Source organism: Lactuca saligna, chromosome 8 (assembly GCF_052625555.1).
Source record: "Lactuca saligna cultivar CGN05327 chromosome 8, ASM5262555v1, whole genome shotgun sequence".
In the NCBI taxonomy this organism is placed as follows: Eukaryota; Viridiplantae; Streptophyta; class Magnoliopsida; order Asterales; family Asteraceae; genus Lactuca; species Lactuca saligna.
In genome coordinates, this window is record NC_136424.1 from 156,840,632 (window position 1) to 156,984,810 (window position 144,179).

The window sequence follows — 144,179 nt, forward strand, 5'->3', positions numbered from 1 at the left end:
TAGTGAAATGAACTTAAGAAAATTAAATAAAAAATGTTTCAATTCTGCTCTGACTCTCCTAATTATGCAATTAATCCATATATTCTTATTTAAGAAGAATTCTATCTAAGTTGTTACTGAAAACTACTAATAAACTCTAGTAAGTTCTCATTTACCACATTAATTAACCAAAACAAGCTTATTAAGTTAATCCTGACTTTTTACTAACTTAATAAAAAAATCTCTTTAATTAAATTAGAAAAGCAGCATTATGATTTGCGTAAAATTCCCAACAATATTCATTACTCTTCACAAGCTTAGAAGCATAAACATATATGATTTTTAGTTTATATCATAATTAAATCTCAACGCAGAACCAACATGATATTTGTAACTTATTACGAGTCGATTAAAACAATTACGAGTTTTAACAACTGATTAACTAGATTGATTTAATCATAAATCAAGTGATCAATCTAAATATAATTAAAAATCAAACATTTATGAAACACAAAACTAAAACCAATAGATAGAAATACAAATTAAAAACCAAATCTAATGATTAATTACATAAAAAGTCGAAGTCTTTGCAGAACTGAAACTAGGGTTTTTATCCAAAAATGGATAAAAACATATCAAAATAGTACAACTAATGTCTATAAAGTAAATCTACAAAAACTAAACTAACTAGTTAAGTCACAATCTTCATAAATAGTTGGAAAACATCAGAAACAGCCGAAAATCATCTATATTTTGTTTGGAAAGGCTTTAAACCAATCTAATTTGATCTGGAAGTAATACCATTAATATGGGAGTGTCACATAATGATTCTAGGGCTAATAGGGTCGTGTTTTTGAAGAGCGCGTTAACACAATATACGAAAAACCTGAAAGGGTTTTATAAGATCCAAAAGGTCCGTTGAGCGCCTCATGGCTATGTCATAATAAATCCGAACACTTGCCCTGGATCGACTTCCAGATCATAATTGCTCTAGTGAATAACTAAAGAAAATAGATAGATGGGAGATAGAAAACTAGAAGAGAAAGAAACTAATTATATAATAGAAATATCTCTCCGAGATTCACTAAAATTAGCAAATTTATATCGTTTTTTGTCACTCATTTTTCACAATATTCTTAAAAACACGTTCAAACAACTTTTAATGAAGTAGATTGCTATTTTGGGGATTTTGGGCCAAAACATGATCGTGTAATGGGAGCAACATGATCATGTAATGGCATGTTAGGATCATGTAACACTTTCAAGGTACCAAAAATCGATTTTAAAGGATTGAAAAAACTTTTGGAGTAAAACACGATTGTGAAACCCTTGCCATGATCATGTAACTCTCATGTGGCCTTAAAATGCTAACCAGAGTGTTCGAAAAATGTTGCGGGATGAAAACATGACCGTGTAATGTGAAACACGGCCACATAACTGTAAAACGCACAATTTCTGACTCTCAGTTAGTAACTTAAATCCAACTTCCAAATTTCTCAGTGTTTTAGCTTAATTAAGCTCAAAGTATCTATCCAAAGTGCTTCCAGAGTACTGGTCCTATACGAAGTACTTGAAAACAACATAAAAATATGACCAATATATAATTCTAATTAAAATCATGAGTTGACTATTATTTACAATAATGTGAATATAAAGGCATAAAATATGGTATAAAACACTACTAAAAGCTAATAAAAAAAGATGCATAAAATGACATCTAACAACATATGAATGGACACGATCTAGCTTCTCATCCTTCAATGTCTACCCAATCTCGTTGAAGGTAACCTTGTTCAACTTACACAGTATACATAGTTCACATAAATCCATGGATGCATTTCTAAACTCTGATATCTTGCCTTTAGAAAGCAACATATTCTTCTTATCTCACTCATATTATTGAACCTTCAATGACACAAAATAGATGTCTTTGTATCTTTATTTGTTGAGTTTACTCCATTTCTCGAATCTCCGACCATATACAATGTTTCTTGCTTCTAGCTTATAGCAACTACAAGGTTCTCTTTTGTTAGTTCCCATTAGTGATTGCCAAAATTAACATGGTATCATTTGTCATCCAACTTCCCTACGATTATAAAGACCGTATTCATGTGTAGGATGTTGTTGTTCATAAGTCTCACTTTGCTGCTGTGATGCTTAAATTTATGTATTAATTCTTTATACTGACTTTCATGAAATGAAACACCCGGATCTATAAACAAGTATTCTATCGAACTCTCTACGCAACAAATAAGTGCATCATCAAAATATTCTACCACATTCACTTCCTTCTTTACCTTCTCGACCAAAGGTTTTAGGAATTGATTTTTAACGTGACTGTTTTCTTTGTAGTTCCAACATGTAAAATCCTTGTAATATGGACTTCCCTCTCCTTCATGACCTTGATATTCATCTACTACTACTCCTATGTCGGAGTTTTCTCTCCTTCCTTAGGTACTTAACATGAAGTTAAAGCACCGTCCTACATTCTTTCTACGAACGTCTCATCGAGGGTTTAGTCATAAATGCCTTCAAGATTGAGCTTCATCATCCCAGATGAACTACTCACTACTATGACTATTACATACCAACTCTTAGGAAGCAAAGATAATAACAATATCGCATGGAGTTTGTGTTTGAATATGAGATTAACATATATTAGCCTTGATATTATTGAGCTAAACTTGTTCAATGATCTATCAATGAACCACCTTCCTTCATCTTTATATTCATCAAATATCTAATCACCAAAACCTTTTTTCACAAAAGGTTTCTCATACATATTAGACAACCCCTTAACCAATCCATATATTATTTTTATCGATGAAACTATTGTAAGGAATGTTCTTTTCCAATGACAACCTGACCGCACCAAGTGCATATCGATCTAATATATCTAATTACTCCTATTTCATACGTCATAGTTTTCTTTCATTCAAGGGTAAATGTAACTTTATCTAGTAGAGATAATCTTTTACCCGGACCCTTCTAAATCCAAAATATGACCTTAACATATATCGATTTTAATCTTCTCGTGTTCATCCATAGCTTATGATATCAGTTGTTGGAGATTAAGACACAAGGAAAATAATATATAGATTATTATGCTAAAAAAATTAAACAAGAACACATGAATATTTAATGTAGTTCCTTTGATCTTTCTAATCAAGACACGTCCATATCAAAACTAGAGAGTTTCTTTTATCAATATAAAATTCTATACAAAGAACTATGTATTTACTACACTCCCAATATCGGCTCACATTCTCATCATACCTAAAGGAGTTTACCTAGAGTTCTGGGATGGGCCAATGAGCCTTTAACAAGATGTTATAAATTCAAAACTTGTTCTCCAAGATTATACAGACAAAACCAAAGCTAAGGGATGGAGACTGATTTGTTTCCACTTAGGACCAAAGCTTATAAGAACACCGCAAAAAGATTATGCTTCAGGATTTGAACAAACTAAATTTCTTCCGGATATCTCCTACCTTTGTTGTGATCAAAATTTTCTCTTCTCTCTAAGTTAAAGTCAAGTTTTGCCTTTAGTCGCAATTTCAATAACAAATTTGATTTCAACCTTTAAATTATACTCCATATCTCATCACAAATGTCCTATAGATGTCAAATTTTTTTGTAATTGTTATTACTAATATACCTTCGAATATGGTATCGTTTGTTGTTAATCATGTTTCCAAAATGTGTTAACCAAGTAGTTACATATCAATCTCCAAATCCTATGCAAATCAATTACCTGGAAAACCTTTCTAGAGAAGTAACCAAATAAGTAATTTTGTAAAATGTATATGACATTGATGGGCCACGTTAAGGTATGAAAATTGCTTATGAGAGGAATGTACATGATGCTGATGAATCCATAAAGGATAATCAAATTTTTTTTGATGTTGATGGATGATTCAAACCAATGTATACGTGAGATAATAGTAAAAAACAACACATGAATTCCATGACCACATGAAAAATGGTATTGACAACCTATAAGAAAACACATGTATATATAAGAAATGAGAGTGCTCTGGTATACCATGTGGTCGTGCTATATCAACTTTCAAATCACTAAGATTACACTTTCATAAAATGTTGAGTTTTTATGATAAAGATGTATCAAGCTATATACATAGAGGTCATGCCTCATGTTTTAGCTCCACCTAATTACGAATACTCGGATGAAGTGATCGAAGTTAAACAATTGCTAATAAACAAACACCAAGTTGGATGCACATGGAATTATAATCATGTTCCATCCCTAGGAGAGGGTATGAGAATAAAAATACATTCGCTTCCAACAGATGGGGAATATACACCTTACTTTTCTATAGTCGTAGTTGGTCAATATGATGAACTCGAGATTACCAAGTAGGATTAAGTCTAAGTCCAAGGTGAGTTTATTCAATCACAAAGTCAATAATATCCCACAGTTTATTTAAATAACATGTAGACTATTATATTTATCAAATGCAATGTCATTTGGCATTCACAAACCTAGCAATGTTTTGAGAGTCACACTCATTACTTAAATAAGAATTAAAGGAACAAATGAATACAAAAAGTTGAATACTTATATATATATATATATATATATATATATATATATATATATATATATATATATATATATATATATATATATATATATATATATATATATATATATATATATATATATATATATATATATAATGGAATGAAAAATTTTCAAATAAAAAAAAATACAATGCAGCCTGAACCCAAAAACCTAAATCCTAATGGACTCCGAAAACTCAGTGGAGTTGATGCCTTTATCCTCAAAGAATTGGTTATGAAACCATTAGACGAAATTTAACCGTGAACCCTAGTCAAGTTCTTGCATGTGAATTGTGGTCTAGGACTATGAGTAGTGTAAAAATTACCATTGATACAACGCGTATTTTAGATCACTTTTAATGGTAAATGACTGAGTCTTTTTAGATCCTTTATGCATCGAATTTAACTACCATTGAAAAACAAAAAGTAAAATCACTGAGATTCTAAAACAAGTGTATTTCTGTAATGCGTTTTTTTGAATGAATGCATTATATTAAACTAGCAAGAAGCTAGGAAAAAAGAAAAATTACAATGAAATAGAAAAAAAACGATTATTTGGTCAGTTAGACAAAAAAATCCTTGACTTTTTTTGTTCCTATAAACAAACCAAAAAAAAAAAAACAATAACTTAACTATGTCATAAAAAATAAACTTTTCTCGAATTGCTTTATCAGTGAAGTATATTGTTCCGGAATCGCCATAACACCCGGATCGTGACACAAACAATGACATCAACCATCTTCTTCTTAACCATTGGGAAAGGAAGGTTATCAATCCAAGTAAAAACCTCACATAATTTAAGAAGATCCGGAGGTAACAAGTCAACCCAACTAAACTTTTTCTCCCAAACTAAACTTGATACTTCACAAGACCAAAGAAGATGGTATAATTTTTTTTTGGGATTTTCGAGCAAAAAGGACACATCAAAGAATTTAACTCCACTCCTTTACGACTCAAATTCCACCTAGTTGGAATTATATCACACGAAACCCACCAACATAGAATATTAACCTGTCTAGGAACATAATTGTTCCATCTAGTAATAGATCCACCATAAGAAGGGAAAAATCATCAATTAAATGATGCACATATTTAACCATGAAAGAAGATGATCCTTCTAAATTCCAAATCCACTCATCTCCATCAGAAGAAAGATAAGCATCAACCAAGTTTGACATAAGAGCATCCACAATGGTGAGTTCAATGGGAGAATTGAATGAGGTGACAAGTCCATATGTCATTCAATGGATGAAACTCAACCATTGTGAGATGCCACCTTGGCATTCAATGGATTTGGAGTTCAATGGTCATTGAACTCTTCAATGGGAAAAAGGAAAGTTTTAATCCTTAAATATTTACTATAAATTATATTTTGTAACATTCTATTGAACTTTGTAGAGTTCAATGCATTGTAGAGAAAACAATAATAGAGTTGTATGAATTTAAGAATGATGATTTGACAATCCATTAAACTTTATGGAGTTCAATGCATTGTGGATGCCCTAAGGTCTTCAAACTGACTTTGTTCTACACCCCCACAAATATCTCTATGCCAAACTCAAGATCCATCAACACTTCATCTTGCACTAACCAAGCAATCTTTCTATATCTCTATGCCAAACCCAAGATCCATCAACACTCCATCTTGCACTAACCAAGCAATCTTTCTATAATTCAAGCTGGAACAGTACACGGAGTCAAGAAGAGAATGAAATGTCCCTTACCCAAACATCCCTCTAAAACTTCATAGCATTTCCATATTTTAACTTTTTTTTTAATATAAGAAAGAAGAATAATGCCCTTTTCATGCATTGTATTAATAGACCCAACGATCCTCGAATATTAGGAAGAAAACGTACCTCCAACATTTCTCTTTGTTATAGACAAATATTTATCTCCACTTTTAAAGGAGAACAAAGTTAAAAGCATCTAGAGTGCCAATACCAATTCCACCTTTCTCTTTAGAAGCCAAGACTTGATTCCAAGAAATCCAAGGAAGTTTAGAATTCCCATTATCTCTTCCCCTAAAAAATTAGAATGTAGTGACTCTAATTTGTTTTTTACTTGGACCGACATTTTGAACATCGAAAGATAATATATACATAACGAACCAAGAACAAAAGAGATCAAAGTCGATCTACCACCAATAGACAACATACTAACTTTCCATTCAGAGAGCCTCTTTTTATATTTATTAGAATTCAGATTCCAACTATTATTTTTAGCCATACTAGCCCTCACTAGAAGACCCAAATACAAGAAAAACATTTTTTTTTTTTTCTGATTTACATCCCGTCACTTTAGCCAAACTATTAACTTTCGAAAAAACAACTCCAACTCCAAGCAAGCTTGATTTTTGAATATTTATTTTAGGTCCCAAAAAATGGGACACCTGCATGGAACCAATTCTAGCACCTGAAAAAAAAAAGAAGCAGCGACAATAACATCTTCTATAGCAACATGAAGCAACATGAAGCGCATCCATAACAATAATAAATAGGAACATGGAAAAAGGATCACGTTGACGAAGACTTCTTTCAATAATGAATTCATCCGTCGGACTTCCACTAATCAGAATAGAAGTCTTTTCCATGTAAAGACACTCCCAAATCCAGTCTACCTACTTACTTCCAAAACCCATAAAATACATAATCAGTTCAAGAACTTCCAAAGAGATAAAGTAATATGCTTTTTCAAAAACAATTTTAAACACCATCAATAGTTTCTTCTGTGATTTGTACCAATCAAAAATCTCATTGACCATGATAGGACCATCCAAATCTTTTGAACTGAGATGAAAGCAGATTGCTTGAATCTAATGATAGAATCGATCACAAAAGACATCCGAGAAGCAAGGATTTTAGCAATAATTTTATATTGACCCCTATGAGGCTGATTGGACAATAATCAAAAACCACTACTGGACTCTCAACCTTAGGAATAAGAGTAATAAAAGAACAATTGATGCCAGACGTGATTTGTTTTAGTAATCTAATCTCCTTCATATTTAACCCCTTAAGTCGTCAATTGCCTTCGTTTTTTATTGGCCAAAGTATGAAAAAACTTACTGTTTTCATCAGCTTCCTCACCTCATTGCACTTTAGCTTTTTCAATCAGATCCACCCTTTAAAGTTTTTCTGAATCACTAAGCACCTTAATATAATTCTTCCTGCTTAGCATGACTTCGTTAGTCCCATTCATACTCTCCAAAAGCTTCTCGGTTTCATTAATAGCCAAAAGAAGGTGTCTTTTTTCTTCACCTTCTCGACAATAACATCACATAAACCTTCTTTTATTTTAATTTTAACCATCTTCGATTTATTCTTAAAAACAATGAAACTATTTGAATCAAAATAAACATAGGCATTAAGCCACACATTCTTAAAAACCTCCTCCTATCCAACAATATCTAACCATGAGTTAAAAAACTTGAACGGAACTAGGCCATAATCTTCAAACGATTGAATAAGGATAATAGGTCGATGATCTGAAACCAACCTATCTAGAGCTTTAGCTTTCAACCTTGAGCAAAGCTAGACACAAAGTCAAACTGATAATCTCCCCCACAATCTTTTCACTTTCATTAAATCCAGACGAGTAATTAAGATGCATTTGTTGGAGACCCGAAAAGCTAATCTTATGCTTTATACATAACCGAGAAACGAATCTACATTTATCTACTCCAATCCCACACGAATTGTAAGACATAATATTCATTATTTACTTTCGTTCACTCCAATACTATTGATATATTTATTGAGTCTGCTTTAGATACTGACATATCATATCCAAAGGCATTCCCCATCTCAATATGAGAGATAATATTGTCGATAAACGACCCTCTAGAAGAAGAAGATCTATTCTATTTAAAGAAGAACCTTTCTTAGCAGAATATGAATTAACAGAAGCAGATGTATCGCCTTTTTCCTACCCTGCTTATCTAACGAACCATTATTAGAGAAGCACATTCCATTGAAACCAATACGTTTAGAAGGGGTATTACTCGAATCAAGAGAATAATTTTTATATTTAGTTCCAGTTTCGTCAGCCGATAAAATAAATTCCGCTTTCTTGTAACAACGGTTCATCATGTCCTATATCATCCGCCATCTATTCTTTTCTTTACTGATATTAATCTCTTATTCTTCTGAGGTAGCATCCTCAACTTTTCCATCCTTCCACTGTGTCGAAAAAGTTTTGCCATTTTCAAATTCACCAATTTTATTAAAATCTTCATCGTCCTTTTTAATCTCTCCTTCTACTTTAGCTTGATCATGTTCTTCATTACCCAATCCCTCTTATCTACCAAGTCATTATTCGATCCATCATAATTATTAGCATTAGACGAGATGACATAACACCAAAATTTGGGACCCAACCAGAAAACTCATGAACTCACATATTATACTCCAAGCCATTAATCTTAACTTGAAAAACTCTTGATATCAAAGCTTTAATTTTAGTTTTAATGCACACCCTGCCACATGCTCTATTTTCATCTTGATTGTCATCCATAAACAAGAAATCATTCCATGCAGTAGCAATTTTTTGGAAATCTTTCGGAGACCAATCAGTTAGAGGTGAGCCCTCTATTTTAATCCATACCATTCTTTCATCAATTGTTAAATTATTTGTCACTAAACATACTTCTGTAAAGTACCACTTCCTGTCTTGATGTTGCTTAAATTTGATATAGGCATTCTGAGACCTGAATTCCAACCACACCTTACATTCAAAATCATTGAAACCTGATAAGGAATTGAATCAAATGGCCTCCTAAACAACACGAGGAAACAATATATAGATACAAAAATTACAACAAAGTAATGCATGAATAAGAAAATTACAATAAATCCCCTACACAAATCAAATGTTGCAAAGTGGAGAGATGTTATCCCCCCGCAAGTTGAACGGTGGAGGGCCGAGCTGAAGCTTGTTTCGAAAGAACTCAAACTAACGCCGAGGAAGACTTTTAGTGAAAATATCGGCAACTTGAAGTTTGGATGGTATGAACTTAGTGTAGAGTTTTCCCGAAGCAACAAGTTCACAGACAAAGTGGTAATCTAATTCAATGTGCTTCATTCTCTTGTGAGCGATGGGATTCCGAGTTAAGAAGAGAGCACTCTGATTATCACATAAGAGAGTAGGTCGGACGATGGGAAGAGTGTGGAGTTCTTGAAGCAAATGGGTGATCCAAATTATCTCAGCAGCATCATTTGCCATGGCCAGATATTCGAATTCGTAGCTGGATCGAGAAACGGTGGGTTGTTTCTTGGCGTAGTAAGACACCAGGTTGCCTCCCAAAAAAATCGAGTAGCCATAAGTTGACCGTCTTGTCTCAATGCACCTAGCCCAATCCGCATCTGAGTAGCCAAGAAGGGACATGTTGGTGGGCTTAGAGAAGGTCAAACCAAACGTTAAAGTGCCTTTAATATACCGGAGGATTCGTTTGACCTCTTGGAAGTGCTGAGTAGTAGGAGCATGGAGGAACTGGCTAACTTGATTAACCGCATATGAGATACCCGGTCTCACGATGGTAAGATATTGCAATGCCCTTACAATCGAGCGATACTGTGTCGGATCCGAATATGGGTTACCGGATGACGAGATAGAAGTCGTTGGCGACAAGGGAGTGGATGCCGGTTTTGCATCAAGCATCCAAGCTCTTTCAAGAACATCTTTTGCATATCTAGTTTGGCTAAGGAACAACCATCGTTTATATACGAGACTTCAAGACAAAGGAAGTAATTGAGATTCCCCAAGTCTTTAATAGCAAATTGAGTGTGAAGTTGAGTGATGAACGATTGGAGCACCCCATCGTGATTTCCGGTCAAAATTAAGTCATCGACATATACCAAAAGATACATGATACACCCGCCATGTTTGAAGATAAATAGAGAAGTATCGGCCTTGCTACAAAAGAATCCAGTGGAAATTAAAAACGTGCTTAGTTGTTGAAACCAAGCCCGAGGGGCTTGCTTGAGGCCGTAAAGAGCTTTGTTTAATCGACACACATGATTAGGATGGTGAGGATTACCAAACCCAGGAGCTTGCTCCATGAATAAACACTCCTGAAGCTGCCCATGCAAAAATGCATTATTAACATCAAGCTGATGTAAGGTCCATTTGTTAAGAACAGCAAGAGATAGAATGACCCGAATGGTGGAAGCCTTAACCACTGTGCAGAGAGTGTAGGAGTAGTCGACACCAGGAGTTTGACTAAACCCTTGAGCGACAAGGTGAGCTTTGTGTCGCTCAATGATTTCGTCAGAATGGAACTTTGTGCGAAACAACCATTTGGATCCCACCACTGGCCGATTTAAAGGACGAGAAACGAGGCACCAAGTGTTATTTTTGTGAAGAACATCAAGTTCACGTTTCATCTCCTCAACCCATTGAGGTTGTTTAAGGGCAGTTTTCACATTCTTTGGGTCACTCGGGGCAAGTAAAGCATTGTGTAACGGTTTCTGTGTAAGAGTGGAGAGGTCAGCAAAGTGACGAGGCTTGAAAATGCCGGCCTTGGCACGAGTGGTCATAGGATGGGTAGATAGAGAAGGTGGGGGAGGTGGTGGTGGCGGTACGGGAATAGGAGTGGGAGGAGTCACAGACTGTTGAGAGAGAGTGGATGATGGTATTGAGGAGGATTTGGTGGTTGGGCTAGAGGTGGGGATCGAGATCGGGCTTTGGGGTGGTCTTAGATTGGGGTTTGGAGTGATGTTGTCGGGGCACAATGTGCATGGTGATGAGTTTTCAGTATTCTCCGATTGCGTGGGGGTGATGGGAGTGATTGGGCGTGGCAAGAATGGATGAGGGTGGTCTAGGAATGAGCAAACGTTTAGATTTGAGATAAAGCTGGGTGTAGTACTGTCCCTAAATGGGAAGACATGTTCATCAAAGAGATCATGTATGGAAACATATATCCGAGATGTGGTAGGATCAAGGCACCGATAGCCTTTGTACATTGGACTATATCCAATAAAAACACACGATATACTACATGGTGCAAGTTTGTTTTCCAAGTAATCACGTAGGTAAGGAAAGACCCGACACCCAAAGGCCCGAAATGTTGAGTAATTTGGTGGTGTGGAATGTACTATCTCAAATGGAGATTTACCATCAAAAACTTTAGGGGGGCAGTCTGTTAATGATGAAGATAGCCGATGAAAAGGCATCAAACCAATAAGTTGAGGGTAGGTGGGCATTAAACATCATTGCTAAACCCATTTCAACGATGTGACGGTGTTTTCGTTCGGCCCGCCCATTTTGTTGCGGAGTATACAGGCACAAGGACCGATGTAGGGTGCCATTTTCTTCAAAGGTTGACTTGACTTGATTATTAAGAAATTCGGTGCCCCCATCACTTTGAAAGATTTTGATCTTTCTGGAGAATTGAGTTTGAACCATTTGTATGAAACTCAATAAAACACAAGAAAATTCAAATTTTGCCTTTAGGGGGTACAACCAAGAAAAGCAAGAATGGTCATCAACGAATATGGCATAATATCTATAATGGGGAGGGTCCCCATAGATCACAATGAACAAGATCTAATAAATTTAAGGTACGAGTTTTATTATTGTCAAACGGTAACCGTTGACTTTTAGCAAGTTAACACGGGGAACATAAACCTAGTTTAGGTAAAAGTGCATTCACAACAAGATAACCATGTTTTTGTAAAGAGGTAATAATATAAAAATTAGCACGGCCCAAGCGGGAATGCCATATTTCAAATGATGCTTTGGGCTTGAGTGAGACACAAACGCTTGATGACTTGGGTGGAGAACATAGAGACCATTCTCACAACTTCCGCTGGCCAGAACCTGTTTGGTGTGACGATCCTGAATGGAAAAGGAAGGGTAAGAAAGTAAAGACATCAACCAAGTTATCTTTAGTTAGTTTGCTGATAGATAATAGGTTGTGAGTGCGATTTGGGACAACCAAGATGTCATTCAAACATATATTTCTATTGAGGATTGAGTGCCCTTTGTGAGTAACAGGGAGGGACTTGCCATTCCCAAACGTAACAGATCCGTTACCTATAGTGGATGAAGCATCGGAGACCGAGTGAGTAGTGGAGGTCATGTGGTCAGTTGCACCAGAGTCAATGACCCAATCAGGGGTTGAAGATGAAACATGACACTGAGATAAGAAGGCAGAGGATAAATCATTATCCTTCACTTCAATCCCAGCAGGGAATTTCTTAAGATTGGGACACGCAGTGGCATAGTTCCCATTGATGCGACATAACTGACAGTGGGGACGGCGTCTACCACCCCGATTTCCATGACCACCATGAGACCCCCCATTGTTACCACCACGATAAGAGCCTCGGCCCCCACGAGTACCAGAAGTAGAAGCGGACACATGTGAATCAAAATTAGCACCGAAGGCAACTGAGGGTGTGGCGGAGTGATGAAGAGCCATGATGAATAACTCGTGGCTTTTAGCTCGAGCAAGTAAATCAGCAAAGGACGAGGCGGGTCTGCTTGATCGAACAGTAGTCAAGAAGGTCTCAAAGACAGGCCCGAGGCCACATAAAAACCAATGCAATTGATCCTCTGCATCAACAGGGAACCCGATCGCAGCCAACTGGTCACATAGGACTTTGAAAGCTCTCCGAAATTCAGCAACAGTCTTGGTTCCCTTTTGGATCAAACGAAGTTGATCACGGAGGTTGTGCATCCGTTCAATTGAAGGGTTTCCATATGCGTGTTCGAGGGCGACCCAGATCTGTCGAGCAGTTGATAGCCCCACAATAACAACGATAGCCTCCTCCGATAATGAGGCTTGGAATAATGATGCACCGCTGATCAGCACTGACCCAGGACGAGAATTTCGGGTTCACGGTTGATTTGTCTCTAATAATGATGGTGTTGGGTAGGTACGGGAGGGAGCCATTGACATGAGAGAACAGATCTTGATAAGTTAAAATAGGGTTCATCTGATTCTTCCACAAAAAATAATTAGTGGAGTTAAGTTTGACTCTTATCATATGCATCAGGGTGTTCAGTGGGATTGAAGCATCAGAAGTGCTTGCCACAGAAGAAGAAGAGAAGAATAGAAGGAGAAAACGGACAGAAGGGAGAGGGGCTGGGAGAGAAAGCGGAAGATGAACATGGAGGGTGTTAACTCTCTGATACCATGATAAGGAATTGAATTGAATGGCCTCCTAAACAACAAGAGGAAACAATATATAGATACATAAATTACAACAAAGTAATGCATGAATAAGAAAATTACAATAAAGCCCCTACACAAATCAAATGTTGCAAAGTGGAGAGATGTTAAAACCTTTTGTAGCTAAGACCTTCTTTACATTAATAATAAGATTAACATCTCGAACCTTTGATAAAACTACACATGTTGCAACTAGAATAACTAGAATGTCTAAATCTTCCAACACCATCTTCTTAAGCACCTTATCCACCTGTGTAGGTTTATTACTCCCATTACCATTAACTGTTGATGCATATGATTTTTTCACATTAACATTACTCGGTTCCTTCATCTCCTCTGTTGTTATCCGACACATTCACTTTACCTTCAAACCTTGCCAAGGAAGTGAACATATGATAATTACCAATTCAAGTTCTATTTAAATATTCTAGCAACATCTTTGGATCATTGATTTTCAAGAATTCGATAAAAGCAAAGCGACGTTGAATCTTGGATAATTTTTAGGAAATATAAACATCAGCTTCAATTCCACCTGTTCTGGAAAATTTGTCACATACATAGTAATAGACATGTCCTCTACTTTTTTGAGGTCTAAGATTATATCCCCTGGAACCATTCTCACATTTCTTACCTAATTCCATTGCCAACCTTCTTGATTAACATCAAATCCCACTTTAAATCATAACAGAACAAGACAACAAAAGTATCGACAGAAAAGGCAACAATGATTATTAGTGTTTGAACCTGCCGGGAATCACCTCTGAAATCGCATGGCAGAGTAGGGCTGGAAATTACTTTTACTTGTTTTTCAACAAAATTTATGTGATCCATTTTAGTTAGTCTAGAAACCCGAAGAATAAGTTTGAAATAATATTTCTGTAATGTTTGTCTGCTAAAAAACAAACAAACAAACATTCCAGAATACTATAGGCAGTGGCGGATTTAGTTCAGAAGGAGTGGGGTGCATGGCCCCCACTTAAAAATGAGACCCACCAGGAATATATAAAAAAAAATAAAAACAAAGTTTAATTTAACCATTGCTCCCCATTGAGAAAAAATTGGTACCCAATTCCAACATTTCACTTCTCTCTTCTGATTCTTCTCTCCCGTTTTTTTTCTTTTGAATTTTGACCTAGCATACCAATTAACAAGAACTAATTTTGACCTAGCATACCAATTAACAAGAACTAGAAATAGATATTAAATTAGCAGTCCAAATCCACAGCCCACAGTCGTCGGAAACTTAGCACAACTGAACAATGCCATTGCAGCACCGTGGAGGCTTGACGGACTGAGTCCTGACGTTGGTCACGCTCACCACCGGTTGACTGACACCATCCGCCGCCGAACACGACCCACCATAGTCTCCGGAAAGTTGTAAATTTATTCCCCTGATTTTGTTTGATTTTGTGTTCAATTTTTAGAAATAGGTTTGATATTTTGAAATTTGATGTTGAGTTCCATTTTTAAACTGAAAAATGTTTATTTTGCTTTTGATATTCTGATTTATGAACTAGTTTTTGCTTTGTGAACTGATTTTTCTTTGATTTGATACTCTCCACCGATTGATTTGTGTTAAATGGGTTTGAAATGATAAATGTAGGATATGGATTGGTAGGAACCTTAATAGTTAGTCTTAAGTAAAGCAAGTTAAGTAAACAATTTGATTGTCTCTCCTCATCTTCTAGAAAATATGTTTTGCTCTTAAGAGCAAATAAATTTTATCCATTTTGGTAAAGGTTAGTTGTATATTTGCAAATTTATTTGAGATTTATTGTTTATTAAAAGTATTTGCTTTTTAGGGTATGTTTGGGTTAGCTTTTTTATGTCAAAAGTGATTTTTAAGAAAAATGCTTATTAGTTTATGACTTTTAGGAAAAGTTGGTTTTAAAAAGTGTTTGAATGCGAAAAGTTGTTTTTTTAGGAGTAAAATGATTACAAAGCTAAAAAACTAGGATTTTCCAGTTTTTTGAAAGCTTTACTTTTTCCTATCCAAAAAACTGTTTTAAAAAACGCTTTTTAAATAGACAAATATTTTTTTAGCTTATTAGCTTTTTAAAAAGCTAAAAAGCTAATAAGTTTTTTTTTTTGAAAAGCTATCCCAAACACCCACTTAATTCTCATAATCATATCCTAGGATCCAATCTTTTTAGGTGTTTTGTCGAATCAAGATTATAATAACATTACTTCGTAGCTACTGTATATGCTAAAACGGTTAAAGTAAAGACTTGCTTCACTTCAACATGAAATATATTCGTTTATGCATTCCTGGGTAATTATAACGGATGTTTTCGAAATCGATTTTGGGGTAATCATTATCAGACTATTTCGGGATGGTCAACGGTCAACGGACCGGTTAATGGTCGACTGTGCACCCCACTTGACTTTCGGGTTGGATCTGCCACTAACTATAGGTGAGAGGGAAGAGAATATAGCGTTTTATTGTATGCAAACATCTTAGAGTACAAAATGATGCATATTGAAGTCCGAAACCAATACAATTTGTCCTAAATTTAACAAGGAGGTAAATAAACTCACAAAAATCAAAATAGATTTTGGTACAACATAAGAAAATTATACCATTTAATACAACCAAAATACTATAGGTGAGAGGGAAGAGAATATATATTTTTTTCAAAATATTTTGTTGCAAATGAAATAAATATATTTTATATACATGATTACTCGAAAATGGACACATTTAGAACTAAGAGGTCATTTTGATAAAACTCAAAAACTATAATCCTTTTCCATTATTTACCAAAAAAAATGTCACTCTTTAAAACACAAAGTAATGTTGGTAAACAAACCAAAAAAACTTCCGACGTGGACGCAATTTGAACATTTTAAATCAATTTTCATTTTTTAATTAGATCAAATCCTAATTAGATCAAATCCTTTATGCACACGTATTGTGGATTTCTATAAGTTAATGTTGGTACATTGTATGTTATATGTTTCCTTTTTTACATATTTTAATCAACTACTATAAATTAATAATTAATAATAATAGTAAATATATATATGTAATTTAACAGAACTATACAACAACAAAAGAAACAAGAGAAACTAAAACATAATCATTTCATAATCAGTTTCTATACAGTTCCAAAATGGGAAATCTACATGTCTCTACGAATCAAATGTGACATGAGATCTCATATCAGTCTCAGCTAGCTCTCAATGGCCATACATGCCTGAAATTGGTTCGGTTCTTGTATAAGGGTTATACTTTTACATCAACACCCATGTGAAATATCCAACATATAATGTGTCAAATACTTATCATCTAAAGAAACAGAAGAATTCTTTATAAACTCCAAGCAATCAGCAATGGCTTCTGCATAGAAAGAATGCGATCTTCCCAATGATCTTAACCTACAAACGTAGCTCTGATCAACATTCCCTGTCGTTACTGAGCTTCTGGGGCTACTACAATCTCTTACCTTGCTACATCTCTTCGATCTGCTTTTGGTATATGACAAAGAAGAAGAGTACGACTTCCATGATCTTACAAGAATCTTGAAGAAATTAAACAACTTTGTACGTAACCCTTGAACTGAAAATCTTTTCAGGTTGACCCGAAAACCTCTTGATTTGTGATGTCTTCTGAAAACTGTGGTGTAACTGGTTGGACCCATTTGAATCTATTGTGTGTTTATTTGATTTGGAGTAGGACTGTAGAAGGTGAAAGAACAACTAGTTGTGTCTTGATTGTGGTTGTTTATATAGAGATAGAATGGAGGGGCGAAAGTTGACCTTTTGTGAAAGATGAAGGTGCAAGTGGTGTGTTATGAAGATGAATTTAAGGGATGCTCTCTATTATTTGGTTCGGTTTTTTGATTTTCGGTTAGAACGGTTTCATGATGTATTGTGTTGTTTAAAGAGCCGATTTTGACAAGATTGGTTAATATAATTTTAGTTGTATATGAAGATGTTGGAAATGATCGAAGGTTAATTAACATTTTGTTAATTTGTTTTTGCTTTTTAATACAAAATATAAAACAATTATAAATTTATAGTGGTTAATAACTAAATAATAAGGGAGTGTTTAGATAGGAAAAAAAGAGGTGCTTATTGCTTATTCTCACAATAAGTTAACTTTGAGTGTTTGGATAAAATCCAGTTTATTAAGCTAAATAAGCTAATTTTAATAAGCATTTCTCCCCATGCTTATTGCTTACTCCCACCACAAATAAGCTATAAGCAATAAACTAATAAGTTAATCCAAACACCCCTTAAAATGTCAATTGAATAATTTTTTTTTGTTTTTTTGTTTTTTTGTTTTTTTGTTTTTGTGTTTTTTTTATAGTTAAGGGGTAGTTTTTGCAAAAAATAATTCATACTAACTTGGAAACCTGTTAATACTGGTAAAAAGGGCAAAACCGACAAAAAAATGGCAAGTTTGCGGCAGAACGAACGAAAAATCTGTCAAAGGGTAAAACCGATATTTTCTGCCAAACTTAAGTTTTTTTATGATATTATATATATATATATATATATATATAATTTTGATTTTCCGGTTTAACCAAAACAATTAAAACTTAACCAAAAACAAACCAAATAAGGTATCTTTATTTGGTTAATCAAACCGAATTAACCGAAAACCAAATAACCCAAACCAAATAAACCAAACATAATTTGGTTCGGTTTTGGTTTTTTATCACGCCCATAATGATGAGGTTTGTTTGGGTTATGAAATTTGTATTTCAAAATGTTATAAAAGGCTATTAGTTATATATTTATAAGGTTAATGTCAATTTAGGCCTACATTTTTTTTTCCATTTGTTTTAAAATGTCCATAATGTATTTTTTTGGAGGTGTTGTTTAAGGGCATAAGGTGAACTTTGTCAGGTTTAAATGGTCCTTATCAGTATTTTGAAGGAGTAATTCGTTACCCCTTTCCTTTGACATCAAATATAGTGCCACCTATTAGCCAAAAAGTCTTCCCATGATCTTAATCTCTACAGGCTTCCCATAATCAATCATAAAAGTCGTTGAATTTTTCTTTCCTTCCCTTTGCTCCGACACCTCTTGCTCGACTCATCTTTGCTTCTTTTTCTATATCTCGTCTAGATATCGCATCATTAAAAGACCTTGACAAGCACATGAATGGATTTTTCTTGATCACCAAGGAGGACATGAGATGGAGCCATGTCATTAGCCACCAACATATCTGGTCTCACTAAATGCGGGGTTTGTAATTTCGTGATTACCGATACCAAACCCATTGAGTTTTGCATGCCGAAGAGAGAGAAAGAGAATGTGAAAGAGAGAGAGAGAGAGAGAGAGAGAGACGTACAAAAAAGAAAGAATGATCATTACAGAGAGACACATACAGTTCTAATGAGTTAAGGATGTTGGTGATTTTAGTGTCACCATGTCATTTTATGTAATCGGAACTGACATGTGATCTAAGGGGATTCATAATTTGTACTCTAATATATGTATGAATTTGTGCGGAGTGCACGCATGTATAACATCGAATTAGAAGCTGATTCGACGACAAGTCAGGGGTCCGGGGGTAGCGCCCCTTTAGTGGGGTCTAGGGGCAGCGCTCCTAGCGGGGTACAAGGGGCAGAGCCCCTTACTTGTAAAACTAATGAAATTCTTGATAGTTTTGGAAATTCGTTAGTTTTGTAAACCCTATCGAATTCTTGAGAAGGGCTTCATAATTTATACTCTAACATATCGGAACATAGTGGCAAAATCGAATTCTTGAGGGTGATTATGGTAAAACTAATGAAATTCATTTTTTTTTGGAAACCCTAAATCGTCATTAAATTTCGGATTTCCATGACTTGCTTCCAAAGCAACCCATGACGGCCAAACCTAGGAGGCAAACCCTAATCTCGTTTGATATATAAACGACTCTTCTCTTTGAGAAGGGACACACGGTCATTAGCTCTCTTTTCTTCAGACGAACATAGAATCTTTCTAGCAATTTGGCTTACGATTTTTGTGCCTAGATTCGTATGTGTCCTCTTGGATTATCCTAGGCTGAATTTCTTGCAACCCGGGCATAGGATAGAAATATCAGTTCAGAAAGTGTTCACATGATCGAAGGGGTATCCAGATCTCCAATATAAACCCTAATTCCTCCAACAATCGAACTGATATTTACTATTTCTGGAGATAAGAGAATCAATCAGTGAGATAACCATGAAGTTTGCAAAGCTGGAGAAGTTCGAAGGTGTTGAATTCTGACGTTGGAAGAAGAATATGCACTTCATACTGACTACTCTGAAAGCAGCATAAGTGTTGACTACTCCAAGACCACCGGAGGTTGAGGAAGGTGCTAATGAGACAATAAAATAGATAAGGAGGAGATAGACGTGGGACAACGATGACTAAATCTACAAAGGTCACATTTTAAACGGTATGCATGATGCTTTATTTGATATCCATAGTGTAGCCTTGTGTACTAAGGAGTTGTGGGACACCCTTAAATTGAAATACATCACTAAGGACGCTTCTAGCAAGAAGTTTCTGGTCTGTGATTTTAATAATTTTAATATAGATGATTCATGGTCTATCACTGAACAATACAATGAACTCCTTGGCATATATGGTCAATTTAAACTACACCATTTGAATATGGATGAATATGTTGTTGTGTCAAGCATCATTGACAAACTTCCTCCATCCTGGAAAGACTTCAAACATAACTTAAAACATCAAAAGAAGGAGATGTCTTTCGTTCAACTTGCTAGTCATATTCGTATTGAAGAATCTTTTTGTGCGAAGGAAAGTGACAAATCTGATAAACCCAAAGGGAAAGTTGAATCTGGACAACCCTCGGGTCATATAGCTGAAAACAAACCAAGAAATCAGATGCACAAAGGACATGGAAAACGTAAGCAGGAACATGTCCCAAGCAACTCCAACAAAAAGAAAAAGGATCTAGTTTGTTGGAGGTGCAATTAGGTTGGGCATTCCAAGTGTGATTGTCGTGTGAACTTAGGCAACAATGGTGCTGGAAACAATGGAGCCAATGGAAAGGTGAATGGTTCTTTGAACCAAGTTAAAAGAGGTCAGTTCATGAATAAATTTGATAATTCTAATCAGGATTATGTTTATTATGTTTCATTCAATCCTGAATCATTCTATGTCCGAGATGATAATGTTGCTTGGTAGATCGATTCCAGGGCAACGAACCATGTATGCAAGGATAAACGGATGTTTGAAACATTAACTCTGCTTGAAGATGGGTCGGTGCTAAAAACATGAGACAATTTTTTTTATTCCAATTTGTGGTGTTGGTGTTGTGTTTCTTGAATTTACTTTTGGAAAGAAAATTAGGCTTTTTGATGTTTTGTTTGTTCCTAAGATTTTCAAGAATCTTGTTAGTTCTAGTTGTTTGAATTCTGATGGTTTTAAATAATTATTGAGTCGGATAAGTTCATCTTATCTAAGGGTGAAATGTTTGTTAGCTTTTGATATTTAAATAATAGAATGTTTCGTTTGAATATTGTTGACAAATTGTTACTTGTTCAAAATTTTACATTTGTATCTTCTGCTTCTAATGTTGATAAATCTATGCTTTGGCATGTAAGATTAGGTCATGTCAACTTTAGACGGATGCATGAGATGTCAAAATATGGATTAATTCCATCCTTTGAGATGGATGCATGAGATGTAAAAAGATGCATTTATATCAGAGATTTGATTGGTTTCTATTGTATTTGATGCATTGTGTGTTTATTAATTGCTTGAAATCGAAAAATCTGCCTTCTGCCTGACAAACTCGTCGAGTCACCTGATGAACTCGACGAGTCCAAATGGTGACTCGGCGAGTCAGAATGTCAGACGGATGTATTTTCGGCATTTTGGCTTATTTTGACTTGGGATAATTACCAAAAATGTTTTTAATTGATAAAATCAGAATTTTATTAATATGATGTGATTATCCTTATCAAAATAAAAGATATTTATCAAACAATTAGATAATTATTGCCTTATATGATAAACCTTAATTATTTGAATTGTTTTATTAAATTATCTTATATGGAATTGGATTAGGTCAAAATTAGATAATCACCAATTAATTGTTTAATTATATTATTTGAATTTTGATCTAGAAATTTTTGAAAAGTTTCAAAATTTGCCCTCAAGTTTTGGTTTTTAAAAATTTTGATTAAAAGTTTCATTTTGATGTATTTAAATTCTAAATCCTAGAATTTTACAAGTTTAAAATTCAACCCTTATACTATTATAATATTACGAGAATAATGATTATATATATATATATATATATATATATATATATATATATATATATATATATATATATATATATATATAAGGTTAATGCTAGTCTTACCATTAGTAGGCCTCATTCACGAAGTCTATAAGGGTGAGTATAAGGTTGCCGCATATAAAATGGCTATTTAATGGTTTTCCACTCTCACCCACCGCTTCCTTGATTGGCGGACGGTCGTTAGTCGAACGGGTAGGATAGGGCAACTAATTCCTCATTAAAAGTATAATGATAAATAAAGTAACTAAATGTTCTATAAAAATTCTCAATCTTAGTTATTTTAGGAAAAATGTGAAAATGATGCTATTCCATGAAATTACACTTTGTACCCTTGCCAAGACGTTAGTGAAGTGTGTGTGGTTAACTGACACACTAATTTGGGTCTAGCAAAGGTAGCAAAGGGTGACTCGATGTTTGTCATAGATCAATGGAGCGAGTGTAACTAACCGACACATTGATTAGGTGACTGCAACATTGAGGGCACCAAGAACATTTGCATGGTTATTCACACCTTGTTTGTAATCCTCGGTATCCCAGTCACAACCTTAAAGGGCATATTGAGATTTAAAAATGCCATTGAAAAGTTCAATGAATCCCAAAAGATCTAGGAGTTTTCAATACATTTAAAACTTAATTTCTTTTTCGTTTTTGATGGTGGAAATTAGTGAATTGTCATTCACTTACCTTCAAATTATTTGTTGTTTAGATTATGACATCCTTCTTCTAAATTGCAAATATTGTTGTTGGATCCTAGCCCTAATTTCTCATTTGAGTGTTTAATTGGGGATTCGTATCTAATCAAGCTTTGTTTCTTTTCTTTTCAGATGTCTAACCCGAACAACAACAATGCTTCTGGCTTAACCTCTTCCAGCTCGTTCTCACTCATAAACTTATGTGGGAGGGTGATTTTCGATGGTACCAATTCCAATGATTGGATCCGCAATATTCGAATGGTTACCTGCTACAAGGACAAGGAGTATGTCCTCGACAAGGAGCTGAAGGAGGTGAATGTCAACACTGCTACTCCCGAGGAGTTCGCTGCCTTTAAGGCCCACGAGCGAGATGCTACGAAAGTACATTGCATCATGCTCACGACTATGACTGAAGAACTCCAAAAGTCCTATGAGGATTACTGTCCCTATGAGATGTACTAGGATTTACTAGACATGTACCACCAAAGTGCCAGATAGGAGAGGTACGAGATCATCACTTCGATAATCACAACCAAGACGAGGAACGAAGAGTCTGTCACTACTCATCTGCAGAAAATGCAGAGATATGCCAACCGGCTGCTGAAGTTAAATGTTAACTTTGATGAGGAGATGGCGATTGATATCATTCTTCACTCCTTTCCACTTTGTTTCAACTAGTTCTGCATGATCTACCACATGAACAAGGAGGAGGTCAACTTGAGCAAGCTTCAAGGCTTGTTGAGGACTGCTGAGAGCAACCTCATGGACAAATCTGTTGCATCAACTCCCGCTACTGCTGCCCCCATCTTGGCTATTGGGTAGGGAAAGGGTAAGAAGAGGAATACTCCTTCAAAGATCCACCTTAAGGGAAAGTCCCATGATGGTACCTCTTCTAGTGGAACCAAGACTGGTCCCGCTGCACCCTCCTCCAGCCCGAAGGATGTAGAGTGCTACTACTACCATGAGAAGGGGCATTGGAAACGAAGTTGCTCGAAATATCTGCAAGTATCAAGGATGGAAAGATCAAGCCGTCCTTTGCTGGTATTTATACTATTCAATCTAATAACTCATCGCATGCTATTTCTTGGGTTCTTGATACAGGTTGTGGTTTTCACATTTGTTCTGATTTGCAGGGCCTAAGAGGAAATAGGGTTGTGGATCATGGGAAGATAAACTTGATCATGGGGAACAGAAGATCGTCGCCTGTCACAAAGATTGGAGTTTACTCTTTAGTGCTTAGTAGTGGGTTAGGACTAGAGTTGAATAATTGTTGCTATTCACCAGAAATGTAAAGAAACATCATTTCTTTTCATGGTTTATATAAGCAAGGATTTAGATTTTCGTTTGATAATGAAAAAGGTTCTATTAATGCTTTTCTTAATGGTGTTTTCTATTTTGAAGCATTTCTTTATAACAAAATATATGAAACTATGATGGTTGTAGACAACTTAGGAAATGATGTGTTGCATATCGACTCTTCCAATAGTTTAGACAAAGCATGCTTGTGGCATTTTCGTCTTAGACATGTCAACAAGAAACACATAGCCCAACTCCAAAAGGATGGAGTGTTTGACTCATTCGACCTTAGGGACAATGACATGTGCAAGTCTTGTTTACTTGGAAAGATAACCAAGTCACCCTTCGTTGGTACTTATGAAAAGGGTGAGGTTTTATTGGATCTCATACACATCGATGTGTGTGGCTCCTTTAGATCACCCACAAGGGATGCAATCCGATTCCATGTGACTTTCACCGATGATTATAGCAGATATGGGTATATCTACTTAATCAAGAACAAGTCAGAGACCTTTGAAAAATTCAAAGAGTTTAAACAAGAAGTGGAGAATCAGCGGTCAGGAAAATCAAGATGCTTCTATCCGATCGAGCTAGAGAGTACCTTAGTCTTGAATTCCACGACTACCTCAAGGAATGCGGAATCGTTTCGCAATTGACGCCACCTAGGACACTGCAGTTGAACGGTATGGCTGAGCGGCATAATCGAACCTTGTTAGACATGGTTCATTCCATGATGAGTCGTGCTTCAGTACCTATCTCATTTTGGGGGTATGCCTTAGAGACTGCCACCTATATCCTTAACTTAGTTCCTATAAAGAAGGTTTCCAGAACACCTCACGAGATGAGGATAGGGAAAGCTCCCTCGTTGGCACATATAAAGGTTTGGGGTTGCGAGGCTTTCGTAAGAAGAGAGATTCACGACAAGCTTGGAGCTCGTAGTGAGCGATGTATTTTCATTGGCTACCTGCAGAATTCCTTTGGATATCTCTTCTATAGACCGAGTGACAATGTTGTATTCATTGCGAGAAGAGGAGTTTTCAAAGAGCGAGAACTCATAAGCCAAGGGGACAGTGGGAGGCAAGTTGATCTTGAAGAGCTTCAAGAATCAAGTGATGAAGGAACCTTTAACACTGGTGGTCAACCTGAGGAGGAAACTTATGCTGAACCGTTTGACGAGTCCCTACCTCTTAGACGTTCCAGTAGAGTTAGTGTTCCACCGGAGTTTTATGGTTTTGATATTAGTACCGAAGGTGATATGTTTATTAGTGATAGTACACTAGTAAATTTGGATGAACCTAACAACTACAAGGAAGCCATGGCAGGCCCGGAGTCTGCGAAATGGAAAGAGGCTATGGATAGCGAGATTCAGTCCATGTATGACAACCAAGTTTGGAATTTGGTTGACAATTTGTCGGGTCGTAAGACGGCCGGGTGCAAGTGGATCTTTAAGAAGAAAACTGACATATATGGGAAAGTGCACACTTATAAGGCATGATTGGTTACGAATGGCTTTACTCAAACTCCTGGAGTTGACTATGATGAGACCTTCTCACCAGTTGCGAAGATAAAGTCTATAAGGGTTATTTTAGCCATAACTGTGTTTCATGATTATGAAATATGGCAGATGGATGTTAAAACTACTTTCCTTAATGGGAAGTTGGTTGAGGATGTTTACATGAGTTAGCCAGAGGGTTTTGTCGATACAAAGCATCCTAATAGAGTGTGTAAGCTTGAGAAATCCATTTATGGATAAAAACAAGCATCTCGGAGATGAAATATTTGTTTTGATGTGAAAGTCAAAGAGTTTGGCTTTCTATGAAGCAAGGATGAGTCATGTGTATATGCCAAAGCCTGTGGGAGTATAGTTAGCTTCCTCGTATTGTATGTCGATGACATACTACTCGTAGGAAACGACATCCCAACCCTACAGGAAGTTAAGTCCTGGCTTGAGAAGTTTTTCGCTATGAAGGACCTTAGAGAGGCTACCTATATTATGGGAATAAAGATAGTGAGAAACAGGAGTAAAAGGCTAATAGGATTTATTCAGAATACTTACTTGGAAAAGGTACTAAAATATTTTAGTATGGAGACTTCCAATAAAAGGGAGTTACCGATCCAAAGTAATGCCAAATTGAGTAAGACTCAAAGCTCGAGTACTGAAGCCGAGATAGCAGATATGAGCTAAGTACCTTACGCTTCCACAGTTGGCTTGATCATGTGTGCTATGAATTGTACTCGCCCTAGTGTAGCCTTCACTATGAGCATGGTCAGCAGATATCAAGGGAACCCTGGCAGAGTATTGGATTAGATGTCTATGCCCATAACTATTATTGGTATGTACTCGACCCGAGAGTAGCATGGTCCATTTGGGTTGCATAACACCAGGACAATTTGTTAGGATGGACTCTTGAGAGAAGGTTATATATGATTTATTAATATATTATAAGTTCTAATATAATAATATGAAATCATATGTTTTAATTAGTATTGAGCAAGAATTAATTTGGAATTAATTTAGTGATCAAAAGGAGACTAATTAAATCTATGGGGATTAATTATGGTAATTAGTTATATTTATATGTGTTGGGCTTATGATCCATGTTGGACCAAGTATATGTATGGATACATAAAGAGTTGGGCCACATGAACCATGGATCATAAAACCCATGGATATGGTTTGGTTTATACCCATGACCCTTGAAATCCCATATATAAATATGTAGTGCATTGCCCATAATTGCAACTTGTAGTTCTACAGAAGTTCTTAGATAATAGTGGTGTTTTTGGTGCATGGATTTTCTCTCTCAAGAGCCACCTTTGTCCTAGGTGAGTTGTGATTCCATTTGAGGTGCAACACTTGGGGCACTAAGTTCTTAAAGGCCAAAGTGTTTCAAGTAACACCAAATACATCAAGACTCCAAGCCATATAAAAGGTATGTTAATTTAACTAGTATCTTGCATTGTTTATGACAAATTGCATGCTAGTTATAGGTTTAATACCTTGGAAACTCCTTTGCATGTATAATTAGTAGAAACATAGATCCAAGGTATTTAGGGTTGTATGTGCACCATAGGATGTTGTAGTATACTAAAACCATTTAGTGGTATCAGAGCCAAGGCTTTTTTTCAATTATACTTGATGCAAAAGGCTGAAAAATGAAGTTTTGTGCTGTCTGGAAAGGGGACTCGACGAGTCCATGTCAAACTCATCCAACTCGTCTAGTTTGTTCCTGCACTCGGCGAGTTGGACCCCCTGACAACATATTTTTGAGTTTTTTTGGATAGAATTGGACTATGAACATTACCCTAAGCTGTTTTTGAACTTATAAACTTGTTTTTGTTGTGGTAATGTTCATGCTAATCCAATTTCGAAGATAATTGTCATAATTTCAAGATTTGTATCAGTTTGTATGTTCATGCTAATTTCTTGAAGATTGATGATTTGAATTATCTTGTTCTTATGAGTTGATTTAGATTAATAGAAAAATTACGTGCTAATGTGTTTTCAATCCAAATTGATCTAAAAGTTTTTCATAATATGTGTTTTTGTAACTTGTCCTCAAGTTATATGAAAAGTCACATTTATAATTTTTAAAACTCATAAGAATTCCATAAGTTATGAAAATGAAGAGTCTAATTTTTTTTAAATGTTTTAAAGTCTTCCATAACTTGTCATCAAGTTATGGAACTTGAAGAGTTTTTCCATTAAAACTACTTTAACTCATAAGTTATGGCATTGAAAAGTTTTTTCAATTATTCAAAACTTGCCCTCAAGTTTTGGAATTTGTAAAGTTCCCCCCCATGAATACTTTAATTCCAAGTTAAACCCTTAGAATTTTAAAAGTTAAAATTCAACCCTTATACTATTATAATATTAATAGTTAATAGTTATAAATATGTATAAGAGCAAAGTCAGTCTTACCGTTAGTAGGCCTCATTCACGAAGTCGGTCTATAAGGGGGGGTATAAGGTTAATGCCTATAAAATAGTAGTTTAATGGGTGTCCACTCTCACTCACTGCTTCCTTGACTAGTGGAGGATTGTTAGCCGAACGGGTAGGACAAGGACTATAATTCTCCCGTCATTATAAGTATGATGATAAATATAAAGTAACTAAACACTTATAAATTTCCAATCGTAGTTACTTAGGAAAATGTGAATTTGGTGCTAACCAATGAAATTACACTTTACACCTTGCTTAAGTCGTTAGTGGAGCGTGTGTGGTTAACCGACACACTAACTTGGATTTAACAAGGTTGGCAAAGGGTGGCTTAAGGTTTATCATAGATCGGTGGAACGCGTGTGGTTAACCGGCACATCGATTAGGTGATGAAAATTAAGAGTGCCAAGTATATTTACATGGTTATTCACACCTTCTTTTGTGATCCTCGGCATCCCAATCACAAAACTTGAAGGGTACAATCGAGATTGAAACAGGCCATTGAAAAGTTCAATGAAAATCAAAAGATCTAGGAGTTTCTAATCCAATTAAAACCTAATATTTATTTCATTTTTCATGGTGGAAATTGGTGAATCGTCAGTCGCCTACCTTTAAATATTTTATAGCTTGGATTACGACATCCATCTTCCAAGTAATAAAATATTGTGTTGGGTCCTAACCTTAATATTTCATATTGGGTGGTATATTAACGACTTAAATCAACTAACTTGAATATCTCCCTTTGTAGATGTCTGGTTCAGACAACTATGATCTTCCCGAATATATTAAAACAAGCTTTCCTAATGAAGATGATGTCTCGTGGTTGGATCATGGAAATCATACTTCTCTTCCTCCACCTCCTCCAATTATTCTCCCTTATCCACAAGTTCTTAAATAGATCAAGGTCACTCAAACCCTATTAGCAAATAATGTCTATGTGTGCTCACATCTTGGAGATGACATCGCATATTGATAAGTCGGGAGAGTTGGGTGTCAAAGTCTTCAGGAAGTTGGTTGTTGACTAGTTCCTTCAGTCACTTCCTAATTCACACAGTGAGTTCTTTAAGGACTACTATATGACAGACCATGACATGACCCTTAAAGATCTTACCTATTCGCTTAATGCTCCTGAATCAGCAATGATTTGGAGCATTGGTAAATCAAACTTAATTGGAAGACCGACTTCCCAAACTTCTATGGAAATTGACAATGGTGACATTGGAAATCCACAAAAGCTTTCTCTTCCTAATGGAAAGGGATCGACCATAGTCAACTCGGTTGACCAAATGGTAAAGAGAAATGGTAAGTCTGAGATAGTCCCATGTACCATTACTAAAGAGTCCATAAGTTTCTATTGCCAAAAGAATGGGCATTGGTTACGAAGCTACCCTATTAATTTCACTAGGATGGTAAAAGTCAAAGTTTGACTCTACTTCGGGTAAAGTCCACTATCTAACTCTATTAATTTCCTATTTGGAGATTCTTAATACATGATGTGACTAGTTCACATGTTGATGTTTTGTAGAATCAAAGAAAGGAAGCTTAAAAGAAGAGCAAGATGATTCTGATCGTGAAATTCAAAATTTTGAGATGCTGCTTAACAGTTATGATAGATTGCTTAGGAATAGATAACAACATTGTTTTCATATGCATTTGCATTGTAAGGATAAGTTTTTCAGCAAGTTTTAAAATAAAAGAAAAGTTTTGAGTTTATTTATTTTAAGTATCCTTACAATAGCATTTATGAAAAATTGTTGCATATATGATTCCATTAATAGCAATGTTGGAAAATGGATTTGATTCTTTCGTTTGTGGTAGTGTCATAATTTACCAAATAAGGAAAGATTCTTATCACCCAAGATTCAGTTGGATAGAAACTTGGAATCATGCAACTTCTATTGTATGATGAATGAGGATTTTCAGCTTTAGGAAATTAAGACTAGTTCGTTGATCACATGTATATGTGAATCAAGTGAATGACTAAGGGATCGAGTACACATTCTTGTGCACTGGTCAAGGTCCGCCACAAAGATTTATAAGACTATTCGTCATGATTTACTAAAGTTTAGTGAATATGGTTATACTTACAAGTTTAATTGTAATTCTGAAACATTGGAAAAGTTTCAATGTAAGGCAGAACGAACAAGAAGAATCAAATTAGGCAGAAAGATATAAAAGTTTCTCCAATCTAAAAATATGGGAGAGTACTTGGTTATCTTGTTTTATGATTATCTTAGTGGTTATGAAAACATATCACAATTGGTTCTCTAAGGACATCTTAGTGCATTTGTTTGACTAAGAAGTGGAATCGTGAGTTGTTGAATTGGTTAAATCAAAAGATAAGTCATACTTCGTTCTAAAATTGAGTCTTAGAGTCATACTCCTAGATTGTAACTTGAGTGACATAATCCTTAGAAGGTTTATAACACTTTTCAAATGTAGAGTAAAATGTTTTCTTACTTTTGTACATTTGAAATTGGTAACTTTTGATGTTTACGATAAAACAAAGACCAACTAAGTACAATTGAATGAAGTCTTTGTCTTGATAAGAATCTGCACTAACTCTTGAATATTTGTTTTGTCAAGGAATGGTTCTTGAAAAGAGAATCTTATATTTCAAGAGGACAATAGGAGTCTTAAAGATCTTGAAAAAGTTTCAAGAACTAATCAAGAATAAAACCTGTTGTTTATCACTAGCACAGGACTTGAGGTTTGTAACATATCGTGTTGACATATTCTTGTTTTTGTGACCATTCCAGTTAAAAGTTGACTATGTATGTGAGTTCTATGAGTTCTCAGTTGTTTGCATAACTAATTAGAAGCAATGGTAGGCCCTTGTGCTGCTAGATGGAAATAAGTTAAGATTAAACAAGTTCAGTCCATATAGAACGAGTTTGTCACTAACCTTGTCTTGTGGTTATGGTTATGAAACATTTACTTGGATAGGAACATATACACCATAGAAATCTAAGTTTCATAAGGTTTCTCTTTGATTCATGAAAATGATGGTGAGGAAACACTTTCATTAAGTAGATTTGAAGTAGATAGGAATTGTGATGTTTACATTCTCAAAGTCGTTAGTGGAGCGTGTGTGGCTAACCGACACACTAACATGGACTTGTGCGAAATGGCAAAGGTCTAAACAATTAAGACTATGATTACGACATCCCTTTTCATAGTTCTACAAATTTTTTAGACACACATGTGAGCTATCTAAGAAAAGCTGTATGATTTTGATAAATTTTTATCAAAGCATCTCGTATCAGAAATATGAACTTTGGTAAGAAAGTCAATAAAGTATTGATTTCTAGACGTCCAGCTAATTTCTGAGTACATGTCAAAGCTAGAGGGAGCATAAGTGTTATGCTAATAGTTATCGTGTTAGTGGGAGCATGATTATTATGTTAAGTTTTGCAAGTTAGCAATGTTAATTATAGAAAACAAAATTTTCAATTTGCAAAGCTGCAGGGGTTGAAAAGTTGTTTTGCTATAATTAAGGGAAAGAAAATTATACTTCATTTCAATTATAAAAAGCTTAGATTGAGATTTTAATCATCTTTAGTCTAGTTGTTGGTTGTTCACGTCAGAAAGATGGAGATACAGACAGAGCAAGTAGAGAGGGAGCGACGTCAATGGAGTATAGATGTCATTACAATTTGTTATAACGAGGGTTTGTTGGGTTTCAGATGTAATATTCATGTGGCCTTTTCTGTTTATGTTTTCCGACGAGGTGTTTCCTTTAGATTGGAAATCCACAGAGCACGATCTCTTTGTTGAGTATTTCATTTTCGTTAGGCTAATTCAGGTCATCAGAGATATGTAAGGCAATTGAAGGGCTTTAACAAAGGTTGAGATGGGGAGAAATTAATAATGGTGAGTTATATGGAGATGATGAAATCAAAAAAATGATCGTTACGATCTCTTTTATGGGTTTCTGGTATGAATTTGGTATTTAAAAAAAAAGATGGCATTTTTATTCTTGAATCACAAGAGTGTGAATGACATTGGAGGTGTCGTTTAAGATCTTTGTTGGGATTGATTTTAATTTTGATTTTAATCTAAGAAAAAAAAAATTATTTTACATAAAATCCAAAGCATCAAACGTGGAGAGGATGGGGTGAGGTGAAGGTTATACCGACGTTAAAAAATCTATTATAATGGGTTAAATGGCATTGGTAAGAGGTAAAAACGAACTTTAAGTCCCTAGACTACTAAAAAAATATTAGTAATCTTTTAAAACAAATGGGAAATTTGGTTGGGTTTAAAATTACATTTTCCCTATATTTATATAAAATAATTTATGAAATAGCAACACATTTTCTTACTGATATAAATGATATTTTGGTTTTCTACGGATAAGATTAATATTAGGGCTAATTTCATAAAAATACTAAGTGACAAAATCAAATTTTTTATAAATTTAATGTCTTTTGTATAATTTTCATTTAATATTAATCTATAAGATTTTTTTCTTCGTAAATTTAATGTTTTTACGCAATTTTCCTTTAATATTATTATATAAGATGAAAACCTATTAATGTTTATTTGAAGCCGGTTGTTTCTCATTAATTCTGTGATAGTTGTCATATAAACATAACATAACATCTATATTAGGTTGTGAGGGAGTGGTCACCGCCAACCCACGTGAAAAGTGGTGGCATCTGCACGACATCACTTTCACCACCTACCTACTAAACCTAAGAAATGATCACCACTCCACAATTATCTTTTTTTTATTTTTTATTTTTTATTTTTATTTCTAATGACTAAATTAGATAAAAATATAATTTAAAACATAATAAAATATTTTATATTAATTAAAACCACATTACATAATTTAAAACATAGAAAATTAAACATAAATTACTAAAAAAACATAAAAACACATAGAAAATAAATACTAAAATACTAAAAAAAACATAAAAATAACTTAGAAAATTAAACCTAAATTGCTAAAAAACATCGAATCTAGTTGTGATATTGGTCAAGAACTCCTTGTTGATTGAAAGATCCTAACTTTCGTATTTCTGAAAGACCCAAACTTTCATACTTGATAATATAGTTACTCCAAAACATGCTACTTGCATATTCATAAAAACAATATTTTACATTGATAAAGAGGTTACAAACTAATGGATACAAACCGACCATTTTAAAGTGTTATATATTACATAACTTCCTAGGATTCTATAGTTTTATACATATGGGAGTGCAAAATACAATAGTTTCAAACTATTCATAAGCTTCTATCGATACAATAGTTTCAAACTATTCAAAAATCTTCTACCAGTATATAACTATACTGGATGCTTATCTCCTGCAATTTGTTAAACATTGAGAGGGTAAGCGGTGACGCTTAGTGAATTCAATAATATATACAATATAACGTTATGCCATATATATACTTTAATATGGCAGAAGCAAAGAGGAACAAGGAACAACAAGGGTATATGTGAATCATGTGACAAACATTCCATATCAATCATTGATTTGATTTAAAGATATACAATCAATGAGACATAACAATTTCCATGCTTGATATACATCAATAAAGCTTTGGCCCAAATGGCATAGAAGACATACAACTTCGGATTAACATTTTGGTAGATTTCAGGCTTATAGCCCTGTCTAACCTTCACCAATACCATAGAATAGAAATCATTCTCTTACAGAGACATGTTCTACATGGCCAGAGGCTACATACCAGTACCAACGAGAATTTAAGTCCTTTCATTGATCTCATGGTCAAAGGTATTTCTTTGCTATTAAAAATAGCTAATAAAAATAACCCGAAATAATAACACTGAAAAGCACATAGCACATATAACACATAATATCCAATTGCTCCTATATGTTAAACTCACTGTGAAATAACCGGGGCTAAAATATCAATTTGGGCAGCATTTCGGCCCTAAATAATACTTTCTTCATTGAAAACAGGACTTTTCTAGATAACCGGGCTCTGCGAAGGTAGAGCTTCAAAACCGAAAAGATAAATTTTTCGGGCTTCTCTGGAGTCTCGGGGCGTGTTTCGGACTTTGGAATCAGTACCGGGGCTTCGGGCGAAGTCGGAATAGTAAAAATATCAAAAAAGGGGGTGAAAGTGCCAAATTTCTCAAACTACCCGAGAGGTCTCGCAAGCCCTCTATTTATAGGGGTGGAGATCCAGAGTCGGCCGATCGGGAGGGCGAGTTAGCAGGCAGGTGGCATCAGTAGCGAAGGGCATGCGGCAGCAGCAGAGCGAAGCAGGTGGCGCGCATGTGAGGGGCCGGGTGCGAGGCTCCGAAGTGTGACACGGGGCGAGGCGTGTCGGACTCGCATTGGAACGAAGCTCTGGGTGAACTGGATTATGACGCGTGTCGAACACGAGGCGTGATCTCGCAAGGGTGACGTGGTCGACTCCAATCCATGCGAATTTCTCGGAAATTGTCCAAATCTTGTAAAATTCATAACTTTCACATACAGGCTCCGTGTTTGACGTTCTTTATATGCACGCATAGCTAAAATTATGCTCTACAACTTTCGTTTAGACTTCGTCTGCTAATTTTTAATTTAATTGTAATATTATTATATTTAACAGACCGGGACAGGAAAATCCGTTAAAAATTCATAACTTCTTCATCCGACGTCCGTTTTCGTCAGAATTTTTACCGTTGTACTACTAATGACGAGACCTTCAATTCTTGTTTAGGTTGTGTTGGCTAAAAATCACTCGATATAAAATTCGAGTTTTTAGCTGTCTACTGCTAAGCTGAAACTTCGAAAAATCATAACTTCCTCATACGAAGTCAAATTTTGGCGTTCTTTTTATCGAACTTCTCGGTTTAATGAATACCATGACTTTCATTTAGATTACTAAGGCTAAAAAGTAGTTTATCAAAAACTCACTTTTTACGTCATTCGGCGTCGTGCCCGTTTTGTTGCGGATCTTCGATTGGTCATAACTTTTTCGTGATAACTCGGATTTCGATGAGGTTTTCGCCTAAATGTTTCTAACGAGATTATCTACAACTTTCAATAATAAAAATTTATTTATTTCAAACTTTATATTTTCGCTATATTTCACTATTTGACATTTGGTTGGAATCTCATAAGACTTCCAATACTTTGTGAATGATTCTAAGCGTAGTTTTACTTTAATTCTAGTGAAAACTATCCGTTAGCACTCAACATTCAAATTCACATAATATTTCATATTATTATTTACTTAAAACATGATTTCAAAATGTGTATGTGATATGGGCATATTTAGTTATAAAATTCATGCATGATCTTAATACTTTATGTTGATTTTGTCTCATTTAATGAATAAAAGGTGCTTAATTAGATTAAATATTTCATTTTCAGCAACAAAGACATGATCTAAAGGAAAATGAAGTGGAACTAGCTATTGGAAGCTTGGATCTTGGATTTTGAAGAAAGAAGGATGTTGCTGGACAGCTTGACCCCTCGTCAGTGTTTTGGCCATATCTCATGAACCGTAACTCCGATTGACGAGATTCAAAATGTTCTGAAAAGTAGACACAATTTCGGACGACTTTCGTGTTTTGAGAAAATGCTGATTCGAAACGTACTTGGCGAGTAGGGTCGATTACTCGCCGAGTTGGTTAGAAGTTTTGCGATTCTGGACGCGCTGGCTTGCCGCACACGGGTTTTAAGTGATGGACTCGCCGAGTAGGTCATTGTACTCGCTGAGTAGCCCCTGTTTTGTGAAAATCTATATAAAGGGACTTTCAGATCGATACCCTAGGATAGAGATGAACCCTTGGAGGCCAATTGTCGACTAAAGGTGCTGCTAGAGCGTGGGAAGCAAGGGAATCAACCCTACATTCAATTTTAAGGAGAATCAAGTCAAAATCAAGTTTAGTCTTACCTAATCTCTTGTTTGAACTATGTTTTTACCAATTGATTTCGTTTTTGTGCTTGTTTCCATTGTAATGATGAGCTAAAAACTCATAACTTCTGTTTAGGTAGATGAATTTGTGAACATGGATGGATTATTTGATTAGGATTAATTTTAATTGGTGATTATGTTTTATTAAGCTTGTTAAAGAACCTTATGTGTTAACAATAACTATTCTTCTATTAATAAATCAGTAATTAAGTTGTATGAACATCTCTTAGTTGCTAATTTCATATGATTTACGTGACCACATAGTTGTATGTCTAGGAATAACGAATGTGAAACTAGAATTAACTTGAAGATAGGTAAGTTAATGTGTGAGCTTGTGTGATACACCATCAACAAGAGGTTAATTGAATCACCAATTTGATTAGCTAATTACAAGTCTTTCTAAACCCGAATCAACAAACTAGGAAATTCATTAATTTAGACAACTGGCCATTGCTTGAATTAATCTGTTTTCTAAGGATTAGCTACAGCGAATGTGAATCTAATCACTTTAGTCGGTAACCAATGAAGAATTAATCCGATATATTTACCATAAAATCATCCATGGGAACAAATGAGTCGAACCTAAACAGAAGTCCTCTTTATTATTGAATTTAGTTGATTTTTATTTGCTTAGCTCTTAGTTTCTTAGTTTAAGTTTTAGTTAATTGTTTAAATTTCTAGTCTTGCAAAACTAGAGAAAACTCTTTCTATTACTTGTTTTATTTAGATAATATTAGCATCTATTTTAATTGTTTACTGTTCCCTGTGTTCGATACCCTACTTACCTGAACTAAACTGCTAATCGATAGGTACACTGCCTTTCGTGTGTTTGTCTTTGTGTTTAAGTTAATAGGATTAAAACTAGTTGGTTTCACACACATCAGTATGTTACATTGAATTTTGAAAAACACCCTTAAATTTTCTGGGTCGAGATTTGGTTGCGGCACCTTGTTTATGATTTGAAGATTGGTGAGTGCCAATTATCGCCGGAGTTGTTCCTCCGTTGAATAAAAAAAATTTTCTAAAAAATTTAGAGTTTTGTCGATTTTCTCTGCTAGTACCTCCTTGTTGGTTGATTTTCTGCTATACGGAGCCCCTTTTCTCGCTTTGTCCCTTCCCGGTGGTCGACGAAGATAGACGTCCGTTGGACCCTCCCCCTAGGTGGTGTCGAACTCATCATTGAGGTCGAGGTTAACAACAATGTCCGACTCGGACGTCCTTGGCCTTTTGTTGGAACCGATGGTAGATCTCGAATGCGCCGTTTTGGGATAAAGAACCCATTTTGGGCCATTGCGACCAACTTTCCACGCTTTTTGGTTGCCAAAAGGTTTATCATTGTTGGTAATTTTGTCTTGGTGCAACGCTGTTGACTAAATGTTGAAATCGTCGCTACAACTTCGATGCATATTTTTTAGATTGTCAAACACGCCGTTAAATTTGGTGCAAGCCGCTCTAAGGTCACGCCATTTAGCATTGATCGAGTCGTATGTCCGACTCGTTTGCCTTCCTAATAGCGCGTGGAAATGGTCTAAAACACGAGTCCAAAAGCTTTGACTCGGTTGCGCGTTGCCGACATCCCCGTCTTGTGATATGAAAATCCAAGCTTTAGCTAAAGTTGCTTTCTCCTTCTCGGTCCATTGGGTGTTTTTCTTTTTCCTTAGATCTTTTGCTTTTTTTTTGTCTTCTACGACTTGGTTGGGTTTCTTCAACCTGTTCGTTGTCATCGTCATCGTCGAGGTTTACGGGTGTAGATTGAGTTAACGGAACTTGAGATGGTTGTGAAGTTTGTGGACGTTGGAAAGTTTAGGGTTGAAAGGTTTGAAATTGTGGTTGAACGAATTGTGATGGTTTTTGTTGTTGGTAGTAGTGTGGGTGGTATGAAAGATTGGTGAATATAGGTTGTTGTTGAATGAAGGATGATAACAATTGCATATAACCAATATTCGCTAACGGGTCGTTTGGAGTGTTTAGAGTGTTCGGGGTGGATGAGTTATTTTGGTTTGGATCCATGGAGGAAAGTATATTTTTTGGTGAGTGTACATGTTTGTGTAAAGTGTGTGGTGTGTTTGAAATGAGGAAAAATGTTAGATATATATAAAGAAAAGATTGTAATTAATTAATTTTTTTACAAACGGTCAAAGGCATTCAACGGTCAAAAAATCTTATCATCCGATCAATTCTCGCATCTTCTTCCGTCAGCAGCTCCACGCCACAAGCAACCCACCGGAAGGTGGGGCCGTGTTCACGTGTGAAGGAGGCTGACACGTCAGCTCCCACGCGTCGTTTTATCCTCCACTCCGAGCAGCCTTAGTGTGGTTATCTCAACGCGTCGTTTTATCCTCCACTCCGAGCAGCCTTAGTGTGGTTATCTCAATGTCACGTCGTAACAACTTTTTCATCATTTTGTATACCTTATTTTTATAACCTTGTTTTTTTTGACCGTTAAAGTTTTTCTTTGGTAATTTTAAAATTAAATTACCGGCTCAACTGATAAGGGTTGGTAAGCACCTTTCCATTGACGACCCTAGTTCGAATTGTGATGCAGTGCCCAATGAGGTTTTATAGCACCTCGCCTACAACGAACCTCCTCCCGTATCCTCACCAATCGATGAGGCGCGAATCGAAGAAGCCCAAGTAAACGACAAACAATATAATTCTTTTTGTGAATATCTCAATATTTAACACTGTTTAAAACAAAAAGTATTGCTGGTAAACTAACCAAAAATACTGCCGCACGTGGACGCCATTTAAGCATTTTAAATCTATTTTCATTTTTAATTAGATCAAATCTTTATGCACACGTATTGTGGATTCTTATAAATTAATGTTGGTACATTGTATGGTACGTGTTTCCTTTTTACATATTTTAATCAACTAATATAAATAATTATAACAACAACAAAAAATATACAAATTTTACCAGGACTATACAATAACAAGAAAAACTAAAACATTTTTTTAGCAGCAAGAAAGTATTCTTTCCAGGGAGAAAGCTAGAAGAAGCTAGGATTACAAAAGAAACAAAAACACAATCATTTTATAAATCCGTTTCTATACAGTTCCAAAATGGGAAAGATACATGTCTCTACGAATCAAATCATGTGACATGAGATCTCATATCAGTCTAAGCTACCTCAAATGTTCAATGGCCATAAATGCCTGAAATTGTTTCTGTTCTTGTATAAAAACAGCTAGCTTTACCCTAACTATCAGATTTGTCATCCAAAGAAACAGATGAATTCTTTATAAACTCTAAGCAATCAGCAATGGCTTCTGCATAGAAAGAATTCGATCTTCCCAATGATCTTAACCTGCAAACGTAGCTCTGATCAACATTCCCTGTCGTTACTGAGCTTCTGGGGCTACTACAATCTCTTACCTTGCTACATCTCTTCGATCTGCTTTTGGTGTATGACAAAGAAGAAGAATACGACTTCCATGATCTTACAAGAATCTTAAAGAAATTAAACAACTTTGTACGTAACCCTTGAACTGAAAATCTCTTCGGGTTGACCCGAAAACCTCTTGTTTGGTGACGTCTTCTAAAAACTGTGGTGTAACTCGTTGGACCCATTTGAATCTTTTGTATGTTTTTGGTATTAGAAATAGATATGTAGAAGGTGAAGGAACAAGTACTTGTATCCTGATTGTGGCTGTTTATATAGAGATAGATTAGAGGGGTGAAAGTTGGGTTTTTGTAAAAGATGAAGGTGCAAGTGGTGGTATATTATGAATGTGAAAAGGCATCTTATGTGGGCAAGGAATTCTTGAGAGGTGGGACGGAACATAGAAAATGGTTGAATTTTTAATAATGAATTTGAGGGACGGTGAGGTTTGTTGGGTTATGCAAATTCAATTGTATTTCAAAATGTAATATCGAGTAAATTATAGTTTTTGTCCCTAAAGTTTGTAAACGTAATCAATTTTGGTTCGTAGTATTGAGATTTTGTCATTGAACTGCTTTAGCATTAATACTATATGAATATTTTTCCCATAATTTAATTTGCACTGACGACATCCACAATGCATTAAACTTGTTAGAATTTAATGGATTGATATATCATCATTTTACTTGTTATACAACTCTATGTTAATTTTCCTACAATGTATTCAACTCAATAGAATTCAATAATATATATATATATTTAATAGTTAAAAGGTTTTTTTTCTTCCTATTGAAGAGTTCAATGACCATTGAATTCTATATCCATTGAATGCCAACATGGCATCCCACAATTGTAGAGTTTAATCCAATGAATGTCAATTAGGCATGTCACATCATTCAACTCTCATGTTGAACTATAGATTATGGATGCTGTAATTGTAGAATATAAATACATAGTACAATACAATTGGCCTATTGGGCTATACTATACATACAATACATTATAAATATATACACCAATACGCCCTTTCATTTTGAGCGGTAGATCTAGAACGGACTCTAAAACTGGTTCTGAATTCTCTGAAAATCGACGTCAGAAGTCGCTTTGTGAAGATGTCTGCACACGTGCATACTGAAGGCTCGAAGGGATGTGTAAAACACAGGCTTGCCTAGTAGCGACTTTATCTCATACGAAATCTATGTCGATCTCGATATGTTTCGTGTGTTGATGTTGCATAAGATTAGTTGATAAGTACACTACGTTGACATTGTCACGATAGATAATGGTAGCCTTGGCCAGCGTCTAGTGAACTTCCCGAAGAAGACTGCATAACTAACATGTTTCGACTATGACATCGGCGACACCTATATATTAATGTAACACCCCGATGATGATGCATTTTCATTTTAACCCTATGTATGAAGGATTATTGCCTTTAGATCCTTGTGCTTGAGAAAGATTGCTTAAATGGCCCATAGTGGCATTTCAGTTATTTTGGCCAAAGACTTAGTACATTGGGCGTACGTTGTGTACATTGGGCGTACTTGGGCGGACATTATATTAGTACGCTTGGTGTACACCGCGTACGCATGACATATGTGATGGATCCTCAAACCCTAATTTTTAGGGTTTGGTCCATATATAATCATTATTTACTCCTCATTTCTTATTCCCTCATCAGCCTCTACCTGAGAAAACATCCCTCTAACTAACCTTAAGTGAGAAGAGTGCATCTTGAGCTTATCTTTGTGTTTTTATGGTATTCTTGAAGAAGAAGAAGAAGGTGGTAGGATGACTGTGGAGCTTGGAAGCAACTTGGATCTGGGATTTTCTCAGTGCTAACAACCTCCAAGAGGTAAAAAGCTCATAACTTGATCATCTTATCTTATAAATATAGCATTTTCTTCATTTAGGGCATTTTTTATCCCAACTATGATGATTCTTGAGCATGACATGCTCTTAGTAGAATAAGTCGTCCTTTTAGACCTAATGAGGGGTGTTAAGCCATAAAAATGTGGTCTTGATGCTTACTTTTTCCCCATGCATGCTCTAGAAAGTCTTAAGGTGTTACAAAGTTGGGATTTTGTGTATTAAGCACTTAATGAGCATGCAAATTTGTAAAGATGGAAACTTTATGATTCTTAGTGGTATTTTGGCCTTGGATCTAACATTGGGACGTGAGAGCTTAACATATTAAGCTTTTATTGAGAAAAAAGGGATTATATGGGTACGTTGTGCGTAACCCGGCGTACACCGTGCATACGGGGTTAACCGAACGACTCCGGTCAAAGCTTGAGTACGACCAGTGTAGGAGCTGAGTAAGCCCTGCGTACTCAGTTCGGTGGACCCGGTTGGCCCGTTGACCTTGACCTTTAACCAGAGCTTTGACCAAATTGATCTGTGGGTATTTTAGGTATTTTGAGTTGATTAATTGATATTAGGTCCTTGGTGTTGGTTAAGTGATCGTTAAGCCGATTTTTGGGATCGAGATTTATTTAACTTGCATTCAAACTGAGAGGTGAGTTTTCCTCACTGTACCATGGGTCGAAGGCACCAATATTGCCCCACTAGTTTATGTATCCCGACTATAGGATAATGATATACTAGTTTTTGGATGAGTAGTAGACCTGCATGATTATTTGTATTTACTAGTTCTGTTTTTAATTTTATCTATTTCACATGTCGACATATTGTGCTGGGTTAAGGTTGTACTGCTTTGTGCTTAAGCCATCCAACCCGGGAGCATTACAAATATGAGCTGTAAGGGACCGATTGGCATGCCAGACTCATCCTGAGGGCTCGGAAGCATTATAGATTTGAGTTGAGGGCCCGATAGGCATGCCAGACTCATACTATGGGCTCAGGGGCAATCCATACTTATGATGAGGACCTTGTAGGGGTATTCCAGACATAGGCTGAGGACCAAGTATATGTTATTATGTGTTGTGTGTTTGGTACTTTGGGGGAACTCACTAAGCTTTGGCTTAAAGTTTTATTTATGGTTTCAGGTGCTTCCGAGGATCGTTGGAAGGTGAATGTATGATCGTACATAGCTTCTCGTTTTATGTCAATGGGTCTTGGGAAAAACTCTTATTTGAAATAATGCTTTTGAAAGAATGACTATTTTTCTAAACAATGTTGTTAAAAGGTTGATTTTGAAATTTTTTAAATTTATTGTGATTTTTTAGTATTATAATTATGTTGCTGTTTGATCAAGAAACATTGGCTTAACGCTTACAAGACCAAGAAATCAGTTTATTGCCTAGATAAACATAGTGACCGCTTGTAGAGTCACGAGAAGAAAGGGCCCCCTAATCTACATCATAGTAAGATGTGAGGCTCTTAGTGGAAGAGGGATGAATTTTCATGTCAAATTTAAGAGTGTCCAAAATATAGTGAAGTATGCGCTTGAGCGCATGAAAGTGAGGCTCGTAGGGATCATGCATGTAGAGGTAGGTCTGCTGAACAACATATGCAATATTTGGGTGTATAAATATTAGGTACTAGAGACCAACTGCAAGGTTGTAGTAGAAAGTCAGGTCCTAAACTGGTTGACCAGAATGGTCCAGTTTCATATGAGTTTTTGCAAAGGTACGATATGGGTTACACGAACACATGTTTGCACAACAAAAAGGTCCAATTGATATTTACGTTACATGAATAAGATCGATTGATCCCATGTAGCCGAAATGTCTAGAAACTATGACAGTAGTCCTAGAACCATGATGGAAAGCTCGGTTGATAGAATAGATATGATGTGTCATATTAGGTCAACCGAGACGTTGTTAAAATGATAGAATTGACACAAAGGGGTGTCGGTTGATGTGAGGCCAACAATGGGGTGGGATGGTTGGAATCCGAAAAAGAGGGTGTGGTATCGATATTCGTAGGATTTTTAGAACAGGATGAAAGGGAGCTATGGGGCTCACAGTCAGTTAGGGTAGAAATCGGAGTACAGACCAACACATTTAAGAGCCGAGGGATGTGAGACGGAGAAGGATCATTGAGAAATATTTAAGAAGGGCGATGATTTGGATTCATAAAGAGAAAAGGATATGAGGTCTTGTCAAAGGTGACGTAACGATAGATTATGATCTTACAAGTGGTGAGATCAAGGCAACGATAACCCTAGTGGTTTCGTTGGATACTTGACAAAGATACATGGAGTGGAGCGAGGAACGAATTTGTAAGGCGGTGTAATGTACGGATAGCAAAGAAACCTGCATACGTGAAGATAAGAATATGAGGTAGCTTTATGAAAAAGTTTCATAAATGGAGTTTCATTGTTGATAGATATGGAGGGTGTGAGATTCAGAATATGTGAGTCCATATGTATGTCCCCAACCTAATATTCAGGTGGAAGATAAGCTTGGAACATGAGAGTTCAAATGATGTTATATTTAGTGTGAATTATATGTTCAAACATATCGTCTTGTTAGGATGTTTTGGGTCAAGAAAAATGGAAAATTTGCCATTTTAGTCAAATAAGGAGTAAAACTCACAATTATAAAATTTTCCCCAATGGTCACATTAAATTTTTTTTTATTTTGGTATTAAATTGGGTTTTGACATATACATGAAAATGTAGAAATTTATTTATGACATTGGATGTGTTGCATAATGGATAAGCCCATAGAAAATGAGAATATTTATCTAAGAATAAGACATAGCATTTTATTACAGTAATGTTCGGGATAGGAGTAATGGGGATTGTAGGTTAGAAAACATTTTTACATGCGGAATTTCACTTAACACTTAAGGGTACATGTAATGCCCTATTATGAATTGACTCCTAGTCTGAGGCTGTGACCCAAAGGCTGGTCATCATAAGGATTATGGCTTTTGATAGGGTAAAATTTAGGCCATTTTGGGTGTGAGTGATGCATTAGAAGCGATCCGGATGTTCGATTTGTGTTTTAGAGCCTAGGGGTATTTCTGTAAAGTGTCAGTTTGGGATTTTGTGGAAAATGGAATTCTTTTCAGAAGGTCTTAAGGAATATATGAGTTGAGAGAAGCGTAGGGCTTCTTGTTACCTTTTCGTGGATATAAGGATCATCGAAAATGGATTTATAATAAAGAAGTTATGGCCTTCGGAAGTTTAGTAGTTTTAGGCTTATCCGAGTATGCTGGGCATACACAAGGAGTAGGTTGGGCGTACTAGTGAAGAAGGTAGTATGTTGGGCGTACTTTTGGAGTACGTTGGGTGTACTGACCAGGAGGATCGCGAATGTTCCCCGGAGTATGTTGGGCATACCATACGTACATTGGGCGTACTCCAGTTAGATGAGAACCCTATTTTAGGGTATTGGACCCAATTTAAGCTCCTTATCTCATAACCTAACCCTAATACCTTCAAGATCCATCCCTCTAAACGCTAGAAATTGTCATATATCATCATGGTGGCATTTTAAGCTTATGGAGTCCATTTTTGGGGTGTTTGACCCATTTTAAGCTTATGGAGTCCATTTTTGGAGTCCATGGAGTCCATTTATGGAGTCCATTCTTGATGGTCTTAATGGATTCATGCTTGAGTTAGGGTCACTTTTATGGAAGTAGAATGCCATTTTTGGAGTTTGGATTTGTTTGAGACAGTTAGTGACTTTATGAGTTTAGACGTTAAGTATAGCTAAGATTTGTGATTTGGACTTATTGGATCAAGTATTAAGCACTTAATGGATGTTGTGCATGATCCGTTTGTACGTTGGGAGTACAATGTTGTACGTTGCGCGTACAACCCTTTTTCCCAGTACGCTAAGCATACATAAGAGGTACGTTGGGCGTACGCTCTTAGGAGGTCTTGGGCTTTAGTGAACTTCGAACCTTTTGGTCCCTAATGGTTTTGCGCCTAGACTTGTGGGTTGTCAGATCTGAATGTATCTTGGGCTAATATTGCTATAGTTGGGCCTATTGGGCCTTATGGCCCAATATAGAAATGGACTTCACATTTTTGGATTGGGCCAATTCTTGGACTAGGTTGTTGTGGGCCTTCATGGGCTATTTGGTTCAGGATTATTGACTAAGAAGAATATTAGGTTTTAGTATAAGGTCCAATAGAAAGGTCTGCGCCCAATTTGGAAAATTGGGCCATTGATTGGATTGTGGACATTATAGTGTTGGGCTTTTGTTTGGGTTATGGCCTTAGTTCCGGATCATGCTTGGCCATGGGTTGAATGGTCATTTTACCCCATGTATGGATTAAGGATTTTGGTATGGGAACCAATTGGTAATTGGGTATATTGATTAGTATTGATAGATCGGGAAGTGGACATGGCAGAAGCAAGGATTTCTTTAGGAAGCTTCTGCATTCGAGGTGAGTTACCTTCTAGTAGCGGTGGGTCTACGGCCACAATGCCGGTCCACCAGTAGGAGTTGTATGATAGATAATTGTCTTTGTGATATTCATCTAGGTTTGCTACTACCTGATATGTTTATGTGCTAGCATGATATGTTATATGTGATAGTGGTAGTAGGAAGGGAATAGCCCCCAAGTTCGGTTGTTAGGACCGAAGGGTAGGTCGGGCACCCCATAATTGCGTGGCAGTATGTTTACACTATGATATTATGTGGTAGTAATAGGAGGTGAAATTGTCCTCTTATGTCGGACGTAAGGACTAACGGGTTAGTCAAGCACCCCAGAACGGCTTGACCTGGGTAGGTCAGTCACCCCATAATTGTCTAGCAGTATAGTGGTAGTAGGAAGGGAATAGCCTCCAAGTTGGTGTGTGGTATGATGGGGGAACTCACTAAGCATCGTGCTTATAGTTTTTAGTTTAGGTTTTAGGTACTTCATTTTCAAAGGAAAGGAGCCGACTCGATCGCAACGCATCATACCATGGTTTTCCGCACTTGAGATCTTTGGGATTACACTTTGATATAGTTTTATGATAACATGTTTTGATTATTGATACTTTGGTTTTGACATGAGATATTAATATGAATGTTTTTATACTGATGGTTTTATATAATAACTTAATTAAAACGAAATTTTTGGTCTTGAATTTTGGGATGTTGCAAGTTGGTATCAGAGCCTTGGTTTGAGGGATTCGGGCACACTCCCGGGTGTGCCTGAACTCGAACTAAGGACTTGGTATGAAAATTTTCAAAAGTAAAACCCTTTTATAAAAAGAAGTTTGAAAAGAGAAAATAACTTTGAAAAGAACAAGGTGTGTGATGCGTGCAATCAGCCGAGCTCAAGTAAGTTTATGTTATGAGATGTTATGTTATGTTATGATATGGTTATGAGAACTCCATGCTAGATTAGGAATAAGCTTGTAGACTTGCATGCTAGTACTGATTAGTCAGTGATAGGATAGCCTGTTTAGGTTATGTCTGATTGTATGAGCCTTGGAATTGCATGTGCAGATTCGTGACTAGAGGATTGAATGGTTTGATTGGAATATGATGGTTAGATTTTCCATTGTCTGAATGCTGCTTGCTTTGTGCTTTGTGGGACTTTTAGTAATGTGAGCTAACTATTAAGTGAATATGCTAAGTCACATGTGGCATATGCAGGATAATCTCAGAGTGGTAGATTTGACCCTATTACGCAGCTCTTGTTTGAGTCCAACCGTTCTAGGGATGGGTCTTTTACCAGAAGGATTATCTGATCTATGTTGCATGTGGCTATATTCATGAGGTAGCTACTTGAAGTTGCTAGGAATCTTTCAGCGGCTAAGGACTGGGTGGGTTCAGGAACCTAGGAAATCCTAGGATATGTTTCGGTAGGTTAGTAGGGAGGATGATTGAGACTTGGGTGTACCAATTTGAGTAAGTGTCTTAGAGGTTTTGGGAGGATTGTTGAGGAAAGTATGGACAGGTGTGGAAGGTAGTATTAGGCCCGTACTAATGAAAGCACAGGATCCATACTCGAATCGGTGAGAGTTTTGGAGAATCTAAGAAACTTCGTCGAGAAGTTTATGACCCGGTTTGGTGACAGAGGATGTTCCAGTTGTTGCAACTTAGCCATTGGCAAGTGAGTTAGTGAGCGTGATAGGGAGTCATACCTTGAAGGTTATCAATTCCAAGAAGTTGCAGATGGAAGGTCGATTTGGAGCACTTTGAGAAGAGAGGTTTGTGTCAGGTGCGTATAGTAGAGGGTCCAGGGAAGAGACCCATGACTTCTGATCATCGGGTGGCAGGACAGCAAGGCCGGAGTCAATGCAGCATGTATTGGAAAGTGCACAAGGGAGTTTGTCACTCCAAGGGTTTAGGCTGCTATAGGTGTGGCGGGGTTGGTCATGTCAGTTGAGGGTGATCAATATTCATCCAAATGTTGCGGGTATGTCGTCTTCTTCTGCTGATAGATGAATGTTTGGGATACGTATCGCTTTGGGATTGTGAGTGAGTTTGGATAAGTCAGATCTCGGATCGGTTTTCTGCTAGTGTTTGGGTTATCAAGGATCATATATGCCATCCCTCATGCCCAAGAGTCCCGGATGAACCCACAGAAGGATGCATTTTGCGGAGTGGGTTTCGCGTGTACCGTTATCATTCCATATCTTCATCAGGATCTGTGCGGGTATTATTTAGAGGATATTCGGTCAGGGTTAGAGTGCTAGTTCTCAAGTGAAGTTAGCGCTCATTGGTTCTATCATGGTTCAGATATGGTCGACAATTGTCTATGGATGAACTTTGGAGTTCAAGGCACTACCGTTGCTAGGAAAGGACCGGTAGCATGAAGATGGTAATGTCAGTTGCGGGTGTTAGATGCACAGGTGGTTGGTCATTGGATGTTCAAGAAAATTGTATTTTTGCATACGCAGTGTTTGGTTAGAGTTCAGTGGTGCTGCAAGATTGGAAGTGGGAACGAGGATTCGTCAGTTAGTGTGAAGATTAAGTCCTTCAGTTGACAGGATGGGGGATGGATTGAGGTGTCAGATTGAACCAGATTTCCAGAGTACTCATCAAGATTTCTGAGGATGGGCGAACTTAAGGTTTGACTGGTATATGATCGTTAGCATTGGTAAGCTCATATTGTCGGCAGTAGACTATTAGGAAGTAAGAAGGATTGGGAATCCTTCAATTCTCATGTATCGTGAAGACTTAGTCGAATTTAAGTGGGGGAGATACTTTTGTAAGTTCTCCAAATGTGAGTTCTGGTTGCGCGAGGTGTAATCTCTTAGGCACCTTGTCAACCAAAAGTTTTCTTGTGGATCCGACCAAGATAGGGGTCGCGAGGCAGTGGGAGATTCCGAGGTCTCCAGCTGAGATTCAGAGTTTCCTAGCGGGTTATTGTCGGATATTTATACGGGACATCTCCAAGATTTCGGTTCCTTTGACCCGATTGACCAAGAAATCGGTGGCCTTTCGCTGGGGGTGGGAGGTGGGGGGAGGCGGGATCTGAGCAGCAGGTAGCCTTCGAGACTCTCAGACAGCGGTTGCGCGAGGCACCGATTCTCACCTTGCTAGAGGGTGTAGATGATTTCGTGGGTTACTGTGATGCTTTAATCACGAGCATGGGTGCGGTACTGATACAGTGGGGTCACGTAATAACAGGTTTCGGGAACCTGGTTAGAGTTCTGGTTAGGACTGAAGTTCAGTGGTGTGTTAGGTCGAGTGCATGTTCGACCCGATTTGGAAAGTGTTGTAAGACTACAGGGGTAGCAGTAGCATTCACTAGTGGTCAGTTAGCATGGGAAGTGTTGTAAGATTGCGGGTAGCCGTAGCATTCACTAGGTTGGTGGATGGCATGAGCATGTTGTTGGAATGCGGAAGGAACCGTAGTACCCACCAGTTCGGGTGTAGTAATGAAGATATGGAAATCCACGGATAGAATTTTGGAATTACCCAAGTGATTAGATCTGGTTAAGCCAGTGATAAGGCTGTAGGAACGCCACTACATTTATGAGATCGGGGAAGCAATGAACTGATTTAGGATGTGTGAGATAAGGCTACCATTGGTCAGGTAGCAATCACTTTTAGCCTTGGATTCAGGCTTCGACGCATGGACCCGATCGGTTAGATGAAAAGGTTGATAGAGCCATAATGGCATGATAACAAGTGGCATCTAGTCCAGAGAAAGATTTCATTCAAAAGTCGTGTGAGGTGACTAAGTGGGAGTCCTTTGGCTTCACAACTGGGCTGGAACCATGTATTTCAGATGATTGGCAAGCGAATTGAGACCCAGGAAGTCTCGATAGCTTTTGGAAAGCAGACATGTGGCAACATACTGCTTCAGGCAGTTCAATGTTTCTGGCCGTTTTAGTGTTTGGATAGTAGTAGTATTTGTGTTTTAGGGTCAAAGTATGGATGGAATAGTTGGTTGAGTGGGAAGTGAGAAGTCACTCACAACGGGATTATTTGGGCCCTCTGTCGAGTATAAGTGCGATGTCGTGGTATGTGGTTAGCAACTTTGCTCCGTTCAAGATAGCAATGTGATTAGGGATTGGAAAGCAAGTGGGGTTGGTTTTATTTGAGAGAGTTAGAATTCGGTCTTCACCTAGTTTGAAGAGTTATTCTAAGGATCCATTGAGTACTCAGAGTTGGAAGGGTTATAGCTGGGGTGCCATCAGTGAGGTCCTGATAAGGAGTTGTTCAGCACAGGCGAGTTGTCGGGAAGTCAAACCATTATAGATTTCAGGACTTGGGAAGTAAAATGAGTAGCAGGATTGAAGGTTCGGGTGTTAATTTCGGGATAAGAGGTTTGGTTTGGGTTCCAGTTGCCTTGGGAAGGCCATGGAATTTGCTTATTCCCTTTTGGAGAGGATGAATATGATGCTTTTTTGATGATACATGATTCACCAGGAGTGGATCTTCTTCTACTTTATGTTTGATGTAGTGGTATTTCCTTTCGATGTGCTTGGATCTAGCATGATCCTTACATTATTTAGTTAAAGCCACCACACCATTTTTCTCCCATAAAATCTCTATTGGTTCTTGGATATATGGAACAACTCCAAGATCTCCAATAAAATTCTTCAACCGAACCTTGTTGCCACGCTTGTTGCGGTATACTCTGATTCATAAGTAGAATTTTCCACCATTTGTTGATTGGAACTATTCCAAGTTAACGCTCCCCCATTCAATAGAAGAACACAACTAGATTGAGAATAACTATTATTTCGATCTATTTGAAAAACTGGAATTGCTAAATCCACTCACTTTAAGTTCATCTTTGTCACCAAAAAATAAGATTATATCTTTTGTTTTCTTAAATACTTGAGAACGTTCTTCACTGTAGTCTAATGAGCTAAACCAGGATTCCCTTCATATCCTCTAACCGTACTCAAAGAATAAGCAACATTAGTTCAAGTATAACTCATATCACACTTCATATATCCTCTAACCGAAACATATGGGACTCGACTCATAGTATCTATTTCTTATCACTACTAGAAAATTGAGCCATGCTCAACTTAACAGTATAATGTATGGGTAATTCCATTTGATTGGAGTTCTCCGTATTGAAACTATTCAATATGTTATTCAAGTATGTACTCTGGCTACATCCTAATAAGCATTTATACCTGTTCTTGAAGATTCTTCTTCCAAGAATATATGTAGCCTCTCCGAGATCCTTGATAATGAAACATTTCCCAAGCCAAGACTTAACTTCTTACAAGGTTGGAACATTCTTTCCTATTAGGAGTATGTCATCCACATACAAAACTAGACAGGTTTCTATATTCCCACCAGCTTTTACATATATGCAAGACTCATCCTTACTTCTCTAATATCCAAACTCTTTGACCTTTTCATGGAAGAAAAGATTCCAGCTACAAGATTCTTGTTTTAGTCCATAGATGGAATTCTCAAGCTTTCATACCTTATTAGGGAATTTGGCATGCAAAAAACTTTTAGTTGAGCCATGTAAACATCCTCAACCATTTTCCAATTAAGGAAAGAGGTTTTAACATCTATATATTTTCCACACTTCATAATCATAATGAGAAGATATGGCAAGAATTACCCTAATAGACTTAATATTAGCAACTTGTGAAAAAATGTCATCATAGTCAATCCAATGAGTTTGAGTAAAGCGCTTTGCAACCAAAATTGCCTTGAAGTCCTGTACATTATAATCAATGTATGTCTACTTCTTAAGGATCTATTTGCAACACACAATCTTTCAACCATGTGCCTGATCAACCAAGGTCCACACTTGGTTATCATACATGGATTGGATCTCACTATCCATCGTCTCTTTCCATGTAGTAGTCTGAGGGCCTGCCATCACTTCCTTGCAGTTAGTCGGCACATTCAAATTTATCAGTGTGTTATCACTAATAAACGTATCCCCATATGCTGTTATATGGAACCCATTAAACTCAGCAGGTGCACTAACTCTACTAGATCGACGAAGAGGTAATGAATTTTCAATATGCTCAATAGGTTCAACCTCTGGTTGAGAGCTAGTATCATCAAAGGTTCCTTTATTGGATGACTCTTGAATTTCTTAAAGAAAAATCATACTCCCACACCTCTCTTTGGAAACAAGCTCTCTCTCATAAAAGATTCCCCTTACAGCTACAAAGACCATGTTTTCACTCAGTTGTAGAACATGTATCCAAAGGACTTTTGTGGGTAACCAATGCAATTACACTTATCGGCTCTAGATTCTAGTTTATCTTGGGTCTCATGCGTAATGAGAACATCACAACCCCAAACCTTGATATGTGTGAGCTAGGAAGGTTTCCATGTCCACATTTCATGAAATATTTTTAAGATATCGCAAAAATCATAATAAATTAAATTTTTTAAAAAACAAGATATAGTCATAAAATGTTTACAAATTCATTGTTTCCAAAAATTTTGTTCCATATCAGAGTATCCCAAAAACTTCACGCCTTCACCTTCCTGCAATAATCTAGATCACCTGAAACAACAACTAAAAACCACAAGCCAAAGCTTAGTGAGTTCCCCTAAAGTGCTACCACATACAACATATCAAACACAACATGCATAACCGAGCATTCAGCTTGATTGGACTGCCTCGTAGGGCCTTCAGCCAATCTGGACTGCTCTCAAACCTTTAGGATGATTGGGCCGCGTTGCATGGCGTACAACCTATCTGGACTGCTCGTCGGGCCTTCGGTCTAACAGGATCGCCTCGTAGAGCCTACAGTCTATTCGGACCGCCCTGGGTATCTTGGCCTTTAGTATAAAACAGGATTACCTCAACCCAACCAACCACAACATGTCGATATACACATAACAAATAAAGATATAATCAAACATCAAACAAACAGGCAGATCTACAGATCACTACCAAATGCTATCATCCCATATACCAGGATACCAATCTAAGAGATCACTACATCATAACAACATCCTATATACTAGGATACCGATGTAACTGATCACTATAACATAGAAACATATGATAAACCAAGATATCATTCCAAAGGGCCGATATTGGTGCCTTCGACCCGAAAGTACAATGACGAAAACTCACCTTACGGTCTGTACAATAGTTGATGAGGTCTCGACTCCGAATCTTTAATCAAAATGACCAATTCTTAAACACCATTAAAAATATCCATAATACCCCTTGGTCAAAGTTAAATTCAAAATGATCAAAGCCAACTGAGTCAACCTAATCGAGTCAACTCAGCCGAGTCAACACAAAGTCCATATGTGGGGCGTACTCGAGCATTAACCACCATCGGGGCCGTTGGCCTCATACGCAATGCGTACTCTAAGTACGCGGGGTGTACTCCTATATTTCCTAAACTCTAATTAAGCGCTTAATGGGTTAAGATATCATGTTCATCTTTCAAATCCAATGCTAAAAGACCCTCAAGAGTCATAAAGTTTTCAACTTTAGGGCTTTGCATGTCTATTAAGTGCTTAACTCAACTTCTTAATCCGTAAAGACCTTTTAAAGAATTCATGGAGCAAAACTAACCATTTAGAGCCTATTTTTATGACTTAAGACCCTTCCTAAGGTCTGAAAGGACAGATGAATGGGTCAAGAACATGTTATGTCCATGGATCTCCACATTTGGGACAAAAAGGACCAAAAATCAACTAAACACAAGAGCTAAATGAAACTTCACAAAGTTTAGGACTATACCTCCAAATGATGCCAAAAGGTGGTGTGATTCTGGATCTAAAGAGCTTTACTTCTCCAAGTTGGTATCTATTTCCTTCCTTCTTCTTCAAAAGTACAAAACACACACACTCAAGCTTTAAAATGTTTCACAAGGTGGATTAGGGTTGCAAAAACGTTTTAAGAGGATGGAGGCTAATGAAGTGGGGGGGGGGGGGGGGGAAGAGACTATAATGGGTTTTAAATATGATCCAAACCCCAAAAATTAGGGATTGCATGTCTAGCACTTACGCCTTGCATATAGATGTATGTATAGCGTACTAGGGTTAATAACGAAAGTACCTCATATAAAGATGTTACAATTCTCCCCCACTTGACTTAGACTTCATCCTCAAAGTTTGCTGCAATGAATAGCTCGGGGTAATTCTCCCTTATTTTAGCCTCCGGCTCCCAGGTTCACTCAGAGCCTCTCCGATGGTGCCACTGGACCTTTACCAAAGGTATCTCCTTGTTGTACATAACCTTCATCTTTCTTTCCAAAATAGCTACCGGCCTCTCGATATAATTTAGGCGCTCATCAACTTAAATATCATCTAAAGGTAACACTGTCTCACTGTCTAACACACACTTCTGCAACTGAGAGACACATAAAGTGTTGTGGATCTAACTAAGCTCACTCGAAAATTCCAATCGATAGGCCACCCTACGTACCCTGGTGATCACATTGAAAGGTCTAATATACCGGGGATCCAATTTCCCCCTCTTGCTGAAGTGTATTACACCCTTCTAGGGAGAGACATTCAGGAGCACCATATCGGCGACCTAAAACTCCAACTCTAATCAGTGCCAGTTGGCATAATTCTTTTGCTGATTTTCAGCGGTCTATAGTCTCTACCTGATCTATTTAATAAGCTCCATGGTTTGAAGGAACACTTCCATCCTTTCGATGACTTTATGACCAACCTCTCTCCAACAAATCGGGGTATGACATCTTCGACCACACAAGAGCTCAAATGGTAGCTCACCAATTTTAGAGTGATAGTTGTTGTTGTAGGAGAACTCAGCAAGAGGAAGGTAGAAATCCTAACTTCCACCAAAATCAATAACACATTCCTACGACATATAATCAAGGGTCTGAATAGTCCGCTCACTCTAGTCATCATCCGGCGAAAGATAAGCAGTGATGAAATGCAACCTTGTGCCCAGTTCCTCATGGAACTTTTGCTAGAAATGTGAAGTGAAACGAACATCACAGCCTGAAACAATAAATACCGGAACCCCATGGCGAGCAACAATCTCGTGAACATATATGTTAGCCAACTTCTTGGTCGAAGAACTCTTTCGTATCGCCAAAAAGTTGACACTCTTGGTCAATCGATCCACGATCACCCATATAGTGTCAAATCTCTTTGGCAACTTGGTGATAAAATCCATAGAAATCCACTCCTATTTCTATATGGGAACCTCTAGAGGTTGTAGCTTGCATGCGGCCTCTGATGCTCGGCCTTGACCATCCCGCAGGTCAAGCACTTCTCGAAATACCAGTCTATCTCCTTCTTTATACATGGCCACAAGTAACTCAATCGCAAATCTCGATACATCTTGGTGGCCCCGGGGTGTATAGAAAAAGAAGACTTATGAGCCTTCACCAACACTGTCTGCCTGATCCCACCAGAAAATGGAACCCAAACCCAACCACACCGAGTCAATAACCCTTGACTATTAGTGACAAACCTGTCAATATCACCCCTGATCCTCTCATGTTTCCAGTTCTCTTTCCAAACTCCCTTTGCCTGAGCCTCCTTGATTAAACCTAACAGCAGAGAATCAACGGATATCCTCATACATATATCCCTAACTGAAGACCCAACCAAATTGTGGCTCAATGCATCCGTTACTACATTCTCTTTATCCGGATGGTAAATCATTGACTACGTCCAACCACCTGTGTTGCCTTATGTTCAGGTTCAACTGATCCATAAGATATCTCAAACTCTTATGATCTATGTAGATAGTACGACCTCATAAACACAATGCCTACAAATCTTGAGGGCAAACACCACTCCCCCAACTCCAGATCATGTGTGTGATATCCTATCTCATGCGGCTACACTTTCTGCGAAGCATAAGCGATCACTCGTCCTTTCTGCATAAGGATTATCCTCCGATATGGTTATGGAAGCATCACATAACACCAAAAAGTCATTGGTTCCCTCTGGAAGGGTGAATAACAGGGCCTCACATAACCTCTGTCGAAGAGACTTAAATGCTGACGGCTGCTCAGGGCCCCATCAGAAATCCACTTCCTTCATTGTGAAACGAGTGAGGGGTACCGCAATCTTGGAGAAATCCTGCATAAATCTCCTATAGAATCCTGCCAAAACCAAGGAATTCCTGATCTTTGAAGGAGATTTTAGAACCTTCCACTGCATCACAGCCTTGATCTTGGCCGGATCAACCTAAATCCCATCCTGCTTAACGAGGTTCCCCATGAACTAGACCTCCCGTAACCAAAACTCTCACTTAGAGAACTTGGCATTAAGTCATTCCCGCCTCAAAACTCCTAGAATCTCTCGAAGGTGCTCCTCATGATGCTTTCTGGTCTTCTCATATACAAAGATATCATAAACAAACACAATGATAGATCAGTCGAGCATTGGCCTGCACACCTGATTCAGCAAATCCATAAACATAGCAGTCGCATTGGTGAGCCCAAATGACATCGGCACAAAATTGTAATGCCTATAACAAGTCTGGATTATGGTCTTCTCCACGTTCTCTTGTCTCAGTCTCACCTAATGATACCCGGACCTCAAATTGATCTTAGAGAACCAAGACGTACCCTGCAATTGATCAAAGAGGTCATCAATCTGCAGAAATGAAATCAATGCATCGATTATTGAGAGTTGAAAAAGTTGTGGTGAAGAACCAGTGTGCACTCCCGAGGATAGATGATATTTTCGATCAGTTGCAGGGAGTATCTTGGTTCTCCAAGATAGACCTGAGGTCCAGGTATCATTAGGTTAGGGTTAAGGAGGAGGACATGGAGAAGACTGTGTTCCGGACTCGTTATGGACATAATGAGTTCATGGTGATGCGGTTGGGGCTAACCAACGCACCATCAGTATTTATGGACCTGATGAATCGGGTTTATAGACCGATGCTCGATCGCTCAGTCATTGTATTTATCGAGGATATCTTGGTATACTCCAAGACCCGAGAGCAGCATGAGGAGCACCTGTGGGAGTTATTGGGAGTTTTGAGGTAGGAACGACTTTATGCCAAGTTCTCAAAGTGCGAGTTTTAGTTACGAGAGGTCTAGTTCCACGGACACCTCGTTAACTAGGAGGGGATTTTGGTCGATCCGGCCAAAATTGAGTTGGTTATGCAGTGGAAGGTTCCGAAATCTCCTTCGGATATCAGGAGCTTTCTGGGATAGGCAGGGTATTACCGGAGATTCATATAAGATTTCTCCAAGATTGTAGTACCCCTCACTCGTCTGACGAGGAAGGGGTGGATTGACGGTGGGGCCCCGAGTAGCAGAGGGTGTTTGAGACCCTATGACAGCGATTATGCGAGGCTCCAGTCTTGACTCTCCCAAAGGGAGTTGAGGATTTTGTAGTGTTTTGTGATGCATCCATCATGGGACTTGTAGTGGTCATCATGCAAAGAGGATGGGTGATAGCCTACGTATCACGGCAGATGAAGCCGCATGAGACTAGATACCCGACTCATGATATGGAGTTAGGAGCGGTGGTATTCGCTCTCAAGATTTGGAGACATTACCTCTACATGGTCCGTTGTACCATATACACAAATCACAAGAGCCTAAGACATATCATGGATCAGCGGAACCAGAACATGAGAAATAATAGGTGGCTAGATGTAGTCAAGGACTATGAATGTGAGAACCTTTACCACCCAGATAAAGCATACGTGGTGGCGGACACTCTAAGCCGCGAGTCAGCTGGAGCTTCCACTCTAACAATATGTATGAGGATATCAGTGATTTCTCCACTGGTGGGTTTGATCAGAGAAGATCAAGCTGAGAGTATGCATTAGGAGAATTGGAGGTTTGAGAAGATTCATGGTGAGAACACACAATTTGTTCAGGATAGTCGAGGATTATTGACCTACTACGGTCAGGTCTGGGTTTTGATATCTGGTGGAGTCAGATAGAATGTATTGGAGGAGGCTCATAAGTCTCGCTTCTCTATTCACCCCGGGGCCACCAAAATGTACCGGGATTTCCATTTGAGTTATTGGTGGCCAGGCATGAGGAGGGAGATTGGATGGTACATTGAGAGGTGCTTGACCTGCCGGATGGTCAAGGCCGAGCATTAGAGGCCGCACGGTCAGCTACAGCCTTTGGAGATTCCCATGTGGAAGTGGGAACAGATCATGATGGATTTCATCACCAAGCTTCTGAGGACGGTGAGGGGCTTCGACACTATTTGGGTCACCATGGATCGATTGACCAAAAGCGCCCACTTTTTAGTGATACGGGAGAGTTCATCAGTCGAGAAGTTGGCCTACTTGTATATCCGCGATATTGTTGCTCGCCATGGGGTGCCAGTCTCTATCATGTCAGACCGTGATGTTCGCTTCACCTCTCATTTTTGGCAAAAGGTCCATGAGGAACTGGGCACACATCTACATTTCAGCACCGCCTATCATCTGCAGACAGACGGTCAGAGTGAGCAGACCATATAGAATCTTGAGGTGTGCTGAGAGCTTGCATTATTGACTTTGGTGGGAGCTAGGACTCCTACCTACCCCTCACAGAGTTCTCCTACAACAACAATATAACTCCAGTATTGGTGCCCCACCATATTAACTGTTGTATGGACAACAATGTCGCACCCTAGTTTGTTGGGGTGAGATCGGTCACAGGGTGATGGGACGGACCGAGGTGGTTCTACAGACTATCAAGAGGATTCAATAGACTAGGCAGCAGCTACAGACCGCACAAAGTCAGTAGAAGAGCTACACCGACCGACGCCAATCTGAGTTAGAGTTTCAGGTCGGTGACATGGTACTCCGGAAGGTCTCGCCCTAGAAGGGTGTGATTCGCTTTAGGAAGAGGGGTAAATTGGGTTTCTGATACATTGGGCCGTTCAGGATTATTGCCAGGGTTGGCAAGGTGACATATAGACTAGATCTGTTGGAGGAGCTTAGTCAGATCCACGACACTTTCAACATGTCACAGTTGTGAAAGTGTGTATTAGTTGAGAAGGTGGTGGTGTCATTGGATGACATACAGGTCGACGATCGCTTGAATTACATGGAGAGGATGATATCCATTCTTGAGAGGAAGGTAAAGGTTCTGCAGAACAAGGATTACCATTGGTAAAGATACAATGGGATCACCGGATAGGATCTGAGTGGACTTGGGAGCCAGAGGATGAGATGCAGGAGCATTACCTGGAGTTGTTCACCACAACGGACTATGAGGTTAAAGTCTACTTCAAGTGTGGGAGAATTGTAACACCCCAACTCTTAGGTATGAACTTTACAGATTTATTTTCATCTTTGAAAGATCTACACATCGAGTTGGATGCCTTGACTCGTCGAGTAGGAATGATTTTTAGCCGTGTGTTTAGGTGACCAAATCGACGAGTCGGAGGACACGACTCGACAAGTTGGAGCTGGGGGATAAAACCCTAATTTATGGGTTTTTGCATCCTATTTAATGGATCATTTGCCCCCTTAGCCTCCCCTTACAACTCATTTTGAGCTAGAAACCCTACATCATCGTTTTCTCTCTTTTTGTTTAATATCAAGCCTTAAGGTGGATTATGGAAGGAAGATCTTAAAGTACTCAAACCTGGAACAAGAAAAAGACTGTAGATCCAAGTCCTACTTCATCCTAGCAGCATTTTGGAGGTAACAAGTGGTTACCTTGATCTCTTTCCAGCTAGATCTTTCTATATTTGAGATTAGGGCCATTTTAGCTTGATTGGTGTTATATTTCAAGTGTTGGGAAATGATCTGAAGTTCCAACTTTAGATCTAGTCTCATCTTTATCCTTATAATCAGAAAGCTTCAGCCTTTAGCATGATAGTGCCTTTCCCTTACCTAGAACCTCTTCCTTCGTTTGATTTGGGACATTATCACCATGCATGTACGTAAAGTTTGCAACTTTACGTAGGAAGTATGCCTTAGGAGCTTAGATATGCAATGTGGAGCTTTGGGTTGGCTTAAAATCATCTGAATAAAGAAATGACAGAAAGGAATTGACAAGTTGCATGGTCAACTAGGCGAGTCCGATGAAGATTAACCTTGAGGGTTACTGCATGAACTCGGTGAGTCAGCAAGATGACTCGACGAGTTAGTTAGGGTTTTCTCAACTTTTGAACACGTATGGAATCAACAATTTGTCTAGAAACTCGATGAGTCAACTGGGGGTTTTCACAACTTCTCAAGTTCTTGAAGGACACGACGAGTCAGTAATCTGCACTCGACGAGTTAGGTCAACATGGACTGTTGACCTTGACTTTGACCAAGGGTTGACTAGTAAACTTCTGGGGGTATTTTGGTAAATTGGAAATTTATGGAAATGGTCTTATGGTAATTATAGGTGGTGGTGTCTGTGGTTGTGATTTGAGAGTTCAATATTATCACTTTGGTACGACATTTGTGAGCTGAGTTGCCCTCACTATACTAATAGGGTCGAAGGTACCAATATCGCCCTTTTTCGGATTTGTATTCGGGTTTATTGCAAGTTATGCTTTATGATTTGTATCATTGTCATAGGATGGTTGCTATGTTAGAGATCGGTTAGATCAGTATCCTGGTTATTGGAAGGTTGTTATGTTAGTAATCGGTTAGATCGGTATCATGGTTATAGGATGGTTGCCACGATTAGTGATCTGTTAGATTTTCATGTCTATTTGTTTATAAGTATGTTCACATGTTTGTTGGTTTGGGGGATTGGGTTGAGGCAGGTCCTGCTGTGTGCTGTAGACCAAGACACCCAGGGCGAACCGGATAGACTATAGTCCGGGGTAGGGCAAATTAGTCAGACCAAAGGCCCGAGGAGCGGTCCGGATAGGTTGAAGGCCCTGAGATACGGTCCAGATGTGTCGAAGGCTCGGAGAGTGGTCTAGATAGACTGATGGTCTGTGAGGCAGTCCAGTCGGACTAATGGCTCATTATGCATGTTGGTTGCTTATTGTTATGTGATATGGTTAAATTTGTATGTTGTTGGTATTTTGGGAGAACTCTCTAAGCTTCGGGCTTACAGTTGTTGATTTTGTTCGGGTACCTTTGATGAACGCGGGAAGGTGAAGGAATGCTCATACAGCTCCTCATATGTTATGATTTTATGACTGATTCTGGGATACTCTGACATTATACCATTTTGAAAACAATTTTTGTAAAAATCATTGGTTTTGAAATGTTTTAAAAAGTTTAAATTTGGCACGATTTGTATGGATGTTACAGTAGTAGTCTCTAAAATTGTAGCATACTGGTCGTCAAAGAACTCCATCATAACGGTCTTGATAGACCCAAACAACTCTAGTATTTGATCTTGGACAATGGAAACAACATCCTCCTGAATGATCTCCCTAACCCGACCCATCCTGGCCACCTGTCCCGACTCCTGATCTGGATCCCAACTCAAATCACCTCGTAACCCATACTAAAAAAATAAACAAGAGAGATATTAGAGAAACGCATCTCATACCGTGGGAACCAACTCCCAAAAAAACTCTAGGGGTTACGACTTCCCTGCTATGCATACAGGTCTTGTGCTTCCGGTAATACGAGCCAACACTACCTTCCATACCTACCCGTATTTGTCTTAGAGATCATCACAACAACCCTGGCAACACTTGCTAGAGAAAGGCTAGACATTCCTTGACTGGTCGGCTGACTCCACATGACGTATCCATGAAACTTCCACCAACCCTGCAACACTCATGTATGTTAATCATACATAACCCTGCAACACTCATGTATCCATGAATACTTGATTCTACCCTAAGCCCTTCATCAAACAAGAATAGGAAATAAGGCTAAACCAAACATTCTTAGGCTATAGAATATTAGTTATGTATAATTTTGATGCATACACTAAGCAACTACAATAATGATGTCAATTCCATATAAGGAAAACCCTAGGCTATCAGGTGCCATATAATCAAACCATTCTATCATGTTATTCCTAAAGATTCCCAACATACCACTAGCATGTTGTTCTAACATATGACAATATCAAATGACAGTGTGGTAATTTGGAGTCTACTTACTAGCTTAGGCTGATCGTACACATCACATCCTCTTTTGATCAATTTGAAAACAATTTCAAAAATTATTTTTAAAACTTTTTTATTTCCTTATTTTGAGACTGGATTCACATGAGTGTTCCTCCAATTCACTCAAACCAAGGCTTTGATACCAACTTCTTACATCCCAAAAATCATAATATATTAATTTTAAAAAAAAACAACCCATAGTCATAAAATTTTTACAAATTTATTGTTTCCAAATTGTTTATCCACATCAGAGTATACCAAAAACCATAAGTCAAACTCTATTCAAAATACCCAAAATACAACTTGGTCAAACTTAGTCAAAGTCAAAGTCAAACTGGTCAAAGTCAATTGAGTCAACCCAACCAAGGCAACTCAGCCGAGTCAACATAGAGTGCGTACATAGGGCGTACTCCAAATATATGCAAGGGGTACTTGAGCGTTGCCGACCATCAGGGTGGTTGACCTTGTATGTGATGCGTATTCCAGGCATGCAGGGCATACTCCCAGATTTACCAAACTCTCATTAAGAACTTAATGGCTTAAGCTCTCATGTCCATCTCTCATACCAAAGGCTAAAATACCCTCAAGAGTCATAATGTTTCCAACTTTATGACTTTTCATGTCCATTAAGTGCTTAACTTAACTTCTTAATCCATTAAGACCTTCTAAAGAATGCATGGATCAAAACCAACCATTTAGACCCCTTTTTATGGCTTAAGACCCTTCCTAAGGTCAGAAAGGACAACTTAATGGGTCAAGAACATGTTATGTTTATGAGTCTCCACATTTGGGACAAAAGGACAAAAAATCAACTCAACACAAGATCTATATGAAATTTCACCAAGCTTAGGACTTTATACCTCCAAATGATACCAAAAAGGTGGTTTGATTCTGGATCTGAAGAGCTTCAATCCTCCAAGATCATCTCTGCTCCTTCCTTCTTCTTCAAAAACATAAAAAACACACACTCAAGCTTAGAAATGCTTCACAAAATAGAGTAGGGTTGCAAAAACATTTTAAGAGGATGGAGGCTAATGAAGTGATGAGAAAAGAGGATATAATGGGGTTTAAATATGAGTCAAACCCTAAAAATTAGGGTTTACATGTGTGGCACGTACACCCTGTGTACATATGTACGCCCAGTGTACTAGGACACGCACTCGTACGCTCAACTTATACACATACACATAGCGTACTCCCTCCAAATCCAAATTATGAAACTGCCACCAGGGCCCTCATTGCACTCCTTCTTTTACCTAGGGTCCAATTTGAAATATAATTGAATTTTAGTGTTAATATTGAAATTACCTCAAAACTAGATGTTACAATTTTGACAACCTTCTTGGTGGGAACAAGATTTAGAATATGGCTACTATTTCTAAAGCATAACCTATAACGATATATGGAGCAAAGCTTGACTCATCATGGAACGAACCATGTCTAGCAAGTTTTGATTATGCCTCTCAAATACACCATTAAGTTGTGATGTCCTAGGAGGTGTTAATTATGAAACTATTCCACATTCCTTTAGATATTCGTCAAACTGGATACATAAATATTGTTCATTTCTATGTGATCGAAGTATTCTTATCTACTAGCCCAATTTATTATCTACTTCGTGCTTAAACTCTTTGAAATTATCAAAAGTTTCTGATTTATGCTTGATTAAGTAGATATACCTATATGCACTATAATCTACAATAAATATCATGTAGTATCGATTAGCATCACTTGTGAGGGATCGGAAGGGACCACATATAGTAGTATGTATGAGTGCCAACAAATCTTCACCTCTTTCACAAGTACCAGTGACAATTTATTTAGCCATCCTGCCTGTAACATCCCAATCTCCAAGCATGAGATTTTATTCTTAAAGAAAAATTTCCTTTGGAACTTGGCAAGTTGATAGCCTCAACTCGACATGTTGAAGGGCTTTGGGTCGTGTATTATTATGGACCAACTCGGCGAGTTGGTGTGGAGAACTCGACGAGTTGATGGTTGGGTGGAAAACCCCAAATTTTAGGGTTTTGCACCCTATATAACTCCTTTATCAGCCTCCAAACCCCCATATCGGCACTTGTGAACCCTAATCACTCTTCCCTCTCATTTTTGTGAGCTATCGTGGTACTTTAAGAGGAAAAGAAGAAGAAGTTAGAAGAAGGAGGCAAGGATCTAGCAAGTAAACCTCTCATCTTTAGTTTGGCACTCTTTTGGACCCTTGTAAGTATCCAAGATCTAATTTCTATTCCTCTATGTAGCTAGATCTTGAGTTTTGTCCCTTTTTATCCTTATTATTGGATGTTGCTATGGATGGATTTCATAAAGGTTGCAACTTTGTGAATCTGTAGGTCAAGGTGGCCTTATAGTGGTTTGGATCTAGACTTTAGACATGTCTTGATGACATGCATGGACTTCAGGTCATATTTTAACTTTTTGACCTATCTTGGGTTCAAGACATGCATTGGACATGCATGTCTACAAAGCACCATGAAACGACCAAAAATACGACCCAAAATTTTTTTGTTTTTAATATAATCAAAACTATAATCAGAGTATCATATAAATAAACCATGCGTGATATGTGCCAAAATATAATAAAGTACTGTGCGGAAACTGTATCATACTACATTAAATCAACAACTAAATCAATCCCAGACTGAAGCTGAGGCGGTGGTGTGTGCGATGCCGTCACCCCGAGCTCTTCCCTTTGCTTGCGGAAGTACCTGAAACCAAAACTGAAACTGTAAGCACGAAGCTTAGTGAGCTCCCCCAAATTACCATATACCATACAAAACATATAAACACATATTGGGCCTTGCCCACTGCATCGGACCGAGGCCCGGAAACTGCATCGGACCGAAGTCCGAAACTGACTGGGACCTTGTCCCCTGCATCGGACCAAAGTCCGGAACTAGCTGCATCGGACCAGAGTCCGGAACTAACTGCATCGGACCGGAGTCCGGAACTGACTGGGATCGTGTCCCCTGCATCGGACTGAAGTCCGGAACTGACTGGGATCGTGTCCCCTGCATCGGACCGAAGTCCGGAACTGACTGAGCATAGCATAGCATATCATAACAAATATACTGCATACTGCATCGGGCCGTAGCCCGGAACATAAAACACATAACACATAGCGCATGAATTATGTCTGAACCACGAAGGCATCAAACATACTAACTACTACATTGAACCGAAGTCCGGAAACTACTACTAACTGGACGGGCCGGCATTGTGGCCTTAGACCCGTCCCTACTGGAAGGAAACTCACCGCGTAAGCTAACGGATGAGTGTGTGGCTCGGAAAGCTAACGACTGATGCTCCTGAATCTCCTCGGCTACAAATCCATAAACACACTCAATCAATCACTAACACTACACTCGGGGTAAAATGACTCTTTTACCCTTGGTCAAAGTCAACTTACTCAGGGCTGACTCGCCGAGTCGGGATACCCAACTCGCCGAGTCCTAGACTCTCCTCTCAACTCTTACACGCTGATACTCGTCGAGTGTGGCATCGACTCGACGAGTGCCCTCTGGATCCAAGAACTCAGATGATCTTCATCCGACTCGCCGAGTCGGATGAACAGACTCGACGAGTTGTTCTTGATCCCCAAGAAGATTGCCTTGGACTCGCCGAGTTGTATGAACAAACTCGCCGAGTCCCTCCATCACTGAGTCTACTCTCAACTCGCTGAGTCCACTCCCTAACTCACCTCGTCCATTCGACACTGATGAAACTGAAGAACTCGGGACTCGCGACCCGACTCGTCGAGTCGTTCTTCCGACTCGCCGAGTCGCCGCCATGCAACAGATTTTTACTCGATTTCTCTTGAATCCAACACATGCAAATGATAGATCTGGGTCCAATAAGCTGTGTTACCACGTAAAGTTTCCAACTTTACGTGCACAACCTCATGAATAAGGGAAATAAGGCTAAAAGATGCACAACAAGAGTAGATCCATGGCTAATATGCAATGTAACATCAAAAAGACAGTAGATCTGGGCTCTACAACACCCCAACACTCAGATCCAAAGGTATTTCGACTTATTAAGACATTCATGCAAACATAAAGCTTGGAACAAACATCAAATAGCTCTTAAAAGAGCTCTAATGGAAGTTTAAGCATATAACCAGAAGGGAACTCCGAAAATACCTCAATAAACTCAGATTTGACCTTGGATCTTTGCACTACAACTCGTTTCCTTGCTTCCTTCTTCTTCTCCTTCTTCACTCCTTCACAAAAATGGCACTAAATCACTTATAAGCTCTCAAATGGGAGGATTAGGGTTTCTCACAGAGCTCTCAGGGTGAAAGTGGCGAGAATGAGGCTATAATGGGGTTTAAATAGTGGGCAAACCCGGGGATTTAGGGTTTCATCCAGACGGACGGACTCACCGAGTCCGGGATATGGACTCGCCGAGTCGCCGGCTCCCGCGTGCACAAATACGCGACCTAACTCGGCGAGTCAGGCTAGAACTCGCCGAGTCCCTCTTGAAAACTTAGACAATTGACAATTTATTAACATACCGAGAACGGGTCGTTACAATTCTCCCCTACTTGATTCAGACTTCGTCCTCGAAGTCTGCAACGGCTGGATCTGCGAATAACTCCGGGTAGTGCGTTCTCATTTCTTCTTCAGTCTCCCATGTCCATTCAGACCCCTTCCGGTGCTGCCACTGCACCTTTACCAGCTGAATTACCTTGTTCCTCAAGGTCTTGGTCTTCCGTTCCAGAATTGCGATCGGCTTCTTGATATAATTCAGGCTGCTATCAACCTGGATGTCCTCCAAGGGAACGACTGCTGTCTCGTCCACTAAACACTTCCTCAACTGTGATACGTGGAAGGTGTTGTGTATCAAACTGAGCTCCTCAGGAAGATCTAACCGGTACGCAACCCGACCCACCTGAGCCAAAACCCTGAAAGGACCAATAAATCTGGGGCCCAATTTACCCCTCTTCCGGAACCTGATGACACCTTTCCAAGGTGAGACTTTCAGAAGAACCATGTCTCCCACCTGGAACTCCAAGTCTGAACGCCTCCTGTCGGCGTAGCTCTTCTGCCGACTCTGCGCAGTCTGCAGTCTACTACGGACCTGCTGGATCAATTCCGTCGTCTTGAGCACCACTTCAGTGCTCCCCATGACCCGCTGACCGACCTCGCCCCAACAAATCGGGGTCCTGCACTTCCTGCCATATAACATCTCAAAAGGAGGTCGATCAATGCTCGCATGATAGCTGTTGTTATACGAGAATTCTGCTAAGGGAAGATACGTATCCCAACTGCCCCCAAAATCTAAAACACATGCCCTAAGCATGTCCTCGAGAGTCTGAATCGTCCTCTCGCTCTGCCCGTCAGTCTGAGGATGAAAAGCAGTGCTGAAATGGAGACGAGTACCCATCTCATCGTGGAATCGCTTCCAGAATCTGTACGTGAAGCGAACATCCCGGTCCGACACCACCGATACCGGCACTCCATGACGTGCCACAATCTCTCGCACATAGATATCGGCTAACTTTTCCGCCGGTATACTCTCCTGGATCGGGATAAAATGGGCACTCTTCGTCAACCGATCCACCACTACCCATATCGAATCCACTCCACGTGCGGTCCTGGGAAGTTTGGTGATAAAATCCATGGTGATATCCTCCCATTTCCACACGGGAATATCCAACGGCTGCATCTTGCCGTGAGGTCTCTGGTGCTCCGCCTTGACCTTCCGGCAGGTCAAGCATCTCTCAACGTACCAAGCGACGTCCCGCTTCATGCAGGGCCACCAATAATCAGGTCGAAGATCTCGATACATCTTCGTCGCCCCTGGGTGGATAGAAAATCGAGACTTATGAGCCTCATCCATCAATACTTGCCGTACTCCACCCTAGTACGGGACCCACACCCTACCATGAAGCGTCAACAAACCCCGACTATCGTAATCAAACGAAGCTACTCGGCCCACTATCCTTTCGCACTTTTGCCTCTCCTCCTTGAGGCTCTCCATCTGAGCCTCCTTGATCCGCTCCAACAAAGGAGTGATCACCGTCATCCTCATACACAAATCCCTGATAGGGACCGTCGTCACCTTACGGCTCAGGGCATCGGCCACCACGTTGGCCTTCCCTGGATGATACAGGATCTCACAGTCATAGTCCTTCAGCACGTCCAACCATCTCCTCTGTCTCATCTTCAAACTCGGCTGATCCATAAGGTATCGCAAACTCTTGTGGTCCGTGTAGATAGTACAGCGGACCCCATAAAGGTAATGTCTCCAAATCTTGAGGGCGAAGACAACCGCCCCCAGCTCCAAGTCGTGGGTAGGATAATTAGCCTCGTGAGGCTTCAACTGTCTCGAGGCATAAGCCACCACATGGCCTCGCTGCATCAACACTGCTCCCATACCCGTGATCGAAGCATCACAATAGACCACGAAATCCTCAACACCCTCTGGCAAGGTAAGAATCGGAGCCTCGCACAATCTCTGCCTGAGAGTCTCGAACGCCGCCTGCTGCTCAGGCCCCCAACGAAAAACCACCGACTTCTTGGTTAGTCGGGTGAGCGGCACTGCTATCTTGGAGAAGTCCTGAATAAATCTCCGATAATACCCTGCCAATCCTAGGAAGCTGCGAATCTCAGATGGAGACCTCGGGACCTCCCACTGCATCACAGCCTCAATCTTGGCCGGGTCAACCAAAATACCCTTCTGGTTAACGAGATGCCCAAGAAACTGCACCTCGCGCAACCAGAACTCGCACTAGGAGAACTTAGCGAAAAGTCTCTCCATCCTCAAAGTCTCCAACACCTCCCGCAGGTGCTCCTCGTGTTGCCCCTGTGTCTTGGAATATACCAAGATGTCATCTATGAACACGATCACTGACCGATCCAACATCGGTCTGCACACGCGGTTCATGAGATCCATGAACGCGGCTGGGGCATTGGTGAGCCCAAATGGCATCACCACAAACTCATAATGACCATACCGGGTCCTGAAAGCAGTCTTCTGTACATCCTCATCCCTGACCCTCATCTGGTGGTAACCGGAGCGTAGGTCGATCTTGGAGAACCAAGACGCTCCCTGGAGCTGATCAAACAAGTCATCTATCCTCGGAAGTGGGTAACGGTTCTTCACCGTTACCTTGTTCAACTCCCGGTAATCAATACACATCCGATGCGACCCGTCTTTCTTCCTCACAAATAAGATCGGCGCTCCCCAAGGCGAACTGCTCGGCCGAATGAAACCCTTGTCTAACAGCTCCTGAAGCTGTGTAGACAACTCCTGCATCTCAGGGGGAGCAAGTCGATATGGTGCTTTGGCTATCGGAGTCGCACCAGGAACCAGGTCGATCCTGAACTCAACCTGCCTCTCAGGAGGTATCCCCGGCAAATCCTCGGGAAACACGTCCGGGTAATCTCGAACAATAGGAACATCATCAATCGTCGTCTTGCCCTTATCCCGGGCATCCAAGATGTAGGCTACATAACCGGCGCAACCCTGGTGAACATAGCGCCTCGCCCTAGCGGCAGAGCAAAAGGTCAGTCCTCGCTGGGGCCTCTCGCCCTGAATCACTATCTCTCCCCCACTGGGAGTGCGAACCCTCACCAGCTGAAGCTCACAATCAATCACCGCCCCATTGGGGCTTAGCCAATCCATGCCCACAATAACTTTATTCCCACGCAGGGGAGTCGGAACCAAATCCACTGAAAACTGCTCCTCAAAAATCTGAAGGGAACATCCTCTATATACTCTGTCGACCCTCACTGTCCTATCATCTGCTATCTCAACCTCTAATGGACAATCCAGCTCCCCCGGAGCTCTGCTAAATCTCTTGCTAAGCGCAAGCGATACAAATGATCGGGTGGCCCCCGAATCGAACAATACCAAAGCAGGGATGCCGTTCACCGAGAACGACCCTAAATAAAACGTACCATCAAATAATGTTCAAACGATATATTAATAATTAAAAGATGAAAGAGATATACATACCCGTCACCAAATCAGGAGTCGCTCGCGCCTCCTCTGCTGTCATCTGAAATGCCCTGCTCTTCGCCACTGGCGCATCAGCTCGGCCCTGCCGGCCATCCGTGATCCTCAAGGTGGCAGGGGCGGGTGCAAGCACCTTCCCTGCTGCAGCTAAACAGGGACACTGGGACCTTTTGTGTCCCCTCTGATTGCACTGAAAGCAAATCAGATCCGATGCTGTAACCGTAGTGGCAGGGGCCGTGCAATCCCTACTCATATGCCCGGTCCGACCGCACTTGTAGCAGCCGGAACTCCCTGCCTTGCACGCCCCCTCGTGCAACCTCCCACACTTGCCACACCGACCGTGGCTCTGCTGACCCCTGGACCTGTGATCTGAAACCTTGGGCTTTTTGCCCACACTGCCTGTACCCGAAACCGCCTCCGGTTTCCTCTTCCTCTCCATCTCGAGATCAATCTCCCTCTCTCTGGCTCTAGCAATCATGTCGTCCAGTGTTTTGCAACTGGACCGGCTCACAAACATACGAATGTCACTCCGCAACATCTCGTGATAACGGGCCTTCTTCATCTCCTCATCGGCTGCATACTGTGGAACAAGAAGGGCCCTCTCCCTGAACTTGGCGGTGATCTCCGCCACTGTCTCGGTAGTCTGGGTAAGATCCTGGAACTCCCTGGCCAACTGTTGCACCTCAATGACCTGTGCAAACTCCGCTATGAACCTGGTAGAGAAATCAGCCCAGGTCATGGCATCCAATGCCGCATCATCCCCGATGGCATGTCCTACCTCCTCCCACCAGTCTCGTGCCCTGTCCTTCAGGAGACAGGACGCCAATCTGACCTTGTCCCCCTCGGGACATCTGCTAGTGCGGAATGCGTTGGCCACATCCGCCAACCACCTGGTACTCGCTATGGGGTCCCGTGCCCCGTGATAGTCAGGAGCCCCGCATGCCCTGAACTCCCTGAAAGTGAGTGTGCGCGACCCCATCACGGCCGCCATCTCAGTACGGAAAGTACTCAGTCTCTCATCCATCATCTCCAAAATGCCCTCCTTGATCGAACCGAAGATCACAGGAGTCTGCTCAAGTATGATGCGAGTAACCTCAGAAGAAAGGAACTCTCTAGTCTGCTCATCCATCTGTCCGACCTCCGGGTGTGATCCCGATCCTGATCCCCCTCCGGCGTCTGAACTGCCGGCTGCTGGCCTCGGACGCAAAACTACCATTCTGAAACATATCATAGCAACATCAGAACACTGAAATATTTCAAGGGATCATGATACGACTACTAGCTTCCTGGTCTTATCTTGGCCTTCCTTGATTCGAGTACGGATCCTCTACTTCCAGTAGTATGGGCCCCTACTACCTTCCACATCTATCCGTACTTTCCTCAAGAACTGCCTCGACTTCCCCAAGTCACTTCTACCGCTGCTATTCTCTGCTACTCTCATCCTAGGCTTGCCCTAGAGAAAACTCAAGCTCAATACGACTGGTCCTCAGCTGCTGTGGGTCTCCTCGCCCTGCCAGTTAGCCATCACCTGAACACCATCACATGTGATGAGGATCGGATAATCCTTCAAGTAAAAGATCCGTCCCTACAACGGTTAGACTCAAACAAGAGCTGCGCAGTAGGGCCAGTTCCAGCACTTTGGGATTATTCAAACCTGATTACATGTGGTGTAACGTGTCCACCTAATGGCTAACTCCCATTACTCGGAACCCCACGAAGCACAAAGCAAGCAGCATTCGGATAAGGGAAACAGACTCACGCAAACTATTCTTATAACAAGAAACTGTACTAGCATAGGATGCTAAGCTCATACTATCAGGCATAACCTAAACAGGCTATCCTACTGCTGTCTACTCAATTCTAGCATGCAATATTCATAAAGCTGTAACACATAAGCAGGCACCTAAGGCATTCTCCTAAATCCTTAGTCCTATACTAGCATGCTGTTCTACTAAAACTGAAACTGAACAAATAACTTGTATGAGTAATTTGGGAGTACTTACTTGAGCTCGGTTGACCACATGCACACACCTCTATCTTGTTAAAAAAATCTTCCTTTCTAAGTACCTTCAAAATTCTTTTTATAAAACGTTTTTATTTTATTAAAATCTTTTATTTCCCCTTAGTTTGAGTTCAGATACACCCGAAAGTGTATCCGAATCCCTCAAACCAGGGCTCTGATACCAACTTGAAACGACCAAAAATACGACCCAAAAATTTTTTGTTTTTAATATAATCAAAACTATAATCAGAGTATCATATAAATAAACCATGCGTGATATGTCCCAAAATATAATAAAGTACTGTGCAGAAACTGTATCATACTACATTAAATCAACAACTAAATCAATCCCAGACTGAAGCTGAGGCGGTGGTGTGTGCGATGCCGTCACCCCGAGCTCTTCCCTTTGCTTGCGGAAGTACCTGAAACCAAAACTGAAACTGTAAGCACGAAGCTTAGTGAGCTCCCCCAAATTACCATATACCATACAAAACATATAAACACATATTGGGCCTTGCCCACTGCATCGGGCCGAGGCCCGGAAACTGCATTGGACCGAAGTCCGGAACTGACTGGGACATTGTCCCCTGCATCGGACCAAAGTCCGGAACTAGCTGCATCGGACCAGAGTCCGGAACTAACTGCATCGGACCGGAGTCCGGAACTGACTGGGATCGTGTCCCCTGCATCGGACCGAAGTCCGGAACTGACTGGGATCGTGTCCCCTGCATCGGACCGAAGTCTGGAACTGACTGAGCATAGCATAGCATATCATAACAAATATACTGCATACTGCATCGGGCTGTAGCCCGGAACATAAAACACATAACACATAGCGCATGAATTATGTCTGAACCACGAAGGCATCAAACATACTAACTACTACATTGAACCGAAGTCCGGAAACTACTACTAACTGGACGGGCCGGCATTGTGGCCTTAGACCCGTCCCTACTGGAAGGAAACTCACCTCGTAAGCTAGCGGATGAGTGTGTGGCTCGGAAAGCTAACGGCTGCTGCTCCTGAATCTCCTCGGCTACAAATCCATAAACACACTCAATCAATCACTAACACTACACTCGGGGTAAAATGACTCTTTTACCCTTGGTCAAAGTCAACTTACTCAGGGCTGACTCGCCGAGTCGGGATACCCAACTCGCCGAGTCCTAGACTCTCCTCTCAACTCTTACACGTTGATACTCGTCGAGTGTGGCATCGACTCGACGAGTGCCCTCTGGATCCAAGAACTCAGATGATCTTCATCCGACTCGCCGAGTCGGATGAACAGACTCGAGGAGTTGTTCTTGATCCCCAAGAAGATTGCCTTGGACTCGCCGAGTTGTATGAACAAACTCGCCGAGTCCCTCCATCACTGAGTCTACTCTCAACTCGCTGAGTCCACTCCCTAACTCACCTCGTCCACTCGACACTGATGAAACTGAAGAACTCGGGACTCGCGACCCGACTCGTCGAGTCGTTCTTCCGACTCGCCGAGTCGCCGCCATGCAACAGATTTTTACTCGATTTCTCTTGAATCCAACACATGCAAATGATAGATCTGGGTCCAATAAGTTGTGTTACCACGTAAAGTTTCCAGCTTTACGTGCACAACCTCATGAATAAGGGAAATAAGGCTAAAAGATGCACAACAAGAGTAGATCCATGGCTAATATGCAATGTAACATCAAAAAGACAGTAGATCTGGGCTCTACAACACCCCAACACTCTGATCCAAAGGTATTTCGACTTATTAAGACATTTATGCAAACATAAAGCTTGGAACAAACATCAAATAGCTCTTAAAAGAGCTCTAATGGAAGTTTAAGCATATAACCAGAAGGGAACTCCGAAAATACCTCAATAAACTCAGATTTGACCTTGGATCTTTGCACTACAACTCGTTTCCTTGCTTCCTTCTTCTTCTCCTTCTTCACTCCTTCACAAAAATGGCACTAAATCACTTATAAGCTCTCAAATGGGAGGATTAGGGTTTCTCACAGAGCTCTCAGGGTGAAAGTGGCGAGAATGAGGCTATAATGGGGTTTAAATAGTGGGTAAACCCGGGGATTTAGGGTTTCATCCAGACGGACGGACTCGCCGAGTCCGGGATATGGACTCGCGGAGTCACCGGCTCCCGCGTGCACAAATACGCGACCCAACTCGGCGAGTCAGGCTAGAACTCGCCGAGTCCCTCTTGAAAACTTAGACAATTGACAATTTATTAACATACCGAGAACGGGTCGTTACACACCAATCTTTAGGATGTTTTTAAGGCTAGAATCTCTTTTGGAAAACTTAGGTTTCAAATCTCAATGATTTTGTGATTAATGGATAAGCCCTTGAGTTTTCAAGCCTTCTGGATGGGGTTTTGAGCACTTGGAGTAACCCTCAAGTATAAAGTTGGAAACATTATCCTTTTAGACAACATTTGAGTTTAGATCTAAGCCTTAGAGTCCCTAGAATCGAAGAATCAATTGAATGTGTTAAGCTGGGCAAAAATCAGCGAGTTTTCCAGCCAACTCGGTGAGTTTGATAGGGTTTTCCCGACTTTCTGAGTAATATAGGAACTTGAAGAGTTCATTGATTCACTCGACGAGTTGAGTTAACATGGAATGTTGACCGTTGACTTTGACTTTTACCATGGTTGACCAAGTTTGACTTTTAAGGGTAAGTTGGGTATTTCGGGATTTTGATGGAATTGTCCATATGGTGGTTGTAGGCACTTGACTAGAGAGCTAAGATTCAAAGTCAAACCTCATCAGTTATGCACTACTTGTGAGGTGATTTTTCATCACCATACTTTCGGGTCGAAGGTACCGAGGCCGACCCATTGGTTTAATAACCTGACATTGCTAATATGTTGATTATGATATAGATATGCATCCTAGTCTTGATAGGCTAGTCAGGTAGATCTGTAGGACTACCTGTGAAATTACCTGATTATGTTTATATGATATTATCTATTTTATGTTGACATATTGTGTGGGTGGGTTGAGGTAGTATAGCCTTGTGTTTTAGCCGATAAACCGTGGAGTATGCCAAGTATAAGCTAAAGACCAGGGAGAGCATGCCAGACTCATACTGAGGACTTATGAGCATTCCAGATACGAGCTGAGGGTGGAGATGTAGGGCATACCAGACTCGTACTGAGGGCTTAGTAGTATTCAGTCTATTAACTGATCAGGCCGGGGAGTAAGCCAGATATAAGCTATGGGCCCATGGGGTATACCAAACTATTGTTGTCATCTCAGGGGTAATCCAGTCTGTTAAGCTGTGTATCCATTATATGTTGTTAGTATATTTGTACTATTTTCTATGTATTGATATTTTGGGGGAACTCTCAAAGTTTTGAGCTTAAAATTTTAGATTATAGGACCGCGGGTATGCAAAGGTGTAATCGTGCACCTCCTCATGTTTTGTTTCATGATTTTAGGATTACTCTAATATTGAACTCATTTTGAAAACTATTTCTAAACAATTGTGATTTTTAACTTTAATTTAACAATTTAAAATTTTTAAGAGTGTTATGGATGTTACAAGTTGGTATTAGAGCCTTGGTTTAAGTGAATTGGAGGAACACTCGTGTGAATCCAGTCTCAAACTAAGGAAAAAGAAGTTTCTAAATGATTTTCGAAACGGTTTTCAAAAATACTCAAGGAGGATGCAATGTGTATGATCAGCCGAAGCCATTAAGTAGACCACTAAATACCATAATGTTATCTGATATTGAGATATGTTAGAACATCATGCTAGTAGAAGGATAGGGATCTTCAGTAATTACATGATAGGATTGTCTGATATATGATGCCTTATCTCTTGTAGAACACTTGATTGATTGTTGTATGACTCTTTCGTGTGTGAGCGGACTATTAAGTGAATATGATAAGTCACATGCTACATGGGTTAAATGATATTAGGTTAACGAATTTTTGGTCTTGCTGCGCAACTCTTATCTAAGTCCAACAGTTGTAGGATTAAATATTTTAGTCTAAGATTGTTTAAGCTGTATGGCATGTGATTGTATTCATGCAATAGTTATCTTGCACCAATTGAGGTTCGTGTTGTAGTTATCTGGCACCAATACGTTTTAGAAAACATGGGAAACTAAATCCAAGGTACGTCAGACCATTCGAGACTCTTGCGAGAATCGGTCTGGTGGCTTACAAACTGCAACTACCACAGGAACTAAGTAATGTACATCCCGTCTTCCACTTATCCAATCTAAAGAAGTGTCTATCCGATGAGACTCTTGTTATCCCACTCGATGAAATCGAGAAATGAGAGCCTCAACTTCATAGAAGAGCCAGTGGAAATTATTGATAGAGAAATCAAAAGAACGAAACAAATCCGCATACCGATAGTGAAGGTCCGATGGAACGACAAACGAGGACTTGAATATACATGGGAACAACAAGATCAAATGAAAGAAAAGTACACAAATCTTTTCCCCAACACTTGATATCCCACTCAAAGTTCAAATTTCGGGACAAAATCCCTCTAACGGGGGGATGAAGTCACAACTGGGAAACCTCTAGATCAGACAAGGTCTAACCTTTAACAGTATACGAGTAAATTCACAACGTAACATTTACGCAATGAGACTGTGAATGCCAAAAGGCATGTTTATATAAGTTATTATATACATGTACTTTGAAAATCATGTGGTAAAGAAATTTGGAAGTTAAAACAATTAAATAAGATCACATAAGACAAAACGAGACAAAAGGGAGTCAGCAAAAGTCAAATATTATAGATTGTTTAAAAGATTTTGGTTGTCTTAAATCAAAACTCCACACCTTGATAGACGTCTCCTCTCTTGGACTCACCATGACCGAAAACACTATGTTTAAGGCCCATTAAGGCTGAATACTCCACACATAAGGACCGAAATCTCATTCTTGGTGACACTAGGACCGATATCAACTTAAGGATGGGTACATTAGGTGATTTTGGTCCAGAGGAAAAATGAGCATCGGAACCTGGACACCCTCCATCCATAAAGCAGGACAGCGGGACTGGAAATGACCTGGCTAGTGGCAGTGAAAGCATATCTAATCCTTCTTACAATCCTGAAGCACATGTCCTTTTTCCCCACATTTGAAACACATGAACTTGTGACATGTAAATCAGTGAGTGCCCCCACACCTAACACACACCACATGATTCTCCTGACTCCCAGTACCCAGGCCAGCAACCTCAGTCTCCTCGATCTCTACTGATAGAGTCCTTTTCCTCTTCCCTAGTTATGTCCCCGCAACCAGATCTCTCCCAACAGCCATCCTACTAGTAGCACCGCCCACAGACTGCAAGACTGCAATCTACTCCTCGAACCTATCAACAACCTTCTCTGTGATCCAATTGACAAAATTGGGTAATTCTTCATGGAAGATCCGAAAAACATCCATGGCAATCGCCTCTCGCATCTGACTAACAGACAACACAGGCCTATCATGGCCACTAGCTCCTAATCCTGATCTAGATCCCGCCACTAATCGTCTCGTCAGCACCATGCTCAACATAACTAGGGAGACATCAGATAATATGCACATCATAATAAGGAAAGCAATTCCCAACAAGGCCCTAGGGGTTGCTGTCACACCCCAAACTAGAATGGCGGAAACGTTCAGGGAAGGTGACGTCATGTACAATATCATAATAGTTGAGTAATAGTAAAGAAAGCAAACACAACCATCCTAAAATAATTTAAAAGGTTACATTGTTGCATGAGTTACATGTTTCCAAATAAATTACAATATGGTGACAAAATAAGTTTTGAATCGGTGCCTTAGCGTCCTGTCCTCAAAAGCAAGTGATTACCTATAATACTGATTCCTTGAGAATATAATTGGTTTTCAAAAATGTCAACAATTAAGTTTGTGAATTCATAAGCATTTTGTTATTAGAAATTGTATGCCTTTTCGTGTAAAGTAACCATGTTTGTTTCTAGAAAATCCGACATTTTTCATAAAATGAGTTGTAAGCCATTGTTCGTAAAATGATTGTGCTTGTTCCAGAAAATCTAATATTTTCTTTGAAATGAATTGTATGTTGTTTGTAGTATTAAATGCCCCAAGACAAAAATGTATAAGTATTTTCCATACTTAAAATAGTATATGTAGTTTTATACGTATATAAAACCATTTAAGTGTTTGTTAGCTCCATAAACCAAAATGTATTGTTAATACACCGTGTGAGTTATTACAACCATGCTAGCGACTAGATGGCATGTGACTACGTTCTTCAGGCATCAGAATGTTATGACATTTGTCACCCCATACCTGCCGGTCTTACTATAGCTAACAGTTTAGGTGCGCAATTGTCAGTCCTGTGTAGATCTATACACAAGTGTCACGCTCTCCCTCCAGGAGACTCTGGTTATAATATTGGACTTTTGTTGGTACTTAGATAAGTACTCAAAGACGTGTCTCACAAATTTATTCATTAACAGGTTTACGTCAAAATGAAATGAAAATCCTTGTTCTTGTAAATGTATGTAATACCCATTTCGCAGCGTAAAAATAATTATATTTTTATATAATTATTTCTTCATCCCAAACGGGTAAATAGCGTAATTATTCCACATAATATACTTATTATATTTTGTAATGTATGTTCCGTCGAAATGAAAACCTTTGTTTTATACCACTTTGCATGTAAATTTTTTTAATTTTGGTAGTAACGTTATTTAACCTGTTTACATAACATGTATAAAATATAAAAAAAAACATAATAAACGGTTTCTATTTTAACACAATTTTCCACAAGAAATCTCAGGTATGTAATTTGATCCCCAATTCTGTAATGATATTAGGGTTGATTGATGGATCAAAATGTTGTTATCCTTTAAAAGGGTTCTGTCCTTCCAAGTTTCTAAGTTCGTAGAAAAAGTAAGCAGGTCCGTAATACCCAGAGTTGGGAAGGGTAGTACCTGCCTACGTTGGTTTGACTTATGTGTAGTCAATCCTTAAGTGGGGGTGAACCGATATTCTCGAATTGAGTATTTTCTTTTTGTCGTTGATAGGTTTGCTAGTTCGTTGTTTAGATTTATTTATTCGGATTAGTAGTGCTAGATGTTGGTGGGTTGTCCTTGCGGTATCTGATGGCGCATGGATTTTAGTGGATCTACAACCAGAGATTATTTCTAGGGAAAATTGTTGTTGGGGTTCATCAATAAGTAGAGGTTATCTTAAAGGTTTAACTGTGTCAGTTGAGATTGAGTGGTCGGGCCAATCTGTCCTCAAGTTCATTAGATTCTATGTCCCTTTGAGCTTTGGGAATGGTTACCCTCAATGGCGGAGGGAGAACCTGGTTCATAGTAGACTTAGGTTTTGTTACCCTTCAAGATCACTTTGAAAGTATTTTCCTTCCAGTTGCGTAGTGGTAGAGGTCGTTCAGTCTCAGTCAAGGATGGGATCTTATTTCAACTAACCATGAGGATGTTCACTATTATTTATTAATGTATTATTTCTATTATCTCTAGTGTTTCTTATCTCTTTGGATGGGATTATGGGTTCCCTAATTATGTTCTTGGTCCTTTTTGGGTTACAGTCTTCAAAAAGGACCAAGAGTGCGATTGTTATCTTATTCTCGGGTCGTGTGCAACCATGTTTCATAAGGTATTACTTGGTAGCAGTTTTTTTAGTGCTCAGTTAGCGTTGTAAGGGAGTTGATTAGGTCCCTTCAGGCCCGAAATGTTGGGCGACTGATGAGAAGACAACAGTGTCAGTGTGTTATCGGGAGCATGCCATACATAGGCTGAGGGCCAGGGAAGGCATAATAGACTCATGATGTGGGTTCAAAGGCAATCCAGACATATGATGAGGACCTCGTAGGGGTATTCTATTCAAAGGTTGTAGGCCTAGTGATCATGATGGTTTATTTCTTCTGCTTGTAGTGCTTTTGGTGTTGACGCGTTAATGGGGATCAGGCGAGTCGTAAATCTTTTGATTGGAATAATGGAAGTAGTAAGGATTAAGGGAAGTATCAGTCAGGTATCTTAAAGTCTCATTAGCTTGTATGCATTATAATTCTAGTTGTTCGCAAACTATTGTTAGATTTGTCATTCTCAAGTTGGAAATTACTTATGCATTCGTAAGTCATAAAGTTCTTGGTGATTGTCTCGAGTGGGTGCCCAGGTAGGGGTGCACTGAAGCTGGTAAGGGTTGGATGTATTGCATGAATTCATGGTTTGATCGTCGTTCACGTCGAAGCAGTGGTTGGTAATGGAATAGCAAAGAGTCAAGGGTTGTTACGATTTTGGTTCCTCATATGGTTTGGTTTTGGTTTAAGTTCGTGGTCGGTGTGTTTCAAGGATCATTATGATGGGTTTTAGCCATAAGAACATCATATGTGCTCATACAACCATAATGCTTGGATCTAGGTATCTCTATTGTACATGCAATTCATCCAAGACTTTGAACCCTAGTTCTAGCATTTGATAATCAATATTAACATAAGAATGAGTTTAAGATATTACCTTGATTGTTATGTAGCAATAACAATCTCAAATCCTTCTGGTAATGACTTTAGAAAGCTTAGAGTCACAAATGTCACTCCTCTAATGGTTCACAAACACCAAGAGTAAGAGGATGAAGAGGAAAAGAGAAGGAGTCTGCCCAAAACGTGTGAAAAACCCTAGAGGAACTCTTCTCTTCGTTTTTGGGGCTTAAGGGTGCTATTTATACATGTAGGCTATTAGGGTTTTAAACTAGGAAACCCCAATCTGACTGCTTAAGCACTAAGCAGCCCATGGATTCCTTTGGTACATCTCTTGGACGATTTCTAATGGGCTTCCCCATAGAATTCGTCCAACTTATATATCATTAAGTAATCCACAGCCCAAATGCAATTATCTTATAATTACAATTCCAATCCCTTAAGTTTAATTAATCTCTTTTACTCCATAATTCATCCTATCAAGTTGCTTTGGTTAAGGCAACCCAAAAGGACCATGCACCATCTGGTCAAGTACATACCAAAATAGTTATGTACTTAGAGAGTAATCCAACAGTCTCCCACTTGGATAAGTCTAATAAATATTATGTGTATGACTTTAGATCCTGATCTGCAATTGTAGCTTTCTAAAGCTGCTGTCAACTCTGATCTTATCAGATACGTGTGTCCATTAGATAAGGGATCATATATTCCTCTATTCTAGATATCGTATAGATATAAGACATGAATTCTAATCATTCTCTCTATACTATTTCCCCGACTTTCGATTTATGACGATTGACTAATGGAACAAATCAAATTAGCCCTAGTCCGGCCGAGCATTTACGTTTGTCATCACTAACTCATCGAGGGGCCCAAAGATATCGCTTTTATCCTACTTTGGATAAAAGGATCGGATAAACTTTGATTCAATGCTCGACTGCAATCACTCACCGAATCACACACAACAATATGTTTTATAACACCAAGTTACTGGTGTGTTTACATATTATCAATGTGCAACCGATTTGCAAGATAGAACTCACACATCTCAGTTTCAAGAATATAAGATGTTATCGTCTCACCAGTCACTCGTGATATAATTCATGAAGTGATCCAAGTGAGTGTGGGTTTAATCCAATGCTCATAAGCACTCATGAACGTTGCAGCAAACATTTGCTTATGTCTAATACTCTTTAGACAATCTACACACCAATTCACGATAGTCTTCATTCATACCTACCTCCAACATGTGAACGACTGTGGCCCATTCGAATAATTTGACTGTTCTAAACCAATTAAATTATTTAGGAATTCAAGACATGCAAAGTGAAACACAAGAATAATACTAATCCCATATGGCCTCAATCCTTTGAGTATATATAAAACACCTATTATTTATCACCATATCGATTACTCATTATTTGTTGTTTCAGGTAATCAACTTCTTACTTGAATTATTACAACACTTGTCCCATGCTCTTAGCATGAACACAATGTTTACCTATGGTTCTTACTTTGTGAAATAGATCAAATGAACACATTTCCAATCATACTCATTTCACAACTCCTAATCCTTTTTAACAAGTGAAAGAATATGAAATTCTTGCCACTTATATAATATGATAGATTTTAACATTTTATGCAATGATCCTTTCGTAGTGTCATAGCACAAAAGTCACAATGACTATTGCCAATTACAAAATCCTCTATTGGATATTGTTACAAGACAATTCCTTAGATGTGATGTTTCTCACTCAAAGTACATTCCTTTGAACATCCTTTTGCATAAGAGTTTCTAATCTAGACATTGATTCTCAATATCCAACTCCCAATATGGAAACCTTTCCATACTTACCATATGACAACTCATTCTCAATAGAATCTTATCTATTCATAATAATGTTGATATAGTCCATCCAAGCGACCAATCCTCAGCGAGCTTTGGATTGTCCTTTGATAGTTGTTTAATTCTCTTAGTCGAAACCAATTCTTGTCCATTTTCCCTCTAAATGCGCTAGACATTTGGAAAATTTTAGAATGGTTAAATATTATAGCATTTGCAATCGATCCTTTACCCGAATCGTATAGGACACGATGCATAATGTCTTACATAAAGATCTGATACTTTATCAATCTTTTGCCATAATATTTTATGTGTCACATTCTCACAATTCGATTTATGAAGAGGGATGCCATAATCATAATCGAAATTTGAGAACACACTAGGTATATTTGATTAAATTTATTAACATTGCACAACCTAAGCCTTTAGATTTGAAATGAAGCATAATATTCTCTCCCTTATTTATAGTAAAACAACTTTACAACCCTTACGACTTTGCAAGGTATAACTCTTGTTTTTCTATAATTAATATTGCTAACTTGCAATACTTGCCTTAATAATCATACAATCATAACATTTATGCTCCCACTATGATGATTATTATAAACATAAGACTTATGCTCCTACTAGCTTTGACATGTATTCAGAAACAGCTTAACTTTCAGAAAAACAATACCCATTGAATTTCTTAAGTCCATGTTTCTAATAACTAATGCTTTGATAATCCTTTATCTAAGCTTATACACCTTTGCCTTAGATAGCTCATATGTGTGTCTAAACAATTCAGACTAATTGCCAAACCTCACAATTCAAATCATGGAAAGGGATACAGTAACCATAATCAAATCCGAGAATCTAATTTTCACAATCACTATCTTCTTAAAATATTTCTTAATGAATGCATTTTCTCACAGTCATATTCATGAAGGAGGGAATCTCATGACACTTAGATTTTAATGGTGTATGTGTTCCTATCCATGTGAATTTGTCAAAACTAAAGTTTGCGACAAATTCAAACTCATATGGACCGAGCTTTCTCAATCTTGATTTCTTGCCTTATGGTAGCACCAATGCCCACCATGTCTTCCAAGTAGTTAAGCAGCTCACCCTTTCCTATCAATGTACTTTCCATTGATCAACGTGCCTTCCTTTTATGCGTGCAAATGAGAACTCATAGAACTTACATGCATAATTAACTCAATTGGAACGACACAAAAAAAAATAGTGTCAACATGATAGGTTGTAAACCTCAAGTCGTGTGCTAGTGATGTTTGATAAGGTTTATTTTGATTTGTTCTTGAAACCTTTTCAAGACCATTAAGACTCCCACTTACTCCTTGACATATAAGATTCTCTTGTCAATAAACATTTCTTGACAAATAAATATTCAAGAGTTAGTGTAGCTTTTATCAAGATAGAACACTTCATAAAATTGGTCCTAGATGGTCTTTGTCTTATCCAATCACAACTTTCCACATTTGATGAATGTTATAAACCTTCTTAAGAGTTGTCACTCAATGTCACAATCTTAACTCTAAGACTTGTTTTGGAACGAAGTATGATTAACTTCTTGATTTAACCATTTCTTCAATTCTTGATTCCTCTTCTCAGACATACAATTGTACTAAGACTCACTTAGAGGATCAATTGAGATATGGTTCTTAATCATTAAGACCTTATCATAAAACATAATAAAAGGTACTCTCCCTTCTTCTTAGAATAGAGAAACTTTTATCTTTCTGCCTACTTGATTCTTCTTATTTGTTCTGCTATTGATTTAAACTCTTTCAAATAAACTTGGAATTACACTTAATCGTATAAGCATTATCATATCCACTAAAACTTTAGTAAATCATGACGAATATCTTTGTCACTGTTGTGGTAGACTTGATCAACACACAACCTTTTGTACTTGATCTCATAGTCCTTCACTTGAATTAGTCTAATTTCCAAATATGAAATTTCTCATTCATCATGCAACCAAGTTGTATGATTCCAAGTCTCTATCCAATTGAAACTTGGGCGATGAGAAACTTTCCTTATTTGGTAAATTCTTAACCTTTCCACAAATAACATACTTAAGAATCAAATCCATTATTGCTAATAATAGAAACTTACAAACATCAATTTTTCATACATGCCATTGCAAGGATAAATAAATAATATAAAATCAAAATTTATTTTATTGCGGAAAAATTTGTCCTTACAATGCAAGTCAATTGAAAAACTATGTTAATACATATTTCTTAGCAATCTTATTCTAACTCCAAGTAGTAGCTCAAGATTCTAATCTTCAAGTAATGCGATCAAAATCCATTTCTTCACGATTACATTCCGCTCACTTCTTCCCTTAAGTTTCCTTTCTTTTCTTTGATCCTACAAAACATCGAAATGCAATCTTATCACATCATGTATTAAGAATCTAGAATAGGAACTTAAAAGAGTTAGTTAATGGAATTTACCTAAAGTAGAGCCATACATTTTGACTCTCCCATCTCTTAGATCTCTTAGGTAAATAGGGCAGCTTCATCTCCAATGCCCCTTCTCTTAGCAATAAAAGCAAATTGATTCTTTTGGAACAGCACATCGAACTACTTCTGACTTTTCCTTTCTTTTATGATCAAACTTTTCGATCATGGCATGCCTTTCATTGCCATTGCCTATATCCATAGAGGTCTGGAAGGTAGATCCGCCAATCAACTTCGCTTTTCTAGTGCGCCAAATCATTGTTGATTAAACAGTAGTAAGCATATAGGTGAGATCAATGAGGGTTATGTCATGGTTCATCATATAGTACTCTCTTACGAACTCACTATATGAATCAGGAAGTGACTGAAGAACCCAGTCAACAGCCACCTCCTCATAGACAACAGATCCCAACATTCTTAATCTATCAATGTGTGACTTCATCTCTAGGACGTGTGCACACACTAACTTTCCTTCTTCATGTTTACTTGCCAAAAGGGCTTGAGTGAGTTTGAATTTTTCAATCTTTTGAACTTGTGGGTAAGGGAGAACAATAGGAGGAGGTGGAGGAAGTGAAGCATGATCTCGTGTTCCTCGATCGAATCGTGGAATATCATCTTCATGTGGAAAGCTTGTTCCACGGGATTTGGCAATACCATAGTTGTCATACTTTTACATCTACAAAACGGGAGAAAACAGAATCAATTTAGTTGATTAGAATCCTCGATGTGGCACCCAAATGAAACATCAAGGCTAGGATCCAACACAATACACTACAACCTAGAAAAGGGATGCCGTAATCTAGTTGCAGAATATTTGAAGGTAGGTAAATGATGATTTACCAATTTCCACCATGAAAAACGAAACAAAATTAAGTTTTAAATCTATTGAAAATCCCTAGATCTTTTTAGATTCATTGAACTTTTCAATGGCATGTTTAAATCTCGATATGCCCCTCTAGTTTGTGACTGGGATACCGAGGATCACAAAGCGGGTGTGAATAACCATGCAAACTTACATGGTGCCCCCGCATGTTACAGTCACCTATTCGATGTGCCGGTTAACCACACATGCTCCACCGAACTATGACAAACATTAAGTCACCCTTTGCTACCTTTGCTTAGAACCATTTAGTGTGCCGGTAAACCACACACGCTCCACTAACATCTTTGCAAGGGTACAAAGTGTAATTTCATGGAATTGCATCAATTCACTTTTGCCTAAAGTAACTAAGATTGGGAATTGTAAAACATTTAGTTACTTTTGTACTTCATTATACTTATAGTGGAAGGTTCTTGTCCTATCCTACCCGTTCGGCTAACGACCCTCCACTAGTCAAGAGTGTGGTGGGTAAGAGTGGATACCCATTCAATCGCCATTTTATAGGCAATTTCCTTAAACACCCCTTATAGACCTGCTTCGTGAATGAGGCCTACTAACGGTAACACTGACTTTTACTCATACATGTGTATATATATATATATATATATATATATATATATATATATATATATATATATATATATAATGTTAGACTTTTAATGTTATATATAGTATTGGGTGTACTTTACACTTTTAAAATACTAGTTGGTTTAATTTAAAAATTATACCTTTATCTTAATTAAATGTAAACCAAAAACTATATGGATTTATTAAATCTCTTTTAATTATACACCTTAATTAATTAATAAAACCAAAAGGGTGTAATTTGAACTTTTTCAAAATAATATTAGGGTTTTAGAATTTAACATTCCTTAATTCAACTTTTAATCAACTTTTAAATTCCAAAACTTGAGGGCAAGTTTGAAACTTTTCAAAACATTAGGGTGTCAACTATTTAAATTTCAAAACAAAAACTTGAGTTCAAATTTAAAGTATAAAACCTAAAGGGAAAAAATTGAAAGTTTTTCATAACACAAGGATCAAATAACAAATAATATAAATTAAACATTTAATTTTATCATTATCTATATTTGACCTAATTTCAATTTCTTGCAAAATAAGTTACCCAATTAATACAAATAATCAAACTTTAATCAAATAAGGAAGTTATTATCTAATCAATTGGTAATTATCTTTTGTTTAATCAAGGATACACTAAAAATATGATTAAAATTCGAATTTTAATGACCCATAACAGTTAAGGCAAGTATCTATGAGTAAAACAACAAGAAATCCCAAAACTGTCTCTTTCTGATGCTCGAACTCACCGAGTTCCTCTATGGACGCACCGAGTAGGAGCCAACTCACCGACTCCACATTGGAACTCACCGAGTTCAGCATGCAGGGAGGCCAAAAATCCATTTTACAGCTTGAACAAACATAAAGGCATCAATACAATAGAAACCAATCAAGGCTCTGATACCACTGATGGGTTTTAGCCATAAGAACATCATATGTGCTCATACAACCCTAATGCTTGGAGCTAGGTTTCTCCACTGTACATGCAATTCATCCAAGACTTTGAAACCTAGTTCTAGCATGTGATAATCAATATTAACATAAGAATGAGTTTAAGATATTACCTTGATTGTTATGTAGCAATAACAATCTCAAATCCTTCTTGTAATGAATTTAGAAAGCTTAGAGTCACAAATGTCACTCCTCTAATGGTTCACAAACACCAAGAGCAAGAGGATGAAGAGGAGAAGAGAAGGAGTCTGCCCAAAACGTGTGAAAAACCCTAGAGGAACTCTTCTCTTCATTTTTGGGGCTTAAGGGTGCTATTTATACATGTAGGCTATTAGGGTTTTAAACTAGGAAACCCTAATCTGACTGCTTAAGCCCTAAGCAGCCCATGGATTCCTTTGGTACATCTCTTGGATGATTTCTAATGGGCTTCCCCATAGAATTCGTCCAACTTATATATCATTAAGTAATCCATGGCCCAAATGCAATTATCTTATAATTACAGTTCCAGTCCCTTAAGTTTAATTAATCTCTTTTACTCCATAATTCATCCTATCAAGTTGCTTTGGTGAAGGCAACCCTAAAGGACCATGCACCATCGAGTCAAGTACATACCAAAATATTTATGGACTTAGACACTAATCCAATATATTATACATGGTTCTGGTGGTACCCCATTTATGGACCAGGGGTAGATTCAAATGGATGCTCATCCGTTTAGGGAAGGTTTTGTGAGAAGGTATCATGAATGGCCATTTCTTTTTTTTTTAGTAGGATTTTGGTGGAAACTCGTGTTGGGAATCGCAAGTGTATCTGTTCAAGGTCTGTATCGAGATCAATGTGGGTTAAGAAATTTGTACTCCAGGATGGTTCTACCATTATGAAGGTCGGGCAAGTGATGAAGTTCCAAGCTCATAACAACAGTGTATCGTTCTGGTGGCCTCGTATGAGAGAGAGATAGAGAGAGAGAAAGAGAGAGAGAGATCACCTCGTATGTTGTGAGGTGCTTGTCCTACAGGATGGTCAAGGTCGAGCATCATAGGCCGCATGGAAAGCTGCACCCTCTGAAGGTACCCATGTGGAAATGGGAGCAAATTTCGATGGACCTCATCACAAAGTTCCCGAAGACGACAAAGGGTTTCGATGCTATTTGGGTCATCGTGGATCGATTGACCAAGAGTGCCCATTTTCTGGTGAGTCGAGAGAGCTCGGCGGCCAAGAAGTTGGCCGATGTCTATATTCAAGAGATCATTGCTTGACATGTGGTTCCAGTCTCTATTGTTTCATACCATGATGTTCGGTTCACTTCCGGTTTTTGGCAGAAGTTCCATGAGGAACCGGGCATGAGGCTACACTTCAGCATAACTTATCATCCGCAGACTAACAGCCAGTGTGAGCAGATGATTCAGACTCTCGAGGATATACTTTGAGCATGCATCATTGATTTTGGTGGGAACTAGGACTCCTACCTACCCCTTGTAGAGTTCTCCTACAACAACATTTTCCACTCCAACATTGGTGCTCCGCCTTTTGAGCTTTTGTATGGACAAAAATGTCATACCCCAGCCTGTTGGTGCGAGGTTGGTCTCAGGGTCACGTGGTGGACCGAGGTCATCATTCAGACCATAGAGTTGATCTAGCAGATCAAGCAGAGATTGTAGACTGCTTAGAGTTGGCAGAATAACTATGTCGACCGATGTGAATCTAGGTTGGAGTTTCAAGTCAGCGACATGGTGCTATTGAAAGTCTCACATTGGAAAGGTGTGATTCGCTTCAGAAAGAGGGGGAAACTAGGTCTGCAATATATTGGACCATTTTGGGTTGTTGCCAAGGTTGGCAAGTTTCATATAGATTGGATCTTCCATAGGAGCTTAGTTAGATTCATAGCACTTTCCACGTTTTGCATTTGCAAAAGTGCGTACCATACGAGGATGCAGTCGTGTCATTAGATGATATTCAGGTTGATGAACGTCGGAACTATGTCGAGAGGCTGGTAGCTAATATGAAGAGGAATGTGAAGGTTTCGTGTAACAAGGAAATAACTTTGGTAAAGGTACGGTGGCAGCACTGGAGGCGCTCAGGGTGGACTTGTGAGCCAGAGGATGAGATGCACGAGAATTATTTGACTTTGTTCTCCGCAACAGGCTTCGAGGACAAAACCTAGTCCAAGTAGGGGAGAGTTTTAACATCCTCATCTCTAGGTATGAGCTTTATTCTTAAAGCAAGCTTTCCTATGGATCTTGGCAAGTTGATAGCCTCAACTCGGCGTGTTAAAGGGCTTTGGGCCACACATTTTATGGACCAACTCGGGGAGTTAGTGTGGAGAACTCGAAGAGTAGATGGCTGGGTGGGAAACCCTAAAATTTAGGGTTTTGGACCCTATATAACTTCTTAAGTGCTTAAGGCCGGTCTTTTATCAACCTCTAAACACCCTATATCGGCCCTTGTGAAACCTAATCACTATTCCCTCTCATTTTTTTGTGCTAGTTTGGTACTTTTGGAGCAAAAGAAGAACAAGTTGGAAGGAGGCAAGGATTTAGCAAGTAAAGCTCTAGTCTGCAGTTTGGCACTCTTCTGGACCCTTGTAAGTGTCTAAGATCCAATTTTTATTCCTCTATGAAGCTAGATCTTGAGTTTTCTCCATTTTTCTCCTTATTCTTGGATGTTGTTATGGATGGATTTCATAAACGTTGTAACTTTATGAATCTCCAGGTCAAGGTGACCTTATAGTGGTTTGGATTTGGTCTTTAGCCAAGTCTTGTTGCCATGCATGGAGTCTAGGTCATATTTTCCTTTTTTTTGGCTCATCTTGGGTTCAAGATATGAATTGCACATACATGTTTATAGAGCACCAACCTTTGGGACTTTTTTGAGGATAAAATCTCTTCTGGAAAAGTTGGGTTTCAGATCTTAAGGATTTTGTGATTAATGGATAAGCCCTTCAGTTTTTAAGCCTTGTGGAGGGGGTTTTTGAGCACTTGGAGTAGCCCCAAAGGATAAAGTTAGAAACTTTATCCTTTTAGACAACAATTGATTTTAGATTTGAGCCTTAGAGTCCCTGGAATCAAAGAATCAACTGAATGTGTTAAGCTAGGGAAAACCTGATGAGTTTTCCAACCAAATCGGTGAGTTGGCTAGGGTATTCCCAACCTTCAGAGTACTATAGGAACTCGACGATTTCATTGGTGCACTTGATGAGTTTTGTCAACATTGACAGTTGAGCGTTGACTCTCACTTTGACCATGGTTAACCAAGTTTGACATTTAAGGTCAATTTGGGTATTTTAGTATTTTGATGGAATTGGTCATATGGTTCTTGTAGGCATTCGTTTTTAGAGCTGAGATTCAAAGTCAGACCTTATCAATTCTGCACTACTTGCGAGGTGAGTTTTCCTCACTATACTTTCGGGTCGAAGATATTAAGGCCGACCCATTGATTTGGTAACCTGACATTGCTGATATGCTGAGTATAATATAGATATGCATGCTAGTCTTGATATGCTAGTCTGGTAGATATGTAGGACTACCTATGAAATTATCTATTTATCTATATATAATATTATCTATTATATGTCGACATATTGTATCGGTGGGTTGAGGTAGTACTGCTTTGTGTTGTAGCCAACAAACCTTAGAGTATGCCAGATATGAGTTGAGGGCCAGGGAGGGCATACCGGATTCATATTAAGGAGTCATGACCATTCTAGATACAAGATAAGGGGTGGACAGGGCATGCCATACTTGTACTTAGGGCTTAGCGGTATTCAGTCTATTGACTGATCAGGCCGGGCAGCAAGCCAAACATAAGTTGTGTGCTCGCGGGGTAAGCCAAACTTATGTTGTGGGCTCATCGGTAATCCAGTCTATTAAACTATGGACCCATTACATGTTGTTATTATATTTTTACTATTTTCTATGTATTGGTATTTTGGAGGAACTCACTAAGCTTTGGGCTTACAGTTTCAGATTATGTTTCAGGTACTTTAGAGGATCGCAAGTAAGAAAAGGTGTGATCGTGAACCTCCTCATGTTTTGTTTCATGATTTTGGGATTAATTTGATATTAAACTCGTTTTGAAAACTGTTTGTAAACAATTATGGTTTTGACTTTAATTTAAAAGTTTAAATTTTCCAAGAGGTTTATGGATGTTACATTACCCAACAAACAATACTCGCATTCATCGTCTGATTTTAAGTCAAATGATCCAACGCTCCATCCTTTAGGAGTTGGGCGATGCGTTTCTTGTTAATGTGCCTAAGACAAAAACTCCATAAACATGAGTTGTCTAAACTATCAGAATAATCAATGTATAAACATTATTGTCAATTTCATTCACACAAACAATAGTTTCATACACTCCATCACAAGGATAATCTTTTAAAGTAAATGCACCATTACGATAAACATTAATTGTACCATCATTATTATCAAAATCATAACGAAATCCTTGTCTAAATATAGTATGAAAAGAAATTATGTTTCTGGATATTTCTAGCAAATAGCAAAAATTGTTTAAATCAAACCTAACACTATCAAACACAAGCTCGTAAGTCCCAATTTGAGTAACAGTTGACTTTTGCCTATTCCCCACGATTAGGTTCAACTCCCCATGCTCGAACTCTTCACTTTCTTTTAGTCCATATATGTCAAAATAAATATGGAAACCACATCCTATGTGAAGGACCCAATAATTTGAAATACAAGTGTTATTGATTTGAATAGAGTATGTACCAGAAGAGCCATACCAGAAGAGCCAAACACCTTGCCATTAACTTCTCTTACTTTTAGTAGGTACTTAGGGAAACTTCTTCTCCAATGATCCTTTTGGCCATAATGAAAGAACATTACCTCTTTTGGGTCCAAAACATGAGGAATATCAAAGTTGGGCTTTCCTTTAACCCAATGGACTCTCAAATGTGCGTTTTTTTTCCTTTCCACTTGGGTTGGGAATAGGCCTTTTTATTCTTATCCTTTCCTTGTGGGATGGCCATACTGGGGCAGTCGCAAAACTATTGGAACAAGACTTCTTCATTCATGCTTCAGTTGTTTGCAACAGACTGTGAAGCTCAATCAACATGGTATCAGTATTGTTCAAATGATAGGTCAAAATGATTTGATCGTAACTACTAGGTAAAGAGTTTAGCAGCATAATAATGGAAAGCTCCTTATCAAAGTGCACATTGAGCTTTTTGGATCTCTCCATGTGTCTCTCTATTTTCTGCACATGAGCACACACAGATTCCCTATCTTTTAACTTACACACCATAAGTACCTTAACGACTTCCTAAAGCTTTTGCCTAGCCTTTTTGAGAAACATATTAGAAAGATCAAAGTTCATTTTCATAGGGCCAATAGTCCTTGTAGATCTTTTAGAGCTCAGGTGTCGTGGTTGCAATCATAATGCAAACGACCTTAGTGGCATCGTCAACATGTTGGTTATATTCATCCAATTCTTCAGGAGTAGCATAATCTTTTTCATTTTTTGGGATTTGATTCTCGAGGACATATTCTTTGTTCTCGTATCTCACTATATCTTCAAATTTTTGCAATCAATCCATGTAGTTGGGACTATTGAGCTTGTCATTTGAGAGGATAGACAAGATAGTGAAGTTGTGAGTAGTTGGAGGAGGATGAGGAGGAAGATCATCATTTCTCGACATCTATAATAAGAGACAATATTTTAGTTAGTTGACTTATTTCCTTAATAATTTAACCTAAATTAATATCCAAGGCTAGGATCCATAAATACAATTCGAAATTATGAATATGGATGCTGTAATATAATTGTGAAATTATTTTAGGTAGGAAAAACATTTTACCAATTTCAATCTAATATGAAATTACTAGATCATTTAAGATTCATTTAAGATTCATTTAAGTATTCAATGACATTTTTTTTAATCTCGATTTTGCTCTTCAATTCGTGAGTATGATGCCAAAGATCACAAATAATATTTGAATAACCATGCAAACTCGCATGACATGCTATCATTTCATCTTTGTAGTCTCATATTACTTTGTCAGTTAACCACACACACTCCACTAACAACTTGCAAAGAAATGATGTCTGCGTTCATGGATTAGCATACACCATACAAAGAAGCGGTTATTGAAAAGGATACCCATTTAACAATTATTTTATACGTCATTTCCTTATATCTTTCTTAGAGTGTGGCTTCGTGAATGAGGCCTAATATTGATTCGACAGACCTTTTAATAATACATACATATATATATATATATATATATATATATATATATATATATATATATATATATATATATATAAGGTGTATTTTAATACTTTTGAAAATACAAGGTTTAAATCATATTAATTCAATTAAATTTTAATAATTAAGAACTAAATGAGATTTAAGAATTATCTTTTAATTAATTAATATAAATCTTATTAAGGATAATCATATTATCTAATTTTTAATAATTATCTTATTTAATCTTCAGTTTATATTCAAATTAGAATTCTTAATTATCTAGTTAATATATTCAGATTTTAGTCATTTAAAATCATGGCTGCCCACGTCGTGGTGATCTAGATTATCAGGTTTTTTTTGTTTTTTTTATTTTTTATTTTTATGCTTTCTCGCTTCATCTACTAAGCCTCATTAATGTGAAAATCATGGCTCTAATACCACTAATGAGAATTTAAGGTTAAAAAACAGTTGTATATGTGGAATTTTACTTAACATCTAAGCATACATGCCACCTAAAATGGATCTATGTATTTTTCACATCTAATAGCAACATACTTATGAAAATACAACTAAAACCCTATGAATCAAAATTCATGGTTAGGGATACATACCTTTTAATGATTCCAATCAAGGTAATCAAAACCTTGTTGTCTCATTGGAATACCTTGTGCCAATAGTATGCAAGACTTTAATGTTTCACACCCACAACACAATAAACCTTAAGTTTAAGAGGAGATAGGAGAGAGAGGGAAGACTTTTGAATTTTGACTTTGGAATAGGTCAGCTGAAAATTCATGGGTTAACACCTTATTTATATCTTCTTGAAAACCCTAGAAACCCTAAATATGAACATATAATAATAATATTTCAAATCCAATCTATTAGTTGATTATAAATCGTTTAATAATTCATTATCTTTTTAAACGAGATGTTTATGATTTAACTGTAAGGTAATCAAAAGTGAAATAAGATTTGGCCATTGCAATTTGCACCTCTAACTTTATGTTATGCTAATGAAAAACATAATGGCACGAGACTATCACAAAATACAAATCGTTTAATTGTTTTATAACTTATATTTTCTAATAACATATGATGGCTAAAACTCATTTTAGTTTTTATATTTATTATTAGTGTTGTTAGAATAGTGTTGTTAGAATCTATTACAGAATATTTTGACATCAATTATAAACATCTTTTATTTATAATTTTATCTTTTTCTTTGATTCATTGTATTTACATTATCAATAATTTATATGGTTAATTCTTTTTCCATATGTTGTAATAGTCGATCAATTTATTCTGTAATAAAAAATTAGAACCCCAATATCGACAATTTGAGAAGCAATTTTGAAATATTAATAAACGACATAACATGTTACAAGATCGGTTCCAATATTCGAGGGTTGTAGGATCCAATTTTAATAGGCTTATATATAAAAAATGACCAAAAACCATAGATAAAATTATAAATTTCAACATATTTTAACCATATATTTGTTTTACCGTGCAACGCACGAGAATTAGTGGCGAATTTAAATACAAGTATGGTGGGTCACTTGACACACCATTTTTTTTTTCTTTTCACAAGTTATATATATATATATATATATATATATATATATATATATATATATATATATATTATAGTTTTTAGTGATCTACTATATAAAAATTAAATGAACCACCTTATTATTTATTGTAAAGAAAAAAAAATATGAATAAGATTTTAAAGCCCATATCCTATAAGTTAATAGCCCAATATTTTTATTTAGGGTATACTCTAACATACATAATCTAATACAAATTAAATTAAAACAAAAAAATTGTGAGTCAACGAAAGCATTACATTCAAAGAAGAGGTTTCTTTCATTCAAGTAGGGATTGGGATTTTGGGGTATCCGAGGTAGCCACACAACACAATAGGTAATATTCATCTTTTTTAAAAAAATAAAATATGAAATTCTTTTTTCATTTAAAACCATTAATTTTTATTTGTTTGGCTTTTCAATTGCATATAATTTAGGTTTACTTTTTTTTAATATATATAGTTTCATACTCTTAATACTGTTAATGTGATATGATTATTTTATTGGTGTCAATTTTTTTGATTATTTGATCGTTGTTTCTTTTAGAAATTAAAATCAAGGATGTCTTTATTTAAGTTTTTTCAAAAGATTGATAAAAAAACAGTTGAAGACGATAATGAGCAACATAAGCATATGAGAGTTGATTTAAGTTCACTACCTGTTGATTCGGCAAAACGACCGGGTATGGAATGCTATCATGTGAATCAAAGAGATGGATTAGAAGGACATACTTGCAAAAAGGTCGTTTTCAACCTCAAAACTACAAGTTTCCACAAAGTACTTTTGGAGGTAAACAACGAAGACTCAATATATCTTGGTTTGATGACAACAAATATTGGTTAGAATATAGTATAAAAGAGAACGCCGCCTTTTTCTTATGTTGTTATCTATTCAAATCCGATGTACCAAACCAAGGTGGATCAGATCATTTTGTGAAATCTGGATTCAAAGCTTGGAATAGGAAATCGGGACTAGATGATCATAAAGCTGGAACTCCACATAATATTGATGTCCAAAGGTGTCAAAATTTAATGAACCAAAGGCAATCCATAACATCTGCTTTTGAGAAACAAATCATTTTACAAGAAAAAGAATATCGTACCCATTTGAATGCTTCAATTGATTGTGTTAGAATCCTATTGCGTCAAGGATTAGCATTTCGTGGTCATGACGAGAAGGACGATTCAGATAATAAAGGTAACTTTCTTGAACTTTTACAATAGTTAGCTGATCGATGTGATGTGGTAGATCGTGTTGTGTTAAAGAATGCTCCAAAAAATACACAATTGAAATGCAGTGATATCCAAAAAGATATCGTGCAGGCATGTTCAGATGCAGTTATGAATGTTATTATGGAAGATCTTGGAAAAGAATGTTTGACAATTCTAGTAGACGAGTCACATGATGTTTCTTGTAAAGAACAATTGGCATTAGTATTGAGGTTTGTAAATAAAAACAGGGAAGTTGTAGAAAGGTTTGTTGTCCTTAGACATGTTAGTGACACTTCAGCTTTAACACTAAAGGCTACCATTTATGATATGCTCTCAAAGTGGAATTTGAGTCATACTAGCACTAGAGGGCAAGGCTATGATGGTGCTAGTAACATGAGTGGTGCATTTAATGGATTGAAGACTTTGATTATGAATGAAACAAAATGTGCATACATTATTCCTTGTTTTTCTCACCAATTACAGTTAGCCCTAGTGTTTGTTGCAAAAAATCACATGAAGGTTAATGATTTCTTTGATGCGGTTTCTCGGCTATTAAACATTATTGGATCTTCTTACAAGCGACGAGATAATTTAAGAAAGAACAAGCAGATAAAGTTATGGAAGCATTGGTTGAAGGTTTACTTTATAATTGTACTAAATTTATTGTTAAAATACTTTGTATTTATGTTGTGCTAATTAATTATTTATATGGTAAATTTTAGGTGAACTTGAGAGTGGTATCGGTTTGAATCAAGAAGTAGGTATCAAACGACCATATGGTACTTGATGGGGTTCTCATTTTTCATCTCTATTGAATATCAAGAACATATATTCTTCCATTTGTGAAGTACTTGAAGACCTTGGTAAAGATAATAGTGATCGTGATCGTAAAGCTGAAGCACTTCGCATCTTAAGGTTATTAAAGTCCTTTGATTTTGTGTTTTGTCTACACTTGATGGTTGATATCTTGAGAGTCACAGATCATTTGAATACAACATTACAAAGAAAAGATCATGATATCGTAAATACCATGAATCAAGTAAGAAGCATTAAAAAATCAATTCAAGAAATTTGAGATTTAGGATGGGAACCACTTTTAGGGAATGTTAATTTATTTTGTGATAAACATGATGTTAGAATTGTGGATATGGAAGATGAATATTATGACGGATTCAGTCGTCGAAGAGGTTCACAAGTTAGTAACATTTGATATTACAAACTTGATTTATTTCTTGTGTTTTCTCATTTTCATATTAAAGATTCTTTTTATTTTCAGGTTAATAACTTGCACCACTATCATGTTGATGTATTTAAGGTGGTGATTGATATGCAACTTCAAGAGCTTAACCATCGCTTTAATGAAGCTAACACAAAATTACTTCCTTGCATAGCTTTTTTGTGCCCATGTAAGTCTCTCAAAGCATTTGATTTGAATAAACTAATGGAAATGGCTACACTTTACCAGGAAGAGTTTCGAACAGAATATGATCTTCAAATTCTTGAAGTTCAACTTAAAAATTAAATTAAGGATGTATGAGAAGATGAAAGATTTAATCAATTGAAGAACATTGGAGAACTTGCCAAAAAGATGGTCGAAGTACAGAAGCATATAATATACCGTAAGGTTTATATTCTCTTGAAACGTGCATTGATCTTACCCATTGCAACAGCGAGTGTTGAACACTCATTTTCAGCAATGAAGTTAGTAAAGACTGATGTACGCAAGAAAATGGGTGATCAATTTTTAAGTGATAGTTTGGTTTCATATATTGAAAAAAATGTTTTAGGAAGTATTAGTAATGACAAGATTGTGAAATTGTATCAAGCTATAAGACCTCGTCGAGTACAATTGTAAGAACTTTAAATATTTTTTTCTATTACTTATATAACTCAACCCGATCTGAACCCACAATAGATTTTTTTTGTATATTTTTTTGTATATTTAATTTAAATAGTGAACCATGTGGTTTTAGGTTCTAGACTCGCCACTAACGGGAATACACCTAATATATATATATATATATATATATATATATATATATATATATATATATATATATATATTGTTGTGAATAATTGGTGGCGTTGTAAGTAATTGGTGGATAACATAATAATTGGTGCATGGTAAATTTGTTAATGTTTTTAACTAGTTACAATTATATGTTAGTAAAATTTGTAGTATAAATACCCCTCCATTGTAAAGAATGAGACACTCCAAAAGTTATAAGAGATATAACTCTCATATTCTCTCTAAATATTCTTTCTTGTCAATTTAAGTTATTATCAAAGTTTAGTAGTTTGTTTTGGTTTATAGTTACATTTATTACGCTTAATTCATAACACGTTATCAGCACGAAAGCTCCAATCAAGGTTATTAAACAAGTGGAAATCACATGTCTTAATCAAGGTATGTATTACTTAGTAAAAACATTATTAATTATAAAACATCCATCATATTAAAATAATGATGATACTAATGAATTAATAAAACTTATACATTATGGACTACTAACAATTTTTATTTCTTATACTAACCTTTCTTTATGTATTCAAATTTTTATACATACTAACATTTACATTATGCAACTAGCTTTTATTTATGCATACTAACATTTATATTATGCAACTAACTTTTATTTATGCATACTAACATTTAAATTATATTTATTTATACATGTCAATGTTTATTTTTATTTTAGATACTCTTCATAATTTTATTTTAATATTTACTAATATTTATTAATATATCTAATTAGTAAAATTACACAAAGTAAAGTTATGTATTACTTTTAAATCTTATTAAATGATTTATAAAATACATATACATATATACACAACGGAAATGTATAGGTAACGGTTATAAACATAAAAAACAACGGTTATATTTTTTTTACCAGAAATAAACATCTTTACACTGCTTATTTTACCCACAACAAATATTTCTCTCTTCTATCAAACAAATTAATTTCAAGAAATCAGTATTCAAGATGATTCATCCTTTTGTGATTATCATGACTATAATAGTCATGTTACTTTTCATCCCAATCCTCAACATCGAAGATAATATGGAATTTCATCTACTTTTAGGTTTGTATGCAATGTTAGCTTTACCGCTTCTTTTTTGTGTAATATTTATTGAAATAAATTGATTTTAATTTTAATTTTAATTTTTTTTAAAATTTATAGTTACATTATGTCCAACATTGCAAAGCTCGAGTTTACAGCACTTGAAGTTAGTAGGAGAAACTATGTGCCATGGATGATAGATGTAAAAATGCATCTTGAGTCCATGGGAATCTCAAATGCTATATATGAATTTAATAATAGTTTGGCACAAGACAAAGCAAAAGCACAAGTTTTCTTTCGTAAGCATATTGATGAAATGTTGAGATTTGAATATCTTGATGTTACTGATCCAAGTATTCTCTGGAATCTTTCGAAAGAAAGATTTGATCATCAAAAGGAAGTTATACTTCCAAATGCTAGAGATGAATGGAGAACACTGAGGTTTCAAGACTTCAAAAAGGTAAATGAATACGACTCAGCTTTGTTCAGAATATGTTCACAACTCAAATATTATGGACGAGAAGTTACCGATGAAGATATGTTGGAGAAAACTTACTCCACATTTCATGCAACAAAGATTTCCTTGATGCAACAATATCGGATGCAAAAGTTCACAATATATTTTGAACTGAATACATTTTTGCTTGCTGCAGAGCAAAACAATGAAATTTTGATGAAAAATCACGAATCTCGTCCAACGGGATCAGTAGCACTTCCTGAAGCAAATACTACAAATATTGATGGTCATCGAAACAATACACGTGGACGAGGGCGTGGTCGTGGTCGAGGACGAGGTCGTGGCTATTTTAATCGAAACCAAAGCCATAATCAGAACCATAATTCTGGTCGTGGACAAGGTAATAATCGTGGTCGTGGCCAGAAAAAGAATATTTACCAACATTCACAAAGAAACAATTTCCACACACAAGATAAGGCAAAAGTAGCAAGGCATGACACTGGGACATCACAAAAATCTGATGGTCCATGTTATAGATGTGGTAGCACGGGCCATTGGTCAAGGACCTATTGCACACCTGCACATCTTTGTCAACTTTATCAAGAGTCCATTAAAGGAAAAGGAAAAGAAGCAAACCTCTTTGATAATGTTGAATTCACTCTGCTAAATGTTGTTGATTTGAGCAATGACATGGAAGACATAAACCAAAAAAAAATCTATTATTGTTCTAGTAAAACTGTTTTTCCTTCATTTGTTTTTCATGTAATGCCTTTCCTTCAATAAATGAACCTTCTTTTGAATAATTATTATGGTTATGTTTATTCACTTATTATTCTTTACATGTGTGAAGTTTAATATGAGTCCAATTGGAGCGCAACACCAAGAAAAGATTGGAGATCTTTGTATATCATATAATGGTAGTACACATACTATTCTGAAATCAAAGAAATATTTTTCAAACCTAATACCAAAAAAAACAATCATACATACAATATCAGGTCCTGCAGACTTGATAGAGGGAACCGGGAAAGCCCATTTTATATTACCAAATGGTACAAGATTTTGTATAGAAAATGCCTTATTTTCTCCAAAGTCTAATATAAACTTATTAAATTTCAATGACATATATTTCAAAGGATATCACACAAAGACTGTGACCATTGAAAATAAGAAATATATGTATATTATAGACAAAAATCATGTGCTTGAAAAACTACCAACACTTGATTCCGGTCTGCATTATACATATATACATATGATTGAATCAAATATTGTAATCGAAGGAAAACATTGTGATCCTGGGACATTCAGTTTATGGCATGATAGGTTGGGCCACCCAGGATTAACAATGATGCGAAGAATAACTGAGAATACACATGGGCATCCATTGAAGGACCAAAAGTTCCCTCAATCCAATAACATAAAACCATGTACATCTTGTTCCCTTGGAAAGTTAATTATAAAACACTCTCCAATGAAAGTTGAAAGAGAATCACCTAGATTTCTAGAAAGAATTCAAGGTGATATATGTGGACCGATTCACCCTCCATCTGGACCATTTAGATACTTTATGGTCTTAATAGATGCATCCAGCAAATGGTCTCATGTTTGCCTATTATCAACTCGTAATATGGCATTTGCAAAGTTTCTTGCCCAAATTATTAAATTAAGGTCACATTTCCCTGATTATACTATCAAAAGAGTGACGCTTGATAATGCTGGTGAATTTACTTCACAAGCATTTAATGACTATTTTATGTCTGTCGGAATTGTTGTTGAGCATCCAGTTGCTCATGTACACACACAAAATGGTTTAGTTGAATCACTAATTAAACGTCTCCAGCTAATAGCTAGACCATTGGTTTAGTTGAATCACTAATTAAACGTCTCCAGCTAATAGCTGGATCATTGATATGCATGAGACCAAGTTCATATCATGTATATTCTCCACTAGAACTTGTTTTCAGTCAAGAACCAAATATATCTCATTTGAGAATTTTTGGGTGTGCAATATATGTCCCTATTGCACCACCTCAACGGGCAAAAGTGGGTCCTCAAAGAAGGTTGGGAGTATATGTTGGTTATGAGTTAGTCTTTATTATAAGATATCTTGAACCATTAACATGTAATGTTTTCACAGCACGCCTAGCAGATTGTCAATTTGATGAGGCAAATTTCCCATCATTAGGTGGAGAAAAGAAGATTTTGGAAAAGGATGTGTCATGGCATGAGCCTTCTTTATCATATATTGACCCTCGCACAAGGCAATGTGACATGGAAGTTCAAAACATAATGCATTTCCAAGAAATGCCAAATCAATTACCTGATGCATTTACTGGCACAAAAAGGGTGACTAAATCATATATACCAACTGTCAATGTTCCAACTCGAATTGACATTCCACATGGACAATCTGATGAGAAAGTCACTCAAGAGTCTAAAACACGCCTGAAGCGTGGAAGGCCATTTGGTTCTAAGGATAAGAACCCACGAAAAAGAAGAGGAGCAGAAAATGCACTAGATCATGAGGAAAGTGTTCTTGGAGAAACACGAATTATTCAAATTCCCCTGGGAAAAGAGGATGATGCACAAAATTATGGTCAGCCAAATAGAATATGTGACCAAAATGAAACTGACAGTATAAGTGTAATATTTTCTTATTCAGTTTCATGTGATATTATGAATGATGATCCTATACCACAATCTGTCATTGAATGTCAAAGAAGAAATGATTGGGCTAAATGGAAGGAAACTATGCAAGTTGAATTAAATTCTCTTAACAAGAGAAAGGTTTTTGGGAACATTATCCTCACACCTGAAGTTGTGAAACCATTAGGATATAGATGGATCTTCATACGAAAAAGAAATGAGAAAGACGAAATTGTAAAATACAAGGCCAGGCTTATTGCTTAAGGTTTCTCTTAAAGACCTGGAATTGATTATGAAGAAACTTATTCACCAGTAGTGGATGCAACCACTTTCATATCTTTAATCAGTTTGGCAGTATCTAAAAATTTAGAGATGCGTCTTATGGATGTTGTTACAGCTTACCTGTATGGATCACTTGATAGTGATATCCATATGAAAATCCTTGAAGGATTTAAAATGCCTGAAGCGTTAAGTGCAAAACCCAAAGAAATGTATTCTATAAAATTAAAAAGATCTTTGTATGGTTTAAAGTAATCTGGGCGCATGTGGTACAATCGTTTAAGCGATTATTTGACAAGTAAAGGTTATAAAAATAACACTATTTGTCCATGTGTATTTATTAAGAAAACAACATCTAGATTTGTGATCATAGCAGTCTATGTTGATGATCTGAACATCATTGGAACGAATAAAGAAATCCTTGAAGTGATTGAACTTTTAGAGAAAGAATTTGAAATGAAAGATCTTGGAAAAACCAAATGTTGTCTTGGTTTGCAGATTGAGCATATGCCTAACGGAATACTTGTGCATCAATCAAATTACACAGAAAGGGTCTTGAAACGTTTCAATATGGACAATGCAAATCCTTTAGGCACTCCAATGGTTGTTAGATCATTAAATATTGACAAGGATCCATTTCGTCCATGCAAAGAAAATGAAGAAGTCCTTGGTTTAGAAGTACCATATCTAAATGCAATTAGAGCTCTTATGTATCTTACTAATTGTACTAGACCTGGCATTTCTTTCGCTGTAAACTTGCCAGCAAGATTTAGTTCATCCCCAACAAAAAGACATCAGAATGGAATCAAACATATTTTTCGATACCTTCGAGGAACTAGTGATTTAGGATTATTTTACCCTAACAATTCAAAACAAGGCTTGATTGGTTATGCAGATGTAGGTTATTTGTCCGATCCTCATAAAGCTAGATCTCAAACTGGATATGTATTCATGAATGGAGGTACTGCAATTTCCTGGCGTTCTCAGAAGCAAACACTTGTTGCCACATCCTCAAATCATGTTGGAGTAATTGCACTAAATGAAGCTAGTAGAGAATGTACATGGTTATGATCGATGACAAAACTAGTTTTAACTTCATGTGGACTTGAAAAGGATATATGTCCAACTTTAATTTATGAAGATAACTCAGCATGTGTCACTCAAATAGAAGAGGGTTATATCAAGAGAGACAGGAGAAAACATATACCTCCAAAGTTTTTTGAATACACTCAAGAGCTTATAAAGAACCATCAAATTGAAATCAAATATGTTCAATTTAGTAACAATGCAACAGACCTTTTTACGAAGGCACTTCCTACTGCAATCTTCAGAAAACATGTCCATGGCATCGGAATGCGACATGTGCATAGAATATAATGTGACGAATGTCTAAATAAGGGGGATTCAACTATACACTGCACTCTTTTTCCTTTCGCTAAATTTTTTCCCACTGGGTTTTCTTTAGCAATGTTTTTAATGAGGCATTACATCAAAGTTGAACGCTAAAATGATGTCATCTAAGGGTGAGTGTTGTAAATAATTGGTGGATGACATAATAATTGGTGTATGGTAAATTTGTCAATATTTTTAACTAGTTACAATTATATGTTAGTAAAATTTGTAGTATAAATACCCATCCATTGTAAAGAATGAGACACACCAAAAGTTATAAGAGATATAACTTTCATATTCTCTCTAAATATTCTTTCTTCTCAATTAAAGTTATTATCAAAGTTTAGTAGTTTGTTTTGGTTTAAAGTTACATTAATTATGCTTAATTCATAACATATATATATATATATATATATATATATATATATATATATATATATATATAACTAGGAAAATGCATACGCGTTGCGCAAAATACAACAATATATTTGGAATCTTTACAAATATATGTTTTTTAAATATATCAATGACGTTGCTGTTGGCTCTTATATAATAAATCTTATAATAAGTTGGTACAAAAATTGTTTGTATTCAATTATATGATAATGTAGACATTTTCAAAATTTGTTTGGCCCAAAATTGGGCCTTCAGTTGAATATCAAGAAAATTGTGCTCTTTTGGCCCTCATGTGATGGAAGGAAGTTGCGTGAGGGGCTATTCCTAGTTGGAATCGGGAGGGCACCATTGGGGTTGAAACTTCTCGGGGGAGATGTTAGCAAAGATGCTTGTTTCATTAACAACTTATCCATAAAGAGAGCTGAAGGCGTTGTGAATTTGATATGCCTTCTTCCCTGATTGTCTGCCCACAGAGTAAGCTCCTTCTACTTCGGTCTTGTATGGGTATTGCTAAACTTTTCTTTGGGCTGAGGACGTGCCAACCCATTGACCTGGAGGAGGCGGCGTTGTTCTTCAATAATGGATTACGCGGGGCGATTGAGGACATTGTGGTTTGTGGTGGTCCCTTCTTTGGTGACTTACAGTGGCGACTTGCTTCCCTACCCATTCAGTTTGGTGGTTTGGGTTTATACTCGGCAGTAGAGGTTACCTTATATGTAACGACCCAATTTTCACGTCCAAAATTTTCATTTTTGATTAAGTGATTTGCAAAACATTTGTAACAAAATATCATCCGATCATATCATTAGATAAAAACATGTCTCGTATCTGAAAACCGAATCGTAAAAACATAATAATGTCAGAGTACAAATCCCATAATAAATCATAATGCTGAAAACAAAGAGTGTGTGTATGATGTGCCGCTACCGCGCCAGCTCCTTCCCATTCGCTGTAGAGGTACCTGAAACCAAAACTGTAAATTATAAGCACGAAGCTTAGTGAGTTCCCCCATCGTACCACATTCATACAATCACTTAGCATACATACCGTCGGGCAATTCTGGGGTGCCTGACCTACTCGATACAGCCATTATGGGGTGCCGACCTACCCATGCAGCGATTCTAGGGTGTCGTCCTACCCATGCGGCCATTCTGGGGTGACGTCCTACCCATATCAAGCCATTCTAGGGTGCTGACCTACCCGTCGGTCCTAACAACCGAACTTGGGGACTATTCCCCTCCTACTACCGCTATCACATATAACATATCATTCCAACATATAAACATATCAGCACATATTATCAAACATATATGGGGTGTCTGACCTACCCTTCAGTCCTAACAACCAAACTCTACTGCTATCACATATAACATATCAAGCCAGCATATAATATATCAGGTAGTAGCAAACCTAGATGATATCACAAAGACAGTCATCTAATCATACAACTCCTACTGGTGGGCCGACATTATGGTCGTAGACCCACCGCTACTAGAAGGTAACTCACTTCGTAGTAGCTGCTGATCTGTGCGGGAATCCTCTGACTGCTACCGCTGCTGCTCCGGAAATCCTCCAGCTATAATTCCCACAAAACACTTAGTCATACACTGCTAACTATTCTTAGGGTAAAATGACCATTTTACCCCTGATCAAATCAAAGTCAGAGTCAACTTTTAGTGACCTGATTCGCCGAGTTGGCTCACCAACTCACCGAGTCCCTATCCTTCCATTTGTCCTTATACTCGTCTCTACCCGTCGAGTTAGACGATGACTCAACGAGTTTTCCTTCTAAATGAACATCGACTGAATCCTCATTCGACTTGCCGAGTTGTATGAACAACTCATCGAGTTCATCTTCAACTGATACACAGGTCCTGACCTTGACTCGCCGAGTTGTATGAACAACTTGTCGAGTTCATCTTCATCCTTAAGAAGTTTGCCATGGACTCGCCGAGTCTGGTCATGCACTCGCCGAGTCCCATGAACTTCCAGAACAATGGTTTAGTCCAGAATGTTGGGTCACTCCCCGGGACCCCCCTAAAGGCTTTCCACACTCAAATGGGTCCTTATGACCTTCAACTAATATGGGACAGAAACCTTGGACTCGCCGAGTCCAAGAATGGACTCGTCGAGTTGGTCACATCTTCTCACTAAATCTTCGATTCTGATGTATAACTCTTGATCAAAAGATAGATCTATGCTTCTACAATCAATCTAGCACGTAAAGTTACAACCTTTACGTGCTTGCATGGGAGTTTGAGCTCAAAATGTCCTTAAACAAGCTCTTTCAATGCATGGGGCCTTCTTTGAGTGCAAGAGCCACTCCTGTCTACCTTGTAACCGCTCTAAAGACCTAGATCCGAAACATCAACTTCAAACCATGCTTGAAATCATGGTTGGTGACCAAAATGGTTGGTGACCAAAATGGGATCTATCAAATGAACTAACAAGGTATAGACTTTATACCTTCTAAAGACAGCAAACAATGCTCAAAATCGAATCCTTCTAGCCTCCTCTTGACCCTTCAAGCTTTTCCTTCCTTCCTTGGGTCACAAAAGCACCAAAATCACTCCAAATGCCTTATATTGCTTCAAGAACGGATAGGGTTTACTATGGGGGTCTTCTGGGAGCAAATGGGACGAAGGAGGCCAAGTTAAGGTGTTTAAATAGGGTGCAAACCCTTGAGTTAGGGTTTTTGTCCAGACAGGGCCTACTCGCCGAGTCCGGGACCCGACTCGTCGAGTCCACAGCTTAAACCCCGCATCTCATCCCGCTTCTACTCGACGAGTTGGTCCTTCAGCTCGCTGAGTCTAAGGCCAAAATGCACAAATGAAAATAAAAGAATACATACCAAGAACCAGGTGCTACATCATATGCTTTTGTTGCCTCAAGGGTCGAATCTTAGGTATTGCAAGACCACATCTTATGGGATAACAACATTTATGGTATGTGTCACACCCCGCTAAAGCGGAAACGCAAGATATGACAACGATAAAGGTTTCATTGCAAAAGATAAAGATACATCACCATAGCAATATTTAAAAGTTTACAACCCATAGCTTAAACAAAACAAACTTCAAGTTTTCCAAAATGACATTGTTTAAACTATAACTTAATAAAATAACTTCCACACAATGCAGCATGCTCTATGATGATGAATCTTTATATCCACTTACTAATTATTTCTTGAAAAAGCATGTAAAATGAGCGTCAACTATGAAAATAGTTGGTGAGTTCACAAGTTTATAAAATCAAGATTTGGTATAAGACTTTTCATAAATACAAGTACATTACTTTAATGAGAAACAAAGTTCATTACTATAATGAGAAACAAAGTTGATTGCGAAATTGATAAACGAGTTTATTGCCTTAATAAATAACAAGTGTGTATGTGTATGAGTAAACAATGAGTTCTCAACCAAACCTATGAATGAAGCCCTATCAAGATCTATGCTTATCGTTACATAGATTAATATGGTATCATTCACTCCAACAATAGGGCGAGTGAGGAGTTGTCAATTCCTAATAGCGCTATCCATAATGATCATTGACTCAAAGAGTTAATGGTTAGAGATAAGGGAAGGGCCTTAATACGATAAGTTCTCATGTTCCGTGCTGCATAGACATACATATAGAGATATAGAAATAAAATAGCAATCATGTTTGATACAAATCAATTTAAATACAACTTTCAAATAATAGTTTTTTTTTCGGGACATGCTTTTCCACCCCAAAACACAAAAAATGAAAATAAGGGAGTGCATGAATACTCACAATGTTTCGAGTAGGTACAAGTGGTGCCTCGGAATACACCAACGCCTTACTACCGGGATCCTACGACATCAAACACACACTAGTGAGTTTGCATGTCGAAATCTAATGCTAATATACTAAACTCTACATATAGAGAAATGCCAAATTTATGTTCTAATATTGGTTTTATATTAATTGGTTACAATTTTTCTGAAATGATAAAATTCTATAAGTCATGTGATTAAGACAACTTTGGATATTAATTTTCCAGATTTAGTAATATAAATTGAGGGTATTTCAACACATTTAAAGGTGTTTTTAAACTCCTAAAAATGTAAAATATTATCAAACAGTTTCCAAAACTTGTCAAACCTTGTATTTTTATCCTAAATATAGTATAGGTCTTCCAGAAAATTTCCCTTGAATTTTTGATATAGTTAAGTATTTTTCCAAATTTTTAAGCCTTCATAACAATATAAATTCATAAAAAATAGAATCCAAAGGATAAAAATTCACAAGCTTTTTATAATACTTCCATTTGACATACTTAAGTTGGGAAAAATATAAAAATTGATTTCTAAACTGTTTAACCCAATTTTATGATTTTTGAGCATTTATTCTAATAAAATTTGAAATAAATAGAAAACGGTTTCCAACATTACCCAAACTTTTTATATTACTGTTATTAAACATTATTAATCTAGGAAAATTATAAAAAAGGATTTCCAAACTGTTTAACCCAATTGTATGGTTTTTGAGCATTTATTCTTATAAATGTTGAAATAAATAGAGAAAAGCTTCCAAAATTACCCAAAATTTTTGTAACACTATTATTATACATATAGAAGCTGTGAAAAATATAAAAGATATTTGTCAGTTGGACTTTCTATTTTTCTTTGTTTTATCCTCTTAAATAATTATTAATTGGATAATAAATAATAAACAGTTAAAGTAAATTTCCAAAATTTTTGTAAACTTCATTTACAGTGTAAATAATCTGCGAAAAATACCAAAGGTGGTTTTCATATTGTGTAATCCGATTTTGTGTATTTAAGTTTATTTAATCTTAGAAAATAGGAGAAAAATAGAAATGCAGAAGAGAAAAATCATCAAATTTTTATGTAGCCTCATAATGTACTACAAGGTATTCTGGTAAATTTTCATGAATTTTGGATGAGTAGAACTATTTGTTTCTATTTTTAGGCCATTATAAATACAAAAATTAGGGAAAAATAGAAATGCATTATGAAAAATTCTGAAATTATTTTTCTGAGTGTTCCACCTCTTGTAAGAGCTGCGAAAATTGTTATATACCATTTTCACATTCTCTAAAGTGGTTTTGTGATTTATTGGAACCAAACAAAAAGAAAATCAAAAGTCACACTAAACAGCAACATAAATCGATGAAACTTAATGAGGTGTCATTATTTACTTTAGGGGTTATCCAACAATTCATCTAAGATTTATAGACCTCAGAAAGTATTTTATGTGATTTATGCCCTTGTTTTCTTGTAACAATTTTAATAAATCCAGTAAATGTTAAAAACTCTTGGAATTTTCCAGATATTCATATCATTTTACTGGGAATCTGGAGAAATTTTATTTCGAACTGAAAAGAATTTTTAGATTTTTTTATAAATAAAATCATTTACATGCACTATTAACAATGTACTTTGATCATCAAGCTCTTTAGCTTGGTGTTCATCACATGCATCACGGTTTGAAGACCATGCATGGACATATGTTGGTCATAGTGATGTTTTCAAAGGAAATACTTGAATGCATAAGGTATATGAACCTTTAAAACTTGTAAAAATCCGGATTTTAGTGTTTGATATAGGTTTTGGTCCTTGGATTTCACCATTAAACAACATGCATGTTGTTCTTCGGTGAAACCCTACCACCATCATCATCAAACTCGACATTCATGGATATGTTCATGAATGTTCATAAAGAATGGTGTAGAAGAATGAGAAGTGCAAGAAAACTCTTTAAAACAAGAAAGAAAAGTGAGGGAAGATGAAGGATTTTCATGAATACCTTGAAGAACAACCTTAGAAGATGAAGATTTGAGTGTTGAGAGGTGTTCTTGGCTGGAGATTTTCATAGGTTTGGAGAGAGGGAGAGAGAGTTTGAGTGTTGTAAAGAGTGGAGTGTGTGTGTGTGTGAGAGAGAGAGAGAGAGAGAGAAAGAAAGAGTGAGTGAAGGGGAAGTTGAAGGAGGTGGCCGATTTTATGAGTGAGAGGCTCCTTCTCTCTTAAAATTCAAATTAAATAAATTCCCTCTTCAATTTTTTTTATAAAACCCTAATTTTATAAAAATGCTTCTTTATGTAATTCTTGATTTATTTAAAAATCTTTGTTTTTAACTAATATATTTTGATTAATGTTTGATAATTTAAATTTTTATGTCTTTGATTATATCCCATAATTTGATATTAGGAAGTTCATAGCAAATCTTATAGAGTTTTTAGGTTGTAAAGTTTATAAATTTAGATTTTTGGGCTCTTTAGAGTTTTTGGAACATTGTTTGATATTCACCATCATATTGGAATGAAATTAGAATATTTTAATTTATTTTTAGGGTTTTATACCCATTTTCAATTGTAACAAAGTTTGAAGTTTTATTCTAATTTGGGTATTGGCATTTCCTACAGTAGTTAAACAACTTACTAGAATCGTAAGAGTCAAGTATATTAGTCCTAGATTTTAGTTGGATCGTAGTTTATGCAAGATGTTGACCTAATTTATACTACTAGGGCATGGCATGTTGTGCATGTATGGTTTTTATAAAAAGATGCATGAGTCCGAGAATAACCTGAATTAACAGTTGTCACAGTATGGATTCTGATTATGCTTGTGCCTTAGATTCTCTTCGTAACAAGCTTTCAAACATTGACCTTAGCAACTTTACTACTAAGGACACCACCCCCTAAATCCTAGAATACACTAGTGAGTGCCCTTTTTAGTAAAATTATCCAAGATATGGAAATGAATTTCAATATGACGGCTCGGCAGAAATCAGTTTTCCAGGGTTTACGTGCACCACATGCTCAAGATTTTCTTCTAGCTATCCCTATAGATGGTCTTGGCCAACACATATCTCCGGTGGATTATCGTACCATCCTCAAATATCGACTCATGATTCCTATATTCCCAGCCGATGGGATACGTCTAGTATGACGCTAGGCATGTTTGGACTCTTTCGGCAAGCATGCAATTCATTGCAAAGAACTCTCGGGGTTCAAATACAGGCATAATATGGTTTGGGATGTTTTGGTCAACATATGTAAGCATGTCGGGGTTTCCGCCAAGAAAGAGGCTCCTATGAATTTCTTGATTGACCCGACAGAAGGAAGGTCAACCCTTAGACCGGCTGACGTTTTGATTTTTGGATGAGTTGGAGGGAAACATACATGTGTAGATCTTACAAGGGTATCCCCTCTCGTAAGCTTGAGGGTCGGGGGTTTCAACCTTTGGATGGGTTTGATACGTTTGGTTTCCTTGCGCTGGATGCAGTGAAGTTTCTTAGTAGAGTACAACGGATCATGCATAACAATGTTATATCCCATTATCTATGGATGTAATCTTTAAAAGAATTAGTTTTACCATACAAAAGGGTTTAATGGCGCAACTTGTTGCCCGTTTGCCTTCTCTTTTGTTGTATGATGATAACTAAAATGATATCTAGTTTTATTAATTATCATATAACTAGTGAAATTTGTTAAAATATATGGTTTAATGATATTTATAGTTGTTATGATTAATTAATTTTAAAAAGTTTAATTGTTTAAGATTTTAACTTCTATTATTGTAATTATTTAAAACATCAAATATTATTTTTATTTTTAAAGATAACAATATAATTTTTGTATGTAATGTTAATTTTAACTATTATTGATGTAAGTTATTTAAAATAAAGTATTTCAAAACTCTTAATTATTTTAATTTAGTTTCAGAAGTTTAACTTTTTTAAAATTTATTTGATGAATATTGTTAGTTTCTTTAACTGTAATTATTTAAAATTACAAACATTGTTTTTATTTTTAAAGGTATTATTATAATTTTTTATGTAATATTACTTTAAACTATTCCTATTGTAAGTTATTTTTAAGCTATTTATTTGAAAATTCTTAATGATTATAAAAAAAATAGTTTCATGGTTTTTTTTTTTTTTTTTTTTTTAATTTCAAATTATAATTTAGGTTTAACAGTATAATTTATAATTTTCAAATTTTAACTGAAATTTTGATTTAACTTAATCGTTTAACATTATATTGAAATTAATAATTTAACTATTTTGCATAAAATCATAAACTATACAAAGGTTGAGATTTTAAAATAACAATTGCCCACATACAATTATATAAACTAATAAGTTAACTATAATATATTTGAATGTTAAAGTTATAATTTTATAAATAAAATTAAAATATGATATTTTAATATTATAGTTTAGTTAATTTATGATTAGAAATTAGTTTTTTTTTGCATAATTTAACATTAATTATCAATTTATAGTAATTAACATGACATATGTATTGATACAATTACGACAATTTTTGACTTCTTAATGACACGACGGTTGCCACGTAACGTGACATGTGAATTGATATGATTACGTGAAAATCGAAACAAGTTAATCAATGTGAAATAAATTAATTAAATACTTATTATAATTATCAGCAACATCGTTCCAGAACGATCAATATTTTTGTTGAAATGTTAGTCAATTAATCCAAAAGGTACCTTACTTTCTTGGCCCGGGCAGTTTCTTGCCAGGCAATTAATCCTAATCATCCAAAACTTCATAATTTATATCTTTCAAACCTATATTTAATAATATTTAATAAAAAGTCTTGCGATTTTACCAACATTAGTTAACAAAAGTGTTAGGAATATCTTGAAGTATATAGTGGATTACTTAAAAAACAATAAATGTTCCCTATCTTTCTTTGTTTATTCGAAAAGGGCTCTGATGCAGAAACATCCTCTCAGTTGATTTTATTTGAATTCTATAATATCAAGTAGTATTAAATAAATAAAAGTATCTTCCTTTAAAAGATATTACTACGTGTATCATTTCTCATCACCACGTAATTATTATATTAAGGGAATAGGTAAACAATAATACAATACATATACATCCTTTTTCCAGACTTTATATATATATATATATATATATATATATATATATATATATATATATATATATATATATATATATATGTGAGACGGTCTAATTTTTGAGACCGTGAGACGCAATCGTAGCCATTAATTTGGTAGTTAAAACAAAAAAACATTTTTAAAATGCAAAATAATTGAAAATTTTTGAAATTTTATTTTTTCAAATATTATTTTCGGAATTTATATTTTCCAAAAAAAAAATACGTTTTTTTTTTTAAATATACTAGTAGAATAAATATAATAGTCTACATATCTTAGAAATCTAATATAATATTCTAACATTCTAAAAATCACATTATAATATTTACAGTGTAATATTTTATTAGAATATTTCACGTATTTAAAAAAAACGGTAATTTTTTTTTTTTTTTGGTAATTAAACTATCTTTAGATTTGGTCTCACGGTTTCACAAAATTATCTTTAGATTTGGTCTCACGGTTTCTGAAAAATAATAATTAAAAAAAGAATTTTTGCATTTTTCATTTTATTTTGCATTTTAAAATTATCTTTAGATTTGGTCTCACGGTTTTACAAAATTAGCATAATGTAAACTCAAACCTATATATATATATATATATATATATATATATATATATATATATATATATATATATATAAGTTATTCTTGGTTTCAAATCATTGATAATATCCTTTTAGTGTATCATTTTTTGTTTATTATTTATTGTTCAAGGTTTATTTTGTAAATTATTCGGATTGAATTTGTAGAGCTTATTTGCAGGAGAGACATGAGTGACCATTTGGTAATTCTTATGGACTATGGCTCATGTTATCTAATTCTTGTTGTGCACATGTATCTTTTATGGATCGAGTCATATTGGATTGCAGTGGATTTGTTATCTATTTGATATGCATTGTACCTAAAGGATATATATTGTTATGTATGTGTAATTTAGGAGTAAGTCATCTTGTTCAATTTATTCTGTGTATTACTCTTGTTTTTCTCTCTAGTCGATAAGGGTTTTCTCTCAGACTAGGGTTTTGTTCATCTGTTCTTATAAGTTCATCTCTTGAGTGTTAGGCTAGATAAGTGATTTGTAGTGAGGATTGTATGTAAGTGTGTTGAGTGATTTTGTATAGAGGTTCTTTTGTAAGACCGTGTAAAAAACCAACTAGTGCTTATTGAATGAGAGTTGTTGATATTGTGCAATCTTGAGTTTTTGTCATTTTATGTTTGTTCGGATGGTATCATAGCCTAGTTTCGCTATTGTTTTGATTTGAGTCTTCTTTTGATTGTGTTAGGGTTTCAGGTCTAGATTTTAGGGTTGGGTCTGTTGGATTAGGTGTTTAAACCAATAAGAAAATTAATATAATCTTGAGTTATTAGCAAAGTCATTTTGTGTTGCATTCAAACCTAGTAATTGGGTGGAATGATATTTGGAGAATTTGACTGATTTATTCATTTATTATATGATTAATAAGTTAAATTGAAATGAAAATAAATAATTTATTAATATATTATGAGGAAAATATATTAATTAGAAATAATATTGCTTAATTAAGAAATAATCATAAATTAATTGAAGTTAATTTGGGGATTAATTAGATTAACTAAAAGGACTAAATGTGACAATGTTAAAAGTTGATCATTGACTAATTCTAGAACCTATCAAGAGGGGGATGGTTCTAGAGTAGGCTTCTAGATGTATTCTTGGGCTCTAAGGAAGCTTAGAATGCCTTACGGAGGAAGCAGTGGGATAAGGGTTATCTAAAAGGAAACCTGCCTTATCTACAACCTTCCTAAAACCTATATAGAACCCTAAGGGTTTAGATTTTTAGATTCATCATTCCAAGAGCATCAAAATACTAAAATGTTCCTTCTTCTCCTCTCTCCTATTTAGCTTCCAATTTCTAGGGTTTGGGTGCGAGCTATTAGAGGCACAAGACTTATAGTGCTTGCTTTCTAAAGACCACTCAATAAAGAATAGTCTAACTACATACTCAATAGCATCATCGATTTCGAACTGCAATAATAGTCTAAGAAATAGTAGTCCATGCAATAGTCTAACTATGCACCCCGATCCTCGTGTCCAAAATAGGGCATCCTGCTTTTAGGGTTTCCACATAAAAGCATAACTAGGGTTAGTGTTTCACATATAACCCCTTAGGGACTTACTCCATTAGATCCAACAACCCAACAAAGAAATTATACAATATGGTCGGATATGATTTACAAGTCTAAACAGTGGTGTAAAATGCGGGTCCCGGACTAAGGGTTTTGATATTAGGGTTTTTTAAACCCTAGTTAGGGTTTCCAACCTAAACACGTACCAAATAGGTATAAGGTTAGATGTTTAGGTTATTTTTGTTGGATTAATATCTATGTCCATAACTATATTTGGTATGTACTTAACCCGACCTGGCATGGTCCATTTGGGTTGCATTTCACCGTTACAATTTATATGGATAGTATTTTGAGAATAGTATATTTATGATTTATATTAATATATTATAAGTTCTAATATATTAATATATAATCATATTATTTAATTAGTATTGATCAAGAATTAATTTATAGTTAATTAAGTGATCAAAATGAACTAATTTAATATGGACTCTTATATATATATATATATATATATATATATATATATATATATATATATATATATATATATATATATATATATATATATATATATATATATATATATGGAATGGGCCAAGCGCATTTAGGTTGGGCTAAGCTTTCATGGATAGTCTATGGAGTGTTTAACCTATGGATCATATGAAATGAAAGGTCATGGGTTTAACCCTAGTCTCCATACTATATAAAGATGTCATTGGTTAGTCAAATTGGCACTAGTGTAGGTACACTAAGAGGGCTAGCCGATTTCACTAGAGAGAACCAAAGTATTATTATTCTCAAAGTCTTACAAGGTGTTTTGGTGAGTTTTGATTCCACTTGAGGCTTCCACACTATTGGGGCTAAGCTCTTAAAGCTTGAAGACATCAAGCTACATCAAAAGGTATGTCATCTAACTAGTACTTTGTAGTATAAGAGCTTCATAATATGCTAGTTAGGATAAAAGCCTTGGAAAGTTCTTATTTGCTTGTATAATAGAGAAAACATAGATTCAAGGTTTATAAGGTTGCATGTACACCATAGGAGTGTTAGAATGCTCAAAACCCAACAGTGGTATCAGAGCCTAGGCTTGTTTTCTTGTTACACTTGCAAAAACTGCTTAAAAAAAATCAAATTTTGGTGTTGTCTGCACAGCAGACTCGCCGAGTCCATAAAGGGACTCGCCGAGTCCAAGGAAAAAAGCATCCAACTTGCCGAGTTGGTTCGTGCATTCGACGATTTGGACCCCCAGACAACATATATTCGACTTTTTTAGCTGGAATTGGACTAGGAACATTACCCTAAGATGTTTTTAGACTTATAAACTTGTTTTTGATGTGGTAATGTTCATAATAATCCAATTTCAAAGATAATTGTCAATAGATTCATGTTTTGTATTAGTTTAAGTGTTATGATAATTACATGAAAAAGTTTGCTTTGAATTATCTTTGTTCATATCAGTTGCTTAGATTAATAGAAAGGTTGATTGATTATGTGTCTTTGATCCATTTTAATCTAAGAGTTGATTCTAAAATGTGTTTGTGTAACTTGTCCTCAAATTACACAAAAAGTCACATTAAAGATTCTTAAAACTCATAAAAGATGGCAATGGTCACAAAAAATGAAGAGTCTTGTTCTCATTAAATGGTTTTATGACTCCATAACTTGTCCTTAAGTTATGGAGGTTCAAGAGTCACTTCATTAAGTAATAAAATGTGTAACCTTAATTAAATCCATAAGTTACAAAAGAAAGAAAAGTTACATTCTTTTATTAGTTTAAAGTCTTCCATAACTTGTCCTCAAGTTATGGAACATGAAGAGTCTTTTAATTAAAACTACTTTAAACACATAAGTTATGGAATTAATTAGTTTTGAATAGTTTCAAAAGTTACCCTCAAGTTTTGGAATTTGAAAAGTTTTCCTTATGAATACTTTAATTCCAAGTTAGCCCTTAGAATTTCAAAAGTTAAAATTCAACCCTTATACTTTATAATATTATTAGTTAATAATATATATATATATATATATATATATATATATAAGAGTAAAGTTAGTCTTATCGTTAGTAGGCCTCATTCACGAAGCCGGTCTATAACGGGGGGGGGGGGGGGGGGGGGGTATAAGGTTACTGCCTATAAAATGGCAGTTTAATGGGTATCCTGTCACACCCCGAAAACCGAAGGCGGAAACATTTCCGGGGCGGACTCCACGTTGAGTATCAAATCCAATGCACATAGTAATAAAAGTAAACAATTACATATAGAAATTTACATTTGTTCAAAAGTAAAGTTGTACATTTGTATTACATAGTATATATGAACAAAAACAAGACGTGTCTTCTACGCACTCCGTCTTCGCCAAAATGGATCATCGGGTACCTGTCTAATGTGGACCTGAGAATACAAGCATTTTAAAAATCAGCATAAAGCTGGTGAGTTCATAAGCGGTTTTGTTTTGTGAAAATGTACGAGTTTCCTTTTGGTTTCTGAAAATGTTACGACACAAGAAAATCCCATATTTTCTTAAAAGTAATGTTTGGTTAATTGTTAGGTTACATGGTTCTGGTTATGTTTAACTGTGATCCTAGGAAAATCCCATATTTTCCTAATGTGAAAGATGTATATTGAAAACCTGGTTATCCTTGTAATGTGTGTGTTCACCAACCCAAAATGTAATGTAAAAGATGTACTCTGAAAATGCATTAGTTTTAACACGTTTATAAAACTAATAAATACCAAGTAAACTAGTTACGAAACCTATTATTACTAATATGTAAATCTCTGTTATCCAAATTGCGAGTTCCATAACCATACAATAGACTAATTAGGGCAATAAATAGTCCATCACCCTATATGACTTTCGTCACCCTTGAACCTTTCGGTTCGGCTGTAGCTAGCAGCCAGGTGTGGGGTAGTCATCCCCGTATAGATCTATACACTCAAGTCACGCTCCATATCTAAGAGATTCTAGTTATGGGGCCGGTCCTCCATTCGCGTATCTCTGTGGAGTGTTCACCGAGGACGTGTCTCCAATTATAGGATTAACAAATTTACTAGTAATAATACTGAAAGATCAAATGACTATCCTCCACTTGCGTATCTCTGTGAAGTGTTACCGAGGACAAAACCATGTTCAAATGTTATGCTTTTAACTGTTATATTGTGGGAAAACATTTGTGAAAATATAAATACAACAATTTATAATGTAATTCACAAATAACATGATAATGTGTCCTGTAAGTTCAAACGGTTGTTTGTTACGACTGTCCGTGTTAAAAGCATATATAATATGAACCACAATGTATATAAAACAAGTTTTGAGTACAAGTATCACTTGTACTTTGCTTGTATCCCCCCTGAAAACAGTGAAAACAGTGAAAATGGGAAGGGGTATGAACTTACCAGACGAGAAAACGCGACAGTTTGGATGCTTTGTGACGGTTCGGGGCTTGATTACGTGCAAGGTTCCTATGTAATATGAAATAATATGCAATTGTATCTAATTCGACTTTGAACCACTAATTAGACATGAATATCCACTTCAAGACATGAAAAACACTTCAATTCAAGTGTTAGTAGTGATTCGGGTAGCATCTAAGGGTGTGTAAGGCCTAAATATGGAGTTTACAGCCCATTGACCATATCCCCATGAGTTTACGGCCGTAAACTTATGGGTGATGGGTTCTTGGATGCCAAATGGTTATATAATGCACACATGAAGGTTCTAGGGTCGATTCAATGGCGTAGGAAGTGATCGGGACTTGAAATAGCCTTGGAATTGGAGTTTACGGTCTAAGAAGGTGTTCTTGGGGAGTTTACTACCTTAAACTCATGATTTTACAACCATCAACTCATGTTTGTGCATGAATCAAGGGCTTTGGTGGTTGTAGGTTAATCATATGTGATTCTAGGTCCAAAACCAAGTTATTCAAGGGGTTAAAGGCACCTTAACACCCTTTGAGGGGTGTTTATGACCTAAGGAGGTGGGTTTACGATCCAAGAATGTTCTTGGGCCGTAAACTGAAGTTTATCCAATTTGATGATGATTTGGTGCATCACATGAAGGTTTATGAGGTTCTACAATCCCATGGAAGCATTTTGAAGGTGTTTAAGGGCATTTTGACTCATTAACATGAGTTATTGGTCCATGAATGAGGGATTACGATCCAAGAACATACTTGGGCCATAAAATCATGTCCATACATCATATGATACGATTTTGGGGTCCTAAGCTCATGCATGCGAGTTTCTAGGCCGCATCTAATCCCTAGAAGTGTCTTGGAGGGGTTTTGAGGCTTCAAAACCGTCATATGAGGTGTTCACGGCCTAAGGAGGTTCCTAGACCGTAAACACTTGTTTATGGTCTCATTCCTCATAAAAATTCTGAATTTGAAGGTCTAAGATGCTAATTCATGAGTTAGGGAAGTTACCTTAGTGATTTGGAGCTTGTTTTGGATGATTTTGGCTAAGTTTCGGATTTTAGAGAGAGAGTAGTGAGAGAAAGTTTTTAGAAAGAGAGTAAAAGCCTCAAAATGATGTCACTCAATCCCTTATATAGGGGATGGGTTTGTGGCCCGGTGGAATTCTACCCGATACTGCCATTAGACGGTGCTTTTGGTTGCACCCGATAAATTTGTCGTATTTACGACTTAAATAAAACTAAATATTTTCTAAATGAAATAGAAAATATTTTAATGTTTTAAAATGTATTCCAACACCTTTTTAAAACATTAATATAAGTCGCAATAATTTATTTAAAATGAAGTTAACGGAAAATTTTGGAATTTAACGGCTTTATTAACGAAAACGGGTTACAAATAATGGAACAAATTTCGGGTTGTCACATGTCCACTCTCACCCACCGCTTCATTGACTGGTGGAGGGTTGTTAGCCGAACGGGTAGGAAAAAGATTATAAATTCTCCTTTCATTAAAAGTATTAATGATAAAATATACTAAGTAACTAAACCTTTTATAAATACCCAATCTTAGTTACTTAGGAAAATGTGAATAAGGTGCTAATCCATGAAATTACACTTTGCACTTTGTTTAAGTCGGTTAGTGGAGAGTATGTAGTTAACTGGCACACTAACTCGTATTTAACAAGGTAGGCAATGGGGAACTTAATGTTTATCATAGTATTGATGGAGTGTGTGTGGTTAACCAACACATCGATTGAGGGGTAAACACTTAAGGGTACCAAGTAATTCGCATGGTTACTTCACACCTTGTTCTGTGATCCTCGGCATCCAAGTCACAAAACCTGAAGGGCACACTCGAGATTGAACCATGCCATTGAATAGTTCAACGAATCTCAAAAGATCTAGGAGTTTCAAATCCAATTAGAAAAAACTTAATAATTTATTTCGTTTTTCATGGTGGAACTTGGTGAATCATCATTCACCTACCTTCAAATATTCTATAGCTTGGATTACGGCATCCCTCTTCCTAGTTATAAAATATTGTGTTGGGTCCTAGCCATAATATTTCATATTGGGTGTTATATTAAGGACTTTAAATCAACTATCTTGAATATCTCCCAAAAAGATGTCTGGTTCAGACATCTATGATCTTCCCAAATCTCTTGGAACTTCTCTTTCTCTACCTCCTCCATTTATTCTCCCTAACCCACAAGTTCAAGGTCACTCAAGCCCTATTGGCAAGGTAAGGTTTAGGTGGGATCACATCTTGGAGATGAAGTCACATATTGACAAGCCGGGAGAGTTGGGTGTCAAAGTCTTGAGAAAGTTAGTGCTTCAATCACTTTCTAAGTCACATAGTGAGTTCTTTTGGGACTCCTATGAAACAAACTATGATAAGACCCTTAATTATCTTATCTATTTGCTTGGTACCGTTGAATCAACAATGATTTGGAAGGCTAGTGAAGCAAATTTGATTAGAAGTTTGAGTTCCAAAAACTTTATGGACATTGAAAATGGTGACACTGGAAATCCAGAAAAGCATTCTCTTCCCAATGGAAAGGGATCGGCCATAATCAACTCAGTTGACCAAATAGTAAAGAGAAAGGCTAAGTCTGAGATCATAAGGCTGGTAAAGAAAGGGCATTGGTTGCGAAGCTTCCAACTTTACCTGAAAGATCATAAGGCTGGTAAAGTCAATAAGTTTGACTATACTTCAGGGAAAGTCCACTATCAAACTCTATTAAGTTTCTATTCTGAAATTCTTATTACATGATGTGACTAGATCACATGTTGATGTTTTAAGAATCAATGGAAAAGGGAAGGAAACTTAAAGAAAGAGTATGCTGAATTTGATCGCGAAGATGGATTTCTTTCGCTTGGTTGAAGATTGAATTCTTGAGCTACTTCATAGGAGTTATGATAGATTGCTAGGAAACATGTAATAACATAGTTTTCATTTCAAGTTACATTGTAAGGAAAAAGTTTTTTCCGCATTTTAATATAAATAAAAGTTTGTTTTACTTTATTTTATATCCTTACAATGACATTCATGAAAACTCGATGTTTGTATGTTTATAGCAATATTGGAAATATGAATTTGTTTCTTTCATTTGTGGTAGTATCTAAATTTACCAAACAAGGAAATATTCTCATCTCCCAAATTTCAATTGGACCGAAACTTGGAATCATACAAGGTGTTGAGTGTGATGTGTGAGAATTTTCAACTTTGGAAAATTAAGACTAGTTTAGTGTTTACATGTATATGTGACTCAAGAGAAAGACTATGCGATCAAGCACACTTTCTTGTGTACTTTCCAAAGTCCACCACAAAAGATCGACAAGATTATTCGTCAGAATCTACTAAAGCTCAGTAAATATGATTATACTTACAAGCTTAAGTGTAATTCGGAGACATTGGAAAAGGTTCCAATGTATGTGTAGCACCTGGTTTCCGGTATGTGAATTTTATTTGAGCATTGCCCTAATTTAACCTTGGACTCAGCGAGTCATAGGGTCCGACTCGCCGAGTAGGGACGAGACTCAGGACACGTTTTAAGTAGGCGACTCGGCGAGTCCACATCCGGGACTCGGCGAGTCACCGCTGCTGGATGAAACCCTAAGTTTCAAGGGTTTGCACCCTATTTAAACTCTCATTCCGCCCCAACTCGTCCCCATTCACCCCCAGAACTCCCCCTACATCGTTTTCCCTTGTTTCCTTGAGAGCTTGAGGTGTTCTTGGTGTGTTCTTGAAGGTTTTGAGGAGTAAGAGGAGTGGATCAAGAAGAGGAGAAGGAGATCAGCCATCTTTGTGTTATTTCAACATTTCCTTTGAGGTATAACCCGTTTTCCCCTTGATTCTATGCTTAAAACTTCATTTGGGTCCTTCTTGGTCAATTCCCCAAGTTTGTATGTGCATTATATGTCGTAATAAGGCGTTTGGCCTTTGGATCTATGCAAGATTGAGCTCCAGGAGCTCAGATCTGTTAGCTTTTTGGCCCCATGAGGCTTGTTAGCCCTAGATCTACCCTTTTGAGACATTTTGAGCCCTATAATCCATTTTGGTGAATATCCACACGTAAAGTTGGAAACTTTACGTGTGATTCATGCCCTAGAAGTCCAGATCTATGAATGGCATGGACTGGAATCGAGCAAATCAGTATATTTAAGAAGTGCATGGCGACGACTCGGCGAGTCGCATAGGTGACTCGGCGAGTCTGGTCGCGAGTCACCGATTTGGTCCCTTCTTCATGTGTCGAGTTGAGCCATGAGTCACAGGGGGTGACTCGGTGAGTTGGGAGCTGAACTCACCCATGTTAGGACTCGGCGAGTCAATGCCCTGACTCGGCGAGTCCAAGGCAATCTTCATAGATCAAGAACAGACTCGGCGAGTTGTTCATACAACTCGGCGAGTCTTAGCATAAAGTGTTCTTCGGATGAAGATGAACTCGACGAGTTGTTCATACAACTCGGCGAGTAGGATGAAGAAGTTGTATGACAGTTAGAAGGTGAACTCGCCGAGTCATAGCCCGACTCGACGAGTAGAACCAGGGACCCAGGACATTGGTTTGCTAGGGACTCGGCGAGTGGTGATCCACTCGGCGAGTCGGGTCAACTGAAAGTTGACCCTAGCTTTGGCTTAGGGCTAAACCAGGGGTAAAATGGTCATTTTACCTAAAGGACAGTTAGCAGTGTTTGATTGAGTATGTTGTGGGAATTGCAGCCGGAGGACTCCCGGAGGAGCAGCAGTCAGTTAGTTCCCGATCAGTTCAGCAGCTACTTTGAGGTGAGTTACCTTCCAGTAGCAGTGGGTCTAAGGCCACAATGCCGACCCACCAGTAGGAGATGTATGATAGATGATTGTCTTTGTGATATCGTCTAAGTTTGCTATTACCTGACATGTTATATGCTAGCATGATATGTTGTATGTGATAGTAGTAGAGTTTGGTTGTTAGGACCGAAGGGTAGTCAGACACCCCAGATACGTCTGACAGTACGTGATGATATGTATGCATGCTGGCTTGTTATGTTATATGTGATCGTAGTAGTAGGGGGTGAAATAGTCCCCGAGGATCGGTTGTTAGGACCGATGGGTAGTCAGCACCCCAGAATGGCTTGACATGGGTAGTCAGCACCCCAGAATGGCTTGACACGGGTAAGACGGCACCCCAGAATGGCCGTATGGGTAGGTCGGCACCCCAGAATGGCCGTACCGGGTAGTCAGGCACCCCAGAATAGCCTGGCAGTACGTATGTTATGTGTTCGTATGGTATGCGGTACGTTGGGGGAACTCACTAAGCTTTGTGCTTACGTTTATAGTTTTGTTTTCAGGTACCTTTGCATCGAAGGGGAAGGAGCCGGCGCGGTAGCGACACGTCATACACACACTCTTCGGTTTCCGCATTTATGAGATTTACTGGGATTGTACTCTGATATTTTGATGGGACGTATGGTTTGACTTTTTAGAACATGGCTGCGATGTGTTATGGTGTGAACAAACAATGTTTTTATTTATTAATGTTTTCTAAAATAATACCTGAAAAATGAAATTTTCGGACGTAAAAATTGGGTCGTTACAAGTTGGTATCAGAGCCCTGGTTTGAGGGATTCGGACACACCTTCGGGAGTGTTTGGACTCAAATCGAGGGATTGAAAGATTTTCCAAAAGAAATTGTTCTTTAAAACCCAGAAAAGAGTCATAAGAAAGAGCAAAGTGTGTGACGTGCGCGACCGACCGAGCTCAAGTAAGTATTCCCCATAGTACCCATACAAGTTTATGTTATGTTTATCAGCTTTATGAATACTGCATGCTAGAATAGGCTAAGGATCTAGGAGTGATGCCTTATGTGCCTGTTTATTTGCTACAACTTATTGAATATTGCATGCTAGAATTGAGTAGACAGCAGTAGGATAGCCTGTGTAGGTTATGCCTGATAGTATGAGCTTAGCATCCTATGTTAAGTGTCGTTTCTTGTTCTAAGAACAGTTTTGGCTTGAGTCTGTTTTTCCTTATCCGAATGCTGCTTGCTTCGTGCTTGGTGGGATTCTGAGTAATGGGAGTGAGCCACTAGGTAAACACGTCACACCACATGTAATCAGGGTTGAATAATCCCAAAGTGTTGGAACTGGCCCTATTGCGCAGCTCTTGTTTGAGTCCAACCGTTGTAGGGACGGATCTTTTACTTGAAGGATTATCTAATCCTCATCACATGTGATGGTGTTTAGGTGGTGGCTAACTGGCATTATGAGGAGACCTACAGCAGCTGAGGACCAGTTGTGTTGAACTTGAGTTTTCCCTAGGGCAAGCCTAGGATGAGAATAACATAGAGTAGCAGTAGTAAAGGGGAGTTGGTGGAGTCGAGGAATTCCTCGGAGAAGGTACGGATAGATGTGGAAGGTAGTATGGGCCCGTACTACTGAAAGCAGAGGATCCGTACCCGAGCCGAGGAAGGCCAAGACGAGACCAAGGAACCTGTAAGTAGTTGAGATCCCTCAGAAAGTAGCAGTACCACTAATGATTATTATGATGTTTTGCAGAATGGTGGTACTTCGACCGATACCGACAGATGGCGGGTCATGAGAGGGGTCAGGTTCGGGACCTGGCACCGAGCCGATTGAGGAGAGGCTACGTGAGTTCATCACGTCAGAGATCACTAGGGGCATCCTTGAGTCGACCCCCATCATCTTTGGGTCGATCAAGGAAGGGATCATGGAGTTGATGGAGGATCGCCTACGGGCATTCAGGAGCGACTTGGCCTCTAGCCCGTCAGGATCTCGCACACTGTCCTTCAAGGACTTCAGGGGCAGTGGTGCGCCGGATTTCCATGGGGTGAAGGACCCCATTGTCGCCAGGCGGTGGATTGTGGATATTGAGTCCGCCCAGTTGACCAGCTTCTGCCCCGAGGGGTCGAAGGTGAGGTACGCAGCAGGGTGTTTGCGGGACCGGGCCCGAGATTGGTGGGAGTCAGTGGGTGACTCGTTGGGAGCCTCGGCTATCGAGGCAATGACCTGGTCGGACTTTGTGGCTAGGTTCAGGGCAGAGTTTGCGCCAGCGGTCGAGCTTCAGCAGCTGGCCAGGGAGTTTCTAGATATGAGGCAGACGACAGAGACCGTGGCGGAGATCACCGCCAAGTTTCGGGAGAGGGCTTTATTGGTGCCCCAGTATGCAGGCGACGACGATATGAGGAGGACTCGTTACCATGATATGCTACGAGCTGACATTCGGGAGCATGTCAGCTTTTCGGCTTGCCCTACCCTGGACTCCATGATTGCCAGGGCTAGAGAGAGAGAGATAGATTTGGAGCACATCCGGAAACGGAAACTTGAGGATGGTCAGGCATCAGGGGCTTCGGGGAAGAAGCCCAAGGGATCAGATGGGAGGCCAAAAGGCCAGTCGGGTCCGAGCCGCTGCAGGAGGTGCGGCAGGCCGCACGAGGGGGTGTGCAGGATGGGATCGTCAGGCTGCTACAAGTGCGGCAAGTTTGGGCATATCAGCAGGGATTGCACTGCTCCTGCGACAGTTATTCAGACATCGGAGTTGCTGTGTTTCCACTGCAACCAGAGGGGCCACAAAAAGGCCAATTGCCCCATGTTGACAGTTTCAGCGCCAGTGAAGGCGCCAGCTCCGGCGACCCTGCGGATCACGGATGGCCGTCAGGGCAAGGCAGAGGCTCCAGTGGTGAGGAGTCGGGCATTTCAGTTGACTGTTGAGGAGGCACGCGCCGCGCCCGATGTGGTGACGGGTATGATTCCTTCCTTCTATCTTTTATTTTTCGTTGTTATGATATTGATATGTGCTCCGTGTGTATACATGTGTATTAGGATCGTTCCATGTGAACGGCATCCCGGTTCAGGTATTGTTCGACTCGGGTGCATCCCAATCGTTCGTTTCTCTTGCTCTTAGCAAGAGATTTCATGAGACTTCAGGCGAGTTAGATTGCCCGTTAGAGGTAGAGATTGCTGACGATCGCTCGGTGCGAGCATCGATGGTGTTTCGAGATTGTGTTCTGCGGCTGTTTGAGGAGTGTTACCTGGTAGACTTGGTTCCCATTCCATTGCGTGGGAACAAGGTGATTATTGGTATGGATTGGTTGAGCCCTAATAGGGCAGTGATAGATTGCGCACAGCAGCTAGTGCGAGTCAGGACCCCAAGCGGGGGAGAGTTAGTGATTCATGGAGAGCGGCCGCAGTGTGGACCCACTGTATGTTCAGCAGCGAGGGCCAGGCGCTACCTTCAGCAGGGATGCGCGGGTTATGTCGCGTACGTGATGGACACCCGGGAGGCGGGTAAGGCGACTGTGAGCGAGGTCCCGGTGGTTCGAGATTTTGCTGATGTTTTCCCGGAGGAACTACCTGGGATACCTCCGGAGCGACAGGTGGAGTTCAGGATTGACCTCATTCCCGGTGCGGCTCCGATAGCCAAAGCACCGTATCGGTTGGCTCCTCCCGAGATGCAGGAGTTGTCTACGCAGCTGCAGGAGCTGCTGGACAAGGGATTTATTCGGCCGAGCAGTTCGCCCTGGGGAGCCCCGATTCTGTTTGTGAAGAAGAAGGATGGGTCGCATCGGATGTGTATAGATTATCGGGAGCTGAACAAGGTAACGGTGAAGAACCGTTACCCGCTTCCGAGGATTGATGACCTCTTTGACCAGCTTCAGGGCGCATCTTGGTTCTCCAAGATTGATTTGCGTTCGGGATATCATCAGATGAGGGTCAGGGAGGAAGATATGCAGAAGACCGCGTTTCGGACGCGCTATGGCCATTACGAGTTCGTGGTGATGCCGTTTGGGCTCACCAATGCTCCTTCCGCGTTCATGGACCTCATGAACCGTGTATGCAGACCGATGTTGGACCAGTATGTGATAGTCTTTATCGATGATATCTTGGTTTATTCCAAGACCCGGGAGGAACATGAGGAGCATTTGAGAGAGGTGTTAGAGACCCTGAGGAGGGAGAACTTGTATGCCAAGTTCTCCAAGTGTGAGTTTTGGTTGCGCGAGGTGCAATTTCTGGGACACCTCGTCAACCAGAACGGGATTCTGGTCGTTCCGGCCAAGGTCGAGGCCGTGATGAGATGGGAGGTTCCGAAGTCTCCATCTGAGATTCGGAGCTTCCTGGGATTGGCAGGCTACTATCGGAGATTTATCCAGGATTTCTCCAAGATAGCCGTGCCCCTGACGCGGCTGACGAAGAAAGCCGTGGTCTTTCGGTGGGGACCCGAGCAGCAGGCTGCATTTGAGACGCTGAGACAGCGATTGTGTGAGGCGCCGATCTTAGCCCTGCCAGAGGGCGTAGAGGACTTCGTGGTTTATTGTGATGCGTCCATTTCTGGGTTGGGCGCGGTGCTGATGCAAAGGGGGCATGTCATTGCTTACGCTTCAAGGCAGCTCAAGCCTCACGAGGCGAACTACCCGACGCACGATTTGGAGTTGGGGGAGGTGGTATTTGCCCTCAAGATTTGGCGACATTACCTCTATGGGGTTCGGTGTACCATCTACACGGACCACAAGAGCTTGAGGTACCTCATGGATCAGCCGAATCTGAACATGAGGCAGCGTCGGTGGTTGGATGTGGTGAAGGATTATGATTGCGAGATCCTTTACCACCCGGGGAAGGCCAATGTGGTGGCCGATGCGCTTAGCCGCAAGACGGCACCGATCAGGGATGCCTGTTTGAGGATGACTGTGGTGACTCCCCTGTTGGAGCAGATTCGGGAGGCTCAACAGGAGGCTATCAAGGAGGAGCATCGGAAAAGCGAGCGTGTAGTAGGTCAGGTTTCCTCCTTCGATTATGATAGCCGAGGGTTATTGACACTACACCATAGGGTGTGGGTGCCGTATCACGGGGGCGTGCGCCAGATTTTGATGGAGGAGGCGCACAAGTCCCGATTCTCTATTCATCCCGGGGCGACGAAGATGTATAGGGATCTTCGTCTAGACTATTGGTGGCCCTGCATGAAGCGGGATGTGGCATGGTATGTCGAGCGATGTTTGACCTGCAGGAGGGTCAAGGCCGAACATCAGAGACCGCATGGCAAGATGCAGCCATTGGATATTCCACTGTGGAAATGGGAAGATATCACGATGGATTTTATCACGAAGCTTCCCAGGACCGCACGTGGAGTGGATTCGATTTGGGTCATCGTGGATAGATTGACCAAGAGTGCTCACTTTATTCCGATTCAGGAGAGCATATCGGCCGACATCTATATCAGGGAGATTGTGGCCCGGCATGGGGTGCCGGTATCGGTGATCTCGGACAGGGATGTGCGTTTTACTTCCAGGTTTTGGAAGAGATTCCATGACGAGTTAGGCACTCGTCTGCATTTCAGCACCGCCTTTCACCCGCAGACAGATGGTCAGAGTGAGCGGACCATCCAGACTTTGGAGGACATGTTGCGGGCGTGTGTTCTAGATTTCGGTGGTAGCTGGGATACCTATCTTCCCTTGGCTGAGTTCTCCTACAACAACAGCTATCACGCGAGTATCGACCGCCCTCCCTTCGAGATGTTGTACGGACGGAGGTGTAGGACCCTGATATGCTGGGGTGAGGTTGGCCAGAGAGTCATGGGAAGCACCGAAGTGGTGCTCAAGACGACTGAGAGGATCCAGCAGGTCCGGAGCAGGCTTCAGACTGCTCAGAGTCAGCAGAAAAGTTATGCCGACAAGCGTCGATCCGATTTAGAGTTCCAGGTCGGGGATATGGTCCTCCTGAAGGTGTCGCCGTGGAAAGGCGTCATCCGATTCAGGAAGCGGGGCAAGTTGGGCCCGCGATTCATCGGACCGTTCAGGGTCTTAGCCCGGGTGGGCAAGGTAGCATATAGGCTGGATCTGCCAGCCGAGCTTAGCCAGATCCACAGCACTTTCCATGTTTCGCAGTTGCGGAAGTGCCTAGTGGACGATTCTGCAGTAGTACCTTTGGAGGATATTCAGGTTGATGACAGCCTGAACTACATTGAGCGCCCAGTCGCAATCCTCGACAGGAAGTCGAAGGATTTAAGGAACAAGAGGGTGGAGCTAGTGAAGGTGCAATGGCAGCATCGCAAGGGTTCAGAGTGGACTTGGGAACCGATGGACGAGATGATGGAGCACTACCCCGAGCTGTTTCAGGACCAGGCAGCAGACTTCGAGGACGAAGTCTAAAATAAGTGGGGGAGATTTGTAGCACCTGGTTTCCAGTATGTGAATTTTATTTGAGCATTGCCCTAATTTAACCTTGGACTCGGCGAGTCATAGGGTCCGACTCGCCGAGTAGGGACGAGACTCAGGACACGTTTTAAGTAGGCGACTCGGCGAGTCCACATCCGGGACTCGGCGAGTCACCGCTGCTGGATGAAACCCTAAGTTTCAAGGGTTTGCACCCTATTTAAACTCTCATTCCGCCCCAACTCGTCCCCATTCACCCCCAGAACTCCCCCTACATCGTTTTCCCTTGTTTCCTTGAGAGCTTGAGGTGTTCTTGGTGTGTTCTTGAAGGTTTTGAGGAGTAAGAGGAGTGGATCAAGAAGAGGAGAAGGAGATCAGCCATCTTTGTGTTATTTCAACATTTCCTTTGAGGTATAACCCGTTTTCCCCTTGATTCTATGCTTAAAACTTCGTTTGGGTCCTTCTTGGTCAATTCCCCAAGTTTGTATGTGCATTATATGTCGTAATAAGGCGTTTGGCCTTTGGATCTATGCAAGATTGAGCTCCAGGAGCTCAGATCTGTTAGCTTTTTGGCCCCATGAGGCTTGTTAGCCCTAGATCTACCCTTTTGAGACATTTTGAGCCCTATAATCCATTTTTGGTGAATATCCACACGTAAAGTTGGAAACTTTACGTGTGATTCGTGCCCTAGAAGTCCAGATCTATGAATGGCATGGACTGGAATCGAGCAAATCGGTATATTTAAGAAGTGCATGGCGACGACTCGGCGAGTCTGGTCGCGAGTCACCGATTTGGTCCCTTCTTCATGTGTCGAGTTGAGCCATGAGTCACAGGGGGTGACTCGGTGAGTTGGGAGCTGAACTCACCCATGTTAGGACTCGGTGAGTCAATGCCCTGACTCGGCGAGTCCAAGGCAATCTTCATAGATCAAGAACAGACTCGGCGAGTTGTTCATACAACTCGGCGAGTCTTAGCATAAAGTGTTCTTCGGATGAAGATGAACTCGACGAGTTGTTCATACAACTCGGCGAGTAGGATGAAGAAGTTGTATGACAGTTAGAAGGTGAACTCGCCGAGTCATAGCCCGACTCGACGAGTAGAACCAGGGACCCAGGACATTGGTTTGCTAGGGACTCGGCGAGTGGTGATCCACTCGGCGAGTCGGGTCAACTGAAAGTTGACCCTAGCTTTGGCTTAGGGCTAAACTAGGGGTAAAATGGTCATTTTACCTAAAGGACAGTTAGCAGTGTTTGATTGAGTATGTTGTGGGAATTGCAGCCGGAGGACTCCCGGAGCAACAGCAGTCAGTTAGTTCCCGATCAGTTCAGCAGCTACTTTGAGGTGAGTTACCTTCCAGTAGCAGTGGGTCTAAGGCCACAATGCCGACCCACCAGTAGGAGATGTATGATAGATGATTGTCTTTGTGATATCGTCTAAGTTTGCTATTACCTGACATGTTATATGCTAGCATGATATGTTGTATGTGATAGTAGTAGAGTTTGGTTGTTAGGACCGAAGGGTAGTCAGACACCCCAGATACGTTTGACAGTACGTGATGATATGTATGCATGCTGGCTTGTTATGTTATATGTGATCGTAGTAGTAGGGGGTGAAATAATCCCCGAGGATCGGTTGTTAGGACCGATGGGTAGTCAGCACCCCAGAATGGCTTGACATGGGTAGTCAGCACCCCAGAATGGCTTGACACGGGTAAGACGGCACCCCAGAATGGCCGTATGGGTAGGTCGGCACCCCAGAATGGCCGTACCGGGTAGTCAGGCACCCCAGAATAGCCTGGCAGTACGTATGTTATGTGTTCGTATGGTATGCGGTACGTTGGGGGAACTCACTAAGCTTTGTGCTTACGTTTACAGTTTTGTTTTCAGGTACCTCTGCATCGAAGGGGAAGGAGCCGGCGCGGTAGCGACACGTCATACACACACTCTTCGGTTTCCGCATTTATGAGATTTACTGGGATTGTACTCTGATATTTTGATGGGACGTATGGTTTGACTTTTTAGAACATGGCTGCGATGTGTTATGGTGTGAACAAACAATGTTTTTATTTATTAATGTTTTCTAAAATAATACCTCAAAAATGAAATTTTCGGACGTAAAAATTGGGTCGTTACTGTATGGTAGTGTAACAACCCGAAATTTCCGTACCACTTCTTGTAACTCTTTCGTAGTTCAATTCAAGCAACCAATCGTCGTTTTCAAATTCGATTCCGATTTCCTCGTTTAATTAAGTCATTAACTTGTTCGTATCTAAAATGACTTAATGGGTGTCTTAATACATTTAGAAATCATTTTAACACCCCATATTAATGATTGTAATATTTCTAGAATTTACCATATCGGGTTACGACAACCTAATCGGGTACGATCAAAAGCCTCGCCTAACGCCGGTATCGGGTAGAATTACACCGTGTCCAAAACTTAGACACTATATAATGTGTTCTAAGCCTTCATTTGAAGCTTTTGGCTTCATCTCACTACTCTCTCTCTAACCTCTCTCCTCATCCAAATCAAAGGTCCAAAAACAAAGATTTAAGGCTCCAAATCAAACGGGTAACATCCCTAACTTGTTATCTAACCTCTTTAGCCTTCAAATTGATGTTTAAATTAGGATTTAGGACCTGGAACATGTGTTTACGGCCAAGGATGAAGCTTGGGCCGTAAACACACAATAAAGGGGTTTTTGAGCCATTTAACCCTTCCAAATCATAGTTGGGACTTAGATATGACCTTGAGGCTTACTAACCTGGACTTGGAACACATTAAACATACATTTTGAGGGACAAACAAGAGTTTACGGCCAAGGCATGTGCTTGGGCCGTAAAATCCTCAAAAATTGGGATTTAACACCTTAAATCATGTCTAAATGCCTTGTAACTCAACCAATAGCCTTGTGGTAAATCCTAGATCCATCTAAAAATAGTTTGGGGGTTTGTAACATATCAAAAATGACACATATAGGAGTTTACGGCTTAGGCACATACCCTTTGGCCGTAAACTCATAAAACCATGCCAAATCATGCCCCTAATTCACCCCAAAGGCTTGGAAAAATTTCTAGAATCACATGTGATTGTTTTAAGTGTCAAAAATTAATTATTCATGAACATGGGAGAGTTTACGGCCATGGTATGTGTACTTGGACCGTAAACTCCCAATTTGATGTTAAATGATGCCCAAAAGTGATACAAAACCTTGGAAAATTAATTAGAATCACATGTGATTGCTCCTTGTGCCTCAAATCAATTTTTCTTAACCCTAGGAGAGTTTACGGCCGTAAACTCCAAGTTTATAGCTATGAACACCTTCTTAAATGGTATTAATCCATTCAAACCATTCCAAGGCATTTTAGTGAGTCATTCCAACAATCCCCAAGTCCAAATAAGCCATTAAACCCTCAAAACCACACCCACATGAGTTCACGGCCATGAAATCATGTACGTATGTGTTATGTGGTTGTAAACTCACTTAAATGTTTACTCTTGGGGAGTAAACTCAAGTCCCAAGTCCCTAGTACCAATACACGTCCGTAGATGTCACCCGGGTCACTCCAAACGCTTGTTTTGAGGTGTTTAACCTCATCGGAGTGTAATGTTCCATATAATTAGTAAATGTATCCCTAATTGTATATGTATGGACATTATATCATTTTACATAAGGACATCGCGAGTAATCAAACCCCGAACCAACGTCTAGTGTCCGAAACCGTCGCATTTCCGAGTCCGGTGAGTTCATACCCCTACCCTTTTTCACTGTTTTCAGGGGGGAACACAAGCAAAGTACAAGGGATTACTTGTACTCCAAACATCTTTTCAAATGTCTGTTTCACATTTTATATGCTTTTAACACTGATTACTAAAACTGATAACCGTTTGAACATGCAGACCATGTAAACCTATATTTGTGAAATGGGTTTTAAACTGTTATGTTTTACATATATTTCACAAATGGCTTTCCACATTTTATTAGTTAAAAGCATGACATTAGACAATTGAACATAATACTTGTACACCGTTTTTTCCTCGGTAACACTCCACATATACATGCGAGTGGAGGACTATCATATTATTACTAGTAAATTTGTTAATCCTGTATGATTGGAGACACGTCCTCGGCGAACACTCCACAGAGATACGCGAGTGGAGGACTACACCCGTAACCAGAATCTCTGGGATTTAGAGAGCGTGACTTGAGTGTATAGATCTATACGGGGCTGACTACCCCACACCTGGCTGCTAGCTATAGCCGAACCGAAATGGTTCAAGGGTGATGAAAGTCATAAGTATGTGGACTACTTATTGCCACAGGTTTAGTCCATCGTATGGTTATGGAACTCGCAATTAGGATAACAGAGATTTAATTATAGTAATAACGAACAACTTAATACATCTTTCACATAAGGTAACCAACATTCAGGAAAGTACGGGACTTTCCTGGGGAAACATTGAACATAACCACATATTCGGAAAACATCTTTTACATACGGTAACCAACATTCAGGAAAGTATGGGACTTTCCTGGGAAACCTTGTACATAACCAGGTTTAACAAGAATACATCATTTATATACGGTAACCAACATTCAGGAAAGTATGAGACTTTCCTGGGAATACATTAGTACATAACTAGAACAGTATGTCAATCAAGATAACTTAACTATACATTTTCACATGAGGAAACATGTTTTTCAGTGTACAACTTTACTTTACATGTTGACAAACGATAACCAACTTTATTAAGAAAATATGGGATTTTCTTCGTGTGCATAACATTTCAGAAACAGAAAGGAAACTTGAACAATTTCAAAAATAAAAACCGCTTATGAACTCACCAGCGTTATGCTGATTTTCAAAACCACTTGAGTTCTCAGGTCAGCGTTAGAACAGGTACCCGGAGATCCTTTTTTCTTGAAGACGGAGTACTCAGAAGACCCGTTTGATTTTGTTCATATGTATATGCTATGTATCATAACTGTACAAATTTTACTTTTGAAACAACTGTAAAACTTTTCTTATGTGATGGAATGGTTGTTTTACTTTACTTACTATGTGCATTGGATTTGATATTCAACGTGGAGTCCACCCCGGAAATGTTTCCGCCTTCGGTTTACGGAGTGTGACAGATTGGTATCAGAGCCCTTGTTTATTGTGAATGAAGTATACCAAACCTTACATGGTATAAAAATATAAACACTAAAGGGCCTAAGTGCTCTGAATTAAAAGTATCTTCAAACTACAAGTATTTTCAAAAGTATACAAGTATACCGAATCCTCGTGATCCATAATAACAAGTAGAACAGAACATAAGTAATTGGGTGTTGTGTACTACGGTTAAACCTGTGTAGTTATGTAGTCGTGTCTAGGGTCAATATAGCCTGGCCAACTATATTCATTCGAGACATGGCCAACATGTGATTGGGAGTGACTGTGGTGCGCGACATGCCTAAAACTTACCTTAATATCCCAAACATCGAACCATTGTCGTAAGCAAATCATGAAATACTATGGGAGTATTTCTCGATCAAATCCTCTGTAGAAATCCTTATTCGAGTGGCGTTCTATGATCATTCTTAGTGATAAATTATCTGTTTTGATAACTCTTTCCTGCTTTATCGCTTATTCGGAACATTTAACTACCATATCTATCGATTCAATGTAGAGGACTTACCATCCTCTCTCTTTCTTGATCTTATTAGATCAAGATGCCTCCCAGAAAGAGACCCAGCTCAAAGAACAACAACAATCCTTCTTCGCCACCACCTCCTCCCCAATTTGACCTTGCATCACTCCAGACAGTCCTGACTGCTGCAATGGTGGCAGCCATGTCACAAGTGAACCCTGGTGGCACTACTAGAAAAACAGCCTTTTACGACGCTCATTGCGCGTCAAGGAAGGCCCTATCATAAAGAGAGACGACGCGCATTTACGACGCTCATTTACGATGCGCATTTACGATGCACGTTTACGACACGCAATGCGTATCAAGAAAGACCCTGTCATAAAGGAAAACGACACGCATTTGCGTGTCGTAACCTTACGACGCGCGTGTTTATGACTCGGATTACGTATCAAGGAAGCCCCTGTCAAGAAAGGCCATGTCATAAATGAAGACGACACACATTTTTGCGTATCGTAATTTTAATTTTTTTTGTTAAATAAAAAATTATTTATAGATTTACTGAATTTCAAATTAAATTTGCATATCATGTCTCGTAATAGAAAATAAAATACCATATACAAAAAATACAATACATTGCACAAAAGTTAATGTCATACAAATAATCATTCCAATAGTAGACAAATGTAACATTTCAACATTTTTTATATAATTAACTAAATTATTAGCCAAATTTCCTAAAATACCAACATACTTTTCTATGAAGAGTATTAACACTATTCTTTTCCATCAAAAACTTCAAAACCTGCATAAGTAAATTAATGTGTAATCAGCTATAGAAATTTGTGTGAGCATATGGATAATTCTCTATAAACACCACATAGAGGTATATAAGTGAAGTCAGAAGTCAGAACTGTAAGTAAGGCTAAAGATGCAGCAACTCACAATGAAAAAGTTGACTGATAAGACTTTGGAACCGTTCTTGCATCATTAGTAGAGGAGCAGGGGAAATGGGAATTGAGGACAAAATGATGTTCCTGTTTCAGGGAAAACACCACCAGCTGGACTGATAAGGTGACAGAAGGTCCGTAAATATGAATTTTTAAAACAAAAAATGATTAGTTTTTAACATTTTTTTATAGAAATCCACACGTGTCGATTTTGTCTCCAATCACCATGTAATAATTGCTACTTATATGGTGCATTAAGATACACAAATTGATTTCTTTTCTATAGGACTTTAGAAATGTTATAGATACACCATAAAATATCAAAAAGTCATAATTGAAAGAGTCATAAAAAGAAAGTTTTCATAAAAAAGAAAGTTACATACACCATAAAAGAAAGTTAGTCACCAAGGAAAATAGAAGAAATAGGGGAGAAGAAAAGAGGGACGAGAACAGCAGAACCAAGAAAAAACAGAGGAACAATATTGCTTGGTGCTAAAGGTAACTTAACTGAATAAAACAATACTAGTATGTACTTTCACTTGTTCATGAACCTACTTTAATAGAAAAAAATATAGCATACCTATCGGGTTTCTCCATGAAGTCAAATCCAAGTATATCATCAACACCAAGAGCACTAAGCTACAAAATAACATTAGAAAGGTTGCCTCTTTTGATCTCTGGCATTGTGGAATCATCATGTCCCTCAAATCTGCTCTCTGGATAAAGACAGAAGCATTTCCCAGCTCCTTCACGCCCTGCACTCCCACTGCATCATTAGAAAAAAATTAAAGTTGAATCACATTTCCATCTTATTTTATTATATTCTCTGCCATCTCAAAATAAAATGCAATGTTTGACTTGACACTTAGTTTAATGAAGTAAACATGGCTTTATATTTGGTCCCTGTATATGTAGATGTGAAATCAATGTGCTTACCTCCTTTGAAGAGCTTGAGCTTTTGAAGTTGTAAGAACAGTTAGAGACTCAATGCCACTATCAGGAGAGTAACTCCTCACTTTTACCCATCCAGGATCAATCACATACTTAATTCCAGGTATTGTCACTGATGTTTCAACAATGATAGTTTCCAGTATTAGCTACAGTAACAAACACACCAATTTGACTTCAGGAAAGTAATTAGGGGTATAAAGGAAAGCTTTGGATAGAGCTTAAACATTGATTGATACGTGATTTGCGCCACTACAACTGAATCAGCCTACAAAGTCCAAGAGAAATACAAGTTGAGATACAAACCTTTGTTGGTCAAGTATGGATGTTTGATATGGGTGTTCTACTCATCAATCTCGTTATCATTAATTTACAACCTGGTGGATGATGAAATTAAAGTTACCTAGCCCAAGGATCATTCCCGTCCCATAGATCTTTTGTTTCTAGAGCCATCTCAGCTAGGGTTATTCCTTCTTCTGTCAATTCCACTGAATTATTGTAATGATGTGTAGTGAAACAAACAATGAGATACTCATACAATGGATATGGATAACAAGACATCAAGAAGGAAAAAGAAGGGCAAAAAAGTAAAATACGAGGCCACGCATGAGAAGCTCAACTACTTTAGCTGCAACTGTGTAACGTGCAGCATCCTTGCTAGCCTGAGAATGAGATGCAGATCAAAATATCAAAGCTGTTAAGTAACTAGTTCCTTTTTTTTACTTTCCCAAATATTTTTTAAACATCATTTATCCGTACAACACTCAAAGTAAGAAGACATACCTCACCACTTATCAGCAATGGGTTTCTTCCCTCATCAATTAGGACATAATCAACTTCATCAACTATTCCCTCATCAATTAGGACATACCCCATCGTGTTTCTCAAACCTGCATGATCAGAAGGGGAATTCTTGAATGGAATAAAAAATTCATTAACCATAACAATTATTTAACTATAACTAAACTTTTATTATATGGCATGGGACAGGGGCATTTTAGGCATGAGAGAGCTTGATGAGATTTTAGCAAATATATTTCAGCAAGTATATTTCAGCAAGTACTTACATTTAACATAGAACAAAGATTTCAAGCAAATAGATTTAAAAAAATATTCAAATCATATCCCAACTTCAGATTTCAGCATGAGATTTTAGCAAATATATTTCAGCAAGTATGTTTGTTTCAACAGTTCATTGCAGATGGTGACCACGAAGGAAGATTGATGGGTACGAATTTATCATCACCAAGTAAAAAATACGCAGATAGAAGACATGAATTAGCCCATCTCCAAAACGAAGGATTTATGCTAACGGGTTCAGGTTCAGGTCCAAGTCTTCATCTTGTAGCGGTGGATGCAGGGGTGGCTGAGTAGTGGTGGTCCAGGTTGAGTTCGTCATTTCAAAGAGAGGGGATAATCAAATTCCTATAACTGATGCGAAGGGAACAGATAAAAAAAATCTTTGTTTTGCCCTTGGACAATAAAAAGGGTTAGATACAATTAGTGGCATAAAGGGAACAAATCAGAAAACATGTAGCCTGTAAGACATGAGCAAGTTACAAGAACTTTCTCTCTGTTTCTAAACCCTGGAGTGGTTATAGAGTCTTGTGTGTTTTCCAGCTAGTCTTTCCAACCAATAAGAGTCCTTTTAGTTCTCTCATGCGCCGTTTTATCCTTATTTGCCACCGAAACCTCTACTTGGTGTGTTTTCGCAGGAGAAAGTTAGCGGGAAAATGAATGAAAGGGGAGATGACGAAAAAGATCTTGATGTTTGAGAATTTTGGGTGTGCGAAAGAATGTTGGGTGGGAATGAACCCTAAATCTCCAAGGTGGGGTTTTCTACTTTTTTGGGTTTTCTAATCGAAGTAGGGAGATCGATCGCCTTTTTTCTGAGTGAAGACCTGGTGGAGGATAGAGATAAGAGAAAACCTGGTGGAGAAGAAGTCCCCTCCCTACATGTAATCTGCTGGCGACAAGGAAGAACAGCCAAGGAGACCGCCGGAGCACCTCCCCCCCCCCCTCAAGCTGTGGAAGACAAGAGAAGCATCGCTGCTTTTCCCTTCTCCTTTTGTCAAATCGATCCCGCACCAAAGGTGCTTCCCCTTTCTCGATTGATTTCCATCATCGAGCCACCATGGCTGCTTGCGTTCCCATCTTCCTTTCTCGATAGATGAACCAAGACCACCGGACCAAAACTCCCGCTACCTTCGTCATTCTAATTCCCCTTTTTCGATTTATCTGTGGGGAATAAGAAACAAACGAGAATCAATATTTGGATTCTAATATTAAGACTTGAGAGTATAATTCTTAATTAGGGCTTTTTCTGAAAATTTCAACATCGAGTGGGGAATAAGAAAACTATTGGCAAGTATTCTCAATAACAGCAGAGAGATGAAGAAGGTGAAATTACAGCAACGATGAAGTAGATGAATGGAAATCAGAAGCCCTTTTTCTTGATTGAGATGATGAAGTCGAGAGATGGAGATGAAATCGTAACCTTCGATCTTTGATTGAGAAGTTGCACAACAGTGCGAGGAGAATGAAAGATGCGTGAAAATGCTTAGGGCAGGGAGGGTAGCGGGCTTTTCTAATTTTTTGGCTTTTCTTTTCCCGCTTGTAACTAAGGAACACGTGTTCATTAAAATTATAAAGCGACACATATAGAGGGCGCGCATTTAAGGTACAACGCCCTCCGTGTTTTTAATTTTTTTTTTCTTTTGACACTAATTTAAAGGCACGCAATAATGCGTGACCTAAATCCTTAAATTTTCTAAAGAGATGACACTTTTTTAATGTCACTCTCGTTTGCGTAACATATATTAATGAGTGTCGTAATTTGCACGTCGTAAAAGGCTATTTTTCTAGTAGTGTGGCTCAGGAGGTGGCCCCCAATCCCAGAACCCCTAAGTTAACCAGGGACACCAAAAAGGGGGTTCCTATAAGGATTTCATGAACACGAAACTAACATCCTTCAATAACACTGGAGGTGTCATTTCCTTCTCCCGATGGTTCGAGAAAATAGAATCCATCTTCGAAATCTGTGCCTTTGTGGAGTCCGATAAAGTCAAATTTGCAGCTTGTACCTTTGTTGATAAAGCCTTGACTTGGTGGAATGGCCGAGTCAAATCTCTGACCTTACTCGTAGCCAATGCCATGGGCTGGGAAGCCATGAAGAAACTCCTCATAGCCGAGTACTGTCCCCGTGGTGAAATGCAGAAACTAGAGCACGAGCTCTGGAACCTCAAGATGAAAGGTTCCGACATTGCTGCATACACTTCCCGATTCGATGATCTTGCACTTCTCTGCCCGGGATTAGTCACTCCTGAAAGAAAAAAGATCGAAAGGTTCATTTGGGGATTATCCCAACCGACAAAGAGTCATGTTTTGGCTGCTCGTCCGGATACCTAGGATAGTGCCAAGACTTTAGCCCAAACCCTGATTGATCACAACGATGATGTTAAGGAAATCACTACCACTTATGAGCCGACTCAAAGGAGTGGTGAAAAGAGAAAATTCTGGAAGAAGAAGAAGGGTCAATCTTCCCAAGGATCTTCCAAGAAACAACAGACTATAGCAGTCCATGCTGCTACTACCCCCGTTGCTGCTGCTGCTTCTGTTGTGGGATCCACAGCTCCAACTCCTACCAGTAGATATGCTGGTAATCTTCCTCTATGTGACAAGTGTAAATACCATCACAATCTTGGTCCCTACCGAGAACTATCCTGTACCAACTGTGGTAAGAAAGGGAACGTAGTTCGATTCTGCAAAACTCCGACCCAATCAGCCAACCAATCATCTGGAGCAGGTATTAGTCAATCTTGATACAACTGTGGAGAGGTTGGGCACTTTAAAAGGAACTGCCCCAAGAAGTCAACTGCTGATAACACCGGAAGGGTTCTAACCATGGGATAGGAGGAAGCAGTCATCGATCCCACTGTTGTTTCAGGTACGTTCCTTCTCGACAACTCATATGCTAGTATTCTTTTCGATTCGGGTGCAGAAAGGAATTTTGTTAGTCATACATTCAAGCATAACCTAAAACATAATCCTCAACCACTAACTGAAATGTTTACCGTCGAGATGGCTAACGGTGAGAAAGAAAGCGCTAGCGATGTATTCATAGGTTGTACGCTTACCCTAAATGACCACTCATTTCCTATAGATCTCATGCCAGTTTCCATTAAGAGCTTTGATGTTATCATTGGCATGGATTGGCTGAGTCCCAATAATGCTGATATCCTTTGTTATGAAAAAGCCATCCGTCTCAACCTTCCCTCGGATCAAACTCTCGTAATCTATAGCGATAAACTCAGTTCCAATCTTCGTATCATTTCCTGTATCAAAGCTCAAAAGCTCTTACGAAAGGAATGCATTGCTTTCTTAGCCCATGTGATCAACGAGAAACAGGAAGTTAAAGACCTCGCGAGCATCCCCGAAGTCTGTAACTTTCCGGATGTGTTTCCCGAAGAGCTTCCAGGAATTCCTCCCGAGCGTCAGGTCGAGTTCCGTATTGACCAAATTCCTGGAGCTACCCCCGTAGCGAAGTCTCCGTATCGCTTAGCTCCAGCAGGAATGCAAGAGTTATCCAGTCAACTCAATGAGTTGCTCAGTAAAGGATTCATTAGACCGAGTTCCTCACCCTGGGGAGCTCCGGTACTATTTGTCAAAAAGAAAGATGGATCCTTTCGGATGTGTATCGACCACCGTGAGCTGAACAAGTTGACCGTTATGAACCGATATCCTCTTTCGCAAATAGATGACCTCTTCGATCAACTCCAAGGAGCCAGCTACTTTTCAAAAATAGACCTTCGGTCAGGGTACCATCAGTTACGAGTTCAGGAAAATGATGTTTCCAAAACAGCTTTCAGGACTCGGTATGGACACTACGAGTTCGTAGTGATGCCCTTTGGTCTAACCAATGCACCGGCTGTGTTCATGGACCTGATGAACTGGGTGTGCCATCCCTTCTTAGACAATTTCGTCATCGTGTTCATTGATGACATCCTCGTCTATTCCCGAAGCGAAGGAGACCACAAACAACACTTGAGGTTAGTGTTGGAAACCCTTAGATCCGAGAAGCTATACGCGAAATTCTCTAAGTGTGAATTCTGGATACAGAAGGTAACTTTCCTCGGTCACGTGGTAAGCGAGGAGGGTATTCACATGGATCCTTCCAAGATTAAAGCGATAGAGAATTGGTCGGCACCGAAGACACCCACAGAAATTTGTCAATTCTTGGGTCTCGCCGGCTACTATCGGAGATTCATTCAGAATTTTTCCAAAATCGCCAAACCCTTAACCAATCTAACATAGAAAGATGTTCCCTTTTGTTGGAGTGATAAACAAGAAACTGCATTCCAAGCGTTGAAGAGAGCCTTATGCAGTGCGCCTGTTCTGTCCCTACCCGAAGGGACAGAGGACTTCGTTGTCTACTGCGATGCGTCTAATCAAGGCTTAGGCTGTGTGCTTATGCAAAGAGGAAAAGTGATTGCTTATGCCTCAACATAGCTGAAAGCACACGAGATCAACTATACCACACATGACTTGGAACTAGGAGCCATAGTCTTTGCATTGAAGATTTGGAGACATTACCTCTACGGAACCAAGTGCACGATCTTCACTGATCACAAGAACCTGCAACACATCTTTGATCAGAAAGACCTGTACATGAGGCAACGGCGATGGGTAGAACTACTCAGTGATTATGAGTGTGAAATCCGTTACCACCCCGACAAGGCCAATGTGGTAGCAGATGCCCTTAGCCGAAAGGAAAGTACGGGCCATAAAGTGAAGAACCAGACGATGACTATCCATTCCAACTTACCCATGCAAATCCGAGAAGCCCAGTTAGAAGCCCTCAAACCCGAGAACATGTTGATCAAAACCTTGAGAGGAATGGAAAAGAAGCTTGAGATCAGAGGTGACAGAGTCTATTGTTTCATGGATCAGATTTGGATTCCAAAGTCCGGAGGATTCAGGGAGATTGTCATGGAGGAAGCACACAAAACCAAATACTCTGTTCACCCGGGTTCTGATAATATGTACCTGGATCTCAAGAAACAATGCTGGTGGCCAAATATGAAAGCTGAGACAGCTACGTTCGTGGGCAAGTGTCTGACTTGCGCCAAAGTCAAAGTTGAGCACCAGAAACCCTCGGGTCTGCTACAACAGCCCGAGATCCCCGAATGGAAATGGGAGATGATTACCATGGACTTCATCACCAAACTGCCCAAGTGTTATAGTGGGTACGATACCATTTGGCTAATTGTCGATCGTTTAACAAAATCCGCTCACTTCATTCCGATTAAAGAATCATACAAGATGGAAAGACTCGTGTGAACCTACATCCAAGAGGTAGTTCGACTGCACGGTGTACCTGTATCTATTATCTCTGATCGAGATAGCAGGTTTACCTCCAGATTCTAGTAGTCCCTTCAGAAAGCCCTTGGAACCAAACTAGATATGAGCACGGCGTATCATCCTCAGACCGATGGACAGAGTGAGAGAACAATCCAAACACTGGAGGACATGCTTATAGCATGTGTCATTGACTTTGGAAAGTCGTGGGACACACATCTATCCTTGATTGAATTCTCATACAACAACAGTTACCACACCAACATTAGGACTGCTCCGTTTGAAGCCCTATACGGTCGTAAGTGCAGATCCCCTCTGTGCTGGGCCGAGGTGGGGGATACACAGTTAGCCAGGAGTCGAGTCCCCGACAGTGCTCTCACTGGTCCTGAAATCATCCGTGAAACCACTGAGAAGATCATTCAAATCCATAACTGATTGAAAGCTTCACGTGATCACCAGAAGAGTTACGCTGATAACCGTCGGAAACCACTGGAATTCCAGGTTGGAGACCGTGTCCTGTTGAAAGTCTCACCTTGGAAAGGCACCGTACGTTTTGGTAAACATAGAAAACTTAATCCTAGATACATTGGACCCTTCGAGATCCTCTCCAGGATCGGTCTGGTTGTCTATAAACTTCGTTTACCTCACGAACTCAGTAACATTCATCCTGTCTTCCATGTTTCAAATCTCAAAAAGTGCCTATCCGATGAAACCCTAACGATTCCCTTAGACGAGATCGAGATCAATGAAAACCTCAACTTTGTGGAGGAACCGATCGAAATCATAGATCGAGAAGTCAAACGTACAAAGCAAAGTCGTATCCCGTTAGTGGAGGTTCGCTGGAATGCCAAGCGGGGACCGGAATT

At 38.3% G+C, this 144,179-nt stretch overlaps 3 protein-coding genes across 3 annotated transcripts; all 3 read left to right on the top strand.

Annotated features, from left to right (window-relative positions):
- The first annotated feature begins 20,335 nt into the window (after positions 1–20,335).
- Positions 20,336–97,126, top strand: LOC145010221 (uncharacterized). Its single transcript, XM_078968788.1, has 9 exons — positions 20,336–20,594; positions 20,703–20,771; positions 94,998–95,159; positions 95,237–95,590; positions 95,642–96,240; positions 96,327–96,341; positions 96,428–96,519; positions 96,742–96,799; positions 96,881–97,126. The coding sequence occupies exons 1-9, from the start codon at positions 20,336–20,338 to the stop codon at positions 97,124–97,126; spliced, it is 1,854 nt and encodes a 617-aa protein (XP_078824914.1).
- Positions 97,127–97,192: 66 nt separating this feature from the next.
- Positions 97,193–99,910, top strand: LOC145010222 (uncharacterized). Its single transcript, XM_078968789.1, has 2 exons — positions 97,193–97,422; positions 98,791–99,910. Exons 1-2 carry the CDS (start codon positions 97,193–97,195, stop codon positions 99,908–99,910), a joined length of 1,350 nt encoding a protein of 449 aa, XP_078824915.1.
- Positions 99,911–100,757: 847 nt separating this feature from the next.
- On the top strand, positions 100,758–103,126 carry LOC145010223 (uncharacterized). The gene is made up of 4 exons (XM_078968790.1): positions 100,758–100,922; positions 101,021–101,726; positions 101,793–102,010; positions 102,401–103,126. The coding sequence occupies exons 1-4, from the start codon at positions 100,758–100,760 to the stop codon at positions 103,124–103,126; spliced, it is 1,815 nt and encodes a 604-aa protein (XP_078824916.1).
- The last annotated feature ends 41,053 nt before the right edge of the window (positions 103,127–144,179 follow it).

Excerpts from the sequence above, each read along its gene's own strand:
- LOC145010222 (XM_078968789.1), top strand. The coding sequence starts at position 97,193 with ATGGTCGAAGTACAGAAGCATATAATATACCGTAAGGTTTATATTCTC. Across the intron at positions 97,423-98,790 it reads AATGACAAGATTGTGAAATT|TTACATTATGTCCAACATTG; the intron begins GTATCAAGCTAT and ends TAAAATTTATAG.
- LOC145010221 (XM_078968788.1), top strand. The coding sequence starts at position 20,336 with ATGGATGAATATGTTGTTGTGTCAAGCATCATTGACAAACTTCCTCCA. Across the intron at positions 20,595-20,702 it reads GCACAAAGGACATGGAAAAC|GCAACAATGGTGCTGGAAAC; the intron begins GTAAGCAGGAAC and ends GTGTGAACTTAG. Across the intron at positions 20,772-94,997 it reads TTTGAACCAAGTTAAAAGAG|TTGAAGACGATAATGAGCAA; the intron begins GTCAGTTCATGA and ends ATAAAAAAACAG.
- LOC145010223 (XM_078968790.1), top strand. The coding sequence starts at position 100,758 with ATGGCATTTGCAAAGTTTCTTGCCCAAATTATTAAATTAAGGTCACAT. Across the intron at positions 100,923-101,020 it reads TTGAGCATCCAGTTGCTCAT|CTAATAGCTGGATCATTGAT; the intron begins GTACACACACAA and ends AAACGTCTCCAG. Across the intron at positions 101,727-101,792 it reads GGATGATGCACAAAATTATG|TTTCATGTGATATTATGAAT; the intron begins GTCAGCCAAATA and ends TTTCTTATTCAG.